Genomic DNA, 144179 nt, shown 5'->3' with positions numbered 1-144179 from the left:
CTGGGAATGCCGAGGCGAGAGGGTGAGAGAGAGGGAGTGAGAGAGCGAGAGAGATCCAAAGGACGGATCCGGATCCCAACTACGCCTCGCTGAGACCTCGCCAGAAGTTTCAAACCTACGGCCCCCTCAAGTTCGAGCCACGTGGACCAAGATACCACTTTGTAAACAACCACGTTCACTACTTTGACTGGGAGTTCGCGTTCCGCCACAGTCCCGCCAGCGGTTTACAGCTGTTTGATATCCGCTTCAGGAAGGAGCGGGTGGTCTACGAGTTGAGCGTCCAGGAGGTGAACTCCGTTTACGGCAGAGAGACGTCAGGTCTGATCAGCCCAAGTTCTTAGACAGTCATTATTGAATTGGGAAAAGTTCCAATGAGCTGGTGAAAGACGTGGACTGCCCTTAAAGGGCTTTCTCACTGTGCGACCTGAAGCAAGACTTAACAAGATTTAACATCGTGGGAACCTTCTGCGATAGCAGTACGGCATTCGTGGACCACCGAGGACCTCCGTGGCGCTAACGGCAGGTAGTCGTGTAACTTGGTAAGGTCGGGAGAAAATTCAAACATTTTTGAATTTCTCCAAGAGTGACTTGAGCAGCGTTGCAACATTGTATGAACGCAGATGCCAGTGCGATATCCGTGCGATATCCGTAATGACTCTTGCGGGTACCGTGAGAACTCCTGCGAACGGTAAACCCGGAAGCTTGACAGAAGGGACATAAGGTGAGTAAAAAAGGTGGTCTCAATATCGCCAATGGACCATGTGTCCATCGAGGACGTCCCACCTAATTGTCATTGTTTGATAATCTTTTTCACAGTAAAAAGACTTGCAGAGATGCCTCTCAGAAAAGCGCAAAGAAAGGGGTCAAAGAAAGTCAGAAAGTTTTTAGCCATGCAGGTAAATGAGGAGGAAACTCAGCAAGAGAGACAGGTGGAGAGGCAAGAGGAGATGCCAGAGATACCACTGCCTGTGGGCTCCTTGGAGCAGGGAGAGGGTGATCAAGGTGGATTTGAGATTGCCTCCCCAGTAGCTGTTGCCTCCACAATATTCTCAGCAGACGATAATATAAAGGTTAGATGGCAGAAGGTAAGGCCATATAACTTCAACAGGGAACAAGAGGGGGAACTGGTGGAGTGGTACCAATGCAATGAGATTCTCTATGACAAATCCAGAGAGGATTATAGAAATAGGGAGAGAAAGCGCAACCTGCTGGAGACGAAGGCTGCTGAGTATCCCCGGTGCTCATGTGAGTAACTATAACAATATATTAGTTTATGTACAGGAGAACAATTTAATGTTATCCATGATTTAAAAACATGCAATGCTACAGATGTAAAAGTGCTGTTTTTGCAGTCACCTTTAATTTATCTTATAAGTCTGTCTGTTCCCTGCAGCTGCAATGTAAAAGTAGTGGCGGACAGCTTTTACACCCTCTTCGTTTACACCCTATTCTGTCACATATTGAGAGGAGATGCATCACACAATACATTTGTCTGTAAAAGGGCCTCGCAAACACGAAATACAACAAATGAGGCACGCCAGATTATTTAAAACACATTATATCCATCAACCTCCGCTACAAGCGTGAACTCAGGCATTTAAAGGGACAATGCAATGTTCTAAACGGCAGGTTTAGCGGACGAACATCTTATAGGAAGCACTTTTCAGAGGATAACACTAGGAAGTCAGCTTATAACATGCAGTAGTGTTCCCGTGGTCGGCTACCCATCAATATAGCTGTCCTGCCACGGCACACTCCCCAATTGTGAATTGTAGTAAGCGCAGAGATGGTCTCTTTGCTCTTTCACACTGGATGTGCACGAGTTACCTTTCAAATGCTGCAGTGAGACCATTTTCAACTTGTTCGCACCACTTCTCCAAGCACCTAGTGTTACTTCTCCTGTGTCACTGTCCACTATGTCACCGTCCTGGATGGATGTTGCTGATCCAGCAGCTGCACCTCTCATTCGGATCAGGTTGTGCAGAACACATGCTGCATATACTATACTCTCCACATTCTCTGCTCTCTGCTCCATTGTCTTGAGCAAGCATCTAAATCTGTTTGCCAAGATGCCAAAATAATTTTCTACTACCCTCCTGGCTCTTGACAGCCTGTAATTGAAGATCCTCTGTTCCCTAGTTAGATTCCTCTGTGGATATGGCTTCATAATCCAGGGCCGTAGTGCAAAGGCTTCATCAGCAACCATCGCATATGGGATGTCCGGGCTGTCTTCTCCTGACAGAGGTTCTGGATCAGGCATGCCTGCTGTTCCACCTTCCATTTTATTTCCAAGCCAGGTTTCTTTCCAAATCCGGCCATCACCAACACTTCCAGGTGTGCCCACATCCACATACAGGAAGTTGTAGTTATAATCAACCACCGCCATGAGTACAATTGAGTGGAATTTCTTGTAATTGAAATAATTTGAGCCACCTCCGGGTGGTTTACGAATTGCCACATGCTTGTCATCCAAAGCCCCACATGTGTGAGCAAAGTTCCACCTGTTTTCAAACCCCAGTGCAACTCTCTTCCACGCATCTGGTGTACTGGGGCATTCCATCACTTCAGCTGAATAAAATTGGATGATCGCCTCACAGGTTTCTCTGACAATACCACAGATGCTGTTGGTGGCAACAAGAAAGTTGTAAGATAGACTTTTATAAGAATCGCCTGAGGCCAAGTAGCGGAGGGTGATTGCTATGCGCAACCCTGGTTCCAGTGCCTTTCTCATTACAGTGTCAGTCTTCTTCAGCAGAGGTCCCAAATTGTTCTTTAACTCATTAAAGAGCTCGGGTGAAATTCTGACAAAGTTTTTGAATGCACTTTTATCCTCTTCACACAGCACATTAAGCAGTTGCTCATATTGTCCAAATTGATGTCTCTGTTGAAACATGGGCTTAACCCAGTGAGACTTCCTCTTAATTCTCTTTTTAATTAATCTCACCCTTCTGCCTTCACGCAAGCGTTTTCGATGCACATGTTGCGCTAATGCATACAGCGCGTCAATGAAAATAACAACCAGCCTGTACTCGAACCAACTTTGTATAGGCATGTCTGCAAATGAGCCAATTCTACGAACGGAGGATATTTATATAGTGTGTGAAAAAAAGTGACATCATTTGTGCCACGTGATTAACTACACTACAGTCCACGATGTTCATTCACGATTAACGGGAAAGATCGGGAGACAGACAAGTCACTCGCACAAATGACAGAATTGCCGAGTACCGTGGGAACTCTTTATCTACCCCCCGTTATATCGTGCGGAACTCGTGCTGCACCACGACCACTTCACTCTGGTGACATCTTGCGTCAGGTCGCACCGTGAGAACTGGCCATTACAGTGCCACTTTCCTCCACACTCTCCATCTCATGGAGACTGGAAACCAAAGACCCCTTACCATTTCCGTACTTTTTCGATAGCTGCCATGACCCATTTGGTGTCATCCTTCGCCCTGCTCCTGGTCTCGGCCCGCACCGATCTGCCGGACATGCTGTGTGTGTGTGCGCGTGTGTGTTTGTTTGTTTGGCAGAGTCTGAGGGGTGAAGCGCCGGCACCAAGTGCGAGCGAACGTGCGGATAACGGCCGAAAGCAACGCACATAGAGCGGAATAGGTGACATTTTGGGTCGAGACCCTTCTTCAGACTGACAGTCAAGGGAAAGGGAAACGGGAGATAAAGGCATATCTTCCATTCATTTGTCCTTAGTACCGTCTATATCTCTTGTTCCTCTTTCCCCTGACTCAGTCTGAAGAAGGGTCTCCACCCGAAAAGTCATCTATTCCACTATGATCATTGCTTTCAGCCATCTGTCCGCTCGTTCATTCGCTCGCCCTTGGATTAAATAGCGCAGGATAAAGCTGCAAATTCACGCCATTCCCCTCCCATTCCCAATCTGACCTTTCTGTCCAGGGCATCGTCCATTGTCAGAGTGAGGCCCAGCGCAAATTGGAGGAACAGCACCTCATATTTCATTTGGGTAGCTTACACCCCAGCAGTATGAACATTAACTTCTCTAAAAATAGCCCTTGCTCTCTCCATCCCCTCCCCCTTCCTAGTTCTCCCACCAGTCTTATTGTCTCCGACTGCATTCTATCTCTGTCCCACTCATCCCCGACATCAGTATGAAAAAGGGTCTCGACCCGAAACGTCATCCATTCCTTCTATCCAGAAATGCTGCCTGTTCCGTTGAGTTATTCAAGCATTTTACAGAGATACATAGAAAATAGGTGCAGGAGTAGGCCATTCGGCCCTTCGAGCCATTCAATGTGATCATGGCTGATCATCCACAATCAGTACCCCATTCCTGCCTTCTCCCCATATCCCTTGATTCCACTAGCCCTAAGAGCTCTATCTAACTCTCTTTTGAATGCATCCAGTGAATCGGCCTCCACTGCCTTCTGAGGCAGATAATTCCACAAATTCACAACACTCTGGGTGAAAAGGTTTTTCCTCATCTCAGTTCTAAATGGCCTAACCCGTATTCTTAAACTGTGGCCCCTGGTTCAGGACTCCTCCAACACCGGGAAAATGTTTCCTGCATCTAGCGTGTCCAATCCCTTAATAATTTGATGTTTCTATAAGATACCCTCTCATCCTTCTAAATTCCAGTGGATACAAGCCCAGTCATTCCATTCTTTCATCATATGACATTACTGCCATCCCGGGAATTAACCTCGTGAACCTACGTTGCACTCCCTCAATAGCAAGAATGTCCTTCCTCAAGTTAGGAGACCAAAACTGCACACAATACTCCAGGTGTGGCCTCACCAGGGCCCTGTACAACTGTAGAAGGACCTCTTTGCTCCTAAATTCAAATCCTATCATTATGAAGTCCAACATGCCATTAGTTTTTTTCACTGCCTGCTGTTTCTTGCATGCTTACTTTTACTGTCAGACTGATGTACAAGTACATCCAGGTCTCGTTGCACTTCCCCTTTTCCTAATCTGACACCATACAGAAGAACGGTCTCGACCCGAAGCATCACCCATTCCTTTGCTCCAGAGATGCTGCCTGACCCGCTGAGTTACTCCAGCATTTTGTGTCTACCTGCCATTCAGATGATATTCTGCCTCTTGTTCTTGCCACTAATGTGGATAACCTCACATTTATCCACATTATACTGCATCTGCCATGCATCTTCCCACTCACCCAGCCTATCAAAGTCACCCTACATCCTCATAGCATCCTCTTCACAGTTCACACTGCCATCCAGCTTTGTGTCATTTGCAAATTTGCTAATGTTGCTTTTAATTCCTTCATCTAAATCATTAATATATATATATTGTGAATAGCTGTGGTCCCATCACCGAGCCTTGAGGCACCCCACTAGTCACTGCCTGCCATTCTGAAAGGGAACCGTTAATTCCTACTCTTTGTTTCCTGTCTGCCAACCAATTTTCTATCCATGTCAATACCCTACCCCCAATACCATGTGCTCTAATTTTGCCCACTAATTTCCTATGTGGGACCTTATCAAAGGCTTTCTGAAAGTCCAGGTACACGACATCCACTGGCTCTCCCTTATCCATGTTACTGTCTACCTGAACTTAGTTGTTAGGGATAACATTCATTTATTTTTATTCATTTTTGAATGACAAATAATTTCAATTCAATTCAAAATGTACAGGTCTATTACCAAGAAGATCTTGGAACATTGCACATTGTTCATCAATGCTCAGCATAGTCTACTCTCCTGCCTCACTTTCCCAAAGTTTACTTATATTTAGAGCCTTGTTTTCTGACTCGCCCTTCTCCCTCTTAACCTGTATATCGAATACCGTTCAGCGGTGACTGCTAGCCAAGCGTTACTGTACCATTAACTAATTGACAAACTCAGACTAATTATTCATTATTTTTGTTAGCTGAAGGACATATCGTTCCAGGAAAAAATGAACACAATATTCTAACTATGGCACAACCAATAATTTATACAAGTTTTCTATTAGCTTCTTAAGCATTATTTCCCATTTAAAAATGTAGCATATAATTTGCTTTTGAAGGTTTGTATATCTGAACCCTGATTTTTTAAATGTGCACATTTTATGCATCTCCTTTCTCCAAAATACCTCCCAAAATACATCATTGAGTTTTCGAGAGCGGGCAGAGCGGGGAGAGCGGGGAGAGCGGGCAGAGCAGGGAGCGGCAGAGAGCGGCAGAGAGCGAAGAGCGGCAGAGAGGCACAGAGGCAGAGGCAGGAAGGCAGGGCGGCAGAGAGGCAAGGAGTCAAATAAAATAACGTGGAATAATAAAATAACGTCTTTACCTGAGCCCGTGCTCGTGGTCCGGTAGCCCTGAGAGTGAGTTTAAGATATTCTCCCTTGAATTTTATTCAAAGGGACGCAGTGTCATTAATACATGGTAAAAACACAATTACATTTACTGAGGAATGTGGATCGATGTATTGATGACACATTGTATTACTACCTGTTAACTACTGGCTGTTAACAAGTGCTAACAGTGGCAGTTAACAAATCGTTTTCGTCTTAGTTGAATAAAGTGATAAACGATTCGAATCTTTCTGCAGTACTCATTAAACCCGAGCTGGAATTTGAAAATTAGGGGAACGCCGTTCCCCTGCGTACCCCCCCCCCCCCCCCCCCACCCCCCCATTTCCATCACTGTGGGACATGTTGGCTGGTGTGGCAAGTTGCAGGGCTGCCAACTCTCACGCTTTGAGCGTGAGATTCACGCCCTCAAGCAAACTCTCACGCCCTCACGCTGATCAGAAATTTATCACGCTCAGTGGTGAGAAATTTTGTGATCAACGAATTTTTCAAAACTCGGAAAAACTGCATGGTCCGCGTGTGTTGGAGAGCAGGGGCTGCGGGAGGGATGGGAGCAGAACCAGCAGCGGGAACAGATGCGGGGAGCCGGGACTGTCGAGTGTTTACGGGGCTGACGCTGCAGCTTTGGCCATGGAGCACTCCGGACAGTGCAAGAGTCCCGGGCCGCGGAGCCGTCGGAAGCGTTGCGCCACTGCCGTGAGAGTCTCTGTGCCGAAGGGACAGACTCTCAAAGGGAGATGGAGAGAGAGAGAGGGGAAGGAGACTGGGAGACAGTGGAGAGAGAGAGGGGGGTGAGAGGAGAGAGAGAAGAGGGAGAGGGGGGGAGAAAGAGGTAGGGGAGAGAGAGGGGGTAGAGTGAGGTGGGAGAGGGGGGGAAGAGAGATAGGGAAGAGAGAGAGGGGTGAGAGGGAAGAAAGGGGGTGGAGAGGGAGGAGAGGGTAGGAGAGAATGGGAGAGAGAGGGGGAAGAGAGGGGGTGGTAAAAGAGAGAGGGAGAGAGGGGGAAAGGGAGAGAGATGAGGGGGCAAAGAGAAAGAGGAGATAGAGACATAGGAGAAAGAGAGAGGGGAGAGAGAGCCAGGGGGAGAGTGAGGTGGGAGGGGGAAATGGGGGAGAGAGGGAGAGAGAGATGAGAGAGAGATGGGGGAAGAGAGAGAGGTGAGAGGAGAGACAGAGAGAGAGGGGAGAGTGTGTAGAGAGGGAGAGAGAGGGAGAGATAGAGAGGGAGGGAGAAAGAGAGAGAGGGGACGAGAGAGGGGGAAGAGGGGAGAGAGAGAGAAGAGGGGGAGAGAGAAGAAAGAGAGAGGGAGAGAGAGAGAGAGAGAGAGAGAGGGGGGGCAAGAGTTAGGGGAAAGAGAGGGGAGAGAGAGTTAGGGGAAAGCGAGGGGAGAGAGAGTTAGTGGAAAGAGAAGGGAGAGAGAGGGAGGGGAGAGGGGACGAGAGAGGGGGGAGAGTGAGGTGGGAAGGAGAGAGGGGGAAGAGAGAGAGGGAGGGAAGAGAGAGGGAGAGAGAGGGGAAGAGAGGGAGGGAGAGAGAGAATGGGGGAGAGAGTTAGGGGGAAAAGAGGGGAGAGAGTGTTAGGGGAAAGGGAGGGGAGAGGGGGGGAGAGTGAGGTGGGAGGGAGAGAGGGGGAAGAGAGAGAGAGGGAGAGAGAGAGGGGGGGAGAGAGGGGAGGAGGAGATAGAGAGAGGGGGTGAGAGAGTGTGGGAGGGGAGAGAGAGGAGAGAGAGCAGAAGAGAGGGTAAGAGAGAGGGATGAGAGTGAGGTGGGAGGGAGAGAGAGAGGGGAGAGAAAGAGAGGTGCAGAGAGAGGGGAGAGAGAGAGAGGAGAGAGAGGGGGGGATAGAGTGAGGGGGGGAGAGGGAGAGGGGGATAGAGAGGCAGGGCTGCCAACTCCCATGCATTGAGCGTGAGAATCACGCATTTCACCAAATTCTCACGCTGATCATAAATTTCTCTCGCTCTGTTGTGAGAAATTCTGTGATCAACGAAAATTTCAAGACTCATATCAACTGCATGGGCCGCGGGTGTTGGAAGCGGAAGCAGCAGCGGGAACAGATGCGGACGGGGAGCGGGGCTGGCGAGTCGCTCACTGCAGCTCCGGCCATGAAGCAGCCTCAGTGCAAGAGTCCTGGGTCGTCTGAGGCGTCGAAGCGTTGCGCCGCTGCCGTGAGAGTCTCTGTGCCGAATTCGCCCAGGTGACCGGCATGGATCAGGCTGCGGCTCGGTGCATCCTGGAGGACGACCAGTGGCTGCTGGAAGTAAATGCCAAGCACTGGGTAGATACGGTGGAAGATAGTGGACTTCAAATGGGGGTGGTTGGTGAAAGCATCCTGCTTGCCTGCTAGATTTTCACTTACTGTAACTGCAGGAAAAATGTTCCCGATGTTGGGGGCGCTCAGAACCATGGGTCACAGATTAAGAATAAAGGGGGGGGGGGCAGTTAGGTCTGAGATGAGAACAAACTTTCTTCACGCAGAGAGTTGTGAATTTGGAATTCTCTGCCACAGAATGCAGTGCAGGCCAATTCACTGGATGTTTTCAAGAGAGAGTTACATTTAGTTCTTGGGGCTAACGACATCAAGGGATATGGGGAAAAAACAGGAAAGAGGTACTGATTTTAGATGAATAGCCATGATCATATTGAATGGCAGTGCCGGCTCGAAGAGCCGATGGCCTATTCCTGCACCTATTTTCTATATTTCTATGCTTGAGTATATGGCAATAAAACTCGATCACTAGATTTTGAAGCATTCATGCATGGTGGAGGTATAATGTAGTCATAGAGTGATACAGTGTGAAAACAGGCCCTTCGGCGCAACTTGCCCACACCCGCCAACATGTCCCAGCTACGCCACCTGCTTTTGGTCCATACCTCCAAACCTGTCCTATCCATGTATCAGTCTAACTTTTTCTTAAATGTTGGGATGGTCCCTGCCTCAACTACCTCCTCTGGCAGCTTGTTCCATACACCCATCACCCTTTGTGTGGATAAAGTTACCCCTTAAAAAGTTACCTCTTAAAAATACTTCATACAAAAAACATTGAAATCATACTTCTACAGTGCACTAAAACATGATTTTAATACATAAAATTTCAAAAGGTTCCTACCCTGGGAGGGGGACACCCTTCTTCCACACCCTCTCCCCACTCGGTTGCTCCACTCCCTCACCGGGCACCCCCAAGGCCAGTGATCAGTGATCGCACAGCCCCCCCCCCCCCATTTCTAAAACGCTCCAATCCAATTTAAAGCATATATATTGCATTCAAGTGTAAGTTAAAAGACTCGCTACAGTATGCACCATATTGCACAATTTCAAGCTGAAAAATGCCAATGTTCCATACCAATGGGAGGGGGACACCCTCCTCCCCCCACCCCCATCCCCCCACCCCCATCCCCCCACCCCCCACCCCCCCCCCCCCCACCTCCCACTGGTCGCTATACTCCCTCGGGCTTGGTCTCTCGCAATTTCTCACTCTCAACTCTCACCCAATGTTGGCAGCCCTGCAAGTTGGGCCGAAGCGTCTGTTTCCACACTGTATCAATCTTTGACTCCTAGATTAGATTAGATTAAACTTTATTAATCCCCTTATTCAGGGGAAATTCTGATGTCCTTGCAGCACATTAATAAAAATACAACATAGATTCAAAAAGAAGTTCAACACAAAAACATCCCCCCACAGTGATTCCCACTGTGGGGGAAGGCACAAAGTCCAGTCCCCATCCTCTTGTCCACCCAAAGTTGGGCCTATTGAGGCCTCCACAGTCGCCGCCACGGCGCCCGATGTTCTCGCCGGGTGATGGTGCTTCGGCGTCGGGAGAACCCCCAGCGGCTTGGGGTGCCAGGAATGGCCGCCTTCCCACCGGAGACCGCGGCTTCCTAGCCAACAGACCGCGCCGAACGGAGCTCCGCACACTGGCGATCTCGGTAAGAGATCCCAGGCTCCGGGATGTAAAGTTCAGCGCCGCAGCTGGCCGCTCCACAGAATCGCGGCTCCACGATGTTCTCATCAGCGGTCCCAGCATACTGGAGTTCCAGCGCGGCGACCCAGGAAAGGCATCGCCCGCTCCACGACAGCGCTCCAGCGCTGCGCCGCCGCCAAAGCCGATGTTCTGCGCCGCCGCCAAAGCCGATGTTCTGGCCAGGTCCCCTCAGGGAAACGTCGCTCCAGGACCCGCTGGTAGGCCGCAAGGACAGGTCGAAGTCGCTGCTCGGAGGAAGGCAACCCCTCCGACCAGGTAGGGACTAGAAAAGCAGTTTCCCCCTTCCCCCCCACCACCCCCCACACATAAAAAAGATTAGGCCCCCTGACTGTACACTCAGCGTACTAAAAATAATAAAAAAGAAGGGGAAAAAAACGGACAGCTGCAGGACAGGCAGTCGTTCAGGACAGCACCTCCTCCGAATGACTCCATGACTAATCCTGCCATAATGTAGATAAGCCTTTGCCTGTGCTGTAGATCAGCAAGTGGAGAGGAGGGAGAGGATAAAGGGAAGATGAAATGCCAGGTGCACTTTTTTGGCCAGTTTGTTAGAAAACAGCTTATCAAGCTGCAGAAGCCACAATTTCCCATCCCATGCTGATATCCTTCTGACCTCTCCTCTGTCACTAATCATCTCAACATCTACTTAATTACAGTTACAGAATTCAACAGTTGAGTTGCGTTTAGTTTATTGTCCCGTGCACCGAGGTACAGTGAAAATATTTTGTTGCGTGCTAACCAGTCAGCGGAAAGACTATACATGATTACAATCGAGCCATTTACAGTGTATAAAGGTAATAACATGAATAACGTTGAGCGCAAGATAAAGCAAGTAAAGTCCGATCAATGATAGTCCGAGCGTCTCCAATGACGTAGATAGTAGCTGAAGACTGCTCTCTGGTTGTGGTAGGATGGTTCAGTTGCCTGATAACAGTTGGGAAGAAACCGTCCCTGAATCTGGAGGTGTGCGTATTCACACTTCTTTTACTTTTGCCCAATGAGAGAGGGGAGAAGAAGGTGCAACTCGTCCTTGATTATGCAGCTGGCCTTGCCGAGGCAGCGTGTAGTGTAAATGGAGTCAATGAAAAGGAGGTTGGTTTGTGTGATGGTCTGAGCTGTGTCCATAATTCTCTGCAATTTCTTGCAGCCTTGGATGGAGCTGTTCCCAAACAGAGCTGTGATGACCGCACCAACTCATCTTATATTTGTACTTCGAACTGTGTTAAGAGTATTTCAAATGTGATCCTTGTGCCTCCCACAATGCCAGCCTTTCCTTGTCATTCTTTGCAATGTTCTGTAGGCAGCTACAATATGGCTGGCAGGCAGAAGCCATAGTTATATCTGCCTCCACGAATATCTCAGCAATGCACTCCAGAATCTAAACTGTTGCCACGTGAAAACATTTTTCCTATGTCACTTAAACTTCCTTTTCATTCCATGTCCCCTTGTGTTGGCCCCTTCAGCAATGGGACCAGTTTCTTCATGATGTAAAAAGAACAATCAGAGCATTATACAGAGCATTTATAAATCAGAGCATTGAGTATAGAAGTTGGGATGTAATGTTAAAATTGTACAAGGCATTGGTGAGGCCAATTCTGGAGTATGGTGTACAATTTTGGTCGCCAAATTATAGGAAAGATGTCAGCAAAATAGAGAGAGTACAGAGATTTACTAGATTGTTGCCTGGGTTTCAGCAACTAAGTTACAGAGAAAGGTTGAACAAGTTAGGACTTTATTCTTTGGAGCGCAGAAGGTTAAGGGGGGACTTGATAGAGGTCTTTAAAATGATGAGAGGGATAGACAGAGTTGATGAGGATAAGCTTTTTCCATTGAAAGTAGGGAAGATTCAAACAAGAGGACATGATTTGAGAATTAAGGGACAAAAGTTTAGGGGTAACATGAGGGGGAACTTCTTTACTCAGAGAGTGGTAGCTGTGTGGAATGAGCTTCCAGTGGAAGTGGTGGAGGAAGGTTCGATTTTATCATTTAAAAATGAATTGGATAGGTATATGGACTGGAAAGTGATGGAGGGTTATGGTCTGAGTGCAGGTAGATGGGACTAGGGGAGAATAAGTGTTCGGCACGGACTAGAAGGGCCGAGATGGCCTGTTTCCGTGCTGTAATTGTTATATGGTTATATCAGAGGTAGTTGCAAACCATTCAGACTTCAATATATTCACATAACAAAAGTCTCTCATCTTTGGTAAAATTCCCATGCTCCAGGCTTTAAAGTCACCACGTTTTGCTGGGTTTATCACAGAAACCACTTCTCGAAGGTGCTGAGGTACCATTCCGATATCGTCAGAGATTTGAATGATGATAAGCAGGAGCTTTACAATTTCCACATTTAATTCCCACTGCAGTACAGATGCATCCCCTATAGGCTGGTGCTTCAGCCACTCTCCAGCACTGTCTCTTTAGCCATTTTTACCTTATCCAGAATCTTAATTGGAGGAGCAGCACCTCATATTCCGCTTGGGCAGTTTACACACCAACGGCATGAACATTGACTTCTCCAACTTCCAGTAGCCTTTATTGTCTCCTCCCCTTCTCAGCTCTCCTCTGGCCCCTCCTCTTCCTTTCTTCTTCCCCCCTCATCCCCCCCACCCACCCCCATCCCCAACCCTACATCAGTCTGAAGAAGGGTTTCGGCCCGAAACGTTGCCTATTTCCTTCGCTCAATAGATGCTACCGCACCCACTGAGTTTCTCCAGCACTTTTGTCTACCTTAATTATATAGTCCTTTGCGGAGACTGCTTGATGAAAAATATTCATTTGAGTTGAGTTGAGTTTATTGTCACATGTACCGAGGTACAGTGAAAAGCTTTTGTTGGGAACAGGACTTGCTGGCAACACCACTTCCACATCCAGGAATTAATTTATATAAGGATCCATCTCTGAGAACTATTTCTACATATCAGAATTTGTAGTTAACCTAGATACTTCCTTTGGAAAATGCAATTTATCCTCAGAAATTATTGTACCTAGTGTTCTTTTTAGGCCATGGGTGTCTCCGGGGTGCTATTCCCTATATGGAGGACGCCTGTGCGCGACTTTGTTTCACGTGGGGAGACTGGTGCACAGACAGCCACCCCACGGTCCTTGACAGATCTGGGTCAGGATCCAGTAGCATGGAGTCCAAGGAGATATCCCATGCAAGTCACGGGGAGAACAAAAAAAACTCCGAACAGACCGCACCCATCGTCAGGATCAAACCCCTCAGGCACTGTAAGGCAGCTTCCTTTTACTCTGTGGCTATCAAACTGTATAACCCTCACCCTTCTGTCGTGGGGTAGGCTGACTCCAAACCCCCCCCCCCCCCCTAATCTTTGCACACCCCCAATCCTTTCCACTCGTCACTTTAATTTCATTTTTCATGTATCTTGTGTTTTATGATTATTGGCAGATCAATTTCCCTCCTGGGATAAAGTTCTATCGTATCATATCTTATTGTATCGGAGAAAACAGGAACGTTTATGAAATTAATTCAATCAATTTACTGGTTGGGTTTAGATATTGTTAATGACTTCTGTGCTTTCTCCCTAACTCTTTTATGAAGGCGTGTATTGAATGACTGTCAGACTCACTTAAGTCACCTGTAACTTTGAAACCAGAGGCCGGTATTCAAACCTAACCCCCCCCCCCCCCCCCCCCCCCCCCCCCCCCCCCCCCCTTTACTTTAATACTATAATCGCATATGATTATACTTACATGTTTAACTTGCAATTTAAAAATATATCAAAGACCACATAAACTGGAAGAGTGCCATGGCCCAAAACGTCATCCATCCCAAAGTCTCTACAGATGCTGCCTGACATGCCGAGTTTCACCGATAACTTGCTTCACAGGGATTGCAATGACGGGCTCCAGTGACACTTTTACGATTGTTTCAGGCTATAGTTTGGAGTCTGGACAAAAGAGTTGCATAATTCTTGACTAACGGGTTTTTAGCTCATTATAATCAGTAAGTAAGGTCATAAGTAATAGGAGCAGAATTAGGCGATTCAGCCCATCGTCTACTCTGCCATTCAATAATGGCTGATCTATCTCTCCCTCCTAATCCCATTCTCCTGCCTTCTCCCCGTAACCCCTGACACCCTTACTAATCAAGAATCCATCTATCTCTGCCTTTAAAATATCCATTGACTTGGCCTTCACAGCCTTATGGGGCAAAGAATTCCACAGATTCACCACCCTCTGACTGAAGAAATTCCTTCCTAAAGGGACGTCCTTTAATTCTGAGGCTATGGCCTCTGGTCCTAGACTCTCCCACTCTCCAAGTAAGGCCAAGACTGCTGATAAAATGGAAGGAGAATCCTTGTGGTTTCCAATCCTTCGTTCCCATTCAACTCACATCAACTTCTATATTATTAATAACATCTATTCTTAATAACATCCGAAGAAAATCTGGCTACATGCTCTTTTGTCGCATGAACTTTTGGCGCTCTCGATGCACCACTCACTCTTTGTGTTGGGAACAAGAATATTATATTGTCGTCAGAAGAGATTATGAGGGAGCACAATTATAGTGAATATCTTGCTGTCGTTATACAATAGGATGCTATGGTTTATCTGCCATTTGACCTGCTACTCTTATGATTACACTGTGGGAACACTCGGTTTCACAGATAAATGTGATGCTGCCATCTCTCGTAGGGAAATAATGATCAATCTTTGAGCATTTCATGTCTTTGCTTCCAGCATGACACCAATTATTGCCACCATTTATTTACACTGTATTAAGTTGCTAATTATATATTGAGGATAGGCACAAGGTGCAAATCTTTCAAGCAACATGTCGTCTAAGGTAAGATTTTCAAAATAGATTTTTTTTTTTCTGGGAAGGTTGTTCCAGGACTGTCACATTTGCAGCCTTCTCCTTAGCATCCTAATTATCTAAGGTGCTGAAGTCAGTAGACCATGCTGCCTGACAAGAGATTATCTGTCATGCAGTTTTTTTTCACAAATCCAGAGCATCTAAAGGACTGTGCCCACTGGGGCTTGCAGTACATTGTGTCATCTGTCAACCTACTCTACACATTACATTCTTCTCTCATCCTTGCAAAATGTGCCTCCACAACATCAAAGGCATCAAAGTATTCAAAGGTTTTTATTAGTCACATTCACATACACCGAGGTGTAATGAAGTGAAATGCTTTTTGCCATTTTGCAGCACACAAAAAAGAATACAGACATAACACCAATGAGAGTCTTAAACACAAAGAACATCCCCCCACAATGGCTCCCACCATGAGGGAAGGCACAAAGTCCAGTCCCCAACCCCAGTTCACCCATAGTCGGGCCTATTGAGGCCTCCACAGTTGCCTCTACGGAGGCCCGATGTTCCTGGCCATTCTCGCCGGGTGATGTTGCTCTGGCGTCGGGAGAGTCCTCACAGCGGCATGGGAAGCCTGGAACGGCCGCCTCCGTACTGGAGGCCGCGGCTTCCGAAGCCGACAAGGCCGCGCCAGTTGGAGCTCCATTACTGGCGATCTCGTCGAGAGATCCCAGGCTCCCGATGTTAAGTTCAGCGCCGCCGCCCGCAGCTGGTCGCTCCACAGTCCCGCAGCTCCACGATGTTGTTCCCGGCGGTCCCAGCTCACCGGAGCTCCAGCGCGACGACCCGGGCAGGGCATCGCCCGCTCCGCTCCGCGATAACGCTCCAGCGCTGTGCCGCCACCGAAGCCGAGGTTCTGGGCGGTCCCCGACAGGAAACGCCGCTCCAGGCCCGCTGGTAGGCCGCGAGGACGGGTCGAAGCTGCAGCCCGGAGAAAAGCTGCCTCTCCGACCAGGTAGGGACCCTGAAAGGTAGTTTCACCCCCCACATCAATGCTTCATCTACATGGGTGACCAAACATTGTGAGTACACTCAACATTTTTGTTCGTCGATAACGGCTGTCTACTTCAGACACAGGAACCCTAGAACTTGCTAACTGGTAAAGGATGGGTTGATTTGTTCACAGATTAATTCACTGACAAAGGTGGCGGCCCAGTGGCGCAGCTGGTAGAATGCCGCCCCATAGTGTCAGAGACCCGGGTTCGTTCCTGATCTCGGGTGCTGTCTGTGTGGAGTGTACATGTTCTCCCTGTGTCCACATGGGTTTCCGTCCATATCCCAAAGATGTGCGGCTTTGTAGCTTAATTGGCCTCTGTAAATTGTCCCTGGTGTCAAGGGAATGGATGCAAAAGTGGGATAACACGGATGTTTTCAGATCAAGGCATCGCTGGAGTGGACCCCCCCTGCTGGAGGACCAGCAGTGGGGTGAACCAGGGTAATGCCTCCAGCACCTTCAGGTAAGCTGCAGCAGGTGCCACCGAGACACGAAGATGGCCGGGCGAGGAGAGATCGAGGGAACTGCTCCAGTACATCGAGCACGTGGGCCGACCGGACTTTGGACTTTGAATAATGGCACCCAATACTGTCAGCGCCACATGTGTAATATATGCAAAATAAATGTCACTATGCATTTGCATATGTGACAAATAAAACAACTATTGACGACTATTTGGAAGGTTACAGTTTAATGGAAAGACTGACTACATCAACATTTATGTCCCTTGTTTCTAAGCAGGTAGGAGCTTGAGATCAATGGTGGAGACACACCAATGATATTGCTGCTCCTACATACACCTTCTTGTTTCAAGGCATACATTTTCACATAAACACTGCCCTATTTCAATAATAATTAGAGGTGCTTCTTAAAAGAGGCATTGTCATGTTATTGTCATATTACCACCAACCCCAGCTACTCCGAAATGACACCATTCACCACCCTGTAATTCATCTCTCTAAGGGGGGCGGCATGGTGGAACTACGCTGTACAGCGCCAGAGGCCCTGGTTCGATCCTGACTGCGGGCGCTGGTCTGTACAGAGTTTGTACGCTCTCCCCGTGACCTACGTGGGTTTTCCCCGAGATCTGCAGATTTCTCCCACACTCCAAAGGTGTACAGGTTTGGAGGTTAATTGGCTTGGTGTAAATGTAAAATTATTCCTATTGTGTGTAGGATAGTGTTAATGGGCGGGTATCATTGGTCGGTGTGGACCCGGTGGGCCGAAGGGCCTGTTTCTGCCCTGAATATCTAAATTAATATTTGTTTACTGTGCAGAAATCTAGTATGATGCATTTTGGTACCGCAAACAAAGGTGGGTGTTAAGTTGGACAGATCACCGTCTGAGAGCATCTTCATTCTCCTCCTCCATTGTCATCTAGCAGCATCCACTGCCCTGCTCTGAGTTCCTTCATTCACTTTCACAGATGTAGTTGCTTTTAAGTGGAGCCCAACTGACTAACAGAGAAGTGCTGATGATTGCGCTTTCCTTTCACACCTGTGCCACAGCACTGACCATAGTCCGTGAAACCTGAAACTAGATGGAGAAATCAAGTGCAGGCAGACTTGCGGGAATAGCCACAAGAACCCACCCAATAACTGATCTGAATGCTGCAGGCAACCTCTTTACATTGTGGAAATGACACACCTTCAAGTGGCTAAATGTACGTTGTGTTGCATTGGGTTTAAGGGCGTCAGATGGAGTGTTAAGATCTAAAGTGGTATCACTGAAGAAGTGTCTCGACCTGAAACGTCACCCATTCCTTCTCTCCAGCGATGCTGCCTGTCCCGCCGAGTTACTCCAGCATTTTGTGTCTACCTTCAATTGTACTCTTGTAGTGCCTTTCTCCTGACTGGGTAGCACGCAACAAAAGCTTTTCACTATACCCCAGTACACGTGACAATCAACTAAGCTATAATATATATGCCGCTCAGGAAAGAGGAAGACTATTCTTTAAAATCACTTCTGTCTTGTCTTGAGGACATTAAGTCCTGGATGGCCTTAAACTTTCTGGGACTTAATGAAGAGAAGACAGAGGTGATTTTGTTTGGCCCCAATGGCTGCCGTGAACCTCCCTTTGTTGACTTGGGTCCACTGGCAATGTCTGTAAAGCCAACCGTCTTGAACCTGGGTTTTAGGATGGACGGTGATTTTAAACTAGACAAACAAATAGGCGCGGTGGTTAAGTCCAGCTTCTTTCACCTAAGGAAGCTGGCAAAGGTGAAGCCCATTCTCGAGCGGGAGCATTTTGAAACAGTAATCCATGCCTTTATTACATCTAGGCTGGATTACTGTAACGCACTCTACTCTGGAGTCGCACGAGCTTCATTGGCTCGTCTCCAGCTTGTTCAAAATGCTGCCGCTCGCCTTTTGACTGGAACTCGAAAGAGGGAGCACATTACGCCAATTTTGGCCTCCCTACACTGGCTCCCAGTGCACTTTCGAGTTCATTTCAAAATTCTTTTATTTGTTTTTAAATCATTGAATGGGCTCGCCCCTGCCTTACCTCTCTGAGCTGCTCCACCTATATGCTCCTGCCCGGTGCCTCAGGTCAGCTGATCAGCTGCTCCTTGAGGTACCAAGGTCTAAGCGGAAGCTCAGAGGGGATAGAGCCTTTTCTGTTGCTGCTCCGGCACTCTGGAACACCTTGCCGTTGCACATCAGACAGGCCCCCTCACTGTCCATCTTCAAATCCTCCCTAAAAACATATTTTTATTCTTTGGCTTTCGACACTGGCTGAGGCATTGGTCCTGTTTTTAGTGCTTTTAATGTCTTTTAATTTTTAGTGTGTTTTTTATAGTCCTTCGTTGTACGGTTTTTAATGGTTTTTAATTGTTTGTAATAGCTTTTTGTTCATGATTTCTCATGTACAGCACTTTGTGGCAACTGTAGTTGTTTAAAGTGCTTTATAAATAAAGTTATTATTATTATTATTATTAAGCTAACCTTATCACTGGAATCAAATCAGAGTTGCCACTTGATCTGACAGATCTGCATTCTTTCCATCAGTGTTAACTATTACCAAGATCGCTTCCATCATAAATCGCTTATGTTTTCACATATATGTTGAGAACACCTTTCATTGCCTCCGCCAATGGCAAACACAGAACTAACCTCCCCCATTTGGAAGGTAGAAGTCTATTTAGCTTTATCATTTATTTCATACTCCAGGGCACAACAGAATTAACTTTGTGGTTTTATTTGAATAAATTTAACATCTCTGGGGCATGATTTCATTTTTGCAGCTTTCAACAGTAAATCCGTTGTGGCTTATTAGCTAATCAGCTTCATTGCATGCCAAGCATCCTACCTAAGTAAGCATTTGTTCTCAAAGGAGAAAACATTGGATTACAAGTTTATTGGAGAACTGGCAATCTGCACTTTATTATGCATGGAATGTAGGGGTGAGAAACAGGTAATAGAGGAAACAGAGTTATGTGGATAAACAATACCTGACAACTCTTGCTGCAGTGTGGGAAGGAATTGGAGATGCTGGCTTAAACCGTAGACACAAAAAGCTGGAGTAATTCAGTGGGTCAGGCTGCATCTCTGGGGAAAAGGACTTTTCGGGTCAAGACCCTTCATCAGACCTCTTGCTTACCTCTTGCAGCGGGCCCTGTGATGAGAGGTCCTGTCCCACGCAGGCAATTTTTTAGGCGACTAGGCTGTCACCACATGGTCGCCGGGGCGTGTCGCCTGTATGGTCGTGAGTAGTCTCCTCAGTCGCCCAAAGAGTCGTAGCATCTTTCTGGTCGCCGCTGGATTTTCAACATGTTCAAAAAATTTTGGCGACAGTGGGTTTGACGCCAATGAGTGTAGCTCGACTTCTCCTGACGTAGGTGCTGTTGTAGGTTGTCGCCAGGTGACGTTGGTTGTTGCCGGTACTGACTTCGGTGAATTCCATTGGCGACTACCTACGTCAACCTACGTCAACCGGCGACAGGTACCGGCAACTAAATTGTCTTCAGTTGTCTTCAGTTGTCGCAACCTGTCGTAGCTTGTCGCGGGTGGATGTAGGTTGACTTCAGTTGTCGCCTGTGTGGTCGTAGGTTGTCATAGGTGTGGTCGTAGGTGGACGTCCTAATGGGTCGCCAGTTGTCGGTAGCGTGCTGTGGCTTGACATCGACTAGATGGTAGGTTGTCGTAGCTTGTTGTAGACATTGTCATAAGGGGGTCCAGTCATCGTTTTTTTGGCGACTGTGCTACGACTATGACAGTCGCCGGCAGTCGACTAATAAATCGCCTAAGTGGGACAGGCCCTTTACTCTATTCCAGACCTGTACACTTCTTCCTGGATAGGCAGTTGTAGAAGGGAGCCCAACTCCCCATTGTTTAGTGTTGTGTCTGGCTTTATCCTCCAAGAAAGGATAAGAATTTTCGACAGTTGGCAGTTTTAAGATCCTTGGACAACATGCCTGTTTGGCTGAAGGGTTTTGACCCTATAAATGTCACCCATACTTTCTCTCCAGAGATGCTGCCTGTCCCGCTAAGGTACTCCAGCTTTTGGTGTCTATCTGCCTGTTTTGAAGCATTGGTGAGCAGATTATCAGGTATGAGGTGTGGAAGGTGTGTCAGATGGGAGAGGGAGCATTGAACAAGGGTCTCGACCAAGGATGATATTAATCATGGTGCACTTTGGGATGGTGAAAAGACGAGAGGAGAGGAGTAGGCTGGGAGGGTTTAATTGTGTACAAGTGAGAAGAATGGTTATTTTGGCAAAACTCTGAAAACATTGAATCTCTTCAATTACAGTTACAACGCTGCATGAATCTCCTAAATGATGTTCCTCCCTCCTGAAAGGAGTTGTTACCTGAAAAGTTTGTTTTAGTTTAGTTTAGTTCAGTGATGCAGTGCGGAAACAGGCCCTTCAGCTCACTGAGTCCAAACCGACCAGAGATCCCCGCACACTTACATTATCCCACACACTCAAGAGACAATTGACATTTATACCAAGCCAATTAACCTACAAACCTGTATGTCTTTGGAGTTGAACTAAACTAAACCAAACTAAACTAAATTAAACCAGTATCAGGATGTCCTAGGTGACTATGAGAGTTTTTCCCTTTACTTGCTGCATCCTTTTCTGCATTTAGAACAGTCTACAGTATCTGCTGTCCATAAAGTGAACGTTATTCTGAATACAGGTGTATGACAATAGACAATAGACAATAGACAATAGGTGCAGGAGTAGGCCATTCGGCCCTTCGAGCCAGCACCGCCATTCAATGTGATCATGGCTGATCATCCCCAATCAGCACCCTGTTCCTGCCTTCTCCCCATATCCCCTGACTCCAGCTCTCTCTTAAAAGCATCCAGAAAACCTGCCTCCACCGCCCTCTGAGGCAGAGAATTCCACAGACACACCACTCTCTGTGAGAAAAAGTGTTTCCTCGTCTCCATTCTAAATGGCTTACTCCTTATTCTTAAACTGTGGCCCCTGGTTCTGGACTCCCCCAACATCGGGAACATGTTTTATGCCTCTAGTGTGTCCAAGCCCTTAACAATCTTATATGTTTCAATAAGATTCCCTCTCATCCTTCTAAACTCCAGAGTATACAAGCCCAGCCGCTCCATTCTCTCAGCATATGACAGTCCCGCCATTCCGGGAATTAATCTTGTAAACCTACGCTGCACTCCCTCAATAGCAAGAATGTCCTTCCTCAAATTAGGGGACCAAAACTGCACACAATACTCCAGGTGTGGTCTCACTAGGGCTCTGTACAACTGCAGAAGGACCTCTTTGCTCCTATATTCGATTCCTCTTGTTATAAAGGCCAACTGCCGACTTATAAAAGCCAACTATGCTGACTGCCTTTAAACAGCATCAGAGATGTTGACCATCTGGTCCAAGCTTCCAATGCAGAGAGCTGTCTGAGACAATACCAATCAATGTTGACAACACATCCAGTCAAATTTCTTGGCCAAAACCAACACACAGTGCTGGTTAAAAAATGACATCTACCTGACGTCTATCAAAAAGAGGGAGCTAACTGCTAAAGTATACCACATAATGGCTGAATTAACATGCAGAATGCAATCTAGGGCAGCCTCACGGTTGATAGATTGTTCTCCTTGTGCTTTGAGGACCAAATTATTGCCAAGTATAATTGCAATGTAACTGTGCCTGATGCAAAGCAACAGTGAAATGAGACCACCTAATCCAGTCGGACCCCCAGAGGGATGTTGGATCAATACGATGTTAGCAAAGTTAAAGCATCGTTATTCTGCCTAATTTACAACAGTGTCGTAGGTCCCACTTTGTGGTCTCTCAGTGTTCATTTTATCTCGTACTTGATTCCCTTATACTATACTGTAAATGTGCTGTAATACAATGTACGCTGTCTGAAGAAGGCTCTCGAGTTGAAATGTCACCCATTCCTTCTCGCCAGGCCTGCACGGTGTCACAGCAGTAGAACTGCTGCCTGACAGCACTTACAGCACCGAAGACCCGGGTTCGATCCCGACTACGGGTGCTGTCTGTACGGAGTTTGTACGTTCTCCCCGTGGGTTTTATCCGGATTCCTCATGTTTCCTCCTACAATCCATGTATGTAGGTATGGAGGTAAATTGGCTTATTTTACTTCGGAGTCACGTGAGTGACTACGTGAAGAACCCCGCCAGGACGCATGCGTGTCATATCGCTTTCACGCTTGCGAAACGACAGGCGGGGTGGAGTGTCCCCCGCAGCGGGTAAGTTTGAAACCGCGACCTGCAGGTAAGTGATTTACTCTGCGGTAGTTTTTGTCTCCGCGCTGTTTTTACACAGGGGGGGGGAAGCTGGACAAAATAGTGTCCACAAGTGCTGCGAGTAAAGCTGGCTGGGGAGGACCGCAAAGTTGCGGGAGCCAGCAGCAGCTGAAGGCACAAGCCCCGTAAGGGATCAGCTGTGCCGATTTTGGTCCTGCGCCGGCCAGAACACCACGGCCGGGCGGGAGACTATTCAGATGGGGCCGTCGACTGTTGACAAGTTGAAAACGGCAGGAGACGGGGTGGAACGACGTTCCCCCGTAGCGACAATTTAAACCAGGACCTGCAGGTAAGAGCTGCGGTCTTTTTGTGTTTTCCCATGCTGATTACAGGTGGAGAAACCAACGGGCTGCGACAAAGCTGGTGGGCTAGCAGCGGCCAGCGGCACTTAAATCACCTATAATGGGATCAGCTGTGCCCGATGTCGCCTCCGCACCGGCCAGATCCACTCCGCGGCCGGGCAGTAAGGCAAGTGCTTCTACCTCATCAGAGGGGAGCACTGCAGGTCAGTTCTGGGCTGATCTGGAAGAGGGGTTCGCAGAAGAAAAGTCAAGTGTGCAGGGGGTGCAGGAACAAGAACACTTACTGGACATGATGTCCAACTTCATACAGCCAGACCAGACTGGCCAAAACCTGGAGCAAAAGCTAGCTGCCAGTATAGACTATATGTCTCTCAACCAGCTACAAGAACAGGCTGTACTGGACACCACATCAAGACACCAATACTACTATTTGGAGGCAACCTATCGAAGCAAGTCAAGGAGCTCGATGAGGAAGCAAAAACCCTGGGACTAATAAAAGGGACTCCATCAAATACCCACTACAGCCATAGACAGCACCCCTACGTACCCACCAGTAGAGCAAGACCGACTGGTGAAAGCTCGAAGGCCCGGTACACAAAACATGAGTCTTTTTTAGGCCATGGCCCAGGCCGGCCTTCCTGGAAAATACGCGGACCTCCAACATCAACCAAACCACAAATCCAGACACCAGCGCATCAACATCAGTGAAGAACTTACAAAAAGAAGTAAACCTGCCACTGGTAACTATGGAGGTAGGTGGGTCTGGTTCCCTACAAAATACAGGGAGCATGGAGGTTGGGGGGGAGAATACACTCCTTTCTGAATGCATGGAGCATGTTAACAACCGATACTTACATTTTAAGCATTATCCAGGGATATACAATAGAATTTATACACAAGTACAGCCCTCCAGTTCAACATATACCGAACCGAATGTTCGTACTTTCTGGTAAAGAAAAATCAGAGGCGCAAGCTGAACTGGAGTGGCTTTACGCAAAAGGTGTAATTGAAAAAACCCAACACGGACCACTAGAATTCGTGTCCAATATATTTACCAAAAACAAAAAGATGGTGGTTGTCGCATCATCATAGATCTGACCAAATTGAATACATTTGTACAATATATTCATTTCAAAATGGAAACCTTTGTTACTGCTAAACAATTAATTTCCAAAGGTTACTTCATGGTCAGCATCAATTTAAAAGATGCTTACTATTCAGTGCCTATACGAGGTGACCACAGATGTTACTTAAAATTCAACTGGATGGGACAGCTCTGGCAGTATACAGCACTACCAAATGGGTTGTCATCAGCCCCAGGCTGTTCACAAAAATTTTGGAACCAGCCCTAGCGTTTCTACGGAAACAAAAACACATGGTCATGGCATATCTAGATGACATACTTATTGTGGGCAACTTTGGAATTGGCCAAACAAACTGTAACAGCCACAAAACAGTTATTTGAAACTGGGATTTATTATCCATCCAGTTAAATCTAAATTAACGCCTTCCACTACTATGGACTATTTGGGGTTCACAATTGACTCAGTTCACATGTCGGTGACTTTGCCAAAGGGAAAGGCTATAGACTTAATAGAGGCTTGCAATAACCTCATTGACATCAGTAACCGTCCATCAGATTGGTAGCAAAAGTAATTGACAAAATGGTGACTGCTTTTCCAGCCACACAATTTGGACCTTTACATTACCAAAATTTACAGAGAGCAAAAATACAAGCACTCAAAATCAATGCTGGTCATTTTGACAGATCAATGCAGCTACCAATCAAAGCTATAATGGAACCAAAATGGTGGGTAGATAACATTTGGCTTTGTTTCAATCCAATCATTGTCAGTAACCCTTATATGATGCTACAAACTGATGCCTGTGCACTTGGTTGGGGTGCCACCAATTCCATCTTCAGCTGTGGAGGTAGATGGACTGCTCAGGAGGCATCATTATTACCAACACTGGGCATAAACTACCTGGAAATGTTGAGTGCATTCTATGGCCTAAAGTCATATTGTACTGGGTCATATCATCAGCATGTTAGACTACAGATTGACAATACCACCGTGGTAGCATATATCAACCACATGGGTGGAAACAAATCGACATCATGTGACAATCTGGCTAATACAATTTGGCAGTGGTGTATCCAGAGAGATATTTGGATATCAGCTACTTACCTACCAGGTAAACTAAATTTAGTGGCAGACACCAGGTCACGCAAATTTAATGAAAACACCGAATGGATGTTGAATAAAAAGTATTTGCTGATATTACAGCACGATATGGAACACCAGATATCGATCTATTCGCATCCAGGCTTAATCACCAGTTATCAAATTATGTTTCAAGGGAACCAGACCCTGGGGCAGCGGCGACAGATGCATTTTCGCTGCATTGGGGGGAAATTGTTTATTTATGCATTCCCTCCTTTCTGCCTCATCAGTCGGGTATTAAGGAAAATACAGCAAGACTCTGCGTCTGGTATTTTGGTAGTACCCGATTGGCCTACTCAACCATGGTCCCCAGTGATAATGAACATGGTATTAGAACCATGTATCACCATCCCGAATAGACCAGACTTGTTGGTTCATCCCGTAACAAGGGATAGCCATCCATGCCATAACTATTTGAATTTATTAATTTGTAGAGTTTAAAAATACCTCTACTACAGCTGGGACTGACGGACCGAACAGTGAACATGATTTCGGCAGCCCAAAGACAGTCCACCAAAAAACAATATCTGGTCGATATCAGGAAGTGGGAGATGTATTGTAACAAAAACAGCATCACCTACAGAGATATGAACATCCCGTCTGTTCTGGAATACCTGGCAGGCCTCCATTATGATGAGGGGCTCAGTTATAGTGACATCAACTGCGCCAGAAGTGCCTTATCGACATCTATGGCAAGGAACAGAGCATCACTCTGTTGGAACTCACCCACTGGTAACAAAACTTATGAGGGGAATTTTTAATACCAATCCCCCAAGAACCAGGTACTCCCAAATATGGGATGTGAGTATTGTCCTGAAGATGCTCAGGAATTGGTCTCCAGCAACAGCTCTGTCCCTACATAGACTGACATTAAAAACAGTCATGCTAATGGCATTGGTCACGGCACAAAGGGCACAGTCATTACATAAATTAAGACTGGACAACATGACTTCTTCATCTAAAAACGTTACGTTTCATATTTATGAATTAGTTAAACAGAACAGACAGGGATCAGCGGGCCTCAATATCGAATTTAGGTCTTACCTAACAGGTGATCGTCTCTGTATAGTAAAACATTTGTCGTTATATATGGAGAAAACGAAAATCATCAGAGGCAATGAGAAGGCACTTTTAGTCAGCCATAAGCAACCACACAAAAAAGTGTCGGTCCAGACCATCTCAAGATGGCTGAAACAGGTTCTAACACAGGCTGGGGTGGATAAAAATATTTTAAATCTCATTCCACCAGGGCTGCAGCTACATCGGCAGCTATGCAGTTGGATGTACCAATGGACCAAACCCTCAAGGCAGCAGGATGGTCAGGGGAAAAAACATTCCAACTATTTTATCATAAACCAGTCATTAAACCTGGAACATTTGCAGAAACAATTTAAGTTCTGTAATTTAATTACCCCATAAATAGGGGTTATAATTTGTGTTAATAAATTCATGGATTTCAATGTCGGATTCATGTCTAAAATATGTTGACACAATTCCTCCTACAGTCATCAAGGCAGATGTGATGCATGGACTCGTTTCCACGGCATGAAATCACAGAGCTTTAAAATCTTCACGTAGTCACTCACGTGACTCCGAAGTAAAATAGTAAGATTAAACGAGAACTTACCAGTTTGAAGTTTGATCGTTATTTTATGAGGAGTAACGTTGAGGGATTACGTGCCCTCCGCTCCCACCCTTGATCATATACTTAACTGGTATCTCTTCTCTAATCTTACTATGTTTAGTCATTACAGTTATCTGTGATTTCACACCGCTGCTTTGAAGAATGACACACATGCGTCCTGGCGGGGTTCTTCACGTATTCCCTCAACGTTACTCCTCATAAAATAACGATCAAACTTCAAACTGGTAAGTTCTCGTTTAATCTTACTATTAAATGTAAAAATTGTCCATAGTGTGTGTAGGATAGTTTTAATATGTGGGGATTGCTGGTCGGCGCGGACCCGATGGGCGGAAGGGCCGGTTTCCATGCTGTATCTCTAAAGTAAAATAAGTAAGATGATGTCTGGCCCGCTGATGTATCCCAGCTTTTTGTGTCTATATTTGGTTTAAACCAGCATCTGCAGTTCCTTCCTGCACTGTATTGCTTGATTGCAATCATGTATTGTCTTTCTGCCGACTGGATAGCACGCAACAAAAGCTTTTCACTGCACTCGGTACACGTGACAATAAATTAAACTGACACTGTGACTCAGAGGGGTGGATTTCTTTAGTTGTATTATGACACCAACTATCGCCAGAGATCCAGCCTGACCCGTCAGATTATTCCAACACTTTGCCGTGTTCTTCTCTTGTAATTTCATCATTTTAATAGGGTCAAGGAAAGGGCGTTCACGTCGCGGCCCTGTTTCCACCAATCTTTCCACCACCACGCACAAGAAGCGACAAGACAGACACCATTGTATGCAGATGCCGAGAAATTCCAATATCATGTCTGATGATACAGAGGTCTACAAGAAGTCCAGATACGACCTTGGTAAGGCCATCAAAAAGGCCAAAAGGGACTTCTGCTCCAAACTGGAGGATGAGACAGATGTTCGGCAGCTTTGGTGGGGCCTGAATGCAATCACCTCCTACAAGGCGAAACCAGGAGGCAGCTCGAATGTCGGCAAAACATCACTCCCTGACGAGCTCAATATGTTTTACGCACGCTTTGACAGGGAGAATACTGATGTGCCTTCCCTAGCCCCCATTCGCTGTGATGATATTTCAGTCTCAGTCACAGAGGCCGACGTCAGGAAATCCTTCAGGGGGGTGAACCCTCGAAAAGCACCTGGACCTAATGGTATACCCGGTCGTGTTCTAAAAACCTGTGCGGACCAACTGGCTGGAGTTTTTACGGACATTTTCAACCTCTCACTGAGGTTCTGAGGTCTGAGGTTCCCACTTATAATTAAAAGGGCATCAATTATACCAGTGCCCAAGAAGAGTAAGGTGACGTGCCTCAATGACTGTCGACCAGTGGCACTAACGTCGGTGGTGATGAAGTGCTTTGAGAGGTTGATCATGGAGCAAATCAACTTCTGCCTCACCAAAGACCTGGACCCACTGCAGTTCGCTTACCGCCACAACAGGTCAACGGTGGATGAGATCTCGCTATGGACCACTTGGACAACAAAAACTCATATGTCAGGCTGTTATTCATTGATTACAGCTTGGCTTTTAATACAATCATCCCCTCCCAGCTGGTTACCAAACTCGCAGAACTGGGTCTCTGCGCATCCCTCTACAATTGGATCCTCGACTTCCTCATTCACAGACCACAGTCTGTTTGTATTGGTGAAATGTGTCAGCCTCGATAACAATCAGCAAGGGAGCACCTCAAGGCTGCGTGCTCAGCCCCCTGCTGTACTCACTCTATGCTCATGACTGCGTAGTCGGTCATAGTCCGAACTCCATCATCAAGTTCGCTGACGACACCACTGTTGTGGGACATATCACTGATAGGGAGGAGTCAGAGTATAGAAGTGAGATCGACCGACTGATCAAATGGTGCCAGCACAATAATCTGGCCCTCAACACCAGCAAAACCAAGGAACTGATTGTGGACTTTAGAAGGAGTAGGATGGGGACCCACAGTCCCGTTTATATCAACGAGTTGATGGTTGAAAGGGTCAAGAGCTTCAAATTTGTGGGCGTGCATATCTCTGAAGATCTTTCCTGGTTCGAGAACACTGATGCAATTATTAAGAAAGCACATCAGCGCCTCTACTTCCTGAGAAGATTACGGAGAGTTGGTTTGTCAAGGAGGACTCTCTCTAACTTCTACAGGTGCACAGTAGAGAACATGCTGACTTGGTTCGGCAACCTGAGCGCCCTGGAGCGGAAAATATTACAGAAAGTAGTAAACACTGCCCAGTCCATCATCGGCTCTGACCTCCCTTCCATCGAGGGGATCTATTGCAGTCGCTACCTCAAAAAGGCTGGCAGTATCATCAAGGACCCACACCATCCTGGCCACACACTCATCTCCCGGTTACCTTCTGGTAGAAGGTACAGGAGCCTGAAGACTGCAACGACCAGGTTCAGGAATAGCTATTTCCTCACAGCCATCAGGCTATTAAACTCGGCTCAGACAAAACTCTGAACATTAATAACCCATTATCTGTTTATTTGCACTTTATCAGTTTATTTATTCATGTGTGTATATATTTATATAATGGTATATGGACACACTGATCTGTTCTGTCGTCATGCCTACTATGTTCTGTTGTGCTGAAGCAAAGCAAGAATGTCATTGTCCATCAGGGACACATGACAATAAACTCTCTTGAATCTTGACTCTTGAGTTGAATTGGCGAGGCCTTCTTTATAGAGGGTGACAGTACACTAACAAAATGCAGAATACTGTCCAACTCACCCTCTCCATGAGGAAAGGTAATTGATACCTTATTCTGGCACCGAGCCTTACTCTATTTCACTCCTACAGCCACGTATCCCTCTGCAACAAATGGCAAGTCTTTGCAAATTATGTTACAGGACCCGTAAGGGTGTGTGATATGTTTCACAGTCGAACCTGAGAACAGAGCACAATCAGGAAGCTGGGTAATACCAGCTGGGAACTGTAAACGCTAAATGTCTTTCCCATCATTTAACAGATTGCTTTATCCCTCATTTGTTCACCATCTGGTATTTTGAAATTTATAGCTATCGTGCCTTGAAAGCCATTTAATTTCCAATGTAAGCATCACTCAATGCATCTTTGGCTAAGTACAGTATGTTGTGTTTCTGAAAAAAGAGCTGATACCATGGTAATACTGAACATTTAAAATCTGTGTATTTATTTAAAAATCTCAAGATGGAAGTATAAAATGTATTGAATTCAACACCTTTAGTGCTTTGCTTTGTGCTTAAATAGTGGTAATGGTCTGCTTGGAGATAATTTATATTAATAATTATCCAAGTATAATACAGACAGACCTGAGACTGCAGATGCTGGAACAGCAGCTGAGATGCTGAGTTCTTCCAGCAGTTTGATTTTGGCTCCTGAATAACAGCTGCTTATACAAACTAAAATGCATTTATAATCAGGATGAACTGGATTATTTCAGTCTATTGTGTAAGGCGGCACCCACAAGTCCGTTAATACATTAAGTAGGCTTGATAGATGTAAATTTGCTATGAATTGGTCTGTACACCAGGTATCATGGTATCAGGTGCTGCAGTGTAAAACTGTGTGCCATGTACTGTAGTAATAACTGGCAAGATATACTTCATGGCACTACAGCTTGTCACTGGTAAATCGATTCGTAACTCAAATGACCATTAGGCAGGCCCATGTCAAAACTTGGCTGCACACACTAGTCCAATATGTATGAAATCAGAATTGTCCATTCCCCCTCCCTCTGCAATCCCCTCCTACATAAGCTTCATATGGGTAAATATGCTTAATATGAGTAAAAAATATGGTACATAATAGTAGTTAAAATGAATGCACATGGACCTTGTTCACAGAAGGAAGATTGGAAGATTTAAGAATTCCCAGCACTATGTACTAACTTGTAAGCAATGATTTTACTGTTTCTGAAAATGTAAATGCATGTTACTAGTTCACAGCCCCAACCCAAGTCGCTGTGCTAGCTTCAAAGTCGTCTTGTTGTGTCTCATTGTCTGTAACTCATTTTCATCTAGCACACAGCTAACAATGGCCTGTTTCCTATGCCTTCTCTCCAGAGATGCTGTCTGACCCGCTGAGTTACTCCAGCTTTTTGTGTCTATCTTTGCTGGATAGCATTTGGTGGTGAACCGTGCTTTGAAACTGGGGATGTGGTGCGCAGATTACAGCAAAGATTTAAGTTCTATATTTCTGCTGATTAGTGCTTTTTGAAAATTTCTCATCCCTGCCTCAGTGTGTTCTTGCCTTGAGCTTGGATGTAGTAGGTTCAAACCCACTCCAGTGAAATGCACAAAAATTGAGAGACTCTAAAAAAAATCCCAGCTACTGGAGCTGCCATCTTTTAGATGAAACATCAAAATATAAATCCGTCTGCTCTCCAAGTAGACATGTAAGGTTCCAATAAGATAGACACAAAGTGCTGGAGTAAATCAGCGGGTCAGGCAGCATCCCTGGAGTAAAGGAATAGGTGACATTTCGGGTCGGAACCCTTCTTCAGACGAAATGACCCGAAACGTCACCTATTGCTTTTTTCCAGAGATGATGCCTGTCCCGCTGAGTTACTCCACCACTTTGTGTCTATCTTCGGTTTAAACCACATCTGCAGACTCAACTAGAAGCAAACTCAACTAATAAATGCCTCTTGAATCTTGAATCCCTTGAATTTCCTAGATGATCGTTGCTTTTTGCATATCTTCCATTCATTTCTCCTAAGTGCATCTATATCTCTTGTTCCTCTTCCCCTGACTCAGTCTAAAGAAGGGTCTCGACCTGAATCGTCACATATTCCTTCTCTCCAGATATGCTGCCTGACCCGCTGAGTTACTCCAGCCTTTTGTGTCTGTCGTTGGATTAAACCAGCATTTGCAGTTCCTCCCTACACATGTGAATACAAGTCTTTCCGTTAATACAACATAGGAGCCCCAGAAACAAAAGGGATTGAATTGTAATAAGATGCTGTTTTCTATCTGTACACAAATTATTTTAATAATCATGTTATCGCAAATCCAGAGATATTAGATATGGATAATAAAACCTCTAATTTCAACTCTGAACATATTTGTCCAGAAGCGCTGGTGAAGAGGTCATTGCAATCAATATCATACCTTATAAAAAACACACACAACCACATTTTATCATTGACATTAAACAGCGAAAAAAATCCCTCAGTTTCCAGTTCTTCTAAATCTCATTCCAGCCAGATGGTGTAGGTGAGGAATACATCTCAGTCATTGCTCTTTTGTGGCACAGTTTTCAAAACTGCTGCCAGAGGCAAGGGAGAAAAAATGTGTGCTCGCTCTGATTATTGTTATGGGCACAAGTAAATGAGGTCATTAAAATCAGGCCAACATCCCAGTAAATGGGAACACAATAGGAACCTATCTCTGAGTTACTTTGCTTCTTATTATGTGTGCCAACATTTGAACGGTGGAAATGAGACAATGGATAGTCCTTGCTTCACTCTTTTGGAGAATGTAGAACATAGAACATGTACAGCGTAGGGACAGGCCCTTCAGCCCACAATGCCTGTGCCAAACATGATGCCAAGACCAACTCTTATCTGCCTACACATAACCCATTCCATGCATATCCATATGCCAATCGAAAAGTCTCTTAAGAGAGAGAGTTAGATATAGATAGCTCTTATGGCTAATGAAATCAAGGGATATGGGGAGAAAGAAGAAACGGGGTACTGATTCTGGATGATCAGCCGTGATCATATTGAATGGCAGTGCTGGCTCGAAGGGCAGAATGGCCCATTCCTGCACCTATTTTCTATGTTTCTATATTTCTAAATGCCACTATAATATTTGCCTCAACCACCACCCTTTGCAGGGCATTCCAGGTACTCGCCTGCCTTGGTGTAAAATAATTGCCCAGCGCAACTCCTTTAAACTTTGACCCTCTCATTTTAAAGCTACCTAGTATTTTGATTTTTCCATCCTGGGAACAAGGTTTGGACTGTCTACCTTATCTAGGGCTTTCATAATTCTATATTATCCTATCAGATTTCCCAGCAACCTCTGAGGTTCCAGAGAAAACAATCCAAGTCTGTTCAACCTCTCCCTGTAGCCAATACCTCTTAAAAAGAAGATAGACACAAAATGCTTGAGTAACTCAGCGGGACAGGCAGCATCTCCGGAGAGAAGGGGTGGGTGACCCTTCTTCAGACTGAGAATCAGGAGAGAGTGAGTCTAGAGATATGGATGGGTAAGGTGTGAAAATGACAAATCAAACTAGACGATGATAAAGAAATGTAGTATGGTTCATTGTTGGCTGAGAGGAAGGTGACAAGGAGGCATACAATCAGTAAAATTAATCGGAAGGACGGTGAAACTGTCAGAGAACTAGGGTGAGGGGGGGACAGAGAGAGAGGGAAAGCAAGGGTTACTTGAAGTTAGAGAAATCAATACAATACTGTCTGGTCAAGCGAAATATGAGGTGCTGTTCCTCCAATTTGTGTTGGGCCTCAATAGACAATAGACAATACAGCCACTTTACAGCCGCATCGAGGTGACTCGCCATGGAGTAGACGTGCGTTCAGTGTTATTTGCAGCTCAGAGAGCCGTAACCCTCTCGCTTCCTGAGTCTGGCAGAGACTGAGTGAGGCACTACACTTCCGGTTTTTATAGTCCCTCCCCCCTGCCACCAGTGGGGGCAGCAGAGAGAATGGCGAATTTGTTAAAAACATTAATATCTCTCTGAGCTTTCATCGATGCGAAAAAGCCTCCAGTCATGGAACGCGGAGGGGGGCTCTGAGTAAGGTGGCAAAAATGACGGCCACAGGTGGCCGCGTTCTCTCAGAAATCGCAGCACAGAGGGCCAAAAGCGGTCAAGATCAGACTTTTAGTAATATAGATAAATGGCTTGGACTTAAATGTAGTTGGAAAATTTGCAGACAGACTCGAAAATCTGTGGAGTTGGGAACAGTGAGGAAGACTGTGAAAGCATACAGTGGAATATAGATCAGTGGGTGGAGAAATGATCAGATAGACACAAAACGCTGGTGGAACTCAGCGGGACAGGCAGCATCTCTGGAGATGGGTGACGTTTCGGTCGAGACATTCAGAAATGACAGGTCGCGTTTACTCCAAGCAAGTGGCAATACAAGTTGATAGAGAAGTAAGTGAGTCATATAGTATGCCTGCTTTCATAGGATGGGGCATTGTGTATAAGAGGTGATGCTGCAGCTATATAGCACGTTGGTTAGGCTGCATTTGGAGTATTGCATGCATTGCTGGTTGGCCCATTGCAGGAAGCATGTGGAAGCTTTGGAAAGGAGGCAGGGGGGAGGAGGGAGGCACTATAAAACCCAGAAGTGTCATGCCACACTCAGTCTCTGCCAGACCCAGGAAGCGAGAGGGTCACAGCTCTCTGAGCTGTGAATAACACTGAACGCACGTTCACTCCACGGCTGCTGCCAAATTGTTTGCCTTTTTATTTAAAGTTTGTGTTCACAAAATGAATTTTGGTTGTCAGGTGGCTGCTGCCCAATTGTTTGCCTCGCCTTTTAAAAAAAGTTTGGGTTCACAAAATGAATTTTGGTTGTCAGGTGGCTGCAGCCCAATTGTTTGCCTCGCCTTTTAAAAAAAGTTTGGGTTCACAAAATGAATTTTGGTTGTCAGGTGGCTGCAGCCCAATTGTTTGCCTCGCCTTTTAAAAAAAGTTTGTGTTGGCTGCCAGACCAAGAATCCATTTGGCCTACAATATCTATACTAGCCCTCTGGAAACCAGTACCTTCAGCCCACAACACTCATACTAGCGCAACAGAAAGCTCCCCCCCCCCCCATTGGCGAGCAATATTGGAATTGGTGGAGAGGTGGAATATTGCGTTGGGTGACCAGTCCTCCCGTCGGATGCTGGGACCCAACGGGTCCCACTTAGTCTAGTATATATATAAAAATCACAAGCAACAGAGGTCCCAGCATAGATCCCTGCGTAACTCCACTGTCAGAGACTGCCTGCATAAAGATCAATCAGTGTAGGTGCCAGAGATAATGTAATACATAAACCCAGATAATAAATAAGTCCCAACATGGTTCAATTGGTGGTTCCACACACCTCTGAGATAAAAATCACGGGAGCAGTGTTGAATCTCAGGCCTGAACCATCCAACACATGGCACTGAGTTGCACTAACTTCAATAAAGTGAGCATTCATCGGGGCCTTGTTTACTGAAGTGTCTCGACTCGAAACGTTGCCAATTTCCTTCGCTCCTTAGATGCTGCCTCACCCGCTGAGTTTCTCCAGCATTTTTGTCCACATTCATTGGGGCCTTGATAGATTTGGTTTTAGTTTAGAGATACAGCGTGGAAACAGGCCCTTCGGCCCTCCGAGTCCGCACCGACCAGCGATCCCCTCACACTAACACTACCCTGCACACACTAGGGACAATTTACACATACACCAAGCGAACTAACCTACAAACCTGTACGTCTTTGGAGTGTGGGAGGAAACCGGAGATCTCGGAGAAAACCCACCCAGACATGGGGAGAACATACAAACTCCGTACAGACAGCACCCATAGTCGGGATTGAACCTGGGTCTCTGGCGCTGCAAGCGCAGTAAGTCAGCAACTCTACCACTGTGCCACCGTGTCGCCCACGGTGTTATAGGTGACACTGCTCCCAATGTGCATCTACTCCATTGGTCTGAGCCCCACTCCCAACATGACCATATTATCTATGCTGACACCTCTCTTCAAGTAACTTTTTAAGGAGCTTTTTAAACTATATCTAATAGAGATATATATTTTTTGTTTTTCTTGTTTTATTTTGGGCGGCACAGCAGTAGAGTTGCTCCCTTACAGTGCCAGAGAACCGGGTTCGATCCCGGCTAATGCTGCTTGTCTGTACGGAGTTTGTACATTCTCCCAGTGACCGCGTGGGTTTTTTCCGAGAACTTTGGTTTCCTCCCACACTCCAAAGACGTTCAGGTTTGATTGTTAATTGGCTTGGTATACGTGTAAAAATTCTCCCTAGTGTAGGACGATGTGTTAGTGTGCGGGGTTCGCCGGTCGGTGAGGACTGAGTGGGCCTGTTTTCCCGCTGTATCTCTAAACACAATTAAAAATTATGTCAGAACACCAACATATCTCCCTTTGATCTCCCTAGACTGATCATTCATCTCACTAGTCAGTATGGGATCCTGCTGTATGAAATATATATATATATATATATCTGTACATTCCGGCTCGACAGGGACACTGTTTTGACTGGTAAATCCCGGGGTGGGGGTGTGTGCATCTACACAAACAACAGCTGGTGTAATAATGCTACCGCTGTTTCCAGCCACTGCTCTCCGGACATAGAGTTTTTGACTGTGAAATGCAGGCCATTCTATCTGCCACAGGAGTTTACTGTGGTTAGCATTACTGCTGTATACATCCCCCCCGCAGCCAACACTAAGGAGGCTCTGCGTATTCTCTACCGTTCCATCAGTGAGCTGCAAAGAAATCATCCAGAGGGCGTTGTCATTGTTGCTGGGGACTTTAACCAGGCCAACATGAAGACTGTCCTCCCTCATTTCCATCAATATGTGGACTTTGCTACACGTAGAGAGAATACGCTGGACCGGGTCTACAGTAACATCAAGCAGGCTTTCAGAGCAGTACCCCGGCCTCACCTCGGCTCCTCTGACCACCTCTCTGTAATGCTCATCCCAGCCTATAAGCCCCTTCTGATCAGAGAGAAACCCACTGTGAAGCAGGTTAGAGTCTGGTCTGAGGGAGCTACAGAAGCACTCCAGGACTGCTTTGAGTGCACGGACTGGGACATGTTCAGGACAGCAGCCACTCATAACGAAAACATCAATGTGGATGAGTATGCCATGTCAGTGTCGGGATACATACAGAAGTGCATGGAGGACGTCACTGTCATCAGGAACATCACAACCCGGGCCAACCACAAACCTTGGATTACTGCAGAGGTGCGTGCCATGCTGAAAGCACAAAATGCGGCTTTTAAATCTGGTGATTTGGGAGCTCTGAGAACAGCGAGAGCCAACCTCAACCGCGAAATTAAGAAAGCAAAGCGCGCCCACGGACAGAAAATCCAGGGTTTCTTCCAGGATGATACCAACACCAGGAACATGTGGGAAGGCATCCGGGCCATAACAAACTACAAGGCCCCTCAGATGTCTTGTAAGGATGACACAGACTTTCTAAATGAACTAAATAATCATTTCGGCAGGTTTGAGGCACTGAACACCACTACAATGAGGAAATTAGAGCCTCAACCAGGAGAACAGACACTGTCTTTTGAAACTGCTGAAGTCCGCAAAATCCTGGAGGGTATTGACCAGCGAAAGGCAGCCGGACCGGATAACATACCGGGGCGTCTGCTTAGGGGATGTGCCGACCAGCTGGCTCTGGTTCTGACAGACATTTTTAACATCTCCCTGAACCAGGCCATTGTTCCATCATGTTTCAAGACAGCCACCATCATACCAGTTCCCAAAAAGTCTACAATAAACTGCCTGAATGATTACCGCCCCGTAGCACTCACACCAATAATAATGGAGTGCTTTGAGAGGCTTATTAAGCAGCACATGGTCTCTAAACTCCCCTCCAGTTTTGACCCGTTCCAGTTTGCTTATCGCCCGAACCGCTCCACAGAGGATGCTATTTCCTCTGTAGTCCACCTGAGCCTACAACACCTGGAGGAGAGGAACACCCACGTGCGGATGCTGTTTGTTGATTTCAGCTCAGCATTTAACACGATAATCCCCCAGCATCTGGTGAGCAAACTGGCACCCCTAGGTTTCAATACCATACTATGCAACTGGATCCTGGATTTCCTTTCTGAAAGACCCCAGTATGTGCGGGTGGGGAAGAACACCTCCTCGGTCATCACACTGAGCACCGGATCCCCTCAGGGCTGTGTCCTGAGTCCACTGCTCTTCACATTGATGACACATGACTGTGTCGCCAGGTCCACTACTAACCATATCATCAAATACGCGGATGACACAACAGTAGTGGGCCTCATCCGCAATAACGACGACCAGGCATATAGAGAGGAGGTGGAACAGCTGGTGAGCTGGTGCAGCAGGAACAACCTTCTCCTAAATGTGAACAAAACCAAGGAGATTGTCGTCGATTTCAGAAGGAAAATTCAGCCCAGTCACACTCCACTTTGCATCAACAACTCAGCAGTGGAGCAGGTGAAAAAGATCAAGTTCCTGGGGGTGCATATAACGGACACCTTAAACTGGTCCACAAACATTACATCTCTGGCAAAACGGGCACAGCAGCGGTTGTACTTCCTCCGCAGGTTGAGAAGTTTACACCTCCACCCTCCCATCCTCGCCACCTTCTACAGAAGCACAATTGAATCGGTCATGACCAGCTGCATCTCTACGTGGTGCGGCAGCTGTACAGCTGCGGACTGGAAGTGCCTTCAGAGAGTGGTGAGGACAGCGGAAAAAATCATTGGGACTTCTCTTCCTTCAATCATGGACATGGGGTACAAGCGCTGTCTGATTAGAGCTAAGGGCATTACCAGAGCCCCCACACACCCACAATTCGGACTGTTTATACTGCTTAACTCTGGGAGGAGGTACCGCAGCATGAAGAGCGGGACAACCAGGTTCTGCAACAGCTTCATCCCCCAGGCCATAAGATTACTGAACAATCAACAAAACCGAGGCTAGAACTTTTTAAATATCGACACTTTTTAAAAACTTTTTATATATATTTATTTTACAGAACCATGCACATGAGGCATTTTTATGGACGCACCTAGCACTTTTACTTTTACTATTTACCTGATTGGAGAGTCAAATGCAACGAAATTTCGTTCAAGGTGCACTGTGTCTAGGTGTATATCTGAATGACAATAAAGTTTTCATTCATTCATATATATATATGTATCTGTACACTGCAAATGGCTCAATTGTAATCATCTATTGTCATTCCGCTGACTGGTTAGCACGCAACAAACGCGTTTCACTGTACCTCGGTACACGTGGCAATAAACTAAACTGAGCAATCACCGTCTGTTGTCTGATTTACAATTTATCTGAAGGTTTCACCAAGGCACTGAATAAATGCGTGTCTTTCATTTCTATATTTTTCCCAGAGCTTCACACATCTTTAAAATACCAGATTGTATTTACTAATATTATTATTCCAAAAGCAAACATCGATCCTCTTAAATACCTGCCATTCTTGTATCATGCCAGGACAAAAATATAAATGATGAGAAGAAAGCTGAAACATCACAGTGGCTGCTTTGCTAATTATATTTCAAATTAATTTACTTGGCTGAGGAATTACTATTGCATCACAATTTCTACTCTACGTGAAATCATTAAATGTGATAAATTCCTTGCAGAATCTTCGCTCTCCAGCTATTAAAGACTGCAAAACAAGTTACTTTCGTCAAAACATATCAAGAGAAATGGAGCCTTTATAAGATTTTAAAATACCACACAGTTAGTTCTGAGCTGAATTTTTACCTTGTCTAACACAAAATTCAGGAAGTAGCACAAGCACAATTGAAAGTAGCTCTGCATTTATATTTTGCCAAGAAAACTGTGTTTTCCACTCAGATCTAGTACAAACTCTCAACACAGCTTTGCACTGACCAGTTGCAACTCACAGACAACTCCAACACTCCAGGATGCCAAACAACATGTTAATGATGCACAGGCTCATTTGAATTCAGTGCCATGGCGAGGCACTCCACAAAATCCATGGGAAATTGGCAGCAGAAACAGAGCAAAGCCCAGGCAGACAGCACAAAGCTAGATTCAGGAGGCAAAGATTGACAGTGGAAGCTTGATATAATGCAGCAAAACATTTTTGGAACCGATACAAAGGCCTCCCAGTGCAGCGAGAAGAAGAGGACCTAGGAGCAGCCTACTTCCCAAAGGTAACGTCAATTTCTAGGCTGCAATTGACTTATGGGGTGCTGACTGCCTGCAGTGCTGAGAGGAAGCAGGTGTTGAGAAGCCACCAGGAGAAAGGTAGACAATTCACCTTCTCCAGGCTGACCTGCTAAAGTGGCTTGTGGCAATGATGATCTGATAGCAGGGTTATAAGTGAACGTGTGTTAGTATTAGACTTTTTTTTAAATGTGAACGTACTCCAATAGCACTGTGATGCAAATACGAAACAGAATTCTTCCAAGCAGAATGCAATTCAAGCAGTAATGCTTCTAAGCAAAATGGATAATGCCATAGTTTATAACAGAATTGATCAATATCATGGAGATGAACTATGTCCTGGACCTTTCCTGGAAGTGGCTTCACAAGTGGACAGGGTAATGAAGAGGACTTTAGGCACATTGGCCTTCAGCAAGGGCACTGAGTCTTTAAGTTGAACATTATGTTGCGGTTGTGCAAGACGTTGGTGAGGCTGCACTTGGGCTATTGTGTTGACTTTAGGTCACCCTGCTCTCGGAATGATCCCATTGTGCTGCAAAGAGTCCAGAGAATACTTACAGAGGTGTTGCCAGGACTCGAAGCACTGACTTATAGGAAGAGATTGTGAAGACTGGGATCTTATTCCTTGCAAGATAGAAAACTAAAGGGTGATCTAAGAGGTGTATAAAGTCATGAGGGCCACACACAGAAAGAATGCAGATAACCTTTACCCAGATTGGGAAATCAAGAACTAGAGGACATGGGTTCAAAGTGAGAGGGGAAAAATGTAATAGGAACCTGAGTTGCATTTAGTTTAGTTTTGGTTTAGTTTAGTTTATTATTGTCACGTGTATGGACGTTAAGTGTAAAGGTTTTTTGTTGCGTGCTATCCAGTCAGTGAAAAGACGATACAACATTACAATCAAGCCATCCACAGTGTACAGATACAGGATAAAGGAAATAACGTTTAGTACAAGATAGAGTCCAGCAATGTCCGATTAAAGATAGTCCAAAAGTCTTCGATAAGTTAGATGGTAGGTCAGGACCACTCTCTAGTTGTGTAGGGAAGAACTGCAGATGCTGGTTTAAATCAAAGGTGGACACTAAATGCTGGAGTAACTCAGCGGGACAGGCAGCATCTCTGGAGAGAAGGAATGGGTGATGTTTCGAGTCGAGACCCTTCTTCAGACTGAAGTCAGGGGCCTGACATCAGTCTGAAGAAAGGTCACGGCCCAAAACGTCACCCATCCCTTCTCTCCAGAGATGCTGCCTGTCCCGCTGAGTTACTCCAGCATTTAGTGTCTATCCACTCTCTAGTTGGTGATAGGATGGTTCAATTGCCTGATAATAGCTGGGAAGAGACTATCCCTGAATCTGGAGGTATGTGTTTTCACACTTCTGTACCTTGTGTTCCCACCATGCCTGATGCGAGCAGGAAGAAGAGGGAGTGACCAGGGTGAGACTGGTCCTTGATTATGTTGGTGGCCCTGGCGAGGCAGCGTGAAGTGTAGATGGATCAATAGAAGGCCAGTTGCTTTGCATGATGGTCTGAGCTACTTCCACAACTCTACGAAATCTCTTGCAGTCATGGGTGGAGCTTGACCCAAACTATTCTGTGTTGCGTCCCGATATAATGCTTTCTGCGGCGCATCTGTGGAAGTTGGTGAAAGTTCATGGGGACATGCCGAACATCCTAAGCCTTCGTGGGGAATAGAGGCAGTGGTGTGCTTTCCTGGTCATTGCTTCGATATGGGTTCTCCAGTTCATTTACTCATAGGAACTTGAAGCTTTCAACCTTCTCCACATCAATGCATATTGGGGTATGTCTAACACCTCACTTCCTGAAGTCGAGAACTATCTCATTTGTTTTGCTGACAGCGAGGAAAAGGCAGCCGTGTTGGCACCAGGCTATGAGGCTCTCAATCTCCTTCCTGTACTCTGTCTCGTTATTGTTTGATATCCGGCCCGCCACGGTGGGTTTGTCTGCTAATTTATAAATTGAGATGGATTTGTACCCAGGCAGGTACAATAACAATTTAAAAGACATTTGGACAGGTACATGGATAGGAAAGATTTAGAGGGATATGAGTCAAATATAGGCAAACGGAATTAGCATAATGGGCATCTTGGTCAGCATGGGTGATTAGGGCCAAAGGGCCTGTTTCCACACAGTACAGTTCTATAATATGCCTTTATAAATACATAGTGCAAAGTTTAATACACATCAAATCTTAAGTAAAACAGTTAAAGATTCATACAGTCTGAAGAAGGGTTTCGGCCCGAAACATTACCTATGCAGTGGTAGAGGAGCTGTCTTTCAGTTGATGTCACACGGGTCCAATCGTGACTTCTGATACTCTGTGGAGTTTGCATGTTCTCCTTGTGACTATGTGCATTTCCCCCATGTGCGCTGATTTCCTTCCACTCCCTAACGTTATATACAGATTAGTAGGTTAATTAACAAACATAAATTCCTCATATGGTGTATGGCATGGTCGGATTCAAAGTGGGTTGATGGGAATGTATAGAAAATAGATTACAGAGAAATGTCGTGGGGGGAAATGGAAACGGTGGCACAGCGGTAGAGTTGCTGCCTTACAGCAAATGCAGCGCCGGAGTTCCGGGTTTGATCCTGACTACGGGCGCTGTCTGTACGGAGTTTGTACGCTCTCCCCGTGACCTGCGTGGGTTTTCTCTGAGATCCTCGGTTTCCTCCCACATTCCAAAGACGTACAGGTTTGTAGGTTAATTGGCTTGGTAAATGTAAAAATTGTCCCTAGTGGGTGTTAATGTGTGGTGATCGCTGGTCGGCGCGGTCCCAGTGGGCCGAAGGGCCTGTTTCCGTGCTGTATCTCTAAACTAAAGCCCATCAAATCTATGCTGGGGGGAGTAGAATTTCCCCCAGCATAGATTTGATGGGCTGAATGGCTGCCTACGTTCAAAGGAAATATATATGAAAAATGCAATGGTCATTAATATAAATGTAATACTCACAACTTGATCTGAAACATCTGAAAGCAAAGGGCATGAAAAGACATTCACCTTTCTTTGTCCATTCCCATCTACCAGCCTTGTATATTTTGCACCATCGAGAGCTGTTGGTGATGAATTATATTGCCTGGAGGGGGGGGGCAAGACTCAAAGATGTAAAAATTTCAAGGAGCAAATGAAATTTCTTCCAAGTCCCAGAAGAAATTAAGTAAAACATCAAGATTCTAATTTGACATCTATACAACACGATTGCAGTCCAATTTCCATTGTTATGGAAAAATGGCAAACACTGGGCATGTTTTCACCTGAAAACAATGCCAATATCAATGTCTTTAGCATCATGTGCAAACCATGCAATTCCCTATCCACATGGCAGGTTGTCTGTTAAACACATGCGTTTTTGATTGGCAAACAGGCTGAGAGTTAACAGTCGAATAATCCTGTTAAATGGAGCCAGCAAAGACTAGATTAGAGGACAAAACACTAGAGATTACAAATAATGAAGATAGACACAAAATGCTGGAGTAACTCAGCGGGACAGGCAGCATCTTGGAGAGAAGGAATGGGTGACGTGTCGGGTCGAGACCCTTCTTCAGACCCGAAACTTCTTCTTTGACGCTAAACGCTGAGTTACTCTGGCATTTTGTGTCTATCTTCGATTTAATCCAGCACCTGTAGTTCTTTCCTGCACTTACCAATAATGAAGTTCACAAAAGCAGACATGACCTGCATATGTCTAACAGACATTCTCCTCAAGAGTGGTTAGTTTAGGGAATATAGGTGGATATTGTAGTCATTTTAAGTTCTGTTGGTGGATATTCTAGTTTTCGGTGGGCGGCGCGACTCTCGTCAGCAGCGGCCTCTGCAGTCCGTCTGCGTTTTTATTATTTTATGTCTATGTTTCTATGTAGTTTTTGTTATTTTTTGTTGGGGTATGTGTGTGGGAGGGTGGGGGTGGTGTGGGGGGGAGGGGGTAACTTTTAACTTTTAAATCTCTCCCTGCACGGGAGACCCGACCTTTTCTTTGTCGGGTCTCCGTTGTCGTTGGGGCTGCAACGAGGAGCGGCCTCCAACAGGCAGACCGGGGGCTGTGGTGCCGACTACTCACCTCACCGTCGCGGAGCTGGCCGAGTCCAGAGCGGGTGGAGCTGTGGTGGACGTTGCTGCGGCCCGACCCCCGGAGATTCGGTGGCTGCAACTGCGGGTTTGGTGGGCGGCACCGGGAGCCCGCGGGTCCCTGGAGGGAGACCGCTTTTCGGGGCTTCCGCAACGGCGACCTCTCCCGCCCGAGTTGCGGGGTTGAGGAGCTCCTGGAACGGGGCCTTACACCATCGCCCCGCGCGGCTTGGAATGGCCGCGGGATTGCGAGCGCACGCCGGGGGCTCTAACACCAAGACCCGGTGTGCGACCTTGCATCACCCGGCGTGGCTTTAATGGCCACGGGACAATCGCCATCGCCCGCCGGGGGCTTTGACTTTGACTTTGACATCAGGGGGGGGGGGGGGAGTGCAGTGGAGAGAAAAGTTTTTTTGGCCTTCCATCACAGCAATGTGATGGATGTTTATGTAAATTATGTTGTGTCTTGGGTCTATTTGTTTGTAATGTATGGCTGCAGAAACGACATTTCGTTTGGACCTCAAGGGGTCCAAATGACAATAAATTGAATTGTATTGTATTGACCGATTGCAAGTTGGAAGAAGATAGCAGATGCCAGGAAAGTAACTAATGTCAAGTCAAATGGAGTTTATTGATAATGGAAGTGGCGGTCCATAGGATTATGATGCTAAGGAAGGATTATGATTGTGCAGGTTAATCCAAGAACCTGATCGCTGTAGGAAAGCGATTGTGCCAGAATTTGGAGGTGTGGGAATGGCGGGACTGTCATACGTTGAAAGAATGGAGCGGCTGGGTTTGTATACACTGGGATTTAGAAGGACGAGAGGGGATCTTATTGAAACATATAAGATTATTAAGGGATTGGACATGCTGGAGGCAGGAAACGTGTTCCCTATGTTGGGGCAGTCCAGAACCAGGGGCCACAGTTTAAGAATAAGGGGTAAACCATTTAGAATGGAGATAACTTTTCACCCAGAGAGTTGTGAGTCTGTGGAATTCTCTGCCTCAGAAGGCAGTGGAGGCCAATTCTCTGGATGCTTTCAAGAGAGAGTTAGATAGAGCTCTTAAAGATAGCGGAGTCAGGGGATATGGGGAGAAGGCAGGAACGGGGTACTGATTGTGGATGATCAGCCATGATCACAATGAATGGCGCTGCTGTCTCGAAGGGCAGAATGACCTACTCCTGCACCTATTGTCTATTGTCCAGCTTCTTTACCTCCTGCCTGATGGTAGCAATAAGAATTAATACTCCGAATACGGTCAAATGGCAGGAGTCACAGGGAGGAGACAGCGGAGACAGAGACACAGAGAGGAGACTCCTTCTCCACTGACCTCCATTCAGAGAGAGGATGAGAACTCCTACGAAGAAGGCATATGATGAGGAGATTTTGCAGTGGCACAGTATTATGGATGCATGAGAAATTACAGATGCTGGAAACTTGAGTAAAACACAACGTGCTGGAGGAACACAGCAGGTCAGGCAGCATCTGTGGAGGGTCTGAAGAAAAGCCCCAATCCGAAAACAATCTAAAGGTCGATACAAAACAACGCCTATTCATTCCCTCCGCAGATTCTGTCTAACCTGCTGAGTTCCTGTGTTTTAATCAGTATTCCAGCATCTGCAGTTTCACTCTGGCAATGGAGACTCATCGATCCTGGAAAAAAAACTAGTTTTATTAATTTGTGTTGGTTCACATGCTTGATCAATAGTGTTTTATCATTAATGTCTTATTATCATTAATGTTTAGTGTTTTCTGAGTCATTCATAACTGTCACTGTATGTCATGTTGTTACTTGTGGGCGGAGCACCAAGGCAATTTCCTTGTATGTGAATACTTGGCCAATAAACTTACTTACTTACTTACTTACTTACTTACTTACTTACTTACTTACTTACTTAGAGGTACAGCATGGAAACAGGCCCTTCAGCCCACCGAGCCCATGCCGAAAAGCGATCCCCACATACTATCACAATCCTACACACACTAACGACAACTTACATTGATAGCAAGCCAATTAGCCTTCTACACTTAAAAGAAAAAGTCCAAGCCCATCCAACCTCTCCCTCTAACTCAAGCCCACAAGCCCAATCAGGTGACATCCTGCTGAATGCCTTCTGCACACTTTCCAATTTAATGATATCTTTCCTGTAGCTAGGCGGCCAGAACTACACATAGTACTCCAAATGTGGTCTCACCAAGAACTTGTATAATCTCTTGTGACAATGTTTGTATTCAATATCCTTACCAATGAAGGCAAGCACGCCAAATGTCTCCGGCATCACACTGTCTATCTGACTCACTAGTTTTAGAGAACCATGCACCTTTACCCGCAGATCTCTCTGTCCTGCAACACTCTCCAGGACTCTACCATGTACTGTGCAAGTCCTGCCCTGGTTTGACATACCAAAGAGCAATACCTCACATTTGTCCGAATTACATTGTATCAGCCATACTTTGGCCCACCTTCATAACTAATCGAGATCTTGTTGTAAACTTAGATATCTTTCTTCGTTGTCTATTATACCACTGATTTTGGTGCAATCTGCAAATTTACTAACAATATTAACTACATTGTCAACCAAATCATTCACATATGTATAACCAACAGCAGTGAACTCAACATTGACCCGTGTGGTACACCACTGGTCAAAGGCTTCTAGTAAGTAAGTAAGTAAGTAAGTAAGTAAGTAAGTAAGTAAGTAAATTTTATATATAGCACATTTAAATCAACTCGCGTTGAAACCAAAGTGCTTTACATAGAAAAAATAATTAAGTTTCCGTACATCCATAGAAAAAAAAATGACACAACACATTATAGAATTCCACATGAACGTCCCCCCACAACAGAATCAAAAATTTCCACTGTGGATAAAAGGCATCAAAAAGTTTCAGTTCTCTTCCTCTGTGATCACACGAAGCCAGGGCCTATTTGTGGCCTCCGCAGCCAGTAAATGTTTTCAGGCCCTCTTGCCGGGAAGATGGAACTCCGGCGTCGGGTGAACACTTCTAATCAGAAAAACAAAACTACCATTTGATTCCTTCCTCCAAGGCAATTTTGAATCCATGTGTGTGGCTATCCTGCCTTCGATTCCATGCAAGCTAATCTTCCAGATAAGCTTGTTATGTGGGACCTTATCAAAGGCCTTGCAAACTCTTATAGCTATGTCCTTGTAGATATGCCCTAATCAATCCTCTTGCTGGCAGATGGTCTTCCAATTGTTCATTCAAACATTTGTAACTGGGGAAGATCTATAGTGTAGTTGAGTTCAGTTTAGTTTGGAGATCCAGTGTGGAGACAGGCCCTTCAGCCCACCGAGTCCGCACCAACCAGCGATCCCCACACATTAACACTATCCTACACACTAGGAACAGTTTTACATTGATACTAATCCAATTAACCTACAAACCTGTACATCGTTGGAGTGTGGGGGAAAACCAAAAATCTTGGAGAAAAACTCCCGCGGTCACTGGGAGAACGTATAGACCGTACAGACAATCACCTGTAGTTGGGATCGAACCCGGGTCATTGGCACTGTAAGTACTGTAAGGCAGCAACTCTACCACTGTGCCACTGTGTCGCCCATAGGTCATGACATAAGTCGTTGAGTTTAGTTTATTGTCACTGTGAAAAGCTTTCGTTGCGTGCTAAACAGTCAGCAGAAAGACAATACATGATTACAGTCAAGTCATAAATGCGGTATAAATGGAGTCAATGGAAGGGAGGTTGGTTTTTGTGATGTGTCCATAATTCTCTGCAATGATTGCAATTGACTTTGCATGACACTAGATCTGTGAATGAGGCACTCGATCTATGAACAGCAAGTTTGAATCTAAGATCCTGTTGCAGATGAGTGTAGAAGGATTAAGGGGCTGTCCCACTTGGGCAACCAAATTGGCGAGTTTTAAAGAGTTTGAAAAAATGACATGTTGAAGACCTCCTTCAACTATGGAGAAGACCTCCTTCGACCTCCTTTGTTGAAGACCAGCTTCAACTAGCTTCAACTTCGGGAAAATTGGACACCGAATAGTGGAGAGTGAAGACGACCTCCTTCGATCTCCTTCGACCTCCCTTCGACTATGATGAAGACTATCTATGACTACCTTCGACTACCTTCGACTACCCTACGGCTAACATGCCGACCTACTAAGACCTACCACGAGTAAAAAAAGTATTGATTTTTTCCATGGTGACCTTTTTTTACTCGCATTTTTTTGTCACGTGTACAGCGGGCATTTTTTAACATGTTGAAACATACGCCGCGACCTAGCTGAGGCCTCGAGTACGCGGAGACCACTCTCAAGCATGAAGGAGAGTTACAAAGAGCTCGTACGACCTCGTGTCGACCATGCTGCGAGTATGAGTCGAGGGCAAACTCGCCAGAACTCGCAGATTAGGTCGCCCAAGTGGGACAGCCCCTTTAGGTGTCCCAATGAACAAATGCTAAAATGCTATGCAATAGCAAAGATGGTCTAGCTGGCACAGATGAACCAGACACCAATAAAGTTGAGAGTCTGCTGGCCTCATAAACCTGGTTTGAGACTATTAAACAATATGAAATACAGTCATTAGTACTTTTAGCTTGTAAATAAACTTGTAGTTGTTAAAGAAACCATTCTTTAAAATGCCCTACTGGCCACGTGAACCTGGCTTGTGCTAGCGAACATACATCATGTTGACATTAAAGATAGGAAAAAGTAATAGTGTTAATTGAACCTTACTTCGTTTAACTGGCTGGTTACTTATTCTGGTGCATTCCAAAACATCGCAAAACCTTGGATTGCTGTGTAAACAATGATATAGTTCTCCATGAAGTAGATAATGAAAGGTCAGCCACACCAATCAGATGAAAATAAATGACCTCAGTTTAATCATTCCCAGTCTGATCACCTATGTACTATCCCCATCAGATCACCTTTAGTTTAGCTTTAGAGATACAGCACGGAAACAGGTCCTTTGGCCCACCGAGTCCACGCCGCCAGCCATTCCCACACATTAACACTATCCTACACACACTAGGGACAATTTACACATACACCATGCCAATTGTCCTACAGACCTGTATGTCTTTGTAGTGTGGGAGGAAACCGAAGATCTCGGAGAAAACCTACGCGGTCATGAGGAGAACGTACAAACTCCGTACAGACAGCACCCGTAGTCGGGATTGAACCCGGGTCTCTGGCGCTGCGAGCACTATAAGGCAGCAACTCTACCGCTGCGCCACCGTGCCACCTACAAATACCTTTCTCCAGGTGCAAAGCTCCTCCTTGGAGGCATAGAAATGTGTCCAGGGGCATTTTTTACCTCCAGTTGCTGTTTTATTCATTCTTTTTCTTTGCCATCTCAGCATTGAAAGGATCATTTATTGACCATGCCTAAGTGGACTTGTAAAGCAATGGTGTATTCCCTTCCTGGAGTCCTGCAGTCCTTTTGATAAATACATTTCCACAATGTTGTTGAGGAGGCATTTCCGGGATTTAGACCCAACAACAAGGAATCAATGATATATTTCCGAGTCAGTATAGAATGCAACTTGGAGGAGACCATGCAGGGGTGGTGTTGCCATGTCCCTGCATTCCTTGTGGTGATAGAGCCCAAGAGATGAAGGGTCTGGGAGGTGCAATCAATGTAGCCAAGCCAATATTTTGTAGGTGGTACACTACACTTACCATTGCCTTAGTTACATTGGCTGCATCTCCCAGACCACAGCCACTGCTGTGAATGTTGAGAATTGTTAAAGGAGTACCCATCAAGCAGATTACTTTGGATTCAATTTTCTTGAGTATTTTTGAAGCCGCATTCATCCAGGCATGTCGAGACCATTTCACTGCACCCTTCACAAGATGCTTGTAGATGCTGGAAAGACATGAGATTGCAGAAGATAACTTGCCACAGAATACCTTGCCTCTAATGTATCTGGTAGCTGCTGTATTTATGCAGCTGATCAAGTTACATTTCTCTTTAATGGTGATTCCCAGATGTTTACCTTGGGGGACTCATTGTCAGAGATAAGTGGTTATATCCTTTCTTGTAAGGCTTTGTCATTGTTTGACATTCTAGTCTCCACCCATAACTAAATGTTGTCTTTAGCTGCACCTTTACCCAAATTCCTTCATGTCTTGTTATGCCCCTGTCCCACTTAGGAAACCTGAACGGAAACCTCTGGAGACTTTGTGCCCCACCCAAGGTTTCCGTGCTGTTCCCGGAGGTTTTTGTCAGTCTCCCTACCTGCTTCCACTACCTGCAACCTCCGGCAACCACCTGCAACCTCCGGGAACAGCACGGAAACCTTGGGTGGGGCCCAAAGTCTCCAGAGGTTTCCGTTCAAGTTTCCTAAGTGGGACAGGGGCATAAATGTCCTCACTTCTGAGCCTATGATGGAAAGAGGTTGACTGATAAACCAGCTGAGAATGGCTGCCTGAATACTCCTGCACTGGTGTGCTGTGCATGGGATGATTAATCTCTAACAATTATCATCTTTTGTACAAAGAATATAGTCTCCATGAAGCTCATTGCTCTCAGTTTTACCAGGATTCTTCGGACCAAGGCTGTGATGTGGTTTGGAGCTGAGTGGTCCTAGCAAAATGCAACCTCGATATCGGTGAGCAGGTTATTTGGTGACTAAGTGGCACCTGATGGACTAATTCACAAGTTCACAAGTTATAGTAGTAGATTTAGGCCATTCGGCCCACCACATCAACTCCGCCATTCAATCAATGACTGATCTCTGCCTCCTAGTCCCATTTTCCTGCCTTCTTCCCATAACCCTTGACAACTGTTCTAATCACGGAATTGTCTATCTCTGCTTTGATAATATCCACTGACAGCCTCCGCAGCCCTCTGTGGCAATGAGTTCCACAGAATAACTACCCTCTCATTAAAGAAGTTCCTCCTCACCACCTTTCTAAAAGAGCGCCCTTTAATTCTGAGGCTATGAATTTCAACTAATGGAAACATCCTCTCCACATCCACCTTATCCAAGCCTTTCAGTATTTGGTACATTTCAATGAGGTTCCCCCTCATTCTTCTAAACTCCAGCAAGTACAGACCCAGTGCTGACAAATGCTCATCATATATTAACCCACTCATTCCTGGGATCATTCTGGTTCCATTGGGGATATTATTGAAGCCTCCTCCTCGTGTCAACTGCTTTCATGACTCGATTTAGGACTCACTTGACACAAATATTCTGATGGCAGATGGTTTTTCTGGCAGGGAATCTGCATTCATAATCTCCATTTCACAAGAGTATTTCAGATATAGAGAGACCTCCTGTGATCTAATCTATTATCCACCAGTGTTTGAACATGCACCATCCCAAGGTCCACTATCTCATCAGTTTCTGGCTTGCTGCCAACATTTTTCCATCGTCCAACATGTTTGACTTTTTGCAGCGAAATCTGTAATCAGGGTTGGCACACAGTGAGTTATTTTTTTAGAGATACAGCGGGCAAACGGGCCCTTCGGCCCACCGGGCCCGCGCCAACCAGTGATCTCTGCACATTAACACTTTCCCTACACACTCCAGTGACCTACAAACCTGTACGTCTTTGGAGTGTGGGAGGAAACCGAAGATCTGAGAGAAAATCCACGCAGGTCATGGGGAGAAAGTAAAACTCCGTACAGACAGCACCCGTAGTCGGGATTGTACCTGGGTCTCTGGCACTGTAAGCTCTGTAAGGCAGCAACTCTACCGCTGCGCCACCATGCTGTCCTTTACATTCGAGACATTCCAGTGCTTACACTCCATGGATACCTTTCCTGAGCAGAGTTTGTGCACTTTCAACCATTGCCCCAGTGCAGTGATGGTTTTAATCAACGGATGAATGGCTGAAGTAATGCTGAAAGAAGCAGGTTATTCACCAAAATTGCCTGTCACTGGTGTGTATTGCAGAGGGTGAAAAAGATTTAGGGTGAGTGAAGTTCAGTTAGAAAATACTGAGCCTCTGATATTGTTTTGTGACCATGCATTTGACATCTGTTTCTTTTACGTCTCTGCTCAATGATAACCCTCAAGATCTTAAATATGGTTTTAAATTAATACTTTTAATGTACTCCCAAAGGAACCAGACTGTAATTGGAGAATTCAGTGAAGGGCTTGGTGAAATAAAATGAAAGCGCTAGATGCCTTAAGGGGCTGTCCTACTGTACGACTAATTCAAGAGCTGTCCCGAGTTTAAAAAAAATCTAATTCGTGGTAAGCACGTAGAATGTACGTTGTGGGCACGTTGGAGCTCGGGACGTCTCTTAGCGGCTCGTAACGCTAACGCAGGTACTCGGGAAACGCGGTAAGCTCGGGAAGACTCATGAAGATTTTTCAACATGTTGGAAAATGTCCACGAGAGCCCCGAGTACCTACAAGCGGCTATTTCCGTAATTCTCCGAGTTCGAATCAGGGGTAACTCAGGAGAACTCTTGAATTAGCTCGTACAGTGGGACAGCCCCATAAGTGGGCTTAAAGGTGGATGTATCCCTGGGACTGGACGTTTACCACAGACTGCCACAGGAGGCAGAGGAAGATATTGCAGGAGCTCTGGCTGAACTCTTTAAATCTTTGCTGGACCAAAGTAGTTACCAGATGGGAGACACAAAATACTGGAGCAGACATAGATGACTGGACCAAAACGAATATTAAAGATAGACACAAAATGCTGGAGTAACTCAGCGGGGCAGGCAGCATCGCTGGAGAGAAGGAATGGGTGATGCTTCAGCTCGAGACTCTTCTTCAGACTGAGAGTCAAGGGAGAGAGAGTCTAAAGATATAGAAGGATAAGGTGTGAAAACAGATCAAAGTGGATGGTGATAAGGGAATGTAGAATGCTTCACTGTTGGCTGGGGGGAAGTTGACAACGAGGCATTCAATCAGTAATATTTAATCAGGAGGACAGTGGAACTAATCAGAGAGCTGGGATAGGGGAGGGATGGAGAGAGAGGGAAAGCAAGGGTTGCTTGAAGTTAGAGAAATCAACATTCATACCGCTGGGTTAGCACCCCAAAATGTCACCCTTTCCTTCTCTCCAGAGATGCTGCCTGACCTGCTGAGTTACTCCAGCTTTTTGTGTCTATCTTCGGTGTAAACCTGCATCTGCAGTTCCTTCCTACACATAACAAATATTATCTCCCTTTTGCAGAAAGGCAGCAGCGAAAGGCCTGGCAACTGTCGATCTATGAGCCTGACGTCAGTGATGGGGAAGATACCTCTAAAAAACTTCTGAGGGAGGATATGAATGATCATTTGAAAAGGCAAGGATTAATCAAAGGCCGACAACATGGCTTTGTCAAGGACAGATCCTGTCTGGCCAATTTGATTGAATTCGTGGAAGAGGTAACAGCATATATTAATGAGGGCAGGGCAGTAGATGCAATGTACATGAGCATTACGAAGGCCTTTGACGATATCCCACATGGAAGACTGCTCTAAATGTTTAGGGATCCAGGACAAGTTGGCAAACTGGATCAAAACTGAAGATAGACTGAAGGGGTGATACTGTTAAAGCTCGCCCGCGCTCTGGAATAATAAATACAGTCAGACACTGATGCTCATAGTACAGACACAACTCTATTACTGTAAGTATAGATTAGATTAGATTAGATTAGATTAGACTTTATTAATCCCTTTATTCAGAAGAAATTCAGATGTCCTTGCAGCACACTAATAAAAATACAACATAGTATTCAAAAAGAAGTTCAACACCAAAACACAAAAACATCCCCCCACAGTGATTCCCACTGTGGGGGAAGGCACAAAGTCCAGTCCCCATCCTCTTGTCCACCCAGAGTCGGGCCTATTGAGGCCTCCACAGTCGCCGCCACGGCGCCCGATGTTCTCGCCGGTGATGGTGCTCTGGCGTCGGGAGAACCCCCAGCGGCTTGGGGTGCCGGGAACGGCCGCCTTCCCACCAGAGACCGCGGCTTCCAAGCCAACAGACCGCGCCGGACGGAGCTCCACACACTGGCGATCTCAGCGAGAGATCCCAGGCTCCGGGATGTAACGTTCAACGCTGCAGCTGGCCGCTCCACAGAACCGCGGCTCCACGATGTTCTCATCGGCGGTCCCAGCATACTGGAATTCCAGCGCGGCGACCCAGGAAAGGCATCGCCCGCTCCACGACAGCGCTCCAGCGCTGCGCCGCCGCCAAAGCCGATGTTCTGGCCAGGTCCCCTCAGGGAAACGTCGCTCCTGGACCCGCTGGTAGGCTGCAAGAACAGGTCGAAGGCGCTGCTCGGAGGAAGGCAACCCCTCCGACCAGGTAGGGACTCGAAAAGCAGTTTCCCCCTTCCCCCCCACCACCCCCCACACATAAAAAGATTAGGCCCCCTGACTGTACACTCAACGTACTAGAAATAATAAAAAAAAGAAGGGAAAAAAACCGGACAGCTGCAGGACAGGCAGCCGTTCAGGACAGCGCCTCCTCCGAGTCAAGTGGTAGTCACAGACTTACCAGCTCCTCGCAGTCCCACTCAATTATATTGTGCACAGGCAGTATATTTATACATTTGCATTAGGGGAGAAATAGTATTGGGTAGACTGATGGGACTGAAAGTTGATACATCCCCAGGGCCTGATGGTCTGCATCCCGGGAGGTGGCTCTGGAAATTGTGGACTCATTGGTGATCATTTTCCAATGTTCAGTTCCTGTGGATTGGAGGGTAGCTAATGCTATCCCACTTTTCAAGAAAGGAGCGAGAGAGAAAACGAGTTATTATAGACCAGTTAGCCTGAGATAGGTGGTGGGGAAGATGCTGGAGTCAATTATTAAAGAAGTAATAACGGCGCATTTGGATAGCAGTAAAAGGATCGGTCCAAGTCAGCATGGATTTATGAAGGGGAAATCCTGCTTGACTAATCTTCTGGAATTTTTTGAGGATGTGACAAGTAAACTGGATGAAGGAGAGCCAGTGGATGTAGTGCATCTGGACTTTCAGAAAGCCTTAGATAAGGTCCCACACAGGAGATTAGTGTGCAAAATTAGAGCACATGGTATTGGGGGTAGTGTATTGACATGGATAGAGAATTGGTTGGCAGACAGGAAACAAAGGGTAGGAATAAACGGGTCCCTGTCAGAATGGCAGGCAGTGGCGAGTGAAGTGCCGCAAGGCTCGGTGCTGGGCCGCAACTATTTGCGATATATATTAATGATTTAGATAATAGGATTAAAAGTAACACTAGCAAATTTGCAGATGACACAGAGCTGGGTGGCAGTGTGAACTGCGAAGAGAATGCTAGGAGGTTGTAGGGTGACCAGGACAGGTTGAGTGAGTGGGCAGATGCATGGCAGATGCAGTATAATATAGATAAATGTGAGGTTCTCCACTTTGGCGGCAAGAACAAGGAGGCTGATTATTACCTCAATGGTGTCAGATTAGGAAAAAGGGAAGTGCAACAAGACCTATCTGCCCTTGTACACCAGTCACTGAAAGTAAACATGCAGGTACAGCGGGCAGTGAAGACAGCTAATGGCATGTTTTGCTTTCATAACGAGAGGATTTGAGTATAGGAGTAAAGAGGTCCTTCTGCAGTTGTACAGGGCCCTGGTGAGATCACATCTGGAGTAATGTGTGCAGTTTTGGTCTCCTAATTTGAGGAAGGACATCCTTACTAGTGCAGCGTACATTCACGAGGTTAATCCCCAGGATGGCGGGACAGTCATATGAGGAAAGATTGGAAAGACTGGGCTTGTATTCACTGGAATTTAGAAGGATGAGAGAGGATCATAAAGAGAGGATAGAAACATATAAAATTATAAAATGACTGGACAAGCTAGATGCAGGAAAAATGTTCCCAGTGATGGAGGAGTTCAGAACCAGGGGCCACAGTCTAAGAATAAAGGGGAGGCCATTTAAAATTGAGATGAGAAAAACCTTTTCACCCAGAGAGTCGTGAATTTGTGCAATTCTCTGCCACAGAAGGCTGTAGAGGCCAATTCACTGGATGAATTTAAAAGAGAGTAATGGGCCTGTCCCACTTAGGCGACTTTTCAGGCGACTGCAGGAGATTCTGCAGTCACCACTTGGTCGCCACATGTTCGCGGGTGGTTGCCGGGGAGTTGCCTTCATGGTCGCGAGGAGTTCCCGCATTCTGGGAACTAGTCGCGGCCTCATTATGGTCGCCGCAAATTTTTCAACATGTTGAAAAATTAGCGGCGACTAGAATGAAGCCGCCAAGGAGAGTAGCGAGAATTCTCGTGCCGTAGGTGGGTTGCCAGGAGGTCCTAGTGGGTTGCCAGGAGGTCGAAGGTTCTCGTAGGTTCTCGTAGGTTGTAGCCGATGCTGACCGATGAATTTCATTGGCTCATTGGGGGGAAAAAAACGTAAGCAATAGTTTTCAGAACCAAGGATAACCGACCGGTAATGTTAAATGTCCGCCGAGCTTCACAGCCGAGTATCTCTGGCTTATTAAAAGTTGTCTCCACTCCTTCTCCCTCATTCACCCCCCCCCCCCCTCTTCCCCACCTCCCCCCCCCCCCCCCCCCCCCTCTTTTAGAGGACTTACCGTACACTCTGCTTTCACTGTCTTAATTACAGCGCCAACCTTCCTGTTCATCGTAGTGTGTGTCTGTATCACCTTGGCTTTGCACCGTGTGAATTTCACTCAGACAGCGCTCCCCCCGCTTTCCCTGTCCCCCGCCTGCATAACTGGCTGGTGAAGGAAGCGATGTGTGTGTGTGTGTGTGTGTGTGTGTGTGTGTGTGTGTGTGTGTGTGTGTGTGTGTGTGTGTGTGTGTGTGTGTGTGTGTGTGTGTGTGTGTGTGTGTGTGTGTGTGTGTGTGTGTGTGTTGCACTCTGACAGTCGCCGTTCCAGTTGCTGGTTTTTCAGGCAACTGTCGGCAACTTGAAAGTCATCGGCAGTCAGCCATGATCTCAATGAATGGCGGTGCTGGCACGAAGGGCTGAAAGGCCTCGTCCTGCACCTATGTTTTCTATGTTCTATGTTTGTTTTCTACATGAGTAGTCATGGGTTCAGCTAGTCACACAGCACATTTCCTGCACCGTATCTTATTGTGTCCAGAACAGACTTGTTTTCTCCGTGGTTCTACTTGGTATCGGGTATAGGCACAGCAACCTTTGCAGATTTGCAAAACCTCCTGTTATTCATTAGCTAGCAATTCTAAGTAAGTAAAGCAGGCTCACCATGCGCAACATGCAATCTGTCACAACACATTGTGCCACTACCCCCCCAGTCACGTACACATTAACACTTACACCCCCATCATCCTCTACATTCCCTCCTTTTATCATAACATGATAACCTAATTCAGAGTCCACAGGATGTGTAGCCTGAACACGCCAGATCCAGTCTGTACTCGGAAGCTCAGCAGGCTCAGTCCTGGTTAGTACTTGAATGGGAGCCCATCTGGGAATACCTGGTGCCGTAGGCCCACAGATTCTTGTGAATAGAACGGCCTTGCCCGATATTGGAGAGATTAGGACTATGCAGAAGGATGCTTCTGCTGTGCAACAGGCAATCTGTCACAACTCATTTCGCCATTCACCCCCCAGTCCTATAAACATTAACACTTAAACCCCCATCCTCGTCTACAGTATGGTGGCATAGCGGTAGAGTTGCTGCCTTACAGCACTTGCAAACTCAAGACCTGGGTTCGATCCTGACAACGGGTGCTGTCAATGAGGAGTTTGTACGTTCTCCCTGTAACTCAGCGGGTCAGGCAGCATCTCTGGAGAAAATGAATAGGTGGCGTTTTGGATCATGACCCTACTTCAGGCTGAGAGTCAGGGGAAAGGGAAACGAGAGATGTAGAGAGGTGATGTAGAGAGATATAGAACCTGGGGTAGCGAGTCTGGCCTTAAACATGATCGTAGAGGAGGGGGACGGGAGGAATCACAGAGGGGGAGCAACGATTGGGTGGGCAATAGGAGAGTAGACAATAATGGAGGGTGCTTTTGTGATTTAATGCCTGTGACTACTGGTGTCTTCAAGGATCAGTGCAGGGAATGATTGGGATGAGTTTGTGAGAGGCATGATCAGTAAGTTCAGTCATGACACAAAGTTCGGTGAGTTGTTGGATGATACTCTTAGTCTGCAAAGAGATATTGGTGTTTTGGTAAAAAAGAACTGCAAAATGGCAGATGAAGTTTAATCCAGGCAGATGTGAGGCAATGTATTTTAGGAATATACTGAGGCTAGGACATACACCAGAAATAATAGGGCATTAGAGAATACTGAGGCACAGAGGTGAAGACGGCAACACAGATCCATAACTTGCTGAGGAAGACATACGGTAAAATGGCCTTCGTTAGTAAGCGCACCAAATACAGGTAGGGAATTTATGATACAATTTCATGACATTTTGGTCAGACCTCGGCTGGAGCACTGTGCGCAGTTGTGATCACCATGCTACAGAAAGTATGTGATAGCACTGGAGATGATGCAGAGGAGGTTTGCCAGGATGATGCCTAGAATGGAGATTTAATTTGTAAGGAGGGACTGGAGAAGCTGGGTCTGTTCTCCCTGGAGAAGAGAAGGTTAAGAGGAGACATGATCGAAATAATGAGGGTTCAACAAAGGGCAAACAGCAAAGATAGATAAGATTAAAGGACAGATTTAGGTTAAGGGGGAAGAGATTGAGAGTGGATAAGAAGAAGACCTTCTTCACCCAGAGAGGGGTAAAGATCTGGGAATGCACTGATGACTAAGGAGATGATTGAAGCTAGATTGCTGACAGCATTCAAGAAACGTCTCAATGAGCACTTGAATTACCAAGGCATAGAAGGCTATGGACCAAGTGATGGGAAATTGGATTAATATGGAACAGTGTCCACTAGTCGGCATGGACAAGTTGGGGAAATCGTCTTGTAATCAGACCCTATTGTCTCTTAAGAACACAGATCACCCTAAATGGGTGTTGAAATGGGCAAGAATTGCTTCTATTGATCTTTGCGCAATACGATTCTATTAAACATTAAGACAAAGTCATTAGTACTTTCAACTTGCAGTAACAAAATTAAACTTGTGGTTATTAAAGAGACCATTCTTTTAAAAGCCCTGTTGCAGAAACAACTGTTATTATGAGCCTGAAACTGTCTAGTCTCCAACCCCCTTTTCCTTCTTGATGCAATTGCTATTGTGACGGGACTTTCTACAGCAAGAGGTTTTCAAGGAACATAAATTGTATGCTGGAGCAAACTACTTGTAGAAACATCAGGAGCACTAGAATTCTAATACTACTCCAGATCTTTTCCAGTTTCCTTTAAGACCATGTCTAGCCCCCAGTCTCTTAATATATGTTGGTAATCCCTTCTAATCTTCCCCTCTCTGGCCCTGAGGGATTATTCTTCGCCAGAGTTCCTTCCCCTTATATCCCCATCTCAATTAATTTCAAGTCTTACATTACATTATATTGAGCTTTCTTCCACTGCCCACAGCTCTATGCTCATGTCTTTGGCCAGGAGGCTTCAACCCAGACTGTGGACATCTTCTGGTCCTCCTGAAATCTCCTCAGGTTTCTCCCCTGGCTGGGTAGCATTCTGCTAACTCCCATCCCTCTATTTACACTCCTCCTGCTTCCGTTGGCAATCATTCACATTTCACCCCATCACAGACTCTTCACCATCCCATCCCTACTGTCACACCTGCATGTTTTCTCACTTTTCCCATTCTGATGAAGACTTCGGGACCTGAGGTGTTAATTTTCTCTCCCCATAGATGCTGCCTGGCCTCCCCAGCATGTTTTATGTTCATTTCAAATTTCCAGTGCCTGTAGAGATTTTTTTCTTTGTTTCCGGTCGAAGAACAGCCTCAGGTGCTTCGTCCTGCCCCAACCTTTCTCTTCCAATTTTCTCTCACCGACTCCAATCAGTCTAAAGAAGGGTCCCGATCCAAAACATTGCCTGTCCATTCCTTCCACAGACCGGCTGAGTTCCTCCAATACTTTGTGTTTTGACAAAAATGAAACGAAGGATGCTCAGAGTCTCTTGCCCAGAGTAAGTGAATTGAGGACCAGAGGACAAGGGTTTAAGGTGAAGGGGAAAGGAATCTGGGGGATAACCTTTTCAGACAAAGGGTGGTTGGTGTATGGAACAAGCTGTCGGTGGAGGTAGCTGAGGCTGGGACTATCCCAACATTTAAGAAACAGTTGGACAAGAACATGGATAGGACAGATTTGAAAGTATATGGGGCAAAGGCGGGCAGATGGGACTAGTGTAGCTGGGACATGTTGGCCAGTGTGGGCAAGTTGGGCTGAAGGGCCTGTTTCCACCCTGTATCACTCTATGACTCTCTCATGATATTGATATAAAAAAACTGGAATATGGCAATGGCCGATGCACCTGCATCACTTTAGTTATTGCAGTGAGGATTTTACTATTTACCTCTTCGTTGTGTTTTACACTCGGTGGTCATTCAAATGCAGCTCAGATGTAGGGTTGAAATCTGCAGCGTGAGTTTGCATTGACGTTCGAGGTGACAAACATCAGTCATGCCAGCTCCAGGTAAAAGAACATCAAATCCAGTCAACCATGCCTGGGCGAAACTATGAATCCTTTTTGAAATGCTCGATTGGATTAGATATTATTTCACATGTAGTCGACTCATTTTCGTGTACCAGTTCACTGCACAAATCCAGCTGCAAACGCACAGCCTTGGATGTGCATCTATTCAGTAGGTTTCTATCCTGGATTACCCATCTAATGAAAAACCAATGGATTTATCCTGTTTAGATCACCACCCGAACTTGTGTTAATCAATCTCTATTAAGACAGCTTGTGCAGTAAAACATATAACTCACTTTGCACCAAAGTCACTAAGATTTATGTCTGGGTTTTAATATAACCCAAATATACACAGTTAATTTCAAAACATAGTTCTTCAGATACTGTAAGCTGGGTAGCATTGATTGTATGCACACCCAATCATTACTTAATGATGGCTTAAACGCAGTTGTTGACACGTTCATCTCTTTACAGTAGTAACTTGAAATACATGCTGAATCCGTGGATTCTCAGTGTGAAGAAGGGTCTCGACCCTAAACGTCGCCCATTCCTTCTATCCAGAGATGCTGCCTGTCCCGCTGAGTTACTCCAGCATCTTCGGTGTAAACTAGCATCTGCAGTTCCTTCCTATACACTTCCTATCCTACATCCAGTTCCCGAGAATGACATTTCCAATAGTTGTGAAACCCAAGGCAGTTTTTTTTTAAATATGGAGTTAAATTACATATATTAAGGTGAAAATATATAACTGAGAACTTTATATACAGTGAATTCAATTTGCTCAATTTGAAACTGCATTAATTTCTCTCCAGAGATGCTGCCGGTCCCGCTGAGTTACTCCAGCATTTTGTGTCTGTCTTTGGTGTAAACCAGCATCTGCGGTTCCTTCCAACACATGTCTGACCATCTTTTACTAATGTATCATGTTATAACTAGACAAAAACAATGTTCAGATCGTGGATGCAAATTAACTTTGCAATCAAAGAAACTGGCCTTCATCTTCAGCGTACAATTCACCAATGTTGTGTAAAAGTTGGACTTGGTTTTGTTTCTTTCGCAGAATGACTAACCCACAAACATCACAGACCCCACTTTCTAGAAGTTTTATTTTTCAGTTAAGTGAACACCAATTAACTTGGAAGCAGAAGGTAGTGAACAACGGCAGTGAATGCTAAAGATTTTTACTTTTATGTATTTTGTCTTTCCTGACGTTAAGGCATGTGAGAAAGTGCTGCAGTGGGAGGGATAAATTTGGACAAATAGTTGGTGGTCGTCAGAGTTTTGTACTCCTGGCGAGAAATTTACTGCAGGGTCTGCAAATGAAGACCAATATAATTTTACCAGAGTACACAGCCAAGTGTCTTAAATGTTAAAGAGTGGTTAGGACGGTGGCTGAGAATGCAGGTAAATATTAATGTAATTCTAATACCTCAATAAAGATAACTGCTTGTTGATTCCACCAAGAGTGCCACAGCAGTGCTACTCATAATGTAAGTGGTAGGAGCAGAATTAGGCCATTTTGCCCATCAAGTCTACTCCACCATTCAATCATGGATAATCTATCTTTCTGTCTTAACCCCATTCTCCTGCCTTCTCCCCATAACCCCTTACACCCATACTAACCAAGAATCTATCTATCTTTGCCTTAAAAATACCAATTGACGGCCTCCACAGCCTTCTGTTGCAATGAATTCTACAGATTCACCACCCTCTGACTAAAGAAATTCCTCCTAATCTCCTTCCTGAAGGAACGTCCTTTAATTCTGAGGCAATGACATCTGCTCCTAGACTCTCCCACGAGTGGAAACATCCACTTCACATCCGCTCTATCCAGGCCTCTCACTATTCGGTAAGTTTCAATGAGGTCCCCCTCATCCTTCCAAACTCCAACGAGTATTCCAGCTATTGTCCAAATGTACAGCATGTCTGTATGTGTATGTAATTTCAGCGCATACAGTGTACAATGTACATAACACATGAACAATGCAAAACAACTATGTTTCCTAATTAAATCCTCTGCCACTGGAATTAAAATGTGCTTAAACATTCGAGTCACTTGATTATAAAGATCCGTTGGTCAAGATATGCAATATTTAGACCAAGATTAAGCGGGTTAAAGGGCCTGTCCCACGAGCATGCGACTCCATGCGGCAAGCGCGACCTAACGTGGTCACTTGAGCCGTACGGCCTCGCGGGGCCGGTCCCACTTCGATCGCCGGAGCCGTATGGAGTTGTGCGGAGCTGGACCCGACATCGCGCTGGACTCCAAAAACTGACAGTGTTCAAAAATTCCGCGTGGCAACGGCCTGCCGGCCCGCAGCCACATTGAGGCCGTATGCACCGCCTCGACGGGCGTACACACCGTCTCAACGCCGTACGCACCATCTCGACGCCGTACGCAGCGTCTTGATGGCGTATGCCTAGCGCGAACTTCCCGCGGACTTCGCTAGAACTTCACGTCAACTCGTACGGGATCACTCGACCTCCGCGCGGCCCCAGCTTCCAGTTTGGTCGCGCTCGCCGCATTCAGTCGCATGCTGGTGGGACAGGCCCTGTACGGGGATCACTCGACCTCCGCGCGGCCCCCGCTTCCGCTTTGCTCATGGGACAGGCCCTTTATAAGTAATTTTACAAATTTGTGACACCATTCACGGGATTCCGGTGCATACAGAATGATCTCCACTTTGTAATATCCGACTATGACATTTGAATCAATTTTAATGTCAGATCATGGATCATGAATAACCAGAATCTCCTAAAGTATGTTATTCATGTTACCACCGTGGGCAGATGTTTAAGCAGGATCTTGATCAGCTGGGCGAGTGGGCTGAGGAATGGCTCATAGAATTTAATGCAGATCAGTGCATGGTGTTTTGGAAGTCAAACTAGGGCAGAACCTTCACGGTGAATGGTGGGGCTCTAGGAAGTGCTGTACAACAGAGAGATATAGAAGTACAGATTACATATTTCCCTGGATGTGGTGTCACTTGGAAATAGGGTGGTAACGAAGACTTCAGGTACATCAACCTTCATCAGTCACAGTATTGAGTATAGATGTTGGGACATTATGCTAGTTGGCGAGGCCGCATTTGAGGTTCTGTGTTCAGTTTCGTCATCCTGCGTTAAGAAAGATCACATTAAGCTTGGAACAGTGCAGGGAAGATTTGTGCTCTGGGGAGTGATTGCACAGGCTCAGACTTTATTCCCAGGAGCACAGGCATTATGATAAAAGGAATAGTTAGAGTGAATACACAGAGATCTTTTACTCAGTGTCGGCGATTCAAGCACACAAGCACTTGGGTTTAAAGTGAGTGGGGCAAGATTTAATAGGAACCCGAGGGGTGGCATTTTCACTCAGAAGGTGATGGGTAAATGGAATGAGCTGGCAGAGGAAGTAGTTGAGGCAGGGATTAGAGCAGTATCTAAAAGACACTTGGATACAAACATGGATATGAAAAGTATAGAGGAATATGGGCTAAACGCAGTCAAATGAGACTTGCTTCGAAGGGGCATTTTGCTCAGCATTGATGTTGGACCAAAAGGGCCTGTTCTGTCCTGTATTACTGTATTCTGTCCTGTATATTCTTCACACTGAAGTCTGGCTCAGCCTGTGGCAACTAGGAATAGACTGGGTGACAACCAAGAATAGTTTGGTGACTACTGGAGAGACAGTTGACAGCACGGAAAGACAACACCCAGGACAGGCTGGGTTAGCACCCCAGTCTGTGTCTTTCGTGAGAAAGTCACCCAATAAAGCCACGGAAAGGCCTAATGAAACACCGTGGCCTAAAAATTCATCAGGCGAGAATGAAATGCTCGGAGAAGGAGAAAGAGGTGCAGCGCACGGGCCTTGAACCTGGTGAGATGCAGGAGGAGCCCGGCCAGGACTCACCCCACAGAGCCCAGTTCTCCACACACTAGAGTCTCCCAACCCCTGCAGAGTAGTTATTAAGATGGCTGATCCGTGGGTGGTTGCTGCTGGGACGCAAGTCGGGGCCTGATCAACCCCGGCTGGGTCGCCTGGGCGAGGGTGTCTGATGTTGTGAGACCCGAAACACCCAATGACCCCAGATCACGTCACTGAGGATGCATCTAGAAGATGTATATTTTTCACACTGTATATGGATAGCAAACATTTACAGGAATGTGGGCCAAATGCAGGCAAATGTACTAGCACAGTTTGTCAACTAGGTCAGTATGACAAGATGGGCTGAAGAACCTATTTCCATGTTGTATAGATCTATAATTCTTGTTGAATTCTCTATAAATCTGCTTATATGCCCCAAATGATTGTACTTATATATAGTAAGATAACATCTGACATGTCCAAAATCTTCAAATATAAACTACCTTGGGATATTCATTACAACAGAATCCACATTTTCATTATGTATTGACTAAAGAAAAGATATTTCCAAACTAAGGAAAATATAACTTTGACCAAATGTTTTGAAAATGCAGCGATCGGGTCCAGTTTGAAATCATAGAAGAACCTGAACGTCAATGATGATTATTGATTATGTATTCTGGATACCCGCTCCAAAAGGGGAAAATTGCTTCCCATTTCTCCCAAGATTGTCTCCAAAATGACAGTGCTTAATATTTATGGCTTACTGTGCTAAATCTTCAAATATGTTCAAATTTTGTACGAATTCACAAACACCAATTCAGCTCGGAAGTCGGAAATAAAACCGCGAACCGACTTCCCGCAATGCAGACGATGCCCGTCGCTCCGCAATATCTGGAAAATCCAGATCTTCCAAACACTGGTGCATATGTGTGGGCTCCATACAAGACTTGCGTTGGCGAACTCGGGTGTATCTATATACTCAGAATACTGACAGGTCAGTTAAAGTTCAATAGGAGCAAAGAGGTCCTTCTGCAATTGTACAGGCCCCCCTGCACACAATACTCCAGGGTCCTAGTGAGACCACACCTGGAGTATTGTGTGCAGTTTTAGTCTCCAAATTCGAGGAAGGACATTCTTGCTATTGAGGGAGTGCAGCGTAGGTTCACAAGATTAATTCCCGGGATGGCGGGACTGTCATATGCTGAGTAAATGGAATGGCTGGGCTTGTATACTCTGGAATTTAGAAGGATGAGAGGGTATCTTATTGAAACGTATAAGATCATTAAATGTTTGGGCACGCTAGAGGCGGGAAACATGTTCCTGATGTTGGGGGAGTCCAGAACCAGGGGCCACTGTTTAAGAATAAGGGGTAAGCCATTTAGAACGGAGATGAGGAAACACTTTTTCACACAGAGAGTTGTGAGTCTGTGGAATTTTGTGCCTCAGAGGGCAGTAGAGGCCGGTTCTCTGGATACTTTCAAGAGAGAGCAAGGTTGGGCTCTTGAAGATAGCGGAGTCAAGGGATATGGGGAGAAGGCTGGAACGAGGTACTGATTGTGGATGATCAGCCATGATCACAGTGAATGGCGGTGCTGACTCGAAGGGCTGAATGGCCTACTCCTGCACCTATTGTCTATTGTCTATTGCCTACTAGGAGATGGTAAATAACGTTGCAGTCTAAAGTTACATGATTGCCACTGGTGACGCTGGATAAATTGAGCCAATACATTGATGGAATTTATGAAGGGAAATATCGGGTCTCAGTCAGAACCTCTGAGATGTTGTATCTTGGCGCATCACATTGGTAAGGAGTAGGGTTCCCAAATGTTGGCCACATCTGCAATCTTCGTCTATTCAAACCCGATCTCCCACTTCCAAGTGAAACATAGACTATAGAAACATAGAAATAGGTGCAGGAGTAGGCCATTCGGCCCTTCGAGCCAGCACCGCCATTCAATATGATCATGGCTGATCATCCAAAATCAGTACCCCATTCCGGCTTTTTCCCCATATCCCTTGATTCCCATAGCCCCAAAAAGCTAAATCTAACTCTCTCTTGAAAATGTCCAGCGAATTGGCCTCCAATGCCTTCTGTAGCAAAGAATTCCACAGATTCACAACTCTCTGGGTGAAAATGTTTTTCCTCATCTCAGTCCTAAATGGCCTCAAGTTCAAGTTCAAGTGAGTTTATTGTCATGTGTCCCTGTATAGGACAATGAAATTCTTGCTTTGCTTAAGCACACAGAAAATAGTAGGCATTTACTACAAAACAGATAAATGTGTCCATATACCATGATATAAATATATACACACATGAATAAATAAACTGATAGTGCAAATAACAGAAAGTGGTTGGTAATAATCAGAGTTTTGTCCGAGCCAGGTTTAATAGCCTGATGGCTGAGGGGAAGTAACTATTCCTGAACCTGGTTGTTGCAGTCTTCAGGCTCCTGTACCTTCTACCTGAAGGTAGCAGGGAGATGAGTGTGTGGCCAGGATGGTGTGGGTCTTTGATGATACTGCCAGCCTTTTTGAGGCAGCGACTGCGATAAATCCCCTCGATGGAAGGAAGGTCAGAGCCGATGATGGACTGGGCAGTGTTTACTACTTTTTGTAGTCTTTTCCTTTCCAGGGCGCTCAAATTGCCGAACCAAGCCACGATGCAACCGGTCAGCATGCTCTCGACTGTGCACCTGTAGAAGTTAGAGAGAGTCTTCCTTGACAATCCGACTCTCCGTAATCTTCTCAGGAAGTAGAGGCGCTGATGTGCTTTTTTGATGATTGCATTAGTGTTCTCGGACAAGGAAAGACCTTCAGAGATGTGCACGCCCAGGAATTTGAAGCTCTTGACCCTTTCAACCATCGACCCGTTGATATAAATGGGGCTGTGGGTCCCCCTCCTACTCCTTCCAAAGTCCACAATCAGTTCCTTAGGTTTTGCTGGTGTTGAGGGCCAGGTTATTGCGCTGGCACCATATGGACAGTTGCTCGATCTCTCTTCTGTACTCTGACTCATCCCCATCAGTGATACGCCCCACAATAGTGGTGTCGTCAGCGAACTTGATGATGGAGTTCGCACTGTGGTTCGCTACGCAGTCATGGGTATAGAGTGAGTACAGCAGGGGGCTGAGCACGCAGCCTTGAGGTGCTCCCGTGCTGATTGTTATTGAGGCTGACACATTTCCACCAATACGAACAGACTGTGGTCTGTGGACGAGGAAGTCAAGGATCCAGTTGCAGAGGGATGCGCAGAGACCCAGTTCTGCGAGTTTGGTAACCAGTTTGGAGGGGATGATTGTGTTAAATGCCGAGCTGTAATCAATGAATAACAGCCTGACATATGTGTTTTTGTTGTCCAAGTGGTCCAGTGCGGAGTGGAGGGCCAGCGAGATCGCATCCACCGTTGATCTGTTGCGGCGGTATGCGAACTGCAGTGGGTCCAGGTTTTTGTCGATGTAGGAGTTGATTTGCTCCATGATCAACCTCTCAAAGCACTTCATCACCACCAGCGTTAGTGCCACTGGTCGATAGTCATTGAGGCATGTCACCTTACTCTTCTTGGGCACCGGTATAATTGATGCCCTTTTAAAGCAGGTGGGGACCTCAGACCTCAGAAGTGAGAGGTTGAAAATGTCCGTAAAAACTCCCGCCAGTTGGTCCGCACAGGTTTTTAGAACACGACCGGGTATACCATCAGGACCAGGTGCTTTTCGGGGGTTCACCCCTCTGAAGGATTTCCTGACATCGGCCTCTGTGACTGAGACTGAAATGCCATCGCAGCGAATGGGGGATCGGGAAGGCACATCAGTATTCTCCCTGCCAAAGCGTGCGTAAAACGCATTGAGCTCGTCAGGGAGTGATGTTACACCGGCATTCGAGCTGCCTCCTGGTTTTGCCTTGTAGGAGGTGATTGCATTCAGACCCTGCCACAGCTGCCGAACATCTGTCTCGTCCTCCAGTTTGGAGCAGAAGTCCCTTTTGGCCTTTTTGATGGCCTTACCAAGGTCGTATCTGGTCTTCATGTAGGCCACTGTATCATCGGAGGTGAATGCCCTGTGTCTGGACTTCAGGAGAGTGCGGATCTCAAAGTTCATCCAAGGTTTCTGATTGGGAAACACTCGGAAGGTTTTTGTAGGGATGCAGTCCTCCACACATTTCTTTATGAAGTCTGTAACGACTGTGGCATATTCGTTCAAGTCCGTTGCCGAGTCCTTGAACATTGCCCAGTCTACAGACTCCAAACAGTCCTGGAGTTGTTCTTCTGCGCCCCCCCCCCCCCCCCCCCCGACCAGCTCTGTGCTGTCCTCACTTCTGGGGGTGCGCTCTTTAATTGCTGCTTGTAGGCAGGAAGAAGCAGCACCGCGGTATGGTCGGATTTACCGAAGTGAGGGCGAGGGATAGAACGGTAGGCATTCTTGATGGTGGTGTAGCAGTGGTCGAGGGTGTTAGGTCCTCTGGTGCAGCAGGAGACATGTTGGTGGAAGTTGGGGAGTGATTTCTTGAGGTTCGCTTTATTGAAGTCCCCAGCAATGGTGGTAAATGCCTCGGGGTAAGACGTCTGGTGTTTGTTGACCTCCCCCTTATTCTTAAACTGTGACCCTGGTTCTGGACTCCCCCAACATCAAAACATGTTTCCATCTACCCTGTCCAATCCTCTAGGAATTTTATATGTTTCTATGAGATCTCCTCTCATCCTTCGAAATTCCAGTGAATACAAGCCCAGTCAATCCATTCTTTCATCATATGTCAATCTCGCCATCCCGGGAATTAACCTGGTGAACATACGCTGCACTCCCTCAATAGCAATAATGACCTTCCTCAAATTAGGAGACCAAAATTGCACACAATATTCCAGGTGTGGTCTCACCAGGGCCCTGTACAACTGCAGTAGGACCTCCTTGCTCCTAAACTTAAAATAATTTTCAGAAAATAATCTGCCTTCTTGTTCTTGCCACCAAAGTGGATAACCTCACATTTATCCACATTATACTGCATCTGCCATGCGTCTGCCCACTCACCCAACCTATCCAAGTCACCCTGCAGCCTCATAGCATCCTCCTCGCAGCTCACACTGCCACCCAGCGTTGTGTCATCCGCAAATTTAGAGATGTTACTTTTAATTCCCTCGTCTAAATCGATAATATGTATTGTAAACAACTGGAGTCCCAGCACCGAGCCTTGCGGCACCCCACTAGTCACTGCCTGGCATTCTGAAAAGGACCCGTTAATTCCTACTCTTTGCTTCCTGTCTGCCGACCAGTTCTCTATCCATGTCAATACCCTACACCCAATATCATGTGCTCTAATTTTGCACACTAATCTCTTGTGTGGGACCTTGTCAAAGGCTTTTTGAAAGTCCAGATACACCACATCCACTGGCTCTCCCTTATCCATTCTACTTGTCACATCCTCAAAAAATTCCAAAAGATTTGTCAAACATGATTTTCCCTTCATGCTGATTATGACCGATCCTGTCACTGCTTTCCAAATGCGCTGTTATAACATCTTTAATAATTAACTCCAGCATCTTCCCCACTACCGATGTAAGGGTAACTGGTCTATAATTCCCCATTTTCTCTCTCCCTCCTTTCTTAAAAAGTGGAGTTACATTGACTATCCTCCAGTCCACAGGGACTGATCCAGAGTCGAGAGAACATTGGAAAATGATCACCAATGCATCCATGATTTCTAGGGCCACCTCCTTGAGTACTTGGGGATGCAGACCATCAGGCCCTGGGGATTTATCTGCCTACAGTCCCAATAATTTACCTAACACCATTGTCTGACCAATGTGGATTCCCTTCAGTTCCTTCCTCCCACTAGATCCTCGGTCCCCTAGTATTTCTGGGAGATTGTTTGTGTCTTCCTTAGTGAAGATAGAACCAAAGTACTCATTTAACTGTTCTGCCATTTCCATGTTTCCCATTATAAACTCACCTGTCTCTGACTGTAAGGGACCTACATTCACTAATCTTTTCCTTTCTACATACCTAATTCACCTTTCCAAGAGTGAGCTACTTGATGTCCTGACAGAATCATTGCGACCAAATGATACTATGATGCTATGATCTTACAGTATATACAACAGGTGTGTGTGTACTAGTATACAACACCATTATGTGAAACTGAAAGTGTCTGTGCACGCCTCCCAGTTAATGTCCAGACACTTATTCCGGAAAAGGCTCTTATGTGAGAACCAGCGGTGAGGAAAGGGAGCAGACGAGAAGTGTTTTAGGGAGTTCATATAATTCAATCAAAATTTAACAAAACTGCAAAACTAAATGCTTTGCTGATCCCTTTATTAACTCACAGGCTCATCCCAGGGTAATGCATTTTGAAGTTTACACTTTATTTAAATGTTTCATCCTTACACCTCATTCATTCCACTGAGGCAAGTCATAATATATGATATTTTCCTTTCCTCTCCTTTCCTTTCCTCATCTTTGATCTTAAGAGAATTAAGAATATTAATATATACATTTTCAATCATTATCCCAATGGATTTTGATGACCTTGTTAAAAAGAGGAGCTAACATGGGGAAAAGCAGCATACTGGTGCGGGAATAGATGTGACCTCAATACTCTTCACATGCACATTTTCAAGACGAGTTCAGTTATCCTTGGAATCACTCCATCTACAGGATAACATTCCAGTGTCCCTAGGCGAGGGGCTGATCTATTTATTTAAACTTTTAAGCAAAGGCCTATGTTCCAGAGTTTGGGCACTGGGCCCTTTCCCACTTTGGTGTGTGAAAGTTAAGAAGATTATAAACACTTTATTCAGTTTCTCTCTAACCCCAGTGTGAAAACTATTGACCGTTTCATTTATCTGAGTCAGTCAGGATTCTAAATTCTGCCTGTTTAAACAGTGCTGTTGATTTTTACTGAGGTTTTATTATAGAACCTTTTTTTTGTACTACAATAGAACGTATCCCATGCATTGTTACTGCAATGATAATTATTGCACCTTTTTTGTCTCTTAGTTTAGTTTAGCTTAGAGATACAGTGTGGAAACAGGTCCTTCGGCTCACCAAATCCGCGCCGACCAGCGATCGCCGCACATTAACACTACCCTACACACACAAGGGACAATTTTACATTTATAGCAAGCCAATTAACCTGCAAACCTGTACGTTTGCTCTTATTGAGCAAAGCTTTCCATGCCCTGAGGCCAGGGCTGAAGTTTGTATATATTTGGTTCATATTTAACATGCACTACTGGACAGCAGTATCAAGTCAAGTCAAGTCAAGTCAAGTTTATTCGTATAGCTACAAAGCTACTGCCTCACAGCGCCAGTGACCTGGGTTCGATGCTCACCCCGGGTGCTGTCTGTGTGGAGTTTGCACGTTTTCTTTGCGGCAGAATGGGTTCCTCCAGATGCTCCGGTTTCCTCGCAGTTCCCAAAGATGTGCGGGTGTGTAGATTCATTGACCTCTGCAAATTGTGGATGAGAGTGGATGAGAAAGTGGGATCACCTAAAACTGGTGTCACCGGCGTGAACTCAGCGCGCCGATGCTGTATCTTTAAACTAGACTAAACTAATGCAAGAATGACTTGGTCATAAGGTCATAAGTGATAGGAGTAGAATTAGACCATTCGGCCTATCAAGTCTACTCTGCCTTTAAATCATGGCTGATCTATCTCTCCCTCCTAATACCATTCTCCTGCCTTCTCCCCATAACCCCTGACACCCATACTCATCAAAAATCTATCGATCTCCGCCTTAAAAATATCCACTGACTTGATCTCCACAACCTTCTGTGGCAAAGAATTCCACAGATTCACCACCCTGTGACTAAAGACATTTTCTCCTCATCTCTTTCCTTAAATAATGTCCTTTAAACCCGAACTTGGAACTGGGTGTAGTTAACTTGCTTCCGAGTGAAAAGATGGCAAGTACACCATGCCTCACATCAAATACTTAAAGCACATAAATCTCAGTGCACTGCTGAAGAAACCAGGCTGTTGTAGCTTGAGGCAGAGATCCTTGTTCGGCTGAGCTAGGTCATTCCATGTGTGAGTTACCTCCTTGGTCCTAACCAGCCTTCACTTCGAGATCAACATTTCCATCGTGGATTGCTTCATTCCTCTTCACTGCTGAGAGCTGGCAGTATGAAAATTGTCGAGCAACTTCCTTCGCTTATAACATCAACTACACATCATTGACTATAAGGTGCTTTGAATTGCGCTGAAATACTCAATTTAAATGCTAGTTTATACCATACTACAGTTATTCCCTTTCTGGACTTGAATTAGCTGGCACCAAACGTTCACGCTCTTAGATAGACACAAAAAGCTGGAGTAACTCAGCGGGACAGGCAGCATCTCTGGAGAGAAGGAATGGGTGACGTTTTGGGTCGAGACAAGTTAGGGAAAAGGGAAATGAGAGATATAGACGATGATGTAGAGAGGTGTAGAACAAATGAATGAAAGATATGCAAAAAGGTAAAAGGAGACAGGCCATTGTTGGGTGAAAACGAGAAGCTGGTGCTTAGCTTTCCAAACTGGTTACAGACTATATTTGTTTACAAAATACACAACAGAAAGAAGGGGAAATGTTGGCTCAATGGAATTGGGCTGTATTGGGCTGAGGTTATTGGGGGGAAAGACGCCGATTAAAAGTGAGCTCTGTATTTCCCTCCCATTATTTCCCAATAAACAGATTATTAGTCTCCATTACTAGATCTGACGTTCGGTGGAGTGCCCAGAATTAGATTTTCAAAGTAAGATGCCATCTCATTTAAAAAAAAATGAAATTGTGCGTGTTCGAGATTTGCACGATGGCGATTTGTGGGGGGGCCAGCGAGCATCGATAGCAGCAGCCTCCAGAATGGGTAAAGGTTGGGCTGTAAGGCAGGGGCAGCGAAGCGGAGCAGTCCCAGTGCACGGTGACTTTGAGATGACATTGACGCTATGTAGATGAGGGTGTCAGGCTGGGCGCCGCACGCTACGTTGTTGCCTGAGTTATTAGCCAGTTGCGCGGGAGCCTAGATCATCCCTGCCCCTCTCCGCTCCTCACTCTCCTCGTACCCAGAGCTGCGCTGTGTGGTGGAGAGAGCGCACTGCCTGGCTCTTGGCTCTCAACCTCCTGCCTCACAAAAAGGCAGCAGCGCCAACACAACAAAGATTGGGTGTTTTGTCAACGGCAACTTGGGAAGCAGTGGACAGTAAGTGTACGGTTCAGCCGTGTAACATTCCCAGAGAAACAAGCGAGGGCTGGAACCGCAATCATAGAGCCGGTAAGCTTATTGAAAGTGGGAAAGGATCACACTTCTCTGAAAGATTTCTAGGATGGTCTTGCAGCAATAATTCCCTGCACTTTATTTCAGTCAGGGATACAGATAAAAGTTGGAATCCTGTAGTATGAGAATGTGATGGAGCGGTGGACGAGAGAGATTTCATCGTGGGTCTCTCATTTTAAACTTTCATCTCCAGCGACAAGGCGACAGACTTAGAAATTGTGCGGGAGACAAACTCTGGCGAACCTAGATCAATGGGAAGCGACAAGGGATGTTTTTGTGCACATCAGTAGACTGCTTGATGGGCAAAGCTCGGAGCTAGAGGCGCCTTGCTTGCGCAAATCTGGATCAGTTCTCTGTTTAAATGCTGTGACCGTGTCCGAGACTATACGCAAGGAGAGGTTTGTGGCACGGTGGTGCAGCTAGTATCTCCGCTGCCTCGCAGCGCTAGACATCCGAGTTCAATCCTGACCACCGGTGCTATCGGTGTGGAGTTTGCTCGTTCTCCCTGCCACTGTGTCCTCACAGTGTCCGCTTTCCCATCACATTCCAAAGCGAGCAGGTTGGGAGACAATTTGGCCACAACAAATTACCCCTAGTATGTCGGGGAATGAGATAATCTGTATTGTGTGTGTGTGTGTGTGTGTGTGTGTGTGTGTGTGTGTGTGTGTGTGTGTGTGTGTGTGTGTGTGTGTGTATGTGTGTACACATGCACGTGTGTATGTACGTCCGTATACCTGTATGTATGTTTGTATGTATGCATGTATGTAGGTATGCATGTATGTAAGTATGCATGTATGTAAGTATGTGTGTACGTATGTATGTGAGTATGTATGTACGTACGTATGTATGTATGTGTATGTGTATATGTATTATGTATGTATGCATGCGTGTATGTATGTAAGTATGCATGTATGTTTATATGTATTTACGCAAGTATATATGTGTATGTACGTATATGTACGTATGTATGTATGTATGTATGTATGTATGTATGTATGTATGTATGTATGCATGTATGTATGTATGTATGTATGTATGTATGTGTGTGTATGTGTGTGTGTGTATGTATGTATGTGTATGTATGTATGTATGTATGTATGTATGTATGTATGTATGTATGTATGTATGTATGTATGTATGTATGTATGTATGTATGTATGTATGTATGTATGTATGTATGTATGAGAATGCGGGGAATATTGATGTTCGGCACAAAAGCAGTGGGCAGAAGGGCCTGTTTCCACGCGGTGTATCTCCGCGGCTCTATTCTATACTGTGCCTGATATTAAACGCAGCGTTTCATTACATGATGCAGTTTGTGGATAGCAAAAGATGATCAACAGTTGAATTAACTTCTATATTTTCTATTTATTTTTTCAAGGTGATATTTTACATCGAGGTTTACTTGTAAAGAAAGTCACAGCGTGGCCCTTGAGCGCTGCTCCCAAATCATAGATGCGTTGATTTTAACTTAAGTCGAAATTGACGTGACGTGTCCCAATTCCATCAATAGGACCAAGCCAATCGCCGAGTGAAGGCACGTGCGTCTGGCTGTTTCTATCGTTACCAAAGCTAGCCTGCGATTCCTTGTCTCTTTGCAGCATCTCTCCCCTTGGTTCAATCCGGACGCCAGCCTCATCCAACGCCAGCCGGCACCGGCCGCAGCAAGCCCACCCGCCCTCCGACCCATCCATCGCATGTTTTTTTTCGGCCTGCACAGCTCTGACTGAACCGCAAAGCTGCTTTCCACGTGGTCTGGTGCTGAAAATTACCGATCGCCTCCCCGGCGCTGGGCGCCCAGGTTTAAAGCCATGGCGACCAACAGCGCAAAGACGCCCGACGGACAAATCTCCACCGAACTCCACGACGCCCCCACCTCGAACGACAAACCGAAAACGCTTGTGGTGAAGGTGCAAAAGTCGAAACCGATTCCCGAGAGGGAGAAGTGGGGAGGAAAATATGACTTTCTGCTCTCCTGTGTTGGATATGCAATCGGCCTGGGGAATGTGTGGCGCTTTCCCTATCTTTGTGGGAAGAACGGCGGAGGTAAAAAATGTCTTTAGTGTACACTTGGTATATGTATGTTGCACGCATTGAAACAAAGATACTATTGACAGACACTAAAAGCTGGAGTAACTCAGCGGTACAGGCAGCATCTCTGGAGAGAAGGAATGGGTGACGTTTCGGGTCGAGACACTTCTTCGGACTGAGAGTCAGGGGAAAGGAAAATAATTTCGTGTAAATTATACTATTTCCCACTTCTCTGTTTTGGATTTCAAATGCCAAAGACAACCGCGCGTTAAAGACTATATACTCTAGATTGTTGATGTGGTTACAACATTTTTATTTAATATTCGAAGTTCGAATAAGAAAAAACACATTTTAAAAAATAGAATTCAATGGTTTTAACGGGTCTGTTGTGATTTTAAATGGCTCGCTGAGTTCCGGCATTAGGCACATAACTCAATGTGTCTGTCTATTTCGCATGAATTTAATGGATCAATTTCACTTGAATTTCTAACCAGCTGTTTATTGTTCTCTCCAAGGGGCATTTCTCATTCCCTATTTCCTGACACTGATCTTTGCTGGAATGCCTATCTTCCTGCTGGAGTGCTCCCTGGGTCAGTATACATCTATCGGCGGGCTCGGCATCTGGAGACTGGCGCCAATGTTCAAAGGTAATGGCTCGAGTTAGCACCGTGACTAGCGCTGGAGCACATCTGGCCAATGACCTCGGTGGACAGAATATTAAACATTGCAGTCGCGAGGAAGAATTTTTCATCGCGTAGCGGCTTCCACCACCCCCCCCCCCCCTCCCCCTCCCCCCTCCCCCTCCCCCTCCCCCCCTTTTAAACCAAAAAAAACCACTAAATAATTAGTAACCTATCAAATATTAATTCAAGGTAGACATAAAATGCTGGAGTATCTCAGCGGGACAGGCAACATCTCTGGAGAGAAGGATTTTGTGTCTACCTTCGATTTAAACCAGCATCTGCGGTACTTTCCTACAAATATTAATACATGTTTGCAACATTTGGAATTAAAGTTTTCATGATTTGTTTTGAACGGGATGTAATAAACATTGTATTTTCTCCATGGACCTGTTCTCACAATAGATAAACATTGTAAACATTAAGGCCGGTGTAGTTTGAATGTCAAGAGACCATGGCGGGGGGAACTCACCTGTAATGTCTGCACTCGATGTTATAGAAGAAATTGCAGGGGAAATTACCGCCGTGTTGCACAGAATAAGCTGTGAAGTATTCGCTTGAAACTCCCGTCAGCTTTGGTCATACTTGTTACCGTGCCTTTAAGTTGATGTGTTATTAAAATCCGTATGGGGTTCTCTGTCCACAGGCGTGGGTCTCGCAGCCGCCGTGCTTTCTTTCTGGCTGAATATCTATTACGTCGTGATCATTGCTTGGGCCATTTATTACTTGTATAATTCTTTCACGTCGGTAAGTTCCTGCTCTGTCAATTTCCGAGCGCGAAATGGATTCTTCGCGGTTTTATTATTAAAAAGAACCTACCGTAGCTGACAGTCGAAAACAATGTGATGTAAAAGTCGCGGTGTGAACCAGTCCAGTGGCGGCCAAGCGCCTTTAATGAAGTCGTATATCTGCGCTCAAAGCAGCGGGGCGGTTGGGGAGCGGTAAATGGCAAAAGATAAAGGATATCCAGAATAAATTACAAAGTAATGGCAGCGTTTCATTTGCAGGAACTTCCTTGGCAAAGCTGCGGAAACGCCTGGAACACTGAAAGATGCTCCTCAAACTACAGTATGTCCAACTCAACCAACTTCACCAGCCCGATCGTGGAGTTCTGGGAGTAAGATGTCGTTTTACCTCTTTCTTATTCTGTCAACTAATGCGTACCTTTCACAAACATTGAAATGGGAGATAACTTTATCTGACTTTGTCCGCAGGCGGAACATGCATCAGTTATCTGACGGATTGGATCAGCCGGGGCAAATTCGAGCGCCGCTTGCAATAACGCTAGCCATCGCCTGGGTTCTTGTGTATTTTTGCATTTGGAAGGGTGTCAGTTGGACGGGAAAGGTAAAGTCTTTACGCCGATAACGAGCAACAGTGCACAGAAGCTGGAACCCGTGTGACGGGAAAAACGGCCGAGTTTTTCACCTTAGGGCGTGGAGTCGTTCTCTGTGCGCCCAGAACGTCCCAAATTGGCTTTGGTCGGCGGTTTGGACAGTGCGCGTTGCTACCTAAGCAGCTGGATGAACTTCAGTCACAGAACCAGACCATTCGGCCCATCGTCTCTGTACTGTTTGGAGCGAGGGAGTCCTACGAGCTATATCGTACATTTGCCACCCTCCTCCCTCCCAGCCCAGTTTGAATAAATAGATGGCCTAGCCTCAACTAACCAAGGGGGAATGTTCAACAGGTCAATCGGAAGTACTGTCATTAGAGATAGACACAAAATGCTGGAGTAACTCGGCGGGACAGGCAGCATCTCTGGCGAGAAGGAATGGGTGACGTTTCGGGTCGAGACCTTTCTTCGGACTATCCAGAGATGCTGCCTGTCCCGCTAAGATACTCCAGCATTTTGCGTCTATCTTCGGTGTAAACCAGCATCTGTAGTTCCTTCCTACAAGTATGGCCATTAGGTGACATAAGGTTTGAAATGTGCAAGGGTTGTGGAGGCATTATTCACATACGATCCCACCTTTCTTAGCCCCACACCGGCCTCGTGGTACAGAACAATGAAACTCGTCCAATGAAGGGGGTGGGGGTGGATCGTGGATGCAATTAAAACTTTGAAACGCTCAGAACACGTAGCTGATATAACAGGCCGATCATGCAATCCATGTTTTAGTTTAGTTTAGTGTCACGTGTACCGAGATACAGTGAAAGGCTTTCGTTGCGTGTTGCCAGTCAGCCGAAAGATAATACATGATTACAATCGAGCCATTCACAGTGTACATGGATACATGATACATGATAAGCGAATAATGTTAAGTGCATGGTCCAGCAACCAGCAAAGTCCGATCAAGGATATAGTGTGGAGGTCTCCAATGAGGTAGATAGCAGTTCAGGACTGCTCTCTGGTTGTGGTAGGATGATTCAGTTAGAAGCATAGATGCAGGAGTAGGTCATTCGGCCCTTCGAGCCAGCACCACCGTTCAATGTGATCATGGCTGATCATCCCCAATCAGTACCCCGTTCCCGCCGTCTCCCCATATCCCTGGACTCCGCTATTTTTAAGAGCCCCATCTAGCTCTCTCTTGAAAGCATCCAGAAAACCTGCCTCCACCGCCCTCTGAGGCAGAGAATTCCACAGACTCACCACTCTCTGTGAGAAAACGTGTTTCCTCGTTCAATATGATCATGGCTGATCATCCAAAATCAGATGCTGCACCCGCTGAGTTTCCCCAGCAATTTTGTGTACATCCAAAATCAGAACCTGGTTCCTGCTTTCTCTCTATAGCCCTTGATTCCGTTAGCCCTAGGAGCTATATCTAACTCTCTCTTGAATACATCGGCTGGGAAGAAACTGTCCCTGAAATTGGAGATGTGTTTTGGTGCTCCCAGTACTCACAATCTTATACAACCATCGGTATGGTTATAAAACGGTATGCTGACGCTCGCTACACATGGTGCAATCCCATCATTTAATCCACTTTTTAAAAAACTGTCCGCGTCTTTCCGCAGGTGGTTTACTTTTCAGCCATCTATCCCTACATCATGCTCCTCACGTTGTTTTTCCGTGGAGTGACACTGCCGGGCGCCCGTGAAGGAATCTTGTTCTACATCACTCCAGATTTCAGTCGCCTCACCGACTCCGAGGTATGTCAGTTGTGGCACTTGTGCCAGTCAGGCCCCTACAGTGTGTGCGTGAAATCACTGGCATCGCCACTACTCGTGGACAATTGGACCATCTCTCTCTCTCTCTCTCTCTCTCCCTCTCTGTCTCTCAGGTATGGCTGGACGCCGCCACGCAGATATTCTTCTCCTACGGGTTGGGTCTTGGTTCGCTGGTGGCGCTGGGCAGCTACAACACATTCCACAACAACATATACAGGTAACAACTGACTTCCCATTGGCAGCTTTATGCATTACATATAAAACATGCCCTTCGCCCTACAATACGTGTGTGGCGAACACAATGTCAAGACACGTTGACAAGTTACAGGAGTAGAATTCGGCCATTCGGCCCATCGAGTCTCCTCCGCCATCCAACCATGCCTGACCTCGGCCTCCTAATCCCATTTCCTGCCTTCTCCCCATAACCCTTGACACCCGTTTTTCTAATTAAAGATTTGTCTATATCTGCCTTAAAAATATCCACTGACTTGGCCTCCACAGCCATCTGTGGCAATGAGTTCCACAGATTAAAGAAGTTCCTCCTCACCTCCTTTCTAAAAGAGCACCCTTTAATTCTGAGGCCGTGAACTCTGGTCTCCCACCAGTGGAAATATCCTCTCCCCATCCACTCTATGCCTTTCATTATTTTGTAAATTTAATGAGATATCCCTCTCATTCTTCTAAACTCCATTGAGTAGAGGCCCAGTGCTGTCAAACGCCTATCGTATGTTAACCCACTCATTCCTGGAATCATTCTTGTAAACCTCCTCTGGACCCTCTCCAGACACAATGCATCCTTCCTCAGATAAGGGGCCCAAATTTGCACACAGTACTCCAAATGCGGCCTGACCATCGCCTAACTAATCTCATCTCATCTGCGTGCACACTATCCACGTGGTCTTGCTGACAATCCTGGATGTCTAATGGATACTTGGATCATGCTGGGCGTGAGTCCGATCGGCCCATCGCGTCCATGTCCACGCTTTATCCAGAATGAAAACCGAAACACTCCGCAAGCCAAGCTGCGGGGAGAGAGAGAGAGAGAGAGAGAGAGAGAGAGAGAGAGAGGGGAGAGAGGGGAGAGAGGGGAGAGAGGGGAGAGAGGGGGAGAGAGAGAGAGAGAGAGAGAGAGAGATGTCACGTTTCAGGATGAACTCCCTTCATCTTCGTCAGGATAAAGTTCTGAATAAAAAATCTTCGACCAGAAGCATTGACTCCGTTTCTCGCCCCGCAGTCGCTACCTGAGCTGCTGGGTGTTCCCATCGTTTCCCCCTTAATTTCGGACTTTCAGCATCTGCATCTGGTCCCCAATTCATCTCCACCGGGCGCTTTGCGCAGAAACCTGGCGTTTTCCCCTTGTAGCATCTAGCAACATCTATGTTTCTCTCTAAATCCACTTTAGTTTAGGAGTCGTCTAAATCTGACAATGACATTAGTACATTACAATGGCTCGTGGTCGAACACTATTCTTTGTTTGGTCCTAATATGTGTGTGTGATGTGGAGGGGGGAGGGAGGGCAGTTGATTATAATTGGCTTTACATAAACGAGATGAACGTTTCTTGTTTTATTCATCAGCACCGCTTTGCCACGTTTCATTCTCGGCGGCAGCCTTTTCAAAATGAGCAAACCTAACATTTTGCAAACCATGCTTAATGCGCATCAGCAGCTGGTTAAATACCAGCGAGGCCACCGCTTATTTCATCCTTAAATGTGAAAAAACAAATCGTCACTGCCAATTCATGTCCCGTAATCGCAATAAGCATTCGCCTCTGCACGGCCCGTTGTTGGAGGTTCAGTATTTATTCCCAGCAAGTTCTTCCGTTAAATATAGGCGCACAAAAAGCTGGAGTAACTCAGCGGGACAGGCAGCGTCTCTGGAGAGAAGGTCGAGACTTTTCTTTGGACTTGAAGAGGGGTCTCGACCCGAAACGTCACCCATTCCTTCTCTTCAGAGCTGCTGCCTGTCCCGCTGAGTTACTCCAGCATTTGTGTCTATCTTTGGTGTAAACCAGCACCTGCAGTTCCTTCCTACACAAGTTCTTTCATTAAATCGATTGAGACTTCGGGCAAAATTGATAATTTTCATATATTGGAAATTAAAACGATCTATAACCCCCCCCCCCCCCCCTCCCCCCCAACCCCGACCCATCCTCACCCCACCCCCTCTCTCTCTCGTCATATATCTGTCAATGCATCTCCAAAGTAAATCCAAACCGGACAACACATTGCAGGGGAGAAGGCAGGGCGCTGAAGTGTCCCTCGGCTTGGCCCATGAGTGTACGGCATTAGCGGCCAAGGGAGCCGTGCAGATTCTCCCACTCTTGCAGTGGCCCTGGGAGGGAATGCCCAGCCTCCACATCCCGCTTCCCACGGTGTGACAACCGCAGATAGACCATCACGTATATGGGTAGCTCGACATCACGAGGGCGAATCAAAATCCCAACGGGCGCCCAAGGAATGATTCAAGTTACACCGCTGGCAAAAGTCAACCTCGTTTCTTCCCTCCTTGTTTCAGAGACTCGATCATTGTCTGCTGCATAAACTCCACCACCAGCATGTTTGCGGGATTTGTCATTTTCTCCATTGTCGGTTTCATGGCACACGTGACCAACAGGCCTATCGCCGATGTGGCAGCTTCAGGTATGAAAACATCCCCATCTTTCTCTGGGTTTTAGTTAGATGCTTAAGGCCCACGGTTAGACCCACGGATTTCATCTGGGGGTGTGAATTTTCTGCCCACTTCTGAATAATATTAGCATTTTTTTTCCAATGACACCTCAAAATGATGACAATGGCACTTACTGGGAAGGAAAAACATTTTGTTTGATTTTGAAGCAATTATTATGACAGAGATAGGCACAAAATGCTGGAGTAACTCTGCGGGACAGGCATCAATCATCTCTGGAGAGAAGGAATGGGCGACGTTTTGGGTCGAGACCCTCCTTCAGACGTGAGAACCGGAAACAATCAGGTCTGAAGAAGGGTCTTGACCCATTCCTTCTCTCTAGAGATGCTGCCTGTCCCGCTGAGTTACTCCAGTAATTTGTGTCTATCTGCGGTGTAAACCAGCACCTGCAGTTCCTTCCCACACAATTATTATAAGAGATGTGTTTAGTGGGTGGGGGTTAGAAAAGATCATGAAACCTATAGATGTTTTCTATCACTCAGAATATTGCTCTCAAAATAAGGTATTGATTGCTGAGGGCTATACTTATGGGTTGCAGTTGACATCCAGCCAAAACAGATCTCATGCATAGTCTTGCTCACACTGAGGGGGCATCTGCCAGGCACTAGCGGCTGATTTACAAGTGGCTTGCGGGCTGATTTCGCCAATGAATTAAGCCGAAGAAGAAAGAAGCGACTCGTCAGCCTGCGTCCAGAGTGTGGTCTCTCCATCAACCTTGGAATCTGATCTCATTCACAGACAATTATTCAATGTGGAAGAGTGGACTAAGAAGCTTTCAGACTAATGGAAGAGTGGAATCAAAGCCCAGCATGCCACTGTGAATGAAATCCTACCAACTTGGATAGTTACAGCCTCGGGAGGGTTTGAATGTTATATGTGTAGGAAGGAACTGCAGATGCTGGTTTTCACCAGCAGATACAAAATGCTGGAGTGACTCAGCGGGACAGGCAGCATCTTCGGAGAAAAGGAATGGGTGTCATTTTGGGTCGAGACCCTTCTTCAGACCATCTTCAGATGCTATACTTTTGCACAATTTCTCATATTAAATGCCTCCCTGTGAATCCAAGGCTGGTGCCTAAGGAATGACCGCATGTTGCTGAACAGAGAGAGGGAAGAGTGGTGAGGTTGCTCCAATGTGAGCTGAAAGAGAGGAAGCATTGTCTGCATGGCCAGCCAAGATCAAGCATAGAATGGGCATAGACTGCAATTGGAATATTTTGCAATGCATAAGTATGTGGAAGGTCTTGAACAGCTCATGCTGCCTTCGCAGGACATAGTGAAAAACTCATAAATGTGATCATACACACCATTAGATTAGCAACAGTTCACAATTGACGGCTCGGAATTGCAAGTGAAACAACAATGCTCACTTTTCACTTAACGAATCTGGTCTAAGCTTTGATGCAACATGGATTTCCTCTTTCTTTAATATCTGTAAGGCACCCAGTGTTGTCCAGTGATCTTAATGAAACATTCTCAGACAAAAAAACAGCAAGAAAACTGAAATATTATGAATTACATTTCTGAATGTTTTACAGAGTAAAATAAATATTGGAACATATACAAGGATTAAAGCAGATGAAGGCATATCATAGAAACTTTCTTAGATTTAAAAAAAAAATCCTCATAAATTTGAAATAAAAATTCTGTGTGAATAACAATCCACAAACATAACATCACAATTTCAGGGCTAGAAAACATTTACAACCTAGTTACACCTCATGAAAGAGCAAGGTTTCCAATGTACTTTTACAGTGCAAACAGTTCATAAAAAATAGCATTTCATCTCAATTCACTGATTCTACATTGAGGGTCTTGGAGAAAGGATCAACAATGCACCGCACTATACAGCAGCAATTCTCCATGTCTGTATTTTACTGTAGATATGTGTACTCCAGACATTGCTGGCTGGTTCCCTTGATTATACAATGGACTGACAGCTTCATCATTTTCCCATTATAAACTCCACATCATTAATTCTATGATTTAAAACTTGCCAAGGGAATGCATGATACATTCATTAAGACTCGCATAGTGCATTCAGACATATGCAGAATCATATTTACATTTAGCGACAGAGCAGGAAGCAGCCCACTAAAATGTTGACAGTGATGTAAAATTTAATCATTCTTTGAAGCCTGCTGGCAACAATATAAAATAAATCATATCTAACCTTCCTGAAAATTATTACAGTTTTATGCTCTTGGATGCATGTTAAATCAGAAGGTCAAGAGTATGTGAAATCAAGCAAACTTTAAATGAGAAGTCACATATTCCTGTCACATATAAGAATAGTTGTTAATGATTAATGTGAATTAGAGTAAAAATAATTTATTGACAAAATAGTTTTTTTTCGCTATAAATGTACTTTCTGGTCTTCCATCAACGTTGCCAGTGGCACAATGATGAATGTTGAGAATTACTCATTGAAAAAACAGGAGCAGAAACACCTGATTAAAGGGTTAGCAAGGGAAAGGTTAATACACCCAATGGTCTACACCACATGGATGTGCATATCAACAGAAGACCACAACGCATAGAAGAGTAATGTTGAATATTTAGTGGGGAATCTTTCAACACTTTAATGGGTGATCCTGAACTGAACATTCACTTTGGAAAATAACATTTTCACATTTATTGCTATAATGTGCATCCTATACTGAAAACTGGTTTGAAAAATTGGCATTCTAAAATGTGCTATCTTACAAACATAATAATGTTAAACATAATAAAAAATATTTAATATTTGAATATAACTCATATCAGATATGACAGATGTATACTTGTTTTTTTTCAAGGTCCTGGTCTGGCATTTTTGGCATATCCTGAAGCAGTGACACAGTTACCAATATCTCCGTTTTGGTCTATTCTGTTCTTTTCCATGTTACTTATGCTGGGTATTGACAGCCAGGTAAGCTTCATTTACGGGCCACAAGGAACTGCAGATGCTGGATACTTGAGTAAAACACCAAGTGCTGGAATAATTCAGCAGGTCAGGCAGCATGGATAGGTGAGGTTTTGGGTTGGGACCCTTCTTCAGACTGAACAAAGGCCTTGATCCAAAATGTCACTGATCCATGTCCTCCAAAGATACTGCCTGACCAGCTGCGTTACTTCAGCGTTTTGTGTTTTACTTAAGGTTTATTTTCAGCATGCACACCGTTTGATGTGAGGATTGATAGTTCATTTTTGAATTGAATTAATCATTAGTTCTGTGTTTTTCTTAATAGCATTTCACCAATAATTTAAGGCAAAATAAAATTGGTAAGGCCAAACCTTTGAAAGTAGTTCTAATTGTGGGCAATAGGCAAAGGAATCTAGCATCTGCACATCTGTTAGTTGTAGTATTTAAAATTTAATTCAAATAGTGTATTAAATTTGTACAATGTAGATGGACATTTAAAAATGCAATTTAAATGAAAGAGAATTTTAAAATCTCCCTTGTGTAGAACATTTTGTATTGCACCTTAACAAAGATGATGAGTGCATGCTTTAATGCAGGACAAAATTACAATGTTACAGTTACAGAACAGATAGGTCTAGCAATAGATGTGTTCTGCCACTTTTAATCTAGCACCGTAAATTTAATAGTTGAGTGGCTGAAAATAAAACCCTTCTAGAATGCCTTTATTGATTGCATCTGACAGGTGTCGACATATTGAATCTCTGCCTCAGTCAAGCATCAGTACTGAACAGCATTCTGTTGCTAAGGGTAACACTGCTGTTTAGCCCCTGACTGTAAAGCTGTAATTTTGTGCTGCATTGCAATGTGTGTCAATTATCATTCTTGAGGCATAATACAAGACGCTCAATACACTGTAAATGTTTGAAGTCCAATTCATTTATTTAAACATGTAAGATACGTTCAACTATACTGAATACATTTTAACATTATTACTATTACATTTCAAATCTTATCAATAACAGAAGTGTACAATCCCAGTTATAGCCACAAGCTTTGTCATGCTCGAAATTAATATCAGTACTTTAAAAAAACAAACTCATTACTGGATAAAATCAATGTTCTGTATGTCAACAGTAGTCCAAGTTAGGTTACATATGTCAAAGTGAAGAATTCTTCTACTCTCAATTTAGACTGGCATTGAAGGCTGCAGAATATAACAGTCTAAGTAAACTCCAGCTCACTCTGCAGGTTGAGGGATTTACTTTGAGCTAATATTTGACAGCAAATGTAGCAGTCTGGTCAGCATTTAATGTCAAAAGTGACTGAGACAGGGAATTTAAACTTTTTTTCATTATTTAATATTTGCACAAAAAAAGCAAAAGGTGATCTGAGGCGCACTGCCCTGGACAGTTTACAACACAACTGTAATTTGACAAGGTAGATTTCATTTTCACATATTGCTGAAGCTATTTAACCTGATCTGTTCAATGGTCGATTCCTTTGCCTACTGCCCACATGCTCATTGTGTAATGGACAAGTGAGATATCTTCACATTCACCACTTTACCCACACACAAACACAGTCGTTTTTATAGGAAGAGGGGTTTAGTACAGTCTAGAGAACTTCAGCCAGCTGACCGGACTAATCGCCGTAAGGCAGCGTGAAAAAAATGGTTCTCGCCAATTTGATTGAGTGTTGGAAGAGGTCACCAAGAATATTGATGATGGCATTATGATAGATGTTCTTGACGTGGACTTTAGCAGCGGCTTTGACAAGATACTGCACAGTAGGTTGATCTGGATGGTTAGTTCAGATAGGATCCAGGGTGGTCTAGCCAATTGGCTACAAAAGTGGCCTGAAGGGGGACAGAAGATGGCGGTAGAGGGTTGTTTTTCAAACTGGAGGCATGTGATGAGTGGTGTGGCACGGGGATCAGTATTAGGTCCACTGTTGTTCATTATTTCATGATTTGGACCTAAATACGGGTGGCATAGATAATAAACGTGTGCACGACACTCAGATGAGTGATATGCTGAAGAATTACAACAGTATGATTACCAACTGGACTATGGTCCACAACAATGGAAATAGGGTTTAATTCAGATAAATGTAAGGCATTCAATTTTGTTAGGACAAACCAGACCATGGCTTACACAATAAATAGTAGGGTTCTGGGGAGTGTTGTAATATAGAGAGCTGTTGGGGTACATAATTCCACAAACTGGGCGACACAGGTGGACAGGGTGGTTAAGAAGGCATTTGGTGTGTGTGCCTTCATTGTACATGGACTGAGTACAGGAGTTGGGACATCATTTTACAATTGTACAAGACGTTGGTAAGGTCATGTTAGGAATTGTGTGTACAATTTGTTCACTCTGTTATAGAGAGGGTGCCATTAAACTTGAATGGGTGCAAAAAAGATTTAGGAAGTTGTTATCAGAGCTGGAGAGTTTGAAGTATAATGATAGGTCTGGGTCTTTTTCCTTGGTGCATAAGAAGCTGAGGAGTGATCTTGTCGAGGTGTATAAAATCATGAGGTGCATAGGTATGTTGTATTGCCACAGTTTTTTGTCAAGGCAGAAGAGATTAAAACTAGAAGGGATAGGTTTAAGGTGAGAGGGGAACGATTTAAAATAGGGACACTTGTTTCGTATACTTGGTGTGTATTTGGAGCATGCACAAAGGAAGTACAGTGGCAATATTTAAAAGACTACGATGGTACATGGATAGGAAAGGTACATGGATAGGAAAGGTTTGGAGGGATATGGGCCAGTCACTGGCAAGTGGGACTAACTCAGTTAAGCAACTGAGTTAGTCCAAAATAACTTTTCCCATAGCTCTATGATTCTGTGAGACACATTTGAACACTTCCTATCTACATCCAGTTCCAGAGAATGGAATTTCCAGAAGTTATGAAACCCAAGGTAGATTTTTAAAGATTTTTAAAGATATGGAGTTGAATTACATATATCAAGGTGAAAGTATTTTACAGGGAACTTCCCACAATATATAAATTCCATTTGCTCAAACAGAAATTCTGCATTCATTTGCTTAGAGCTTGTCATACTTAATGCAATCATGCCTATATGAATGATGAATAGAACATTTGAATTACAAACTGATTCAAAGAAAATATTTATACACAATGCATGTTGAGGTGGTGTAAACAAAATGAATTTGAAACCAGATAAGCCTAATAGAGGAAGATAAAAAACCACAATGGAAGGATCCAATGTAGGATAGATAGATAGATAGATAGATAGATAGATAGATAGATAGATAGATAGATAGATAGATAGATAGATAGATAGATAGATAGATAGATAGATAGATAGATAGATAGATAGATAGATAGATAGATAGATAGATAGATAGATAGATAGATAGATAGATAGATAGATAGATAGATAGATAGATAGATAGATAGATAGATAGATAGATAGATAGATAGATAGATAGATAGATAGATAGATAGATAGATAGATACTTTATTGTCACAAGTACCATGAAAGTAAAGTGATTTTTTTTTGCATACACAGTACACAAAGACAAGGCGCAGACAAAGTTACAAAGTACCCTTGAATATTGTTGGTCACTTCCTCTTCCCTCCCACCTCCCACCACCACCACCACAGGTCCCACACGTTCTTGGTGGCCCCCCACACTGAGTTCCCCCTTTTGTTCTCGGCGCCCCACCACATGGGGTCCCCTTTCTTCTTCGCAACCCTGACCTCCAATCTCATGTTCCATGTCCTCGTTATCTTTCATGAAAACCTTTTTGATCACCACCTCCCCCCCCCCCTCCCCCCCCTGTGTGTGTGGGGGTTTATTTACTGTCTGTGTGACGCCGTATCCCCCCCCCCCCCCCCCTGCAACCGCGCATTGAGGGGACGTTGCCCAACGGGTCCCCCTTGGTCTAGTATACTATTAAAAGTCTCATCTTGTATGTATGTATACGTGCGTGTGTCTGTATGTATTTTTGTACCTTCGTCAAAACGTTACGTGGTAGCGCTTAAATGTTTACATAATCTGACTCACATTTTTCCCCTCCACGCACTAATCAGGTTCACTTAAGACTTCATCCTACATTTCACAGGTTATTGACGATTCAAGTTTTAAAAAAAGGCAAAAAACAGTTCTCACACACAGCCTTTTTCCAGGACTTCCCACTGATGATGTCACAATGCCACGTATAGTGCACCAATCACAATGGGCTCTCAAGCTGCCGAGTGCAGCAATGACATCACAATGGGCCGTTGCCAACGGTAACCACAGCTTCTCACAGACAGCCTTTTTCAAGGAGCTTCCAGTGATGATAATCACAATGGGCTCTCAGGCTGCTGAGTGTCAAACGCCCTCCCTCCCCCCCTGGTTATTCACACCCCCTTGCTCCCTCCCTCCCCCCCCTGGTTATTCACACCCCCTATCCCCTTCCCCCCCGGGTTATTCATGATAAAAGTTTCAAAGAAACAAAAAACAGCTTTTAAAACACAAGCTTCCAGTGACGCCACAATGTCCCCTTCCCCCCCCAACGGTAGAGTGAAACATAATATTCCACCACCTTCCAGTGACGTCAGGGGAAGGACCTTTCAAAATCAGCTTCATCAGCTTCCCAACGCACACCGTCTGCATCTGGTCTAGAATATTTCTGAAATCACAGCCTACCCTTATTCCTGACTAATTTCCAAATACAGTTACAATTATACTGGTTTGATAATAGGAAATATCTACATTTGTACATTTTGTTTTTAATTCTATACAGTAATAAGAAGTATAAATAAGCTATTAAAATGCAATAAATTGTAAAGGCTGGAAACCCAATCTAAAAACAGGGAGTGTTGGAAATAGCCAACAGGTGAGGAATCCCTGGAGTAAGAAAGAGTTTCTGATTAATGATCTTCCATCAGAACACCTCCCTTTTAAATTAGATATTGTTGTTTGCAAGAAATAATTATCAAAATTAAGACAAATAAACTTACGTTCATGCAAATTGTTTCTTAATTTTCAGTTTTGCACCGTCGAAGGTTTCATAACTGCTCTGGTGGATGAGTTTCCCAAATTGTTACGAGGAAGAAGAGAAATCTTCATTGCTGTGGTCTGCCTTATTTCTTACTTGATAGGTTTATCGAACATAACCCAGGTAAATTACATGATCAATCTCAATGAAACTATATGAAATCTTTTGATGTAAGTTGATTTCCACCTGAAAAAGTGACAGCGATATTTTAATATTTTGCATCTTGTAATGTAACATGATTTATCCGTGTTCAGCTATGATTTCACCTGAACCGAAATTGAAAAGTAAATCTACAAAATCTGTAAACAGAAGAGTTACAATCTTGCCTTTTTTTCAAGAGGGGAAATAGGAACAATCCAGGAAATTACCGACCTGTGAGCCTCACATCAGCGGTGGAGAAACTATTGGAGAGGATCCATAAGGATAGAACTAAATTGCATTCAGAAGAGAAGGAACTAATTAGGGGCAGTCGGCATGTCTTTGTCTGGGGCAGGTCATGATTTACAAACTTGACTGAGTTTTTTGTGGAGGTGATAAAGATGAACAAATAGAGTAGAACAGCATATGCTGCCTATGTAGATATTAGTAAGGTCCCTCATGTTAGGCTGATTCAGAAGATTAAGATGCATGGGATTCATGGTGACCTGGTAGTTTGAATTCAGAACAGGGTAGCCCACAGAAGGGAGTGGATGGGGGTGGAGATTTGTCAGGTCTAGTTGGAGATCTTTACAGTAGGATTCTGCAGGGATCAGTGCTGGAACCTTTGTTGTTTCTGATGACGGATGAAAATATATGTGAGTTGGTTAGTAAGTTTGTAGACGACACCAACATTTGTGGAGTTGCGGATAGCAAAGAAGACTGTCAAGGTATACGGCAGGATAAAGATATGTTACAGATATGGTCGGAGAAATGGCAAGTTGAGTTTCATCCAAGCAAGTGTGAGGTGCTGCACTTTGGGAGGTCAAATGTAAAGGAAAAGTATACAGTTAATGGCAGGACCCTTAACAGCATTGATGTACTGAAGGATCTTGGGGTCCAAGTCCCTGCAAGTAGTAACACAAGCAGATAGAGTGGTAAAGAAGATGAATGGTATGCTTGTCTTCATTGGTCAGGTCATTGAGTACAAGAATGAGGAAGGCATGTTGCAGTTTACAGTTCTTTGATTATGCGACATTTTGAGTATTATATGCAGTTCTGGTCGCCCCATTACAAGAATGATGTGGAAGGTTTGGAGAGGGCGCAGAAGAGATTGCAGAACAGATGCTGCCTGGATTAGAGGTATTAGCTATGAGGAGAGATCAGATAGCCTTGGATCACTTTCTCTGAAGTGAAGGGAGAACTGATAGAAGATTATAAAAATGATGAGAGGGCAGATTGTCGGAACCTTTTCCCCAAGGTGGAAATGTCAAATACAAGGTGACATAGCTGGAAGGTGAGAGGGGGAAACTTTAAAAGGGATGTGTGGGACGTTTTTTTTCCACAGAGAGTGATGGGTGACTAAAATGCTCTGCTACGAGTGGTGATGGAATCAAATTCAATGGTGGCATCTAAGGGGACTTTAGATAGAATGATGAATAAGCAGGGAATGGAGGGATGCCGATCATATGTGAACTGTAGGGATTCATTTAATTTGGCATCATATTTGGCACAGATATCGTAGGCTAAAAGGCCCATTGCTATGCCATGCTCTTCCATGTACTATAACCTTTGATATAATCTGGTACATGATAGAACCAATGCCAAGTGTCAAGTGTTAATTCAGCAGAGGCTTCAACAAAAGATGAAGCATACAAATTAGCCAGAAAAAGCAGCCAACCAGAGGACTGGGAGAAATTCAGAGTCCAGCAGAGGAGGACAAAAGGCTTAATTAGGAAAGGGAAAATAGATTATGAAAGAAAACTGGCAGGGAACATAAAAACGGACGGCAAAAGTTTTTATAGATATGTGAAGAGAAAAAGATTAGTTAAAACAAATGTAGGTCCCTTGCAGTCAGAAACAGGTGAATGGATCATGGGGAACAAGGACATGGCAGACCAATTGAATAACTACTTTGGTTCTGTCTTCACTAAGGAAAACATAAATAATCTGCCGGAAATAGCAGGGGACCGGGGTTCAAATGAGATGGAGGAACTGAGTGAAATCCATGTTAGCCGGGAAGTGTTGTTAGGTAAATTGAATGGATTAAAGGCCGATAAATCCCCAGGGCCAGATACGCTGCATCCCAGAGTACTTAAAGAAGTAGCCCCAGAAATAGTGGATGCATTAGTGATAATTTTTCAAAACTCTTCAGATTCTGGAGTAGCTCCTGAGGATTGGAGGGTAGCTAATGTAACCCCACAAAGGGAGGGAGGGAGAGAGAAAACAGGGAATTACAGACCAGTTATTCTAACATCGGTAGTGGGGAAACTGCTAGAATCAGTTATTAAAGATGGGATAGCAGCACATTTGGAAAGTGGTGAAATCATTGGACAAAGTCAGCATGGATTTATGAAAGGTAAATCATGTCTGACGAATCTTATAGAATTTTTCGAGGATGTAACTAGTAGGGTGGATAAGGGAGAACCAGTGGATGTGTTGTATCTGAACTTTCAGAAGGCTTTCGACAAGGTCCCACATAAGAGATTAGTATACAAGCTTAAAGCACACGGTATTGGGGGTTCAGTATTGATGTGGATAGAGAACTGGCTGGCAGACAGGAAGCAAAGAGTAGGAATAAACGGATCCTTTTCACAATGGCAGGCAGTGACTAGTGGGGTACCGCAAGGCTCACTGCTGGGACCCCAGCTATTTACAATATATTCTAGACCAAGTGCAGACCCATTGGGTCTGTTCCCCCAACGTGTCAACTATCCCCCCCCCCCTCCCCCGCACTCACGCTAATTACCCCTCTTGATATTATATTAATATTATTAATTTGCTCCTTTTACCCCATAACCACCCTATCTATTGACGCATAGCCCCCAAGAGGGGGGTGCTGAGAGGGGGGTGAGTGGGAGATGTGGGGAGCAGGGAGGGGGGGAAGGTGGAGGGTGTGGAGGGGAGGGGGTTTGAGGGAGGGAGGGTGGGAGAGAGAGAGAGAGAGGGGAGGAGGAGGAGAGGAGGGAGAGGGGAGAGGGGGGGAGAGAGAGGGTGGAGGGAAGGGGTAGGGGTGTGTGGAGGGGAGGGGGGTTTAGGGGAGGGACAGTGGGGGAGGGGAGGAGAGGGAGAAAAAGATGGGAGAGAGAGGGGGGAGGGTGGGGAGGAGAGGGGGAGAGGAGAGGAGGGGGGAGAGGAAGAGGGGGAGAGAGAGGGTGTGCTGAGAGGGGGTGAGGTGAGGGGGAGAGGTGGGGAGCAGGGAGAGGGAGGGTGGTGGGAAGGGGGTAGGGGTGTGTGGAGGGGAGGGGGGGTTTTGGGAGGGACGGTGGGGGTGGGGATGGAGGGGAGGAGGGAGGAGGGAGAAAAAGAGGGGAGAGGAGGGGGGGGAGGAGGGGGGAGAGGAGGGGGAGAGGAGAGGGGGGAGGAGGGGGGGAGAGAGGAGAGGGGGGATGGGAGGGGGGTGGGAGAGGAGAGGAGGGAGAGGAGAGGGAGAGAAGAGAGGGGGGAGGAGAGGGAGAGGAGAGGGAGAGGAGAGGGGGGGAGGGAGGGGAGAGGGGGGGAGAGGGAGGGGAGAGGGGGGGAGAGGAGAGGGGTGGAGAGGAGGGGGGGGAGAGGGGGGGAAGAGGAGAAGGGGGGAGAGGAGAGGGGGGGGATATGGAGAGGGGGGGCTGGGGGGAGGGGGAGAGAGTTGGGGAGAGAGTGGAGGGGAGAGAGAGAGAGAAAGGGAGAGAGACAGGGGGGGAGAGAGAGAGAGAAAGAGAGTGGGACAGGGAGAGAGAGAGGTGGGGAGAGAGAGGAGAGAGAGAGAGAGAGAGAGAGAGTGTCTTTTTACTTCAACCCAAACCCCCCAAACAACCATTTGCAGGCAGTGCTTTTTTCCTCAAACTAACCATATTTTCATTTTCAAACCACATTATGGGTACTCACAGCAGTGGAGACATTTGTTCAGTGTCATTCAGAGCTCTGATTGAGGCACATCACTTGCAGAGACTGATTGAGGCACACCACTTCCTGTTTTTATAGTCCCACCCCCTCCCTCCAGCAGGGGCAACAGAGAGAATAGGGAATTTTGTAAAAACATTAATATCTCTGTATTTTTCATCAACGGGAAAAATCCTCGGCACACATGCTGCGGAGCGGGACTCTGAGCGAGGTGGCCCAAAATGCCGGCCGTAGATGGCGGCGTTCTCTCAGGAATCGCAGCACAGATGGCCAAAACCGGTCAAGAACAGAGATTTAGTAATATAGATTAATAATTTGGATGAGGGAATTGAATGCAACATCTCCAAGTTTGCAGATGACACGAAGCTGGGGGGCAGTGTTAGCTGTGAGGAGGATGCTAGGAGGCTGCAAGGTGACTTGGATAGACTGGGTGACTGGGCAAATGCATGGCAGATGCAGTATAATGTGGATAAATGTGAGGTTATCCACTTTGGCGGCAAAAACAGGAAAGTAGACTATTATCTGAATGGTAGCCGATTAGGAAAAGGGGAGATGCAACGAGACCTGGGTGTCATGGTACACCAGTCATTAAAAGTAGGCATGCAGGTGCAGCAGGCAGTGAAGAAAGTGAATGGTATGTTGGCATTCATAGCAAAAGGATTTGAGTATAGGATCAGGGAGGTTCTACTGCAGCTGTACAGGGTCTTGGTGAGACCACACCTGGAGTATTGCGTACAGTTTTGGTCTCCTAATCTGAGGAAAGACATTCTTGCCATAGAGGGAGTACAGAGAAGGTTCACCAGACTGATTCCTGGGATGTCAGGACTTTCATATGAAGAAAGACTGGATAGACTCAGCTTGTACTCGCTAGAATTTAGAAGATTGAGGGGGGTTCTTATAGAAACTTGCAACATTCTTAAGGGGTTGGACAGGCTAGATGCAGGAAGATTGTTCCCAATGTTGGGGAAGTCCAGAACAAGGGGTCACAGTGTAAGGATAAGGGGGAAAACATTTAGGACCGAGATGAGGAAAACATTTTTCACACAGAGAGTGGTGAATTTCTGGAATTCTCTGCCACAGAAGGTAGTTGAGGCCAGTTCATTGGCTATATTTAAGAGGGAGTTAGATGTGGCCCTTGTGGCTAAAGGGATCAGGGGGTATGGAGAAAAGGCAGGTACAGGATACTGAGTTGGATGATCAGCCATGATCATATTGAATGGCGGTGCAGGCTCGAAGGGCCGAATGGCCTACTCCTGCACCTATTCTCTATGTTTCTATGTTTCTATGCTATTTAAAATAGCACCAGGCTACTTCCTGGCCACTTTTGTTATATAAACTGAGCTTTCATGAAGTACATGATACTCCAACTGCAATTTTCTTTGCAATTTAGATGTACAGAGTCTCTTGCCCAGAGTAGGCGAATCGAGGACCAGACGACATAGGTTTAAGGTGAAGAGGAAAATATTTAATAGGAATCTGAGGGGTAACATTTTCACACAAAGTATGGTGGGTGTATGGAACAAACTGGCAGACGAGGTGGTTGAGGCTGGGACTATCCCAATATTTAAGAAACAGTTAGACAGGTACGTGGAGAGGACAGGTTTGGAGAGATAGGGACCAAATGCTGGCAGGTGCAACTAGTGTAGCAGGGACTTGTTGGCCGGTGTGAGCAAGTTGGGCCGAAGGGCCTGTTTCCACGCTGTATCACTCTATGACTCCAGGACTCTAAGTCAGACAATGTGTACCATGCATTTCTGGGTAGATTATGGAAAGTCCTCAGACTCTATTACCTTAATGCCATTCAACTTTTTTGTCCTGATTTGATTTATGCTAGACAGATGGAAATAGATGCCATGTCACAGTATAATCTGGATCTCACGGCAGGAATAAAAAAGGCATACCACCACCAACCACACACATTGTCCCAGAAATATTAATGCTTAAAGAAGTGTGTTTAATTTAAATGGTTTCTTATTATCCACAATCAGACATCTTTTACATAATAGGCAACTCTTTATGTAGCAAGGATTATGCCATCATTTACCTCAGGAACCTTATTTGAATCTCTGGGGCTTTAAAGGGTTTTACCTTTAAACAAAGCATGGCTTCACTTTTCCCGGTGTCACTTTAGAACAATGTACCATCGAACTTGCCTGAAACTTGTTTGACCATCCCGAGAGATATTTCAAATTTCAATAAAATTGAAGAGTAAAAAAAAATCACAACTCTATTACCAAAATTGTATTTCTTCACACTTTAAAAAAAAAATCATTGCTCTCCCTGAACAGCCTATTGAATGAACACAATTTTCCATTCCTTGCCTTTCAATATTGCAGGGGTCTGATGAGAAAATCATGTATTTTGCATACAATACTCCAGCTGATTAATATCCATAGCAAGTAGTCACTGATTGTCCTGTCCTATATGAAATGAACAGCTGAGCCCACAGTTTAGATTGTTAATACTGAATATGTTATAAAAAATGTTATTTCTATTATTTTAATTTTTGCAATCTTAATTTTTTTTTTTTAATCAATTACTTGTTAAATATTCCTTACAGAATTTAGGATTATTTTTAAATTAATGGCTAGATCTTTAAACTAACTGTCAGCCTATCTAGAAACTTTGTTAATACCATTTACATGAGGATTCTAATTGCAATGAGCTTGTATTTTCAAATGGTTACATAAATTGGCAACAGTAATTGCGCTGGAAGTGTAATCTCACCTGCAGAATCGGACAAGTTCTGCTGAGGCCAATTCTTTCAGGTTTACCTTAAGGTATCAATATTATTCCTGTACACTAAAACATATATCAGGTAGTTTTTAATAATGTGGATAAAAATTGCGTTGCTTGGTATAGATTTCCTGCAATTTGGGAGATGACAAGATACAAAAACAAGAGATTTAAATATTGAACTGCAAGCCGTTGTATGTAACAAATTGCATTACATGTCGAGTAGATATGATATGATATAATCAAACTTTATTTTTCCCATGAGGAAAATTGGTCACTGTAACTTAGTATTGGGAATGTAGAGAATCACACTCCATGATTTATTTTCCGTCTATTTGCACTTAAATGACAGTAAATGTGTTGCTGTGAATTCACTGCATCTCACCACCTTGCTTCCCTGTGGTTAGATCGGGTAAACATTCTTAATAAATTGAAAATTACTAACTATATGTGAAGTGTGTAGGAAGGAACTGCAGATGCTGGTTTTAACCGAAGATAGACACAAAAAGCTGGAGTAACTCAGCGGGTCAGACGGCATCTCTGGAGAATAGGAATGGGTGAGCTTTTGGGTGAAGAAGGGTCTTGACCCAATACGTCACCCATTCCTTTTCTCCAGAGATGCCATCTGACCCACTGAGTTACTCCAGCTTTTTGCGTCTATTATCTACATGTGAACACCAATTCAACTAAATGTCAGGAAAATTAGTGGTTCTTTTTCACACGCATTTTGTTATGAGATTTTAATATCATTGAGGTTTGTTGCTTTAATCTTCTTCCTACTCTCCACAGCATCTATTTCAACCTGAAAAGTGAATAATGTAATAATAAGGAACTGCAGATGTGGCTTGGTTCATCCCTGCTGTTAATCTTAATTCTTAAACCTAAATTCTAAGTAGCATTATGGAAAACGCTGACTTTGATCTTTTCTGAGATGTTCAATGAACAATGATGAGGAAGAACAATAGTAAGATTAAACGAGAACTTACCAGTTTGATGTTTGATCTTTATTTTATGAGGAGTAACGTTGAGGGAATACGTGAAGAACCCCGCCAGGACGCATGCGTGTCATTCTTCAAAGCAGCGGTGTGAAATCACAGATAACTGTAATGACTAAACATAGTAAGATTAGAGAAGACATACCAGTTCAGGATATGATCAAGGGTGGGAGCGGAGGGCACGTATTCCCTCAACGTTATTCCTCATAAAATAAAGATCAAACTTCAAACTGGTAAGTTCTCGTTTAATCTTACTATTTTACTTCGGAGTCACGTGAGTGACTACGTGAAGATTTTAAAGCTCTGTGATTTCATGCCGTGGAACGAGTCCATGCATCACATCTGCCTTGATTTTGGGGAGAATAGAGTTAACATCATTAGACATCAATACGATATTGAAACCCAACGGTAAAAATATTAACACCAATTATTGCCCCTATTTATGGGGTAAATTACAGAACTTAAATTTGTTTCTGCAAATGTTCCAGGTTCAATGACTGGATTGTTATAAAGTCGTTGGAAAGTTTCCTCCGTTGACCATCCTGCTGTCTTGAGGATTTGGTCCATAGGAACGTCCAACTTCATAGCTGCCGATGTAGCTGCAGCCCTGGTGGAGTGAGATTTAAAAATGCTAGTGTCTACTCCAGCCTTTATTAGGACCTGTTTTAGCCATCTAGAGATGGTCTGGACTGTCACTGTTTTGAGTGGCTGTTTGTAGCTGATTAAAGTGACATTTATTTCCCTCTGATGATCTTAGTATACTCCATATATAATAGTAAGTGTGTTACAATACAGAGACGACCATCTGTCGGGTAGGCCCTGAATTCTGTTTTTAGGCCTGCTGACCCCTGTCTGTTCTGTTTGACTATTTCATTGATGTGAAAAGTTAAATTTCCAGATGAAATAATCATGTTGTCCAACCTTTGTTTCTGTAGTGACTGGACCCTTTGTGCCGTAACCAAGGCCATCAGCATGACTGTTTTCATAGTCAGTTTCTGTAGGGACAGAGCTGTAGCTGGAGACCAGTTTCTTAACATGGTCAGTACAATGCTCACATCCCATATTTGGGAGTACCTGGTTCTTGGGGGATTAATATCAAAATGCCCCTCATGAGTTTGGTTGCCAGGGTGTGTCCCAACAGAATGCCGCTCTGTTCCTTGCGCCAGGTATGTTGACAGAGCACTTCTGGCGAAGTTGATGGCACTATGACTGAGCCTCTCATCGTAATGGAGGCTTGCCAGGAATTCCAGAACAGACGGGATGTTCATAGATCTGTGGGTGATGTTTATTGTTGTGACAGTACTTCCCATTTCTTGATGACACCAAGTACTGATTTTTTGGTGGACTGTCTGTGGCCCGCTGAAATAATTCCACTGTTTGGTCCGTCAGTCCCAGGTGTAGTAGAGGTGCTTTCAACTCTATAAATTAATAGGTTTATATAATTATGACATGGGTAACTCCCCTTGTTGCGGGAAGAACCAGTAAATTAGGTCTATGATGGATGGTGATGCATGGTTCTAAAACCATGTCGATATCACCGGGACCGATGGTTGAGTAGGCCAATCGGGTACTATCAAAATACCAGACGCGGAGTCTACTGTTTATTCCTAAATACCCGACTGATGAGGCAGAAGGAGGGAATGCATAAATTACCCCCCAATGCAGCGAAATGCATCTGTAGCCACTGCCCCAGGTTCTGGTTCCCAAGAACCTCATTCGATAACTGGTGAGTGCATGGATGTGAATAGGTCGTTATCTGGTGTTCCATACCGTGCTGTAATTCCAGCAATACATATTTTATCCAACATCCATACAGTGTTTTCATAGACTTAGCGTGACCTGTTGTCTGCCACTAAATTCAGTTTACCTAGTAAGCTGGTAGCTGATATCCTAATATCTTTCTGGATACACTATTGCCAAATTGTGTTGGCCAGATAGTCACATGATGTCGATATGTTTCCACCCATATGGTTGACATATGCTACCACGGTGGTGTAGTCAATTAGTAGTCTAACATACTGGTGATATAACCCAGAACAATATGACTTAAACCCATGGAATGCACTCAACTTTCCCAGGTATTTATGCCCAGCGTATGTAATGATGCCTCCTGTGCATTCCATCTCCCCCACAGCTGGAGATGGAATTGGTAGCATCCCATCCAAGTGCCCATCAGTATGTAGTTCCATAGACGGGTAGCTGTTAATGTTTGGATAGGAACAATGCCTAATGTTATGTTTCTACCATTTTAGTACCATTTTTAGTACCATTGTGGCCTCTGTTGGTAGCTTCTTAGGTCTGTCAGAATGACCCTCATAATTTTTGAGTGCACGCATGTTTGCGCTCAGTAATTTGATAATGTAAAGGTCCGATTTATGTGGCTGGAACACAGCCACTATAATGCCAATTATTCTACTACCAGTCTGATGGCTGGTTTAGTTTACTGCAAGCCTCCATTACCTTTTCTTACGGCAAAGTCACAGACATGTGAGCTAAGTTAAGGGTGAAACCACAGATGATCCATTGTGTTAAATACATCTGTGGTCACCTCTAATGGGTACTGTATAGTAAGCATTTTTTAATACGATGCTTGCCATGTAGTAACCTAGGATCAATACCTTTGCAGTAACAAAGGTTCCCATCTAGTAATGAATATAAAGTACGAAAGTATTCCAATTAGCCAAATCTATGATGACGTGGCAACCACCATCTATTTTATGATAAAGATTTTTGGACACGAATTCCTGTGATTCGTGTTGGATGTCCTCCATTACTCCTTTTTTATTTGGGCACTGTAGTTTAGTATGCGCTTTTGATTATTTATTTGCCTGTAAGCATGAACATTCAGTTCGGTACATGCTGAACTGGAGGATTATGTTTTGAATAATTCTATGGTATAACCCTATACTTCTTCCTCCATGGTTACTATTAGTAGGTTTGTTACTTTTTCGGCATCCTCCGTGGACGTTGAGGTGCCGGTGTCTGGATCTGTAGTTGGGTCTGTGTTGAGGGTTAGCGCATTCCCCAGGAAGTAGTTTTTAGATGTTGCTTTAATGAGCCCCACGGTTTCCCTCTATGTCAAGGTCTTTACCTGTTTAGATAAGTTGCCTCCAAATTTTAATATTGGTGGTATGGAGGTTCCAGGTTTGCAGAGGCCTGCAAATTAGGGTCTAAAGCCGGTTGGATGGTACTTCTTCCTAATGCTGTTTACTCGTATTGGTAGTTAGCAAAATAAGGCCAGTGCATCCTGGTGATCTAGTGTCATGTCTTTTTTGTTTATTGTGCGGGCGAAACCCGTAATTCCCGCTGTTAGGACTTTTGGAACTTTCTTTCGTTTCAAGTCCCTGCCCTGCCATGTTTTCAAATACACTGGTTGATACTGGGAACATTCAGTGTTTTGCAGTTCCCTGATGGTAAGTGTCTTCCAATAGGTTTTCTGCACCCCATGTGCACTAGGGGTATGTTCTGCTCCCCTGTTCAGGTTCAGCCCAGAATTGACCCCCTATACTCCCCTCTGATGAGGGAGAACAGTGCAGCCCTACAAGAGGTACTGCTGTAGGACTTACTAGCTGCCCCCTGTGACTAGTCTCCATCTCCCGGAGCCTGTCACTTACCTGCTCCAACAGCCGCTCCAGCTGGCTCCGATGCTCACGGGCACCCAACCGGCTCCAATGCACATGGTCACTGGCCGTCGTGGCTGCTCCTGAAGCCGCCACTCCTGAGGCCACTCCTGCTCCAGTTCCTGCAGCCACTCCACCCGGCTCCAATGCTCACGGGCACTGGCCGTCATGGCTGCACCTGAAGACGCTTCTGCTCCAGCTCCTGCAGTCAGCCCAGGATTGACCCTCGGTGTTCCCCTCTGATGAGGGAGAAACACTGTGCAGCCCTACACGAGGTACTGCTGTGGGGCTTACTAACTGCCCACTGTGGCTAGCCTCCATCTCCTGCCACTTTGGGGTATTTCCTCCAGCAGCCGTTCCAACTGGCTCTTATGCTCTCGGGCATAGGCCACTCCCGGCTGCTGTTGACCCATCCTGCAGCCGCTCCAACCGGCTCCCGTGCTCACGGGCACTGGCCGCTCGCGGCTGCTTTGTTTCTCCTGCAGCCGCTCCAACCGACCCCCATGCACACGGGCACTGGCCGCTCGGGGCTGCTTTGTTTCTCCTGCAGCCGCTCCAACCGACCCCCATGCACATGGGCACTGGCTGCTCGTGGCTGCTTTGTTTCTCCTGCAGCCGCTCCAACCGACCCCCATGCACACGGGCACTGGTCGCTCGCGGCTGCTTTGTTCCTCCTGCAGCCGCTCCAACCGACCCCCATGCACACGGGCACTGGTCGCTCGCGGCTGCTTTGTTCCCCGCTCCCAGCCGCTCAAACCGGCTCCCGTGCGCACGGGCACCGGCTGCTCGCGGCTGCTCCTAAAGCCGCTCAAACCGACCCCCATGCACACGGGCACTGGTCGCTCGCGGCTATTCAGAGTCGGACTCCTCGGAGTCAACGACTCTGTTAGTTGCTTACCTCTCCCGACCGGCCGGCGCGGGAGCGAAGTCGGGAGCGAAGTCGGGCACAGCTGTTCCCATTACGGGAGATTAGCGTGCCGTTGGCTGCTGCTGCCGGCTGCCCGCAATTCCACGGTTCTCCCCCGCCAGCTTTCCCGCAGCCTTCGTGGATCCGGTCCATGTCTCCACCTAAAGGGTAAGTGGAAGGAACGCAGAGTCTCTTACCTGCTGTTCCCGGCTTTCAAATTTTGCCGCTAAGGGAACGTCGTTCCCCCTGCTGTGACTCGTTGCAATGCGTGTAGCGATATGACACGCATGCGTCCTGGTGGGGTTCTTCACGTAGTCACTCACGTGACTCCGAAGTAAAATCCAAACTGATTGGCATCTCCATCGTCTACAAGAACAAAGTCAGTTCTTGTATTATTCCATCCCCAGCTGTGCTAAACCAACTGATTTATATAGACCTAACAGCATTCTCAGTGACTAAAAGTACTTACTGTTTCATGTAACACCAACAAAACCCCAACAGAATCACTGAAACGATTTTGTGATTTTCCGAAATTGAATTTTTTAACTCTATTTCATTCTGGTTTGGGGGCACTTGCAATTTTAGCAGGTGTTTCAGGTACAAAATATAACATGCTGGAGTAACTCCGTGGCACAGGCAGCATCTCTGGAGAGAAGGAATGGGTGACGTTTTGGGTCCAGACCCTTCTTCAGTCTAAAGAACAGTCTTGACCTGAAACGTCACCCATTCCTTCTCTCCAGAGTTGCTGCCTGCAACACTGAATTGCTCCAGCCTTTTATGTTTATCTTTGGTGTAAACCGGCATCTGCAGTTCCTTCGTACACAATATATAACGTTATGGAGCCATAAGAATCTGCATCTGTAATCATTTAGTTTCAGCAGGTGAGGATTATATTGTATAGGATTTTGGGTGTGAGGTTGTTTAAATGAGTTTACCAATCAAAAATCTTTCAAGTTCCTTTTTGCAGAACCTACAAATGTTTTCCTTCTGGACATTTTTTGTCAGATTGCACTACAATCAAAGCCATGCAGCGGTAGCTCTCAGCCATATTTAACCTGGCTATTTTTAAAACGCGTGCACAAAATATCAAAACAGGTCTGTCACACGTTCCGACTGAAGTCAAGTAAATGTTCCAGACCTGGTTGTAGAAGTTGATACTCTATATAGAGGCTGACGGGCTTTCTCAGATTTCCCTCTCAACATGAGGCAGTTATTTTCATCCAATTTTCTCATTTGTTTCACCTTTCATTCTACGCTTTCATTTATTAAGCAATTGTCTAATTCCTGGTTCACACAAGCAATTGATTTTACTTCAATGATTACTTGTGGCACTAACAGTCTTTCAAATCATTTTATCATTAGCTTAAATAAGTTTTGCATTGCCACTGCATACCCATCAATGTGAACAGTTATTGCAGTTTATTATCTCTTGCTCCTCAGAGCTCTCATTTTGAGCAGGTCTTAGATACATAGATACACAGAAAATAGGTGCAGGAGTAGGCCATCGGCCTTTCGAGCCTGCACCGCCATTCAATATGATCATGGCTGATCATCCAACTCAGTATCCCGTACCTGCCTTCTCTCCATACCCCCTGATCCCTTTAGCCACAAGGGCCACATCTAACTCCCTCTTAAATATAGCCAATGAACTGGCCTCAACTACCCTCTGTGGCAGAGAGTTCCAGAGATTCACCACTCTCTGTGTGAAAAAGTTTCTTCTCATCTCGTTCCTAAAGGATTTCCCCCTTATCCTTAAGCTGTGACCCCTTGTCCTGGACTTCCCCAACATCGGGAACAATCTTCCTGCATCTAGCCTGTCCAACCCCATAAGAATTTTGTACGTTTCTATAAGATCCCCTCTCAATCTCCTAAATTCTAGTGAGTATAAGCCAAGTCTATCCAGTCTTATTTCAACTTTTTAGATACGGTGAACTGAAACTCTAATCCAGTTTGAAGAAGGGTTCCGATCCAAAATGTTGTCTGTCCATTCCCTCTACAGATGCTAAGTGCTAGAGCAACTCTTTGGAGAACATGGACAGGCAACGTTTAGGGTTGGGACCCTCTTCAGACCTTTCTTCAGTCTGACCCAAAACGTCACCTATCCATGTCTCCAGAGATGCTGCCTGACCTGCTGAGTTACTCCAGCACTTTGTATTTTCCTCAAGATTCCAGCATCTGCAGTTTCTTGGTTCCCTCTAACTTCTTGTTATAACCCTGGCAGTCACACACCAACTAACACTAATTTGAACTTTTTTTCTGTTATTTCTACACCCTTCATATATCTGCGTGTTAGAAATCCCTCTCAGTACTCCAACTGTGGTCTATGATTTGTAGAATCTTAACATTGCTTCCTTCCATTTGTATTTTGTATTCCTTAGTTTGTCCTTTCGTGATTTATCCCTTTATGCCATACTGACAATAAGTTGTTTCTGCATATCCAGGGACCAGCAATCCTCTGGCAAATTTAAATCAGGGCATTCTATATTTTCTCCTTTGAGCAATTTCTTGTTTAAAAGAAACTGTATCTAACACCTATCAGCCCAGACCTACAGGTAAAATCATATTTCCGTTCTCATCATATTTTTTTGCAGGTTAATGATATCAGCACTATTTGATATTGTTCACTCAGTTCTTAGGGTAATTTCTAGCAGTCCTAACATAAAACCATTTCATTTCAAAATTGATTTATATTTTGCCATGGACATTGATATGACTTCAGTCCTTGGTATTTGATATGTCAGCTTTTCATGTGGATATACAACCATGGTCAAACAATCTCTTCCCACATTCTCTCAAAGTATTGCACTTTGCAAATGTTCTATCTATTGCAGATGTATGGTTATATTTGCACATAAATATACATTTATAAAATCATCTTTTGTATGTCGAAACAAAATTTTACCAAAATTGGTTAATGGTTTTTAGGATATTTTTCTATATATACGCTATTTATAGTTTTCAAGAGAGAGTTAGATTTAACTCTTAGGGCTAAAGGAATAAAGGGATATGGGGAAAAAGCCGTAATGGAGTACTGATTTTGGATGATCATATTGAATGGCAGTGCTGGCTCCAAGGGCCGAATGGAAAACCCCAGCACCTATTTTCAATGTTTCTATTCTATCATTTTCTCATATTCATATTAAAGAGATTAGTAATTAAAGTAAGATTGCCAGTTTCCTAATTAAATGCATACTCAGTATAAAAATGTGTTAGATGCTAATTTAATATAGAAAATGTATTAAGTGGCTTGATTATCAGTCTGAAGAAGGGTCTTTACCCGAAATGTCACCCATTCCTTCTCTTCAGAGATGCTGCCTGTCCTGCTGAGTTACACCAGCATTTTACATTCATCTTATGTATAAAATTTGTTATAAATGGATCGATTCAGTGCTATCCTCTTACGGAGTTTCAAGAGGAGCTTGTGTTCTTGCTTAAACAAAATACATATATTTTGGATACTAGGGCTATTGGGAGTATGTTTCTGTTGGATTTTTCCCATGAAAGTGCAATGAAAATTAATAATCAATGCGCTGGTTGTTATTAAAGTTTAGCAGCAGATACAGGGAAACTCATAAATGTCGGCATATCTGTACAAGTACACTCAAGCACTGATGATGGGTACTTTAATTAAAGTGTAACTCATGTGTAACTAACAGGATGGAATGCTAATTGTAATTTCAGTTTTGTGATGTGGAAATTATGCACACTCTGTAATCTTTCATTAATCTGATGGATCAGAATTAGTTCAGAATAGCAGCCGTCAGACTTCTGAATCTGTTAATTATATGTAGGGTGACTACAGATTGAGCATGCAGCTAGGATGTATTTTACAGTCCGTTAACCGATGCATGACTGAGAGATACGGAAGAATTATGCATGAAAAACTGATATCTAAGTGATGTATTTTTCTTCCCTAGGGTGGTCTGTATGTCTTTAAACTTTTTGACTACTACTCTGCTAGTGGAATGTGTTTGCTCTTTCTAGTTTTCTTTGAGACCATCTCAATATCGTGGTGCTATGGTAAGAATTTTTAACCGCAAATGTTTTCGTTGATTTTGCACTGTGAAACTTACCTGCTAAATGTAGTTTGAGCCTATATCAGGGGTTCCCAACCATTTTCCGTCCCGTTTACCCCTGGCAACTTTAATAGCACACATAACAATGTTATTTCACTGGTAGACAAAAGTGCTGGTGAAACTCAGCGGGTGCAGCAGCATCTATGGAGCGAAGGAAATAGGCAACGCTTTGGGCGGAAACGTTGCCTATTTCCATCGCTCCATAGATGCTGCAGCACCTGCTGAGTTTCACCAGCACTTTTGTCTACCTTCGATTTTCCAGCATCTGCAGTTCCTTCTTAAACACAATGGTATTTCATTTATTTATGAACAACTAATGATGAACAGATACCGGTATACCAGAACCAAACAGAGTCAATCAATGTACAAATCTAGAATCAACAAATTTACCCTCTGGGTAGGCGAAATATATCCCAGGTTGGGAACCCTTGGTCTATGTGAAAGACACTAATGTCCTTTTTCCTTCGATGTAACCATTACAAAGCCACAATAAGTTATCTTGCCAGGCAGCTCAACCCCATTGCACAACAGGGGAGAGAAGTAATGGTGATTTTACCAGATATCTGGATATCTGACCGCCTAATAATGGTTTTACTCATTTATATTCTACAGAGGCTATTACAACCTTTATGTCCCTGTCTCACTTAGGAAACCTGAACGGAAACCTCTGGAGACTTTGCGCCCCACCCAAGGTTTCCGTGCGGTTCCTGGAGGTGCCCGGAGGTTTTTGTCAGTCTCCCTACCTGCTTCCACTACCTGCAACCTCCGGGAACCACCTGCAACCTCCGGGAACCGCACGAAAACCTTGGGTGGGGCGCAAAGTCTCCAGAGGTTTCCGTTCAGGTTTCCTTATTGGGACAGGGGCATTACAGAACCAACATTTGCTCATGAAATTGGCTTTAATTCAGAATTGGAAATCATATTCAACCACATTCCGGACATTACAGGTTGTAAGATCCCAGGTCTTCCTATAAGGAGAACATACTAGCATGTACAACCTTACGAGCTTTAGCAAGAAGTGTGCAAGCTTGCAGCATTTCACCATTTCTGAGCAATTGTGGAGAACATGTATTATCAAGATGTAATCATGGTTTACATTTACCAGATCATTGGACCAATATATTCAACTCCTTGACAATTAAACCCTATTCCTACGCATATTTCATATTTCTATATGAAAGACAGAATGCATTTCTTATGTCTGTACTAGCAGAGTATGTAAGATTATTGGTCAGCAATGCTGGTGGGGCATGTACTGTTTTGGCTGATATGGAGATTGATCCTTATGAAGGCACTGCAGAGCAAAACTTGTGGCATGTTAGTTACACTTCTCCCTTATTGCCACTGCCTTGATGTATCCTTTCTAAGAACACTTCTCATCAGCATGTTATCGAGTAAAATGGTCAGCACATGAAAACAATGAGCGTTGTAAAGGCCAGGCAAATGTGCTGGTGTTCCCTTCACCAACCAAATTGGTCACAATACCACTGCAGGCCATATAAAGGCTGGTCAGCTATTTACGGCCACAAAAGTAGCTGATTACCACTGAAATAGAGGGAAAGTTTACATGGTCAATATGGATGGTAATTATTCTGCATGATTCATACAAATGCTTGGTTAATAATGACTAACTCTGCAATCATCACTTTCTCGAGGAATAGCAATGTAAAAACAGAAAAGTTACAGTTTTGCATGTTTCTGTTCTAACTAATGGCCAACAGATTTTGTTACTGTTCCTCAAAAAGCAGTCATTTAGTCCAGGCTAAATTAAAGCAGATAATTATTAAATATAGCAGTGATTCATTTTCTCAGGTAGATTTATTAAAGTGGGTTAAAGATGCTTTCCTCTTTACCACATTATTGTTTGGAAGGGTCTGAAGAAGGGTCTCAACCCGAAACGTCAACCATTCCTTCTCTCCCGAGATGCTGCCTGTCCCGCTGAGTTACTCCAGCTCTTTGTGTCTATCATAGTTTGGGAGATATCGGAATAGATTCAGAAGGAACATTCTGCGGTCAACTTAAAAAAAACCCAAAGAGACCGAAGTGATCAAATCTAATTTTGATAGACAAAGGGAATGTGCAGATTCACAATTCTAGGCCGGGTGCATTAATCTTTGGAGTCTTGGCCATTATCTCGTGCCTTATTGTTACAAATGAAATGTTCTTAAAGCAATCAACATTTGGATTGCACAGTGGTGCAGCAGTATAGTTGCTGCTTTACAGCGCAAGGGATCCAGGTTCGATCCTGACTATGGGTGCTGTCTGTACGCAGTTTGTACTTTCTCCCCGTGACCTGTGTGGGTTTTCTCCAGAATCTTTGGTTTCCGCCCACACGTGCAGGTTTGTGGGTTAATTGGCTTGGTATATTGTAAAATTGTCCCTAGTGTGTGCAGGATAGTGTTAGTGTGCGGGGATCACTGGTCAGTGCAGACTCGGTGGGCCGTAGGGCCTGTTTCCACACTGTATCTCTAAACTAAACAAAACTAAAATTTCACACTTCTTTCAAGCAATGATTTGACACTATTTGGAGATGGCATACATAGTCCCATTGAATGCTTGAACTGTGACCATGGTAATGATTTGTTTTAATGTTATTGTTCTATACTAATCAGTGTTAGATCAGCCTGCTCTGCTCATTAACTAAATTCAGTCATGTCCCGTTCTGCTTCTGGAATGGCTTGAACCTCCACCATAGAAGACAGTGATCATCTCAGATGTAATTAGTTCATCTGGATATTGGCTATGCTCCGATCGTTTATTTCCCAACAGCTAAGCCACAGTTAAGCATTTAAATCACCAACAAATTAGTTTGTTACATAGACTGTAGCAAAAAAAGGCAAGGCTGCCATTTACTACTGTTGCAACACAAATGGGAATCAACATTCAATGAAGCTACTTTCTTTCCGTTCATGGTATCATTCAACTGAGGAAGAGACTGCCTTGATGCAGAATTCCCTGAAGGAAATAAACAGATCAAACGATGTTTCTCACATCCATTCATAAACGCTTTGAAAATTAAAAAGCTCTCAGCAAGAAGTCCAGAAATAATGGGAAATTATTATTAAATACATTTCTAAACAATATTCAGGGTTAATAAGAGATGTGATAAAAATGCATCTGTAAAAATGCCCATCAGGCCAAAAAATGATTAGCTTAAATTTATTATATACTAAAAAAAGATTAAACATCAGTATCACACAGCAAATATCCATAAACAAAATGATGGACCTGAGTCATTGTGACTTTTTTTTCACTTCTTCTACCGATTTTCGCTGCACCTGATCCATGATCCATGAAATGAAGTTTCATCGTAGAAGTCTCTAAAACGTATGTGCACATGTTCCTTTGCTTCTTTCCAATGCCATTCAATTATCAGTTCACGCAAAGCCTTCGAAGGTCCTGCAATTTCCCTTCTCCAAGTTTGCATCGTTCACTTGGGCCCTGGAGTGAAACATAGCAACATAGATACACAGAAAATAGGTGCAGGAGTAGGCTACTCGGCCCTTTGAGCCGGCACTGCTATTTAATGCCCGGAGGGGTGGCATATCAATGTCCCCAAGGGCTTTCACACTTGTGGCAATTGGAAACTTGCCAGAGTTCCAAGTGAAATATCAATAGAAAAACCTCCATTACCAAAAATACCCCAAACAAAACACCATGACCAAAAAGTAGAATGGAAGGGAGGGAGTGATGGATGAAAGAGGGAGCCAGAGGGCACAGCTCTCTGGAATTCACAATGTTGTTTTGTTTCTCTTCATTATTGAAGTAAATAAATAACTTCAGTTGAATTACACACATACCTGACATTATTTATTTATTTCAACCATTCAACTCAGGCTCTGAATAACAAACTGGGGCAACAGTAGTCACGTTGGAAGCAAAGGAAAGCACATTTAGTGAGATCAAGGGGAAAGTGGAGACAAACCTTGGTGTTTGTGAACTAAAAACAGATGAGGAATCTGTCTGAAGATGTTTAAAATGTGGGAAAGGATGGAAGCATAGACTGTACCTTAAACTAATAAGGTGGAACTCTACAAATCAGTAGAGCGCAGAAACATGGTGTTTGTTGGATCAGATTATAACACGGCCTCACCCCCAACTCACCATGTATAAAACCCCAGGAAAACTGCAGGTTAAGGAAAAAGATGGGAGCCACAAAAGGGCAGAACAAAGTGTATTTTCAAATGACCATCAACAGCAATAACACGTTTGAATGCAAAAAAGACTCTTGGCCATAAATACTTAGCTCTCTAATTCCAATTCCAAAGTTATATGACAAAGAAGATCCCAATCAAAGATGGTCTTAAGACGATCAGCAAGATAAAGCGTGGAGCTGTAATACTTGGAGCTGTAATGGGATATTTTACCTACTGTTCACTGTACTGGCCGGCACTTTGGACCCAAGGACACACAGAAAGGCAATGCAGATTTCAGAACTGTGTCGCGGAGTGGTTCATGAAAATGCCAAAGGTGGTGCAAATAATGACGGCACATTAAGAAGAATATTCTGACAGCAAATGCGAAGGAAAGATACGATCACTTTATTCTTCAGCCCATTCATTTCAAAAGTAATCAACGTTTCATCAAGTCTCTTGGACCAACAAGCAGATCTGTTTCAGTTTATTGACCAACTGAACATTGCAAAATGCATGAACCGATAGGACATAAAATCCACAGGACCTTCCAAATGTGCTGAATATTAATTACTACTTGACTTCTGAAACTTGAGGTATACTCGATGTTGCAACTTCTATGATATTGATTTAATCAAAGGATTGATTTCAAATCTCTCACTGTTTGGATGCAAAGATCTCTTGATGAAAAATTGCCGGGTTTTTTTCAAAGTCTCCCAGAAGATGGAAATTAAGATTGCAATCTTGGATCAGTGCTCACAGATGATTGATAAATGGATTACAATTTCCAAAGAGGAAAATCTTTGTTGAAATGCAAAGAATGTTAAATAATAGTCAAGCAAGTGGAAATGCATCTGCAACATGGCTGAGAAGATCAATTATGTTTATGGTAAACAAACAAATGGTTAAAGCAGAGGAAAAAGAGTGAAGAGACCGAGATACTAATGAAAAAATACAAAAGAAGAAATCATAAGCAGCATATCACATCTCAGAGCGAGTGATATCTCTCCTCTTTCAGAATGCCAGCAGAGAGGCAGAATTCAAACAGATTTGCAACCTGTTAGATTTCATCAATCTCTCTAGGCAAGCTGTAATGCAAGGGCAACATGCTGGGTTTAAACAAAATAATTACTTCCTACTACAGTCCTTGAATCTACTCTCTAGAATAGCTTCATTCTGAATCTAAACTCAGAAACTAAAATTTATAACAACACAGCACAAAAGGCCAGACGATTTAACACTTCAACTCCCCCTCCCATTCCCACACTGACCTTTCTGTCCTGGGCCTCCTCCATTGGTAGAGTGAGGCCCAGCACAAATTGGAGGAACAGCACCTCATATTTCACTTGGGTAGTTTACACCCCAGCGGCATGAACATTCACTTCTCTAACTTCAAGTAACCCATGCTTTCCCTCTATCCACCCCTCCCCCTTCCCAGTTCTCCGACCAGTCTTACTGTCTCCGACTATATTTTATCTCTGTTTGCTTTGTTGTTACCTTCTCTCAGCCAACAATGATCTATTCTGCATTTTCCTTGATCCCCATTCCCTTTGCCATGTTTTCACACCTTCAGACTTCCTTATCTATGTACCACCCTCCCCCCTGACGTCAGCCTGAAGAAGGGTCTCGACCCGAAACGCCACCAATTCCTTCTCTCCAGCGATGCTGCCTGTCCCACTGAGTTATAGCCCTGTCCCATGGTACGAGTTCATTCCAAGAGCTCTCCCGAGTTTGCCCTGATTTGAACTCGGAGATTTACGGTAATGGCCGCTCGTCTGTACTCGGGGCTCTCGTGGTCATTTTTCAACATGTTGAAAAATCTTCACGAGTCTTCCCGAGCTTACTTGCAGTTAGCGAGTCTTCCCGAGAACCTGCCGTTAGCGTTACGAGCCGCTAAGGGACGTCCCCGAGCTCCGACGTACACGCTATGTGCATTCTCCGTGCTTACCACGAGTTTGATTTTTTTTAAACTCGGGAGAGCTCTTGGAATGAACTCATACCGTGGGACAGGGCTATTACTCCAGCTTTTTGTATCTATTAAAGGCCATATAATTGTTGATGGAGAGTTGAGCTGGAGGTGGTGGTGGTGGTGGGGGGGTTGGCCAGGGGAGGGGGGTGGGAGGGGAGGTGGCCAGCAGCCCACTTTAGATTTGAATTTCCATTGTGTGATCTATCCTCCAACAAACTTATGTCAAGGCCTTTGTTAAATTGACAGGAGTGGCTTTCCAAAAAATTCTGGACAGATCCAGAGCTAAATTAATATATTGGAAATGTGATTATTTCAATCCTGTGTCTAGCCATATGATTTTTGATTTAATTATTTCAAATATCTGGCCAAGTTCTTGGATGCAGCATTGCTGCCATTTATTGTGGAGAGATTTTTGGATGAACATCAATGTATTACTGTGGGAATAATTTTCTCAGCAACTTTATAGCCTTGCGACCACCCTCTCACGATGATGACCTTGCAATTCTATGTGGGATACCCGGTGCAGTAATTTGTGTGAATGGGAACAGGAACTTGGACATGGATGGAAACAGATCAAGTGAGCAGGCAAAGCAATTGTAGGCAGTTAATGTAAAGCCATGCAATTTGGATCTAAGATGGGAAACAGATGGTTTCTTAATGTGGGAGAGCCGCAGGAGTATAGGAACACAAGACACAAGTTGTTAAAGCTAGTGCACCGTTGCTATCAGTAATCAAAACAGACCAAAAATGAAGTGTTCCTTTATCTGAAAGGGGTTGCGGGGAATGCTAGATCCCATCTAGAAATCTGCACAGTTTTAGAAACCTAATCTTACGAAAAGTACATTGCCCTTCAAGATTGTAAAGCACTGAATCACTAAAGGGGACAGAGAAAACATACTTGAAAACTTGCCTTTTCTCTAACAATTCTCTGTTCTGCTAAGATGTTGTCAACATGAAATGTCACCTCTGTGTCTTTCTCTTCAGATGCTGAGTATTTCAAGAGAGAGACAAGAGAGAGTCAAGAGTGTTTTATTGTTATATGTTCCAGATAGAACAATGACATTTCTATTTGTACTTTAATGCTTTTGATTCAGATTTTCAGCATCTGCAGTACTTTGCTTTTGTCCACCAGAATACAAACATGTCAAGAGGTAACTGCCTTACATTTCCTTAAGTTTAGAAAGATCAGGGTTTACCCAGTCTACGTATTTTAAATCTTTAAGCTCTTTAATAATTAATATGTCTGTCAGAGAAATCCAGAACAAAATTGTACGATCTTGAAACGAGAGGTAAGGTATTCATGGGGGGGGGGGGGGGAGGTTCTGATAGCAATATTTCCCACAAATCTGGAACTGTACAAAATGTCATGGATGCTGGAGATATTGAAATAATTCTGATTACATTTGATTGATTTCTTTTAAGTAAAAGTATCAAGAAGTATAAAAGCCAATTGGGTTGAAATTTGGATCAGCATAATCTTCATTCTCAAGACCTACTTCATAGGAGCAGAATTAGGAGCAGAATTAGGCCACTCGGCCCATCAAGTCTATTCCGCCATTCAATTATGGCTGATCTATCTCTCCCTCCTAACCCCATTCTCCTGCCTTCTCCACATAACCCTGGGTTAGTAACACATGTAAACAAAGTAGGTTGTCACTTCTGATGGTAATGGAGGCAGGAAGTCACCACAAATGTTGTGGAAATTTGTTCCTTGCTTTTCCAAGATGTATTTTCAAACCCTTTGGAAATAAATTGGTTAACAAGTATAAAATTAAGCAAAGATGTCTGCTTACTGTGCTCATTTTGGCCAGCAACATTGTAATTTCAATTGTTTAAGAAAGGACTGCAGATGCTGGAAAAATCGAAGGTAGACAAAAATGCTGGAGAAACTCAGCGGGTCAGGCAGCATCCATGGTGCAAAGGAATAGGGAACGTTTCAGGTCGAGACCGACGTTTCCTTGACCCCCAATAATCTAGTAATGATAGGTTTAGTATGATTGTAATTTAGGGCTAATATTCATAGGAAATAGAATCACTATTTAATCTGACATTAAATATTCTGGCAAATGGTAGCTAATTTTGTAAAATATATCTTCTATCAAATTATATTGTAATTTCTGTTACAATTATCTTAATAGCATTTCTGTAGTATCCTCAAACGGTGTGATAATTACAACTCTCCAGCCTGCTGGAACAAAGCTTTTGTTCTATTTTATGTTTTCTGTAGACCAGGAAGATTTTTTTCAGTGTTATATCAGCCAGCTCTGCTCATTTAATGTATATATATATGTATATATATATATATATGTATATATATATATATATATATGTATATATGTATATATGTATATATGTATATATGTATATATGTATATATGTATATATGTATATATATATATATATGTGTGTGTGTGTGTGTGTGTGTGTGCATATAAATAATATATATAATGTGTGTTTATATATAATATATACTCAGGAATGAATGAATGTTTATGTAACTCTTGTCCAAGCCCAAATTCTGGAAAGAGTGGAATCATTCCCAATGGAAATTCACCAACAATGGGGGGAATAGTTCGGGTGAATGTACAGAGTCTTTTACCCAGCGTAGGGGAATCAAAAACAAGAGGACATGTTTAAGATGAGAGGGACAAGAATTAATACAAACCTGAGGGGCAACTTGTTCACTCAAGTGGTGATGAGTATATGGAACAAGCTGCCAGAAGAGGCAGGTACTATAACAGAATCTAAAATACATTTGGACTGGTACATGGATAGGAAATGGTTTAGAGGGATATGGGCCAAATGCAGGCAAATGGGACTAGCTTAGATGGGACATCTTGGTTGGCATGGATGAGTTGGCTGAAGGGCCTGTTTCCATGCTGTATAATTCCATCGCTCTCTCACAGTCCTTCCTTCTCAAGGTGGATTAAGCGGATCATTCCTTCTCCATCCAATATTGCTTAGCTCTCCTGACAGAACCATTGAGCTTTCATATCATATCATCAGTATCGTCAAAATGTCGCTATGTTTCGCTCAGCATAATGCAGTGTTCTGCACTTTGACTGGAAACAATGAAGGGTTCCCGTTTAATGTAGTTTCCGTAGTTGCTGTAGTTGAGCTGAGTGATTTTTGAAAGACAGCAGAATCAGCTGATAGAACGCATCAACAAAATATGGGAAATGCAACTGAAGAATGAATATGAAGAATGTAAAGAAATGCAACACCATATTTGCCAGTTGCAATAGGACAGGATTGTTATGATGACTGAAGATAGACACAAAAGAGCTGGAGTAATTCAGCTGGTCAGGCAGCATCTCTGGAGAAAGGAATAGGAGGCGTTTTGGGTCAAGACCCTTCTTCAGATGACTATATGACTGAAGATTGAATACTGGAAGAAAGAAAATCATCTGTAAAGAAGACAGATAAATACACACAGTAATGAGGAAGAATTGAACAGAGGAATTTTCAACTGTGGCCATAGGTAAACAGAGCGAAAGACAAATAGCATCTTCAGCTGAAGAAGATTTATTAAAAATGCAACAAAATGACAATTTGCACAAAATAGATGTTGACAACAAAGAAAATTCCATCACCCTTGTACAGTAAGGATAACAACCAAGTATCAAACAGCGAAATACATAGTCATGAATGGTCACTGGAGTTAATTCCAGCAGAATTTGCTTTTCAGTGATCTAAGGTTAAAGAATCATTAAATTTAATAATCAAATATTATGGGTAAATATTTTGGCCAAAAATCTCATGAGAAACTTACTTGTTATTTTAGTTCATTAGCATTTTCTGATACATCTGAATTTGCAGGCAAATATATTCCCAATGCTCATCCTGAATAATCCCAAGTTTTTCATCATGGCAGCAAGGTCCTTGCATTTTTTATTTAAGTAATACTCGATTCACTGGAAAATATTCTGCTGTTGCTTCAATTTTTCAAAGAAACCTCCAAAATTCTTATTCAAACATGATCAAAAGAATACGTTAGATTGCCCCACAGTCTATAGCCCCTTAATTTGGATTCACTGAAACTTCCTGGGAAAGATTTATTTCCAACAGTGCACAATAGAGGTCTCTCTCAAGCGAGAGGGAAAATGTCTGCACTTATTTATCATTAGTCCAATAAGAGAAATGGGTGCATTTTCTCTTTGATCTGTCTACAAAGCTGAAGGATACAGCAAAAAAAGAAATAATTGCTTGGGGGCAATAAACCCAGCAATTATTAATCACAATAGGTGGAAGTTTAATGGCGATCCAAGAGAATATGGGGGCCTGTTGTGGTAAAGATTCTTGCTTCAAAGTGAAACTGCACTGTAAGTAATTACTGAGCAATAACAGTGTACCGACTGGAAAGAACTATAAATAAGATGATAGGAAAAGAATCAGTTCATTGTCACAGTTGAAAGTGGCTACCTTAACTTTCCCGCTGGTAACAGAGAAACTCACAAACACTATTTGCCTGCATTATTTTTAGAGGTAGTTAAACAACAGAAGATTAACCCATTTATAAATGCGATGAACATGTAACCCAACAAAATCCAAAATCAACACAGGATATCTTCTACACATTATTCCTACACAGATTATCCCTGACAAACCTATGCAATTCACAATTCCTGTCCATCCATAGTCTGCAAATCGTGAGGTGTATTCAGCAATAAGGTACCACACCACAATACAATTCAGGAGATATCTGTTTATCCGTACAGCAGGCAACATCTTTTCTCAGATCACCTCAAAAACCAACAGGGTTGGGAAAAGACACTAACAATACTTTCTGTTGCAGAATATTTTGTGCTGCAATTAAGTATTGCCTCTCACCTTCACGGATAAAATTTGTTCTTCTCGGTTACATTTTATTAACATAAAAACTCTAAATACAATTATTGAACTGTTAGTTAACTAGTACTTGGTATCAGTATGTTCAGATGCATAGGAATATGTTTAATCTTATTACAATAGTTTGACATGTCCAAATAAGAGTGATGTTCCCTTTCTCCAGGTGTTAACAGATTCTTTGGTAACATCGAGGAGATGGTTGGCCATAAACCTTGCCTGTGGTGGAAACTTTGCTGGTCATTCTTCACTCCAATTATCGTGGGGGTAAGAAAGAGAATATTTGCCCACAATATGTTGGTATTTTAAAGTGGCAGGATCAATGCACAACAGCATTATTTAATATTAAATGCTAAACAATGTTACACCAATTTACTCTTAAAAATCTCTTAACTATTCATTCATCTCATTGTTATGGTGAGGATTTCATAAGGTCATAAGGTCATAAGTGATAGGAGCAGAATTAGGCTATTCGGCCCATCAAGTCTACTCCACCATGCAATCATGACTGATCTATTTCTCCCTCCTATCTCCATTCTCCTGCCGTCTCCCCATAACCCCTGACACCCGTACTAATCAAGAATATGTCTATCTCTGCCTTAAAAATATCCATTGACTTGGCCTCCACAACCTTTGACAACCTCTGAAGAAGGGTTTCGGCCCGAAACGTCGCCTATTTCCTCCGCTCCATAGATGCTGCTGCACCCGCTGAGTTCCTCCAGCAATTTTGTGTACCTTTGACAAATAAATCTACAGAGTCACCACACTCTGACTAAAGAAATTCCTCCTCATCTCCTTTATAAAGGAACGTCCTTTAAATCTGAGGCTATGACCTCTGGTCCTAGACTCTCCTGCTAATTCAGTGAAAACATCCTCTCCACATCCACTCTATCCAGGCCTTTCACTATTCGGTAAGCTTCAAAGAAGTACCCCCTCATCCTTCTAAACTCCAGCGAGTAGAGGCCCAGTGCCGTCAAACGTTCTTTGAATATCTTTGAACTGCAGTTTCGTACACATCACCATTAACTATGCTTCAAAGTAATTCATTGAATTGAATTTTTGTTTTAATCTGTTAATTAAAACTCAATATAATTTAGTTTTTTTTGTACCTTCAGGGTGTGTTTCTCTTCAGCGCAATTCAAATGAAACCGCTCACAATGGGGAGTTATATTTTCCCAAAGTGGGGCCAAGGTGTGGGCTGGTGCATGGCTCTATCCTCCATGATGCTGATTCCTGGCTACATGGGTTACTTGTTCCTCACTTCGAAGGGCTCTTTAAAACAGGTAGGTGTGAATACTTGAAAAGCTGTATTTGATCAATTTAAAGTGACTGAATTCTGCCAGGTCCAATCCATTCAAATGCACCAGATAAAATGACATAGAAACATAGAAAATAGGTGCAGGAGGAGGCCATTCGGCCCCTTGAGCCACACCGCCATTCATTGTGATCATGGCTGATCGTCCCCTATCAATAACCCGTGCCTGCCTTCTCCCCATATCCATTGACTCCACTAGCCCCTAGAGCTCTATCTAACTCTCTCTTAAATCCATCCAGTGATTTGGCCTCCACTGCCCTCTGTGGCAGGGAATTCCATAAATTCACAACTCTCTGGGTGAAAAAGTTTTTTCTCAACTCAGTCTTAAATGACCTCCCCTTTATTCTAAGACTGTGGCCCCTGGTTCTGGACTCGCACAACATTGGGAACATTTTTCCTGCATTTAGCTTGTCCAATCCTTTTGAAATTGATGCCCAAATTGAAACATGCCTGCTATTTGTAACACAAAACAATGCAAAACAATATTATTTTGAAAGCCAGCACTTCGGTCAGGCTATCAAAATGATATCTAGTGCAAACCCACTGGCTCCCACAGCTACCTTGACCACACTCCTACCATTGCCACTTGGCAGGAGGTGTTATAATTCCTTAAGGGCCTGTCCAACTTGGGTGCCATTTGCGCGTCATTTACGCGACATCATTTATGCATCACGACACACAACACGCGCGTCGTGACTCGTATGTGATGCACGCATGGTGCGTGGTGACGTAGGCAGTGATGCGCGGTAGCGCGTGGCACCCTAGGATTTTGGGATGTACAAAATTTCCGCTCGCCATCTGCGTGACGCGCAAATGATGCCCAAGTGAGACAGGCCCTTTATTCTCAATTTCTCCGTCTCCACCACATCTGTTCTCAAGAGGAGGCATTCCCTCAACCCCTTTTTCCACTCATCTCCCACTCCTTCTTACTCCATCCCCCATTTCCCATTCATCCCCCCCCCCCCTCTTTCCCTCCCCTCCTGTCCCTTTCCACCCACTATATCATTCTCTCCAGCTTTACATTTCACTCCTCCTTTCCTTATTTGACACTCATTTGTCTGTATTTCAGCTCTAGCCTTCGGTATTATCTCTCCCACTTCTCAATCATCTCCCTCGCCTCTATCTACCGTTCACTTGCCAAGCTTTGCCCCATTCCTCCCTCTCTTTTCCAGCTTTATCGCCACTCCTTCATCATTCTGAAGAAGGGCCCAGTCTCGAAATGCCATCTGTCCTTGTACTCCACAGAAGCTGCCTGGCCACTGAGTTACTCCGGCACTTTGGTTTTTGCTCAAGGCATCTGCAGCCTCCTGTTGCCTCCACTCTCACCACCACCAAGCATGTTGTGACTGTTTTTACTGTTGCCTTCTCACTTGAGTTACAGCAGATCTGGAAAACATCTACAGACTTTTGTTACCTATTTTACAAATTGCCCAAATTAGCAAAGCTATGAAAACATCTTGGAACTTTAACCAAACCAATTGGTTAAATGTTATCCTGGCATTATTCTTAGCAAGGAATGGTGGTTCAAATGGCCAACTTCTCTGCTGTACAATAAATTTCTGTAATATATATACTGTTGATGTAATGCTAGCTTCCCCATTCTTCAATTGTAAATCTTAAAACAAGTGATATTTTTTTCAGAAATGTCAAAGCCTGTTTGTTCACTTGTATAGCTCATTTTTAACGTTACTTTTATCTCCGTGTCAAGGGAAAGATACTTTGTATACATATAATTTCCCACATATACAGTGAAATACATCACGGATTTTATTTATTTACGTATTCCTTGGTTGGAATATGGACTTTGCTGGTAAAGCCAGAGTTGAATACCGATCCCTAATTGCCCTTGAGAAGATGGTAGTGAATCGCCTTCTTGATCTGCTGTAGTATTTGTGGTGAGGATGTGTCACACACTGGTGTTGAGTGGTGAGGATGTGTCTCACACTGGTGTTGAGTGGTGAGGATGTGTCTCACACTGGTGTTGAGTGGTGAGTACCACAATTCAGACCCAATGATGATCGGTGGTCCATTTCCAAGATAGGATGGTCTATCACTTGAAGGAAGCCTGCAGGTTATATATACTATGAGACTGCTGCTCTTGTAATTGGTGGTTGAGATCGAGGTCCTGAGAACGGGTGGCACGGTGGTGCAGCGGTAGAACTGCTGCCTTACAGCGCTTACAGCGCCAGAGACCCGGGTTCGATCCTGACTGCGGGTGTTGTCTGTACGGAGTTTGTACGTTCTCCCCATGACCCGCGTGGGTTATCTCCCGGTGCACAATCCAAAGACATGCAGGTTTTTAGGTTAATTGGCTTTGGTAAAAATTGTAAATGATGTGTAGGAACGTGTATGGGATGATCGCTGGTCGGCGCGGACTCGGTGGGTCTGTTTTCGCGCTGTACCTCTAAACTAAAATGTTTCTGGTGATTCCTTCAATGTATGTGGTGATTTATTCTCTAAGATCTAAGATATGAGGCTGCAAGTCTCCCGTTGTTTGGTGCTGATTAGCTTCTAATTTAGCATGTGGTGCACGTGTACAGATTGTGTGTGTATCGCTCACTGCACAATGCTGAATGGCTGCCTGGGCCACCAACTCAATAGTGTGTATTCAGTTTATAGAGAGCAACCAGATTAAGCTGACGGAGAGATACTTGTCCCGTGCTGCTTCAGGGAATCAATAATAATTCATGATTGGTTTCGATCTCCAAACTGGGGTCGTGCAAACTACAATTTAGCGCCATGCAGGAAGAAACTGCAGATATTGGTTTAAACCGAAGATAGACACAAACAGCTGAAGTAACTCAGCGGGTCAGACAGCATTTCTGGAGAAAAGGAATAGGTGACATTTCGGGTCGAGACCCTTCTTCAGTCTCGACCCGAAACATCACCTATTCCTTTTCTCCAGAGATGTTGTCTGACCCGCTGAGTTACTCCAGCTTTTTGTGTCTATCTGCAACTGGTGTGCTCATGCACTGGTAAAGCAGATTGTGTTTTCACTTCAAACCTTTAGCACAATCCAACTGCTTGCTACAGTTTTAGTTAATATTTCCGATCAGGATAAACCATACTGGAATGAGGAGAGATTTACAAAAGGGGGGAAGAGCTGAGGGAGGGATAAATGATCCTCAACAGGGGGGTATTATCCATGGGTTTTCACAGAGCAAATCTCTACCAACACCTCAGAGGTCCAATGGGTGAGGAACGGTGCTGGCTCGAAGGGCCAAATGGCCTACTCCTGCACCTATTGTTTATTGTCTAAATCCTAACAGGAACTTGCAGCCACTTTTTGTAAAGACGCATACAACTGTTGAGCAAGGTCAGTCTGCTTTGGCAACGATTCTTAAGGTAAATTTCCTTCTAAAGTGGAACATTTGGAATCTGCGGCATTGCACTGTTTCTAACACACGGGAACTTCAAGAAGCTCCAAGATGTTCTCCAATTCCCAGAGAGCAAAATTCTGGCAGAGTGTTTCAAAGAGGAACCCAGTGGGGCAAGATGTTTGTCACTGTAGTCCCACTGAAACAGTGCATGCAAAATAGAGATGTCCTATGGAACAGGTGGATTGGACTTGCTCAATATCTGGCCACTGCACGATCAAAAGGGGCTTGTCATGATGGGCAGAGACAAACAGATGATATACATGTTCTGTGTCAGTCACTGTGTCCTCCATATATGAAGGGCATCGTTTACCTGCCAGGATAACAAAGTCCATCCCTTTACACTTGGCCTCTGACTTCAGGCTGTAACCCATGAATAAGGAAGACGTACTTACTCTGAATGCAATACTCTCACTTGAAACTTCATCGAGTATTGGTGAGTGCAAGTACCAAGTCCACTGTCTGGATCACTCATGTTCATCACCAATTAGCCCTGTGGAGGAAGTATATTAGTGGCCATATGTTTGGATGAGTCTGTCGTGGTGGTGGATGGCAGGGTGTGAGTGTCATAAGGTCATAAATGATAGGAGGAGAATTAGGCCATTCGGCCCATCAAGTCTACTCCGCCATTCAATCATGGCTGATCTATCTCTCCCTCCTAACCCCATTCTCTTGCCTTCTCCCCATAATCCCTGACATGCGTTCTAATCAAGAATCCCTTGACTTGGCCTCCACAGCCTTCTGTGACAGAGAATTCCACAGATTCACCATCCTCTGACTAAATAAATTTGCCCTCATCTCCTTCCTAAAGAAATGCCCTTTAATTTTGAGGCTATGTCCCCTAGTCCTGGACTCTTCCACTAGTGGAAACATCCTCTCCACATCGACCCTATCCAAGCCTTTCAGTGTGGAAACAGGCCCTTTAGCCCAACTTGCCCACACCGGTCAACATGTTCCAGGTACACTAGTCCCACCTGCCGACATTTGATCCACATCCCTCCAAACCTGTCCTATCCAAGTACCTCTCTAACTGCTTCTTAAATGATAGTCCCAGCCTCAACTACATCCTCTGGCAGCTTTTTCCATACACCCACCACCCTTTGTGTGAAAAAGCTACCCTCAGATTCATATTGAATCTTTCCCCCTTCACCTTAAGCCTATGTCCTCTGGTCCTCAATTCACCTACTCTGGGCAAGAGACTCTGTGCATCTACCCGATCGATTTCTCTCATTTTTTTATATACCTCTATAAGATCACCCCTCATCCTCCTGCGCTCCAAGGAATAGAGACCCAGCCTACTCAACCTCTCCCTATAGCTCACACTCTCTTGTCCTGGCAACATCCTCGTAAATCGTCTCTGAATTGGTGTGAGCAGATCACACATCTTAATCCAAACCATGGATTTCTATTCATTATCCAATTTTATCCTTGACTTTATTGGTTATCATTCATACATTCAATCCAGATATATACATCACATTTGGAAGGGGGTTCTGCATGAACCTTTCGGCATCACCTTTCATCTGCTATCAGTTAGTGTGGTTCAGAGTAAAGATCAAGGCACTCAAGAAGTGTTCAGCCAGGACATTATAGCACAACTATTAAGAGCATCAACCCGAAACGTCACCCATTCCTTCTCTCCAGAGATGCTGCCTGTCCCGCTGAGTTACTCCAGCATTTTGTGTCTATCTTTCCTGTTCTGAATGCCTCTGGATTAGCATAAAAGCTAATCAAGAGCATTTTATTAAGATAAATTAAATGATTGGGAATACAATTATATTTTTTCCTCTGAAAGAATGTTGGTACATATTTAATCTAAACAAAAATGATATCACTTGGCAGATAGGAAATCTCTCATTCAGTTGCCTATGAATCATACAATTAGAAAGGTTGAAGGATTTGGCAATATTTTGCTCATGTTTTTCTTCTTGAAGTCAAAGAATGACTGGTTATTTAGGACAACATCCACCACGGTTAGCGAGATCTTAGGAATTGACAAAGTGGAACTGTTAACCTTGTGTTGAGATTAGTTCCTGATATTTTCTCCCACGGCCATCACTCTCCATATTCAAAGCGTGTAATGATGTCAATGTTATTCTGCTTGCAGCGCCTGCGGCTGATGACTCAACCAACCGAGGACACGAAATGCCGGGAGAATGGACCTGAACAACCCGAGCATGGCAATACTCCAAGTGACGAAGCATATATGTAGATTATTTATTAAGTGTAAGGTACTAACACTGCCCAGAGTATAAATTCTTACAATGGTTGATCGAGACCAAGGACTGTAGTTACATTATTGTGCACCTACCTCCTACCACAAATATGACCAATAGTTTTTTTTAAAAAGGCTATAAACCTTTGTTCTTGGACATCAAGTAAAACTCTTAACTAAAAGAAAATCATTTCAGGTTTTGATAACAATGTAATTTTGGCAAACGACCAACAACAGAGGCAGACTGTTAGCATTTTTAAACCATGGTTTTCTCTTTTGAAGAGTGAGCACAAGCATGATGGGCCGAATGGCTTCCTCCTGAGTTGTATGGTCAAAGACTTTGTGATCACATGGACGTGATTATAATCACTGTCTTATTGTATGCACATCAACGTTTCAGTCCGTCAAGTTTATAGCACTAAGAGCATTAATCAAAATTATGGTTTTACGATAAATGTGTAGAATTTCCTTTCCTACACTTTAATTGTCCCAGCCATACTTCCCAGGAGTCTACTTCTCTTTTCCTGCATTCCATATGCTCCCATAATGAAATTGCCAGTGCCACTGTTGTCCGCTCTTTTGTCAGTGTGGAAACATCATGTTCCTGCTCCACCTAAGCACTGTTGTCAAATGCCAATGTGGGCATTCACTATTTTTTATCCTGTTAGGGAAAGCAGAGTATTGATATTAGAAGAAAGAATAAATGTAAAGACGTTCTTTATATAGTTCATAGAATTTTATAATTTCAATTACAGTGTTTGAGATAAATCACCTTTAATACAGTTCCACTGCTGTCTATTGTAACAATGTGAAGAAACACTCATTTATCCACAATAGGCAACATAAGTCATACAGATTGGAGTAAGGAGGGGGGATAGAAATTAGAAATAGGGGGGAAGATGTATGGGAAAGGGTATGTTCATGAGTAGATATGGATGAATGTGATATAATGCATGGAGGATCAGAGGGGATAAGATAACATACGGATTGGAAATTGGATCAATCACCTCCCTTTTCCAGCTCTTGCTGCTCGATTGCTGCAAATGTTGAACTTTCTCCTCTGAGTATTCTCAGATATCTCCAACTATATTATCCGACTCCAACTCCGAAGTGATTTCATTAGCTACAAAGCACAGCTTCAACTAAATAGATCATCGTATACTCTTTCAAACCCTGATGGCCAGAAGCCAAACTATTACATCTGGGTCAGTTCAGTATTTGAATATATCTACATATTTGTATGAACATTTTATTCACTTCCATATATTCCTTCCATTTCATGTAGAATACAAAAATAGTTGCAAAAAATATTTTGGAATTGTCACGTGTATCAATTCAGATCTAGGAAGTAACAGTGTACTTAATAATCCAAGGAGTGGTGAATGCTTATTGATCTCAGAGCATCAGGTAGCAGCAGATCAAGGTAAGACATCAACAATTTTCCACTTTGAGGCAGACATCAGCTTGTGTCTATGGCAGCTAAGCAAATGTGACAGGGAAACAGAACCATGGAAGAAATTTTAACTATATTGTATAATGTATTCTGAGTAAAAAACATAGAAAGTACGCGTGCATTGATTAAATATTGGTTGTTTAAAAAATCTATTACAACTATATCTGTCAAAATGTTGTTGTATAGCAAATATGTAAAAAAAAAAAGTATAAATGTCGATATCTTATTTAATGTAGTTTTGTCCAAAAATAACAATTCTTCCATCATAGACCTTAACACTGCAATAACTCTTAACACAAAAACATAATTATGGCGTTACTCTTTGAGCATCAGCTATGTATTTAATTTGTATAAAATACATTCAATATATAATGAGTCCAGTAAAGAGAGTATTCTTTTGTAGATTTATAAATGTTACATTGATCAAATGTACAGTTTTCAACGTATATATTACATGGTGTAGTTAAGTTCTAAATGGTGTTATTGATAAAAGGGCATGATTGTCATATATATGTTGTCAAATTTTTGGAAAGCAAATAAAAACTTTATCTTACACCATACATGCAAGAAAGTGTGCCTTTGTTAAAGTGATGCCTAGTTTACCTGTATGCATTTAGTATTAGAGTAAGAACATTATAGGAAACAGGTCATTCGGCCAAACTTGTCCATGCCGATCAAGTAGCATAACCGAGCTAGTCCCACTTGCCTGCACTTGGTACATATCCCTCCAAACCTTTCCTGTACATGTACATGCCCAAGTGTATTATAATTGATGTGATGTAATCTCACCTCCATCACCTCCTCCGGCAGCTCCTTGCTTCTATGCATCACCCACTTCGTGAGAAAAGGCAGCATTCTGTAAAAAAATTCTGAAACCCATCATATTACGGGCCTGTCCCACAGACTATATTTTAGGCGACTACAGGCACCACATGGTCGCCGGTGCGTGTCGCCTGTATGGTCGTGAGTAGTCTCCTCTGTCGCCCAAAGAGCCGTAGCGTCTTTCTGGTCGCCGCTGGATTTTCAACATGTTCAAAAAATTTCGGCGACAGTCAGCGACAGTGGGTTGACGCCAATGAGTGTAGCTTGACTTCTCGTGACGTAGGTGCTGTCGTAGGTTGGCGCCAGGTGACGTAGGTTGTCGCCGGAGCTGACTTCGGTGAATTCAATTGGCGACTACCTACGTCAACCGGCCACAGGTACTGGCGACTGAATTGTCTTCAGTTGTCGCCGACAGGGTGGTAGCTTGACGTAGCTTGTTCCGGGTGGACGTAGGTTGACTTCGGTTGTTGCAGGTTGTCACCTGTGTGGTCGTAGGTTGTCGTAGATGTGGTCGTAGGTGGACGTCCTAATGTGTCGCCGGTTGACAGTAGCTTGCCATATCTTGACGTCGACCAGGTGGTAGGTTGTTGTAGCTTGTCGTAGACATTGTCGTAGGGGGGGTATAGTCGCCAGTTTTTCGGCGATGTGCTATGAGTATGACAGTCGCCGGCAGTCGCCTAAAAAATAGTCTAAGTGGGACAGGCCCTTCAGGCTGAACCTTAATTGCTTACTATGTATGTGCTGTATTTGATAGTGGTTTTTCTTATGTTACAGGCGGAGAAATATCAAGTATCTCTCAACCCACGGAATTAAGACCCCATGTTAACTTGTCATTAGATAGATAATCTTCCATATTAGGTTTTTAATGATAACATTGGGTCTTGTTTTTGTTTAGGTGGGTGGCATGTTTGTCAAAGAGTCATAGAGTGATACAGTGTGGAAACAGGCCCTTTGGCCCAACTTGCCCACACCAGCCAACATGTCCCAGCTACACTAGTTCCACCTGCTTGCGTTTGGTCCATATCCCTCAAAACTTGTCCTATCCATGTACCTGTCTACTTACGCGGCTTTTCAGCAACTGTCTTCGACATTCAAGCTCGAGGGCACACGCCTGAAAAACCGTGAACTGGATCTTCCTTCAGCAATGAAATCGTGAGCTGGATCTACCGTCAGCGCGCGCACACACACACACACTCACACACACAAACACATCGCAAAGGCGAGGGCCAGGGAAAGCGGGGGAGCGCTGTCTGAAATTCATACCCGAGATGAAAAGGAAGGTAAAAGACAGCAGGCACAGTGTATGGTAAGTCCTTCAGAGAGTGCGAGAGTGGGGGGGGAGGGGGGGAAGTGGGGGGGTGACACTTTTAAGAAGCCAGACAACTTTTAATAAAGTTTAGCGGGCATTTAACATTACCGGTCGGTTTTCCTTGGTTCTGAAAACTCCAATGAGCCAATTAAAATGCCCGGTCAGCAAAGCAGATTGCCTACGGCTGCCCTCGACTGCCTGTAACTACATAGCGAACCCACGCCACTGCACTACGAGTTCAAAAAAACCATGCCGACCAATTTTTACTCGCTGAAATATTTTCAGCACCCTGAAAATTTTTCCTCGACCGAACTGAGGCCGCGAGTATGCGGGAACTTCTCTCGAGCATGAAGGAGAGTTACAGTGACCCCCTAGGACCACGTGTCGACCATGCTGCGAGTTTGTGGTGAGCGCCAACTCTTCTAAAGTCGCATATTAGGTCACCGTAGTGGGACAGGCCCTTAACTGTTTCTTAAACGTTGGGATAGTCCCAATCTCAACTACCTCTGGCAGCTTGTTCCGTACACCCACCACCCTTTGTGCCTTGTGAGAAAAGCACGAGTATTTGACTCGAGAGTCTTCGGCGAGGAGACTACGCAAAAAGGTGGAGAGGACGGGACGCGGTGAACACATGACGGGTACGATGAGACAGTCTGATGCTTGCAGGATGTGGGAGGCCAGGGACACGGATGGAGCCTCTGGCTGCTACAACTGTGGCAACCAGGTTCAGCTCCTGAAGGATTGTGTTGGGGCACTGGAGAAGCAGCTGGATGACCTCAGGGCCATCCGGGAAAACAACAGTTTCCTGGACAGGACCTACAGTGAGGTCGTCACGCCGAGTTTGGCTCTAGAAATCGTGGACGCATTGGTGATAATTTTCCAATGTTCTATAGTTTCAGGATCAGTTCCTGGGGATTGGAGGGTAACTAATGTTATTCCACTTTTTAAGAAAGGCAGGAGAGAGAAAACAGGGAATTATAGACCAGTTAGCCTGACATCAGTGGTGGGGAAGATGCTGGAGTCAATCATAAAATATGAAATAGCAGCACATTTGGGTAGCAGCACATTTGGATAGGATCGGTCCGAGTCAGCATGGATTTATGAAGGGGAAATCATGCTTGACTAATCTTCTCGAATTTTTTGAGGATATAACTAGGAAAATGGACAAGGGAGAGCCAGTGGATGTAGTGTACCTGGACTTTCAGAAAACATTTGATAAGGTCTCACATAGGAGATTAGTGGGCAAAATTAGGGCACATGGTATTGGGGGTAGAGTGCTGACATGGATAGAAAATTGGTTGGCAGTCAGGAAACAAAGAGTAGGGATTAACGGGTCCCTTTCAGAATGGCAGGCAGTGACTAGTGGGGTACCGCAAGGCTCGTTGCTGGGTCCGCAGCTATTTACAATATACATCAATGATTTAGATGAAGGGATTCAAAGTAACATTAGCAAATTTGCAGATGACACAAAGCTGGGTGGCAGTGTGAACTGTGAGGAGGATGCTATGAGAACGCTGGGTGACTTGGACGGGTTGGATGAGTGGGCAGATGCATGGCAGATGAAGTTTAATGTGGATAAATGTGAGGTTATCCACTTTGGTGGCAAAAACAGTATGTCAGATTATTATCTAAACGGTGTCAAGTTGGGAAAACGGGAAGTACAACACGATCTGGGGGTCCTTGTACATCAGTCCATGAAAGTAAACATGCAGGTACGGCAGGCAGTGAAGAAAGCAAATGGCATGTTTGTTGGCCCTCATAACAAGAGGAGTTGAGTACAGGAGCAAAGAGGTTCTTCTTCAGTTGTATAGGACCCTAGTGAGACCACACCTGGACTATTGTGTGCAGTTTTGGTCCCCTAATTTGAGGAAGGACATTAATGCTATTGAGGGAGTGCAGCGTAGGTTTACAAGGTTAATTCCCGGGATGGCGGGACTGTCATATGCTGAGAGAATGGAGCAGCTGGGCTCGTACACTCTGGAGTTTAGAAGGATGAGAGGGTATCTCATTGAAACATATAAGAATGTTAAGGGTTTAGACACGCTAGAGGCAGGAAATATGTTCCGATGTTGGGGGAGTCCCAGAACCAGGGACCAATGTTTAAGAATAAGGGGTAAGCCATTTAGAACGGAGATGAGGAAACAGTTTTTGACACACAGAGTTATGAGTCTGTGGAATTCTGTGCCTCAGAGGGCGGTAGAGGCCGGTTCTCTGGATACTTTCAAGAGAGAGCTAGATAGGGCTCTTAAAGATAGCGGAGTCAGGGGATATGGGGAGAAGGCAGGAATGGGGTACTGATTGGGGATGATCAGCCATGATCACATTGAATGGCGGTGCTGGCTCAAAGGGCCGAATGACCTACTCCTGCACCTATTGCCTATTGTCTATTGTGTGATTTTCCTTCCTAGCTAAATCATAACTTCTTTGTCACTGCCCACTTTAATGGTGCTGGCAATACAAGCAGCAAGAACTTGTATTCAAACTTTTATTTGTACTAAGTTAGCTGACCTTGTTTGCAACATCAATCCTGGACATGAAGATACAATTCAACTCTAAACTCAGGGAAGGTTGGATGTAAAGATAGACAGGTTTTCTGAACAGGCGTAATAAATACCAGCCTCTACAAAAAATGGAGCACTGTATCAGATTCAGGTCTGAATCAATTCTTGGTCAATTAATCTACTGAAACCCGCAATCTGTTGTCACCTCAAAAAGGGCAATTGCACAGACTAATAACTGGGTTGCCACAACCAAAGGAATAGTAACCCTGAAAGGCAGAAAATGAAAAAACAAAGCAATTTATTGAAATTATATTTTCTACCCATGTGGTCTTTGAAATGAGACTGCTGTGTGCGGTGACTGAAAGATGATAAAAGGTTAACACAAACGTTATTGATCCAGACTGACTGATTGCCGAAGTACTTGAAGTGTCAGATGTTTAATGTACGCTGTTATTTCATTTTCCTCCACATTCTCCCATGGTGAATTAACAAACCAGGCCAGGGGCTGCCCACATCTTGCATTTTTTAATGGTTGGAAACATTTAGCAGCCGTTGAAATACAGTTAAATATTTTTATTTCAGAAAAATAAAGTCTAATAAATGAATTAATAAATCAATAATGCATTATTAACAATGATTAATAATAATAATAATAATAATAATAATAATCCTTAGTTAAATATTTTTCACTGTCTACTGTATAATTTTTTGTGTTTAATTTTTGAGTCAAAGGCTTTGTTTTGCACAGTATCCAAACATATCAGACATACCGTACATGAATAAAATCAAATTAAACGCGAGTATAATAGGTAGAGCAAAGGAGAAGATACAGAGTGCAGAATATAATTTGTGGGATTGTAGCTCATCAGTCCCACAGACAAAGTCACATATCCACAATGGGGCTAAGGTCAATCAAACAGTGCCTTCGCTTATGGAAGGGCCATTCTGAAGCCTCAAACGTCTTGAGGCGTGCTTTCAAACTTCTGTAACTTCTGCCGGACGAGACCAGGGAGAAGGTGAAATGACTGGGGTGGGACCGGGCTTTTGATTATGTTGGCTGCTTTTCTTAGGCAGCGTGAAGTGTAGATGGCAGCAATGATGGGGTGTCTGGTCTGTGTGATGGACATGGCTACATCCACAACTCTCTGCAATTTCTTGCAGACTTGGGCAGAGCTGTTCCAAAATCAAGTTGTGATGTAACCCGACAGTATGCCATCTATGGTGCAACTGCAGAAGTGTGTAAGGGTTATTGGAGGCATGGTGAGTTTTCTCAGTCTCCTCGGCAAGTAGAAACATAGAAACATAGAAAATAGGTGCAGGTGGAGGCCATTCGGCCCTTCGAGCCAGCACCACCATTCATTGTGATCATGGCTGATCGTTCCCTATCAATAACCCGTGCCTGCCTTCTCCCCACATTCCTTGACTCCACTAGCCCCTAGAGCTCTATCTAACTCTCTCGTAAATCCATTCAGTGACTTGGCCTCCACTGCCCTCTGTTGCAGGGAATTCCATAAATACATAACTCTCTGGGTGAAAAAGTTTTTTCTCACCTCAGTCTTAAATGACCTCCCCTTTATTCTAAGACTGTGGCCCCTGGTTCTGGACTCATCCCACATTGGGAACATTTTTCCTGCATCTAGCTTGTCCAGTTCTTTTATAATTTTATATGTTTCTATAAGACTTACAACCTCAGCCTATTTTTGGGCTACCAATGTTAAATTTTATTCATTTGTCCTGCTCAACCCATCGGTTGATTGCTTTTACCACACTAATCGGCAGAAGATCTATTTTATTTAAATGGAAAGACTCCCACCCTCCAACCACACTCCAGTGGTATTCTGAAACTATATCATGTTTAAATTTAGAAAAAATCAGGAGTGACATTGTTGAACCCTTGGTTAAATTTGATAAAATTTGGGGAAAATTTATTCAACACTTTCACACAACATAAATTGCTCTCTCTCTAACCATTATAAAAACTATTTTACCTCTATTTGGTGGAACGGACTTGATGATAAATTGTTGAAATTCGCAGTTCAGATTCTGTTTTGCTTTGTTTTGTTTTTTTGGGGTTTTTTTCTTTAGTTTAGGGGGGTTTTGTTTCTTACTTTTTTCCCTTTTTTTGTCTTTTTATCTTTGTGTTTTTTCTCTACATATATAAGTTTTCTTTTAAAGATTTAACTATATTTACATAGATGTCTATATTCAATGTGTATTTTGACACTGGACTCATATTAGGTTATACCTGTTATTAATGTAATCCTGATCCCTATGTATCAATATCATTGTAAGGTTTACCATTACTCTTTTTGCTCTGTCTTTTTTGTTTTGTTTTTGTTTTTTGGAAAAAACTAATAAAAAGATTCTAAAAGAAAAAAAAGATTCCTTCCTTGCCAGACATCCATGTTGAGAATTATTGTGGAGGAGGTGTTGTCATCCATCTTCACTGATTGTGCTCAGTGGGTCAGAAAGTGGAGAATTCGGTGGCAGAGGGTAAGGGGGGAGGAGAGAACTGATTCCTAGGTCCAGGATAGACACAAAATGCTGGAGTAACTCAGCGGGGCAGGTAGCATCTCTGGAGAGAAGGAATAGGTAATGTTTCGGGACGAGACCCTTCTTCAGACTAAAAGTCACGGGAAAGGGAAACGAGAGACATTGCCGATGATGTAGAGAGATATAGAACAATGAATGCGTACAGTTGGAGAGCAGGAGGAATTAATGAGGGGGAGCAGCGAGAGAGGGTGTTGCAGAAGAGAAGAGAAGAACTTACTCAAAGTAGGCATACCTTGAGGAGATTTTGCAGTGGAGCAGACAAAATGAGTAGGAAGGAACTGCAGATGCTGGTTTAGGCCCAGGAGTTTGGAGATGAGTTAGATGGGATTATGGTGTGGAAGGCAGAGCTATAGTGGATAAAGAGGAGATTAACATAAGAGTCCTTGGAGTCTAGGTGTACCAAAGATACATTTAGGGCCAGAGAGATGACGTCTGCTGTGGACATGTTGCAACACTAAGCCAGCTACAGTGGTTGGGAGGCTGGAGTCAATGTGTAGCCATCACCAGTCTCTCGAAGCACTTCATGATGGTGGATGTCATGGACACTAGACAGCAGTCATTAAGGCACACTACCTCCTACTCACTCAAACCTACCACCTCACTGAATCGTTAATGTAATGATGAACAATATAAACCAGTGCTGATTCCTATGGTACACTGTTGGGCACAAACCTCCAATCTGAAAACAACCACCCACTATACCCTTTGCTTCCACCACTAAGTCAGTCTGAAGAAGGGTTTTGACCCATAACGTCACCTATTCCCTTTCTCCAGAGATGCTGCCTGAGCCGCTGAGATACTCCAGCTTTTTGTGTCTCTCCTTAATTATATAATTGTTGTAAAAGGCATTTGTACGTTCTCCCCGTAACTGCGTGGTTTTCTCCGTGATCTTCGGTTTCCACCCACACTCCAAAAACGTACAGGTTTGTAAGTTGTCAAAAGGGAACTGCAGATGCTGGAATATCGAAGGTACACAAAATTGCTGGAGGAACTCAGCGGGTGCAGCAGCATCTATGGAGCGAAGGAAATAGGCGACGTTTCGGGCCGAAGGGTTTCGGCCCGAAACGTCGCCTATTTCCTTCGCTCCATAGATGCTGCTGCACCCGCTGAGTTTCCCCAGCAATTGTGTGTACCCCAGGTTTGTAGGTTAATTGGCTTGGTATAAATGTAAATTGTCCCTAGTGTGTGTAGGATAGTGTTAGTGTACGGGGATCGCTGGGCGGTGCGGACTCGGTGGGCCGAAGGGCCTGTTTCCGTGCTGTATCTAAACTAAATTAAACTAGACTACTTTCGCCATAAACTGTCTGTCTTGCTCTCTAGTGTGTTGTTTTCCTGCTGTAGCCTACTCCTGACACAAGAGCATGAACAAACCCTAGCCTTCCACCAGAACAACCGGAGTCAGGATCGGGGGAATCAGGAGATACCCGGCTCGGCTGTAAACCGGACAGCTATCTTTTAATTATCAAAATAAAATCGACCGATTCCAATGTGTGTGGAAACGGGAATTTAAATCTGAATGTCTTCATCGCTTTTGTTTTAAATTTAGAAGCTAGTTTGCTGTGCACAAACACAAAAATCTGGAGTAACTCAGCGGGTCAGGCAGCATCTCTGGAGTGAAGGAATAGGAAACATTTTGGGTCGAGACCCTTCTTCAGACTGAGAGTCAGGGGAAAGGGAAACGAGCGATATAGATGGTGATGTCAAGAGATATAGAACAAATGAATGAAAGATATGCAAAAAAAGTAATGATGATAATGGAAACGGGTCATTGTCAGCTGTGTGCCTGGTGAAAACGAGTTACAGACAATGAGACTCAGCAAGATGACTTTGAAGCGGTGCGACTGGGGTGGGGAAGGGAAGGGATGGTGAGAGGGGGGGTGGAAGGGTTATGGCGATGCAAGGGTTACTTGAAGTTGGAGAAATTGCTATTCTTACAGCTGGGGTGTAAGCTGCCCAAGCGAAATATGAGGTGCTGTTCCTCCATTTTGTGTTTGACTTCACTCTGACAGTGGAGGATGCCCAGGACAGAAAGGTCAGTGTGACAATGGGTCGGAGAATTAAAATGTTTGGCAGCCGGGCGATCAGGTGGGTCCAGGCGGACTGAGCGAAAGTGTTCAGCGAAATGATCGCCCAGTCTGCGTTTGGTCGAACAACGGATACAGTAGATGAGGCTGGGGGAGGTGCAAGAGAACCTCTGCTAACAATGCCGTGCATTGTCCTATGGAGTTAAGCGGTAGACTTTGGGGGAAATGGATCGCTTACAAGAAGTTATTCTACTCTAGTCTGTCCTGTTTCGCATGGCTTAGTGGAGTAATAGAGCTCCAATGTTGACATAGATCGCTAAATCTCTCAACATGTTTCATCCATTTCATTTTCAACTGCAAGTTATTTAAAATGCCCTCTATTTGTGTTTTACTGCTTCCTGTGGATTTCTGCCTTTCATTTCGACTGTGAATAAGAGGCACATACAATAAGGTTCCGAATTCCTGCAACCCCCGACCATGATTGAAGAGTTCCAGGTCCCTGTGGGGAGGATGCACATAATGTGACCAGTCCAACTGATCAATACAATGCAGAGAGTGAGGTTTTGACTCCTCTAAATAAAACGGCCCGGTCACAGTTGGACATCACGGTCGATGCTATTAAACGCAGCGGTATGAAGATCGACATCTTAAACTCTAAATAACCCTTGCTTTCCCACTCTCTCCATCCCTCCCCCTTCCTCGTTCTCCAGCCAGTCTGATTGTCTTCCTGATTAAATTTTATCTTTGTATGCTTTGTTGACTTCTTCCCCAGCTAACAATTATCTATTTACATTTTCTTTGACCTTCGTCCCCTTTAATGTCTCGTTTTCACACCTTACCCTTCCATGTCTCTGTATCTACCTCTCCCCTGACTCTCAGTCTGAAGAAGGGTGTCGACCTGAAACGTCACCTATTCCTTCTATCCAGAGATGCTGCCTGTCCTGCTGAGATACTGCAGCATTTTGCGTTTGGTGTAAACCAGCATCTGCAGTTCCTTCCTACACTATCAATGGCTGTTTTGTTTTGTTTTATTTTCGGGATGATGCCAAATCTTCGGTAAGATGAACAGAACTGTCAAAAGCCACTCTGTCTGCGCTGGGCTTATCAAAGTTACTGAAAAAAAAAACACAAGACCGTTCAAACCAGGATGGGGGTCGAAAATAACGTGGACAAAAAAATATTGGTTCTAGCGGTAAGTTCCTTAAAGCCTCTGTCGAGTCAAAAGTGTTTTATTGTCATATGTCATATGTCCCAAAATGGAATAATAATATTGGTGGCCAGTGCGGGGTTTTGGGGGAGCTTTCTGGAGCGTTAGTATGGGTGTTGTGGGCCGAAGGGACTGGTTTCCAGAGGGCTAGGATGGACATTGTAGGCCAAATGGATTTTTGGGCTGGAAGCTCAGTCACTCAGGCCTGGTGGGCTGGCAGCTCAGTCACTCGGGCCTGGTGGGCTGGCAGCTCAGTCACTCGGGCCTGGTGGGCTGGCAGCTCAGAAACTGCCAGAAATTCTGCCCAAAACAGGTGAGAGACTATGTGAGAGAGAGATGGGGGAGAGGATGGAGAATCAATTTTAGATATTTTTCATCTTTTTCTGCAGATCACAGCAATGAAGGAGGAAAGTATATCCTGGCCTGGATCTCACAGGGAGCCAATAAAAGGAGGGAGAAAAATACTGGGGTGATGTTTAATACTTGCAGGGGGGATACTTACTGATGGGCCGAAGGGACTCCTCCTGGACTAGTACAGGCCTGATGGGCCAAAGGGGCTCTTAATAAAAATCTGAGTGAAATCTGAGTGAAAGGCACTTTTTCAGGACTTTTCCTGGCCTGGCACAGGCCTTTTGGGCCAAAATGCTCCTCCTCGGCAAATACAGGCATTTTGGACAAAGGGGACTGGTTTCTCGCCTAATAGGGGCTTTGTAGGCCGAAATTAGTGGTTTCAGGCTGGCCAAACAACTCATTTCATTTCCATTTCCATTTCCATTTCCATTTCCATTTTTATTTCTATTGCAGTTTCAAGCACAGGGCAGGCCAAACAGCTCATTGCATTTTCAATTAATTTCCATTTCTATTGCAGTTTCAAGCACAGGGCAAGCCAAACAGCTCCATTGCATTTTCATTTCATTTCCATTTCCATTGCAGTTTCAAGCACAGGGCAGGCCAAACAGCTCATTGCATTTTCATTTCATTGCCATTTCCATTGCAGTTTCAAGCACAGGGCAGGCCAAACAGCTCATTGCATTTTCATTTCATTTCCATTTCCATTGCAGTTTCAAGCACAGGGCAGGCCAAACAGCTCATTGCATTTTCATTTCATTTCCATTTCCATTGCAATTTCAAGCACACGGCAGGCCAAACAGCTCATTGCATTTTCATTTCATTTCCATTTCCATTGCAGTTTCAAGCACAGGGCAGCCCAAACAAATCATTGCATTTTCATTAAGGGCTAACAAATCATTTATTGCAAGTATATTGCAGACTCACAGTTCAGTTGATTCACAGCTTAGAATCACGGTTGTGGCCTCTCCCTTACAATCTTCCAGAGTGACTGACTCACGTCCAGGCATCCAGGGTTTTATAGCCTTGCCCCCCCCCCCCCGGAAGAGGCGTTACCTTCATCATGGTGATTGACAGGCGAGAGGACCAATCAGCTGCTCAAGATTTTTATTAAACACTCATAACCTTTTTTATTTTTCATCGATCGGAACAATCCTCGGGGCTGCCTCAGCAGAGGAGGACTGTGAGTAAGATGGCCGAAAAATCATAGCTATATAGGGTAACGTTTTTTCTAAAATCAATATACAGTGCGGACAGAAAGTGGTCAAGATGAGATTTTTAGTTATGTAGATGTGGAACCACCTGATAACTTTGCACAGATTAGTTTGGACGGTGTTTAAAGTTGTGGTGTCCAATCCCTTCTTTATCTGCTCCTGGCCACCTGTGACCCCTGGAGTATTGGAGATTTAGATACCAATCTCATTTCATTCCTTTTCCTTCAGCTTGATTTTAATTTAGGAGTGGCACGGTGACACAGCGGTAGAGTTGCTGCCTTACACCACAGAGACCTAGGTTTGAGCCTGACTACAGGTGTTGTCTGTATGGAGTTTGTACATTCTCCCTGAGACCGCGTGGGTTTTCCTTGGGTGCCCCAGTTTCGCCTCAAATTACGTTTCTTTTTCTTTACTATTCCCATTTTTGCTCAAGTGCAATCTAAACTTGCTGTTCGATGTCTCAAGCTCTTTGTCTTTTGATTTACTGGTTAATAGCTCATCCTGGTGAATTTTTCCTATAAATTAAAATTAGTTTATTTTTATTTTTCTCTCTTTCATACCCAGCAAGAAATATAATCTTACTGAGGGTAACACTTGCAGAATATTTTTCTACTTTCAGGGTATACACTATTTCACGGGGGGTGCAACAGTAAAGCTGCTGGCTTACAGCGCCAGAGACCCGGGTTCGATCCTGATTCCGGGTGCTGTCTGTACGGAGTTTGTACGTTCTCCCCGTGACCTACTTGGGTTTTCTCCGGGAATTCCGGTTTCCTCCCACACCCAAGGACGTACAGGTTTGTAGGTTAATTTGACTTTGTTAAAAATTGTAAATTGTCCCTAGAGTCAGTGCATGGGGATGGCTGGTCGTTGCGGACTTGATGGGCTGAAGGACATGTTTCTGCTCTGTATCTCTAAACTAAACTAAACTACTGCCAGTGGGAATGTAGCCCCAGCATGATTTCTGCAGATGGCCAGTTGCTTCCTGTTCAAGCAGCTGCAACAAATTGCTGCCAACAGTTTCTGTGTCTGAAAGAAATCGGCAGCGGGAAAAGACAAGGGCAGTAATTAACGCAGCACAGAATGAGCAACAACGAATGAACAGAGGAAACATAATAATTGAAATAAACAACAACCCTCCCCCCCCCCAAAAAAAGATTAATGTAGAAATGGCTCAAGGACAAAATGACATAACAATTAAGGACAGAAAGTAGAAATGGGATTGACTGTGGAAAATAGTTGGAAATAATCTAGAATCAAAACAGTACAAGTGTGTATATAGTCAAATCTAACAAGAAGAAACATTACAAGAGTCATGGAAACAAATGAAAGAGTTATGAATAAGGACAGGTGAGCAGGAGGGATAGGAGGCAGTGGCTACAAACAAGGGTCATACCTATTCACATTATCTTTATTCATTATCGTTCTTGCAGGATAGTTCAAAACCCATCCGCCCCCTCATTCCAACTTCCCACCCCTCAAGGAATCAGCAAGTACTTTGGTCATGCTTCCTGAATTGTCACAAGCTTCAGATAATACATTGATAGAACTCCAATACCAGTTCTGTGTGCCGATGTTATACATAGACAGACCTGTGCCCAACAGTACTAACCCTAACCCTTTGATGGACAATGAGAGATCTGTGTTCGCTAGTAATAAACCTCGGTGTTCTGTTAACAGATCTCTGACTACCAGCACTGTATACCCAGTGTCGGACAATGACAATTCTGTGCACCACCAATACTCGGGTGGCACGGTAGAGTTGCTGCCTTACAGCGTTTGCAGTGCCAGAGACCCGGGTTCGATCCCGACTACGGATGCTGTCTGCACGGAGTTTATACCTTCACCCCGTGACCGCGTGGGTTTTCTCCGAGATCTTCGGCTTCCTCCCACACTCCAAAGATGTACAGGCTTGTAAGTTAATTGGCTTTGTATACATGTAAATTGGCCCTAATGTGTGTAGGAGAGTGTTAATGTGTGCGGATCACTGGTGGGCGCAGACTCGGTGGGCCAGTTTCCGCGCTGTATCTCTAAACTAAATTAAATTAAACTAAACTAAATATATACCCGTGTTAAACCGATCGGCTTGTGTGCCCAGCTCCTTGGTATCCCTGGGCTTAAATCGAGATAAGGGTTTGAGTTCCCACAATATGGGCTATTGCGTTCTGCCTCCAACCTGCAGTTGCAACCTTCACAGCATTCTTAGTCCTCACAAATGTCTAACTGCTTAGTGCCTTCACCAGTTGTAGATATGACTTGTTGGCATGTTGGTTCATATCTCTGCACCGGTGGTGAAGCAGTCTTTCCAGGTGCGACAGAGGTTCACCTGCATTTCCTCCAACCTCATCTATTGCATCCGCTGCTCTAGATGTCAGCTGATCTACATCGGTGAGACCAAGCGTAGGCTTGGCGATCGTTTCGCCAAACACCTCCGCTCGGTCCGCATTAACCAACCTGATCTCCCTGTGGCTCAGCACTTCAATTCCCCCTCCCAATCTGACTTTTCTGTCCTGGGCCTCCTCCATTGCCAGAGTGAGCACCACCGGAAACTGGAGGAGCAGCACCTCATATTCCGCTTGGGCAATCTGCATCCCAGTGGCCTGAACATTGACTTCTCCAATTTCCGGTAGCCCTTGCTGTCTCCTCCCCTTCTCAGCTCTCCATCTGCCCTCGGGCTCCTTCTCTTCCTTTCTTCTTCCTGCCCCCACCCTGCATCTGTCTGTAGAAGGGTTTCAGCCCGAAACATTGCCTATTTCCTTCGCTCCATAGATGCTGCTGCACCCGCTGAGTTTCTCCAGCAATTTTGTCTACCTAGGTTGATGGCAATGTTACTCAGACTGGAAAATACTTCAGTGAGAAAGGAATTGGAAACATAATCAGCCAGTGAGTGATCTAAAGTTATGATTCAAGTAGAATATTAATCCATGTTCATAAATTCATAAATTCATAAGTGATAGCAGAATTTAGACACTCGGCTCATCAAGTCTACTCCACCATTCAATCATGGCTGATCTATCTTTCCCACTTAACTATAATCTCTTGCCTTCTCCCCACAACCCCTGACACCCATACTCATGAAAAATCTATCTATCTAGTCTCCACAACCTTCTGAGGCAATGAATTCCACAGATTCACCACCCTCTGACAAAATAAATTCCTCCTCATCTCCTTCCTAAATGAACGTCCTTTAAATCTGAGGCTATGACCTCTGGTCCTAGACTCTCCCACTAGTGGAAACATCCTCTCCAGATCCACTATATCCAGGCCTTTCACTATTTTCAATACCCCGTCATCCTTTTAAACCCCAGTGAGTTGCGGCACAGTGCCATCAAACGCTCATCATATGTTAACTCACTCATTGGGTGCAGCAGTAATTAACAGACAAATGACATGTTGACCTTCAGAGTAAAGGTATTCCAGTACAAGAGCATGGATGACTTGCTACAGTTATGCAGGACCACTTTATGCACTAGATACAGTTTTGGTCTCCTGAACTAAGAAATAATATCCTTATTACAGAGGAACAAAGTGAACTTTCACTACACATTTTTGTGATGGCAGGACTGTCTTTTGAGAGGAGATTAAGGTGACTACCTTTGTATTCACAAGGGTTAGAAGAATGAAAGAGAATCTAATTGAAGCTTACAAAGTTGTGACAAGGTTAGACAGATTGGATGAGAGGAGTGTGTTTCACCTTAGTTCGAACGAGGGGTCAGAGTTGCAGTTTAGAATCCTGAAGCCGCGGTCTGCGGAGCTTCTAGCCGTGGGCATGGAGTGGACTTACCGCCTGGGAGAAGAGCACCAACCGCCAGCCTGTGGCCTATAACATCCTGAAGCCGTGGTCTCCGGTAGGAAAGTGGCCGATTCGGGTACTCCAAGCCGTGGCGTGTGTTCGACCATCCCGACGTCGGAGTTTCAATCATCCCGACGAGAGGGCCTGTACATCGAGCTGTCCGTAGCGGTGACTACGGAGGGTTCATGGCCCTGACCACGGATGAGTCTTCCACTCAGCGGCTGTGGAAAGCATCTTGTCTGGAAATATCACGATTTGGTTTGGGAACTGCTCTGCCCAGGCCATGAAGGCTCTGCAGAGAGTAGTGCGTTCGGCCGAACGCACTATGGGAACTACACTCGCCCCCCTGCAGGAACTATACATCAGAAGTTGCAACTCAGAGCCAACAAGATCATGGGAGACCCCTTCCACCCCAGCAACGGACTGTTCCAGCTGCTACGGTCAGGCAAACGTCTCCGTTGCCATGCTGTGAAAAGGGAGAGGATGAGAAGGAGTTTCTTCCCAGAGGCCATTAGGACTGTAAACTCCTATCTCTCCAGGGACTAACTTTACTGTGCCATTTTACTGTTGTGTGGTGTCTTTTTAAAATTGCTGTTTTTTCCTTTTTCTTCCCTCCCACAAATATGTAATATGTGAATATGTGATTCTGTTCCATTCTGTTTGTAGTTTGTTTGTTTGTTTTTTTGCACAATTCGCGAGCATTGCCACTTTTCATTTCACTGCATATCTCGTATGTGTATGTGACGAATAAACTTGACTTGACTTGACTTAACTTGACAAAGGAGGAGGACTGACTGAACTTTCTGTCTTCCACCACAGTGAAGAATGCTGTGGTGGATGTTTGTATTAAATCTTATTGTGTATTGTGTGTTTTTAATTGTATCGCTGCTGGCAAATTCATTTCATTGCACCTTCGGGTGCATGTGACGAATAAAATTGACTTTGACTTTGACTTTGGCTAGAGATCTAGCATTGAGATATGGAGAAATTTCATCATTGACAGTTTTAGGTTTAATATTGTCACATGTACTGAGGTACAGTGAAAAGCTTTGTCTTACAACTTTTTTTTATTTTTTAGTATGTTTTAAAGTATGTATTTAATGTTCCTTCGTGTGTTTTGTGTGGGGGGTGGTGTTGGGGGGTAAGGGGGAAACCGCTTCGGTCGCCTCCTCCATGGAGAGGTGACTTTTTCCAGGTCGCCTCCCCCGTGGCCTAACATCAAGGATCGGCGCGGCCTTTCCCGGAGACGCGCCCGGGGCTTCAGCGGCGGGCGCAGCATGGACTCTCGATGTGGAGCGGGTGAGCCCTCGCTGGAGGGGAGCGCTCCGTTTCGCTGGCCCGGAGCAGCCGGCAGCCTGAAGTCGCAGCCTGAAGCCGCGGTCTGCAGAGCTCCAGCTGGTGCGGCGTCTACAGCCCGGGATCCCTCGTGGGGGACCCGGGGGAAGAAGAAGCCATCACTGCCGGCCCGCGGCCAACTTCTACCGCGGGGCCCACATGGACTTACCAACACCCCTGGAGGTGAGCTTCGACCGCCGGCCCTGCAGTCTACGGTGCTTCTGGCTGTGGCGGGGACTTTAAATCTCGACCGCCGGCCTGCGGCCTACACCAACTTAAAGCCGCGGTCTCCGGTGAGGAAGAGCCGATCCTGGACTGACTCTGGACTCTGGTCCTGTACACGGGGGGGAAATGGAGGAGGACTGGCCAAATTTTTGTGCCTTCCACCACAGTGATGAATGCTGTGGCGGATGTTTGTGTTACAGTTTTATTGTGTGTTCTTTATTATTGTACTGCTGCTGATAACCCAAATTTCCACCGACCCTGGTTGTGTGGCAATAAATTATATCTATCTATCTATCTATCTTACATGCTGTCCAGATAATACTATATATAATACAGTCAAGCCAAACTCAAGTACAATAGGTAGTGCGAAGGGAAAGTTACAGAGTGTGGACGGAGGGGAGTCAACGTGTAAAATTTACTGCCACGGAGAGGTTGAGAGACCAGCCACAGAATATAATGAAGGAGATGGTAAAATTTCTAGATGCAAAAGACATGAGGTGGTATTATAGAGATCTGGAATTTGATCTTGAGACCGACAATCAACCATGATCATAGAACGTAAAACAGGACAGCACAAGAGCATGCTTGTCAGCCCACAATGTCTGTGTCAAACATGATGCCAAGACCAACTCTTATCTACCTGCATATAATCAATACCCCTCCATTCCATGCATATCCATATGCCTATCTCTAAGTCTCTTAAAAACTATATGTTCATCTTTTTAACTTAGTTTAGTTGCTTTATCAGAAACCAAATGTCCAGCTGCAGAAATCAAGCTGGGGTTACACTCTCATGGCCAGTCGTGTGGTTTCGTTCAGAGATACAATGCAGAAACAGGCGCTTTAGTCCACCGTGTCGGCGCGGACCAGCGATCCCCATACACTAACACTATCCTACACACTAGGGACTATTTACAATTTTTACCATAGCCAAATTAACCTACAAACCGGTACATCTTTGAGCCTGGGAGGAAACCGGAGCACCCAGGGAAAACCCACGCGGTCACAGAGAAGACGTGCAAACTCCGTACAGACAGCACCCGTAGTCAGGATCGAACTCGGGTCTATAGACAATAGACAATAGGTGCAGGAATACGCCATTTGCCCTTTGAGCCAGCACTGTCATTCACTGTGATCATGGCTGATCATCCACAATCAGTACCCCGTTCTCGCCTTCTCCCCATATCACTTGACTCCGCTATCTTTAAGAGCTCTATCTAACTCTCTCTTGAAAG

General features: G+C 44.5%; 1 protein-coding gene across 2 annotated transcripts; it reads left to right on the top strand.

Annotated features, from left to right (window-relative positions):
• The first annotated feature begins 51880 nt into the window (after positions 1-51880).
• slc6a1 (solute carrier family 6 member 1) lies at positions 51881-126176 on the top strand. Of its 2 annotated transcripts, none has more exons than XM_033037250.1 (15): positions 51881-51899; positions 74910-75574; positions 76075-76206; positions 76886-76986; positions 77247-77356; positions 77454-77586; positions 79198-79332; positions 79464-79567; positions 81867-81991; positions 84836-84948; positions 89950-90081; positions 106151-106253; positions 117423-117523; positions 118372-118539; positions 124056-126176. In XM_033037250.1, the coding sequence occupies exons 2-15, from the start codon at positions 75340-75342 to the stop codon at positions 124158-124160; spliced, it is 1797 nt and encodes a 598-aa protein (XP_032893141.1). In that variant the 5' UTR covers positions 51881-51899; positions 74910-75339; the 3' UTR covers positions 124161-126176. The 2 variants fall into 2 exon arrangements, with proteins under 2 accessions (XP_032893141.1, XP_032893140.1); XM_033037249.1 differs by lacking the exon at positions 51881-51899 and adding an exon at positions 73151-73525.
• Positions 126177-144179: the final 18003 nt, after the last annotated feature.

This window comes from Amblyraja radiata, chromosome 18 (assembly GCF_010909765.2).
Source record: "Amblyraja radiata isolate CabotCenter1 chromosome 18, sAmbRad1.1.pri, whole genome shotgun sequence".
In the NCBI taxonomy this organism is placed as follows: Eukaryota; Metazoa; Chordata; class Chondrichthyes; order Rajiformes; family Rajidae; genus Amblyraja; species Amblyraja radiata.
This window is presented reverse-complemented; position numbering and strand designations above follow the sequence as displayed.

Coding starts and splice junctions, on each gene's coding strand:
- slc6a1 (XM_033037250.1), top strand. CDS start 75,340: ATGGCGACCAACAGCGCAAAGACGCCCGACGGACAAATCTCCACCGAA. Junction 81,992..84,835: donor CGCCGATGTGGCAGCTTCAG/GTATGAAAACAT, acceptor TTTTTTTTCAAG/GTCCTGGTCTGGCATTTTTG. Junction 118,540..124,055: donor CGAAGGGCTCTTTAAAACAG/GTAGGTGTGAAT, acceptor TTCTGCTTGCAG/CGCCTGCGGCTGATGACTCA.